Source organism: Hordeum vulgare, chromosome 6H (genome assembly GCF_904849725.1).
Source record: "Hordeum vulgare subsp. vulgare chromosome 6H, MorexV3_pseudomolecules_assembly, whole genome shotgun sequence".
Taxonomy (NCBI): domain Eukaryota; kingdom Viridiplantae; phylum Streptophyta; class Magnoliopsida; order Poales; family Poaceae; genus Hordeum; species Hordeum vulgare.
Window position 1 is genome coordinate 61,237,043 of NC_058523.1, and position 144,179 is coordinate 61,381,221.

The following is a 144,179-nucleotide window of genomic DNA, read 5'->3' on the forward strand; positions in this document are numbered from 1 at the left end:
AAGCACAAAGTCGCGGGCGAGCGACCCCATCATCGGGATGACCAACTAGTTGCAAGCGTCGTCGCAAAGAAAGTACGTGTGAATGGATGAACATGAGGGCGCTCAGGTACAACATGGGGGAGGAGAAATGCAATGCGCACGTCTTGATGGTCGCAGTGTAGTAGGATGCGGGATATGAGGCTAGCAATACTGTATTAGAATAAATGCAAAGAGGTCGAGAGGAACGAAGTCAATGTTGGTTGCGATGTAGCAGAATGCACGCGAGAAGTCCGAGAGAGACGATGCCGACCGCTCAAGTGTACTAGGAAATGGGCAAGAAGGCCGTGATGAACGACGAACGCTCGAGTGTAGTAGGACGCGAGAGAGGAGGCATAGATGAACGATGACGACAATGACGCTAGTGCAACAAGACGCGAGAGAGGAGATCGAAAGGAATGATGTCGGCGATGACGCTAGTGTAATAGTATGCGAGACAGGAGGCCCAAAGTAATGATTAAAAAGGATTAAATGAAGAAGATTAAGGAGTATCATAGACACACATATGCATGTGTTACTCACGAGTCACGAGAAAGAGAAAGATTTACATCCACTAGTATACGATCGTTGTCGAATATGAACACATGCAACATGAAAGTCGTGCGAAACTACGATATAACGTTACTGATCAAAGAAAATTTCAAATGACCGACCATGCACGATGAATTTGATAAAATTCATCCAAAATAGTACCAAATGAACAGAAAATTAAACATTTAAAATTAGCAAAACTACGAACGTGTGAATGGAACTACAACGCTGATGCGTTTTTGTGTGTGTAGACCTTATGTGAAATCAAAACATCATTATATATATATTAAAAGGGACTAATAAATGGATGAGGATGTGAGTTAATCGAACAAACCACATGCAATCTCACGTACACCCAATTATTATGCAGAACGAAGTTGCATTCTGTATTCATGCGCGCATTTTTGAGTCGCTCAAGGTTGGTTCACTAAGAAGTACTCCCTCCGTCCCAAAATAAGTGTCTTAAGCTTAGTATAAATTTATACTAGAGCTAGTACAAAGTTAAGATAATTATTTTAGTTGACAATTTTAGTTGTATGGAGGTGGCATATTCTTAAGAATAACATGATAGTTTCTTTAGAGAAAGGCATTTTCCTTTCAAAACTGACACCATTTGATCTCGCGTTACAAACTAAAACTACTATGAAAATGTGTTTGCTTGATACCCTCTTCCAAGTTGGGGTTCACTAGATAACATTACGGTTTATTAATATCAATAACATATTTGAACAACTAGATTTTGGAATTATGAGTGGCATGTTGTTTAGCTTGATGGGTGGAGTAGTGTTAGTACGACACGTAGCACTTAGGCTGATCGTAGTGAATATAAAAGAAGAAAACCCTAAGCATGATGAGCATGATGTTCACCGTGCCATGTCATATGTGAAGTTGCAAAACGCATAAGGCTACTTCGCAATTGATGTTTGCTTTCAACTAACAACTAAGATTCTGTGAGATGGACAAAGAATACAGTTAACATGTGACAATCTATTTTCTGTCCGAGATCAATAATTTAAGTATACATATGAATAAGTACCCCTTTACTTGCGGTGCCGTGTAGGCATCTCATGATATATGGGCTAATTATCCTTTTGCCCTCAGTGTTGTCTTTATACTCAGTTTTGCCATCAGTTATGAATCGTGTTCAGCTTTGCCCCTTGTTTGTCTGCACTGGCTCGTTCCGTGAACACTGCCGTATCCATCAGGTCAACGTTTTGACTTGGACCTTACAGGTGGGACCAGGCGGCACAGACGCGCTATACAATCAGACCGTTGCTTTCGTGGCTTGTGGGACCCAACAAAGAGTCGTTGAGCAGAGAGTCATTGCGGGTGTGCGATATAAGCGGAGTGAGAGTCCCCGGAGCTCGCAGTAGTGAGCAAGAACCATCTAGGCTGGGGAGCTGGGCGCGGGGGACAGAGAGAAGATCTTAGTCCAACTAGTAGGAGCAGTTATGAAATTTGGACATCTTTTTAAAATATCTAATTGTGATTCTTGTTTTCTTTGGTCTTATACTCGTGGCGAAAAATTGGTAAAATAATGTACGTATTGTAATGCATTTGGTGAAATAAAAATAACATGCAAATTCAAAGAAAAAATAATGTGTGATAAAAAATGGATGTCGGACGACCGCGAGGATAAAATTTGGGTCCGCCTGTTGGGCACGCAGTCAACCCATTCACAAAAGGGGGAACGGACACGCCACACCAAACGGACAAAAGACAAACACAGCGCGTGTCCGTTTGAATCGCGTGTTTGGAGTTGCTCTATGTCCCAATAGGTGGACCCGATAATCTTTCTCTCTTTATTTAGTGCGTGCTTGGTTATCCACATCGATTGCATGTGTGTCTTAGTTCGCTCTGGTTGAGAAAAAACATGCAAAAATCCAACATCTACATCATTTGGTTGTGCCCCATGTAGGCTATCTGTATTAAGGGAACAGTTTTGGCATGACGTTTTGCGTCTTACATTGAATGGGCTTATGCAATTACACAATTTTTGGTTGCATACAATGGATATGATTAAGAGTTAACAATTACACATAACACACATAGTTACAGTAGAGCGCCTTGGCAACTGCGGTGGATGATGACAACAATGTCGCATTCGACACGACAAGCACAAAGTCGCGGGCGAGCGACCCCATCATCGGGATGACCAACTAGTTGCAAGCGTCGTCGCAAAGAAAGTACGTGTGAATGGATGAACATGAGGGCGCTCAGGTACAACATGGGGGAGGAGAAATGCAATGCGCACGTCTTGATGGTGCGCACTGTAGTAGGATGCAGGATATGAGGCTAGCAATACCGTATTAGAATAAATGCAAAGAGGTCGAGAGGAACGAAGTCAATGTTGGTTGCGATGTAGCAGAACGCACGCGAGAAGTCCGAGAGAGACGATGCCGACCGCTCAAGTGTACTAGGAAATGGGCAAGAAGGCCGTGATGAACGACGACCGCTCGAGTGTAGTGGGACGCGAGACAGGAGGCATAGATGAACGATGACGACAATGACGCTAGTGCAACAAGACGCGAGAGAGGAGATCGAAAGGAATGATGTCGGCGATGACGCTAGTGTAATAGTATGCGAGACAGGAGGCCCAAAGTAATGATTAAAAAGGATTAAATGAAGAAGATTAAGGAGTATCATAGACACACATATGCATGTGTTACTCACGAGTCACGAGAAAGAGAAAGATTTAGATCCACTAGTATACGACCGTTGTCGAATATGAACACATGCAACATGAAAGTCGCGCGAAACTACGATATAACGTTACTGATCAAAGAAAATTTCAAATGACCGACCATGCACGATGAATTTGATAAAATCCATCCAAAATAATACCAATTGAACAGAAAATTAAAATTTAAAATTAGCAAAACTACGAACGTGTGAATGGAACTACAACGCTGATGCGTTTTTGTGTGTGTAGACCTTATATGAAATCAAAACATCATTGTATATATTAAAAGGGACTAATAAATGGATGAGGATGTGAGTTAAACGAACAAACCACATGCAATCTCACATACACCCAATTATTATGGAGAACGAAGTTGCATTCTGTATTCATCCGCTCAAGGTTGGTTCACTAAGAAGTATCAATCATTCGATCATTCCTGACGGGCCTGGTTGAAAGATGCTTTAAATTTCGTACGATACAAATCAAAAACTAAATGCAGGTAATCAAATAGCATAATTTCATCACATTTGAAAGCAAACACATCTTTACACATCCCAAATATTTATTCTTTATCGTTTTTGTTGGCATCACAGCCGTCCATCCCGCTGCCGATCCAGCCGTCCATTGCCGTTCACGCGGATCCATGGGCCCACCGCCCCTTCTTCCTCCCCTCCTCCCCACGAATAAATACTCGGCAATCCCGTCTCTTTCCTCACCAACGCACCCGGCAATCAGCAGTCAAGCAATCTCCACACACATCTCTCCTACTCCCGAATCCGTTCTCCACCTAGCCATGGACGCCTCAGCCACCGTAGCCGCCGGGAAGGGGAAGAAGGGCGCGGCCGGGCGCAAGGCCGGCGGCCCCAGGAAGAAGTCCGTGTCGCGGTCCGTCAAGGCCGGGCTCCAGTTCCCCGTCAGCCGCATCGGGCGCTTCCTCAAGAAGGGCCGCTACGCGCAGCGCGTCGGTTCCGGCGCCCCCGTCTACCTCGCGGCGGTCCTCGAGTACCTCGCCGCCGAGCTGCTGGAGCTGGCGGGCAACGCCGCCAAGGACAACAAGAAGAGCCGCATCACCCCCCGCCACCTGCTGCTCGCCATCAGGAACGACGAGGAGCTCGGCAAGCTGCTCGCCGGCATCACCATCGCGCACGGCGGCGTCATCCCCAACATCAACCCGGTGCTGCTCCCCAAGAAAACCGCCGAGAAGTCGCCCAAGGAGCCCAAGTCGCCCAAGAAGACCGCCAAGTCCCCCAAGAAGGCGTAGGCGGCCATTGCATAGTTAGGTCGGAGTAGCTGGGATGGATGTTACATGCATGGGTGTGCTTCAGGATACTTCAGCTCGAAGTAGACTGTTCTTGCTGTGTCCTTGTATTTTCTGACCGTGGTTTCAATGAAACTTTGCTTTCATGCAATGCGTTCGATCTGTGTTTCATTTGCCCATGCCCCTTGTTATCCCTTTGCTCAGAGAATTGCATCTTTGGGTGTGGGTTTGCGATTCATATCTTTCGAATTTCATCCATGCAGGGTCCTGGGCGGGCAATTGCGAAGGTAGGTGGGAATCAACCAAACTAGGTCAACATCTTTGGCGCGTGCCTGAAATGTTTGGTGGTGGGGTTTCCCGCCCCAATTTCGTGTAGCATTCGATTTGGCGGGAGATTTCCCTGCTCCAGTTGATTTCCCTGCTCAGTTGCGAAGGTATAAATTTCGTAGAAAACTAAAATTAAAAATCCACGTCTATTTCCATGCTCCAGTTTCGCGCCCAAAAAGATTGGACGGAACTTTCGAATTGGCGGGTAGATTTCCCGCTCGTTCTGAATTTCAGTTCTGGGAGTTTGGCGGGCAACTCAAAACTGCATCCTCTGTTACTTTTTAGCGGAGTGATTTCCCGCTTCATTTTCGTGCCCATTTTGGCGCATCCTTTTGCAATCTTGGAACCATCTACCTGATCCTCCATGTCTTGGATGGGCGCACAACCAATTTCCGGAAGGATAGTTGGATAAATGGGGGAAGAAGATGATCAATTAGTTGGTGAATTCCATATTCAGGCGCGCCAAGAAACTCTACGGAGGGCCTCCCCTGCCAACCGGGCCGGGCCATTGATGGACTATTCCTTCCTTGGTCACACTTTCAGTTAGGCATGGCGGAGATCGCGTTAGATGGCTGTGGACGACATACTCAGGTAAACTCTTGTACAAATTCAGAACATAATTTCTTCTCTGTAGGCAGGGAGGGTATGCCATGTGCTAAACAAATCTGGGGAATGGATCAAGGGCACCAGCGAATGTATACATAGTGTTTACATGCTTCTGATGGCTGATGGCACTCATACTTATCGCGTTCTCATGGGGCTCCTTCACACAGAGTGATAAGGACATATCAGTAAATGACGATGATGCAGTGCACTGTAATAAATAAGATACAATTACTGTTACCACTAGCACAAGATGTATATCTCTTACTACAAATTACCAATATACTATTCGGCCCTGTCCTCGTACCACTTTAATACACTTTTAGCCTGTTAAGGGCATCTCCAATGGTTGTAAGATAGTTGTTGGTAATTTTGACACATAGGATTTTTGATGATGTGTCATTGCAATAAATGAGGAAAGAGAACAAGGTTGTATGTAAATTAACCAACACCCTTGCACAAGCTCCAATGTAGAATGAGAGAGCACCTTATTTATTACCTCACATCTTATTGGACAAACTAGATACAACCCATTAGAGTAGTTGTATGTTAAGGTGTTGGCTGATGACATGACATATTTTACCAACAAGCTAACCAACAAACTGTTGGAGATGCCCTAAGCAATGTATTTGACTTCGTGGACCTCTCCTTGTCATCCTTGAACATACCACCGTAGTACTTTCTACTGCTATGGACTTGAAGAGAGTAACGGTTGGGATGCATGGCGATTGCTTCTTCGATGGAGCCTTCCACAGCTTCCACCTCGCGTACAGTTGCTTTGAGATAAATCAGTTTCAACCTGGAGGTGCTCAAGGCCTGAAAGATGATCGATGCCCATGCCAGCACTGTCAAAATATGAATGTTTGCACATAACATCCTTTGCTTTCCAGTGAAGATGGAGCCGGTGGAGTGCTGGCATAGCACCTGGTGCAAATGCTATTCCCGTCCCCGTGAATCCCATAAATGTGAAGCAAAACCCCTTTAGAGCAATACAATAAGGTACACTCAGCAGACTGTAAGAATTAAAATACTATATTTTTGCTAAGTTGGATGAGAGAGAAGATGAGAGAAAAGGGAAGCGAGCTCTTCGTGAAGAGCTAGATCTAGCACGTGCTCCTAGGTGCTTTGTGAGAATGAAAGGTGGACCATATATGATAAAAGTATTACTCTTTTATTGCTAACTACTCCCTCCGTTCCTAAATATAAGTCTTTAAGAGATTTGAATAGTGGTCTACATACGGAGCAAAATGAATGAATCTATATTCTAAAGTATGGCTATATACATCCGTATGTAGTTCACCAGTGCAATATCTAAAAAGACATATATTTAGGAACGGAGGGAGTATTGTACAAGCTAGCTATAAGATGACCTATAAGATGGCTTATAGCCAACACTTGGCTATATTATTAACCATGCTCTTAGAAGCTTGAATCCGTTACTATCGACAGTCATCGCCTTTTTTGGTAAAGGCCCATAATTGACTACTCGAAGCTGGAGTTGAATCAGAGAAGGCATACCCATGAGGATATGAAGTTCTTCCAACTGAATGCGTACAAGTTCTATGTTTAAATTGACAACATCATTTAGGGAAGCCATTCCCTGTTGAAATTAGTAGTGGGCCTTAGGCCCATAAGAGAATTTCAGAAATCTCCAATGGCCCATGTAGGTGGTGGCATGACAAGGTGGTTGTGGGAAGTTTAGTCCCACCCTGCTAGTGGAGAAGAAGTTGGACCCCCTTTATAAGGTGCTCTCTTCTACATGCTATTGGAGAGTGAGAAGAGAAGATGCCCTTGCGCACTCCTCCTCCGCCGTCCGCCTCGGGTTGCGGGAATGAGCCGAGCCGAGCTCATTGTCATGCCCAAGATGCGACCCTATCCTCAAATTGGCACGAAGGCCTCGTCAGGGATAGAAGCGCATCTCGTCGTGTCGCAAGAATGGATATCGTTACAAGTACATGTACTAAAAAGAAGAGATATATATACAGAGTTGGCTTACACTCGCAACAAGCTACATCAGAGTCACATCAGTACATTACATAATCATCAAGAGTAAGAGCAGGGTCCGACTACGGACGAAAACAAACGACAAAAGAAGAACGACGTCCATCCTTGCTATCCCAGGCTGCCGGCTTGGAACCCATCCTAGCTCGATGAAGAAGAAGAAGAAACAACTCCAAATGAACAATCAACGCGCTCGCGTCAAGTAACCTTTACCTGTACGTGCAACTGGTGTTGTAGTAATCTGTGAGCCACATGGGACTCAGCAAACTCATTTCCAAAGGTATCAAGACTAGCAAAGCTTAATGGGTGAGGCATGGTTAAGTGGTGATGTTGCAGCAACGGCTAAGCATATATTTGGTGGCTAAACTTACGAGTACAAGAGTAAAGAAGGGGATAATCTACGCATAACGGACGTCACTACAGATGATCAAATGAATGATCCTGAACACCTACCTACGTCAGACATAACCCCACCGTGTCCTCGATCAGAGAAAGAACTCACGAAAGAGACAGTCACGGTTACGCACACAGTTGGCATGTTTTAATTAAGTGAACTTCAAGTTATCTAGAACCAGTGTTAAACAAAGTTTCCACGTTGCCACATAACCGCGGGCACGGCTTTCCGAAAGATTTAACCCTGGAGGGGTGCTCCAACTAGTCCATCACAAATTACCACAAGCCGCATAGAAATCCTCAATCACGAAGCTCACGATCTCGTCGGATTCCTTAGTGGAAAACCTCAACTCTGAGATTACCCAAAGCATCACCGGAATCCTGATGCACAAGATATCTCGTCAAAGGTAAAACTAACCCAGCAAGGCCGCCCGACGTGTCGACGATCCCGATAGGAGTCACATACCTCGTTCTCAGGACACGGCGGATGAGCTAGACGTCGGGAGCGCTAAACCTCCGGGTGACCAGAGGGGCGCCGGACATCGCTCAGGTGGGGCCAACACTCATGAGGAGCACTGGCCCGGGGGTTGATTAAATTATCCTCGAGGCCGGGGAAGTCCCTATGCAATTTTATTAGGTGATTAGGCAAATGTAGTACCAAAGTTGGGCCTTGCCAGACCAGCTTTAATCTAAAACGAATTATCAAGGGGGTCCCCATAACAACCCCGATCGTGTTAGGAGCGCTCATTTATGGAACATAACACCGGTAGCCGAAACTAAGGGGGAAAAGGTGGAACAAAACACCAGGCTAGAAAGGCCGAGCCTTCCACCTTTTACCAAGTATATAGGCGCCTTAAATTAAATAGCATTTAATGTGGTGATATAACAAGGAAACCATGTTTTCACATGGAAGCAACTGCACCTGCAACTAGCAACGCTAACACAGGGATAAGCAAGCAGTAACATAGCCAATCAGTGGTTTGCTAGGTTGAACAGGTTGAAGGTTAACATGGCATTGTTGAGAGGCTGATATTTAACAGGTGGTAGGCAACGAGACATAATCGATAGAAGCGGTAAAACTAGCATGGCAATGATAGTAATGGTACCTGGGGAAATGATCATCTTGCCTGAGATCCCGCTTGGAAGAAGAATGACTCTGTGAAGCAGAAGAACCGACGTAGTCGAACGGGTCCTCACATCCGACACGCTTGCGGAACTCTATCGAGACGAAGCAAACCGGAAACACAAATCAACACACGATATTCACCACACGATGCACAACAAAAATGATGCATGAGCAGCTGAAAACAGGCAAGTCACGGCATGACAATCCACACAATCAAACACTACACATTAAGTGAAGTTCAATATGCAACGAGTTGCATATTAACGAAACTCCACGTTAATTATTTAGTTCACTCCCGGTTATCTACACAGCAATATTAATGTTGTCAAACATGCAAGAGGTGAAGCGGAAATTAAATTACCTATCTAGGCATTTTAAGTGAGGTCGGAAATGACATATAGCACCTCCGAAACGACATCACATGTTAATTTACGATTCTGTCCAGATCTGAACTAATGCATTTAATTAGTTGTTAAACAACAAAACAAATAGGTTCACGTGATCCTACGCGTCAAGGCAAGCAATCTACACACAAAGAACATCTCCAACGGAGCTACGGATCAAAAATTACAAGCATCGCAAGTTATGATGGCATGAATGCAATATGTGTGCAACGGCGGTCACGAGCACTTCAAAACATACAACCAGCAAGATAAAATGAAACTACACAAGATTCTAAGCAAGTTTCATGTAGGACTCGATCAAATCGGAGCTCCGGTTCAAAAGATACGAGCAAAACAAGAAATCACTACAATATGCCAAAATCAGCCACATAGCATTTTCTACGCTCTACAACTACGACTACACAACTCCGATAGACTCAAGCTAGGCATGGCACGAAAGAGGGCAAGACGCACTAAACAAACAACTAACAACAACTAGCGTGGCAGCAAGGAGCACTAGGAAAAGAAGACACAAAATGGCATCTCACCCACTATTTCAGACTTAGTGAAAATAACACCTCATGAAAGTGCAGTTTTCGATCTGAAGCAATATTGACAGCAGCAAAACCTATAGCTACAGGACTCCAAATGGCATGAAAAGTTACAGCAAGCTAGAGAAACATAAGGGCTACAACTAACTCCATTGGACCAACCTCAAAAGAGCTACATATCCAAACATAGAAGCAAAACAAAACAGCAACAAAATAAAAACAGAATCCAGACTTAGAAATATTTCAGCTCCTCTAAAACAGCACTATTTCTAGCAACTTGAGAGCAAGCAAACAACACCTAAACATGCATTTCTATTGCAACCAAAAATGCCAGGGGCTAAACAAAGCATCCAAGATCAACTCTCTAGTTGACAACTACTTTAAACGAAGCACGGAATAAATCCTATGAATTAAACAAAAGGGCATCACGACAAACTATCGCGCGAACTAACTTACTCAAAAACTAAAAATAATTGCACAGAAAAATCCCATGGATTTTTCTACCCCGGGAACATATAAAATATGTGGGGTTGCAACACAAAATAAAGCCACACATAAATGCGAGAAATATAACCTATACACGGGAAAATAATCTACCGGCAATCCCTACACGCAAAAATACAAATGACCGCTCTAAAATACATGGATAAAGAGTCCCTAAAACATAGGCATTTTATCTAAGGCACTCGAGCAATCCGGACCGCAAGGAAAATAAATACGGGACGTTCCCCTATTGGGACAGCACGCTAAACTAGGCGTTTGGCACGTAAAACTACGTCAAATAACTATGCAAGTTGCAAAAACGAATACTATGCGAAATTCTACACCAAAACCATATAAAGATCACCTCGATCCGACTTACGGAATATAAGTTACGGGGGTTTATAATATATGTCTAAATCCTGAAATTATCTAAACCGAAAAAATAAATCCTATAAAGCTACTGGGCCGAAACTGAGGCGTAAAATTAACTAAGAGGCGCCTATGCGTAAAAAAAAGGGGCTGGGGATCTCACCTAGCGGGCCTCCACTTGGGCCGCCCTGGTGCTGCTGGTCAACGGGGCCGGGAGGGAGAGGCGAGGCGGTGGGCCGAGCCGGCTGCGGCGCTGGTGGGCCGCGCGGGGGAAGGCCCACGCGGCGGTGCGCGCTGGTCAATGCGGGACGGGGCGCTGGCCCAACTCGGCGGCGGAGGCCCAGGCGGGCGAGGCGGGCTCACTCGTTCCCGTCCCCGATCCAGATCGGGATCGCGGGGGAAGGAGCAGAGGCGGCGCTCCCCGGCGCCGGTGCGGGCACAGGGCCACAGCGGGACTCCGACGGCGGCGAGGGGCACATGGGGTTGGAACTGCTCGTTCCCGAGGAGGAGGCTGAGCTTGGCGGCGGGGCTCCCTGGCAGTGGCCGGCGACGAGGTTCCTGCCGGCGGTGTGGGGGCTCAACGACGACGACCCTTTCCGGCGATGTGGCTCTGGCGAGCCGCAACGGGGGCTGGCAACGCCGAGGCGCCCGGAGGGAGGAGGCGCGACGCGGCTGCGGGACCGAGGCGGCGGCGAGGCGCTTGGGAGGAGGAGGCACGGGCAGGGAGGCTCGACGGCGGCGGGGTGATGGGCTCGGGCGGGCCCCAGATGGGCTTCGCGGGCCTGGCGGTTGGAGAGGGAGAGAGGAGGCTGGAGAGAGCTAGGGTTAGGGGAGACACGAATTTCGAGGTGGGACTAGGGTTTGCTGTCTAAATAAGTGGGGAGGTCTATTTATAACAAATGAGGGGGCTAGGTTAGCCAGAATTTCGTTCCGGATCCAACCGTGCGGTCGGATTCGGACGATTCCGCATGCGGGAATGGGTACGCGGCCGTGTAGGGTGGTTTACTGGAGACGAGAGAGATAACACGCGGCGCGGCAACAATTTTTAAAAACACCGATGATCGTTCGACGGTAGACCGAATACGGTGCCGCTATGGTCGACCGTTCGGGTACCAGACGGACTCCGATCGCGATGAAATTCGACAGGCGGCCTGGCTATAATAAAATAAGGCCGCACGTCAAATCTCAACCCGATCAGAGAAAGTTTTACGCACACTTTAAAAACAGGGTTTCGAACGATGCCGCGGGCGCGTGTGAGTGCGGTCAGGCTCAGAACGGACAACGACGAGAACTGGCAACTACTAACGAATGCAAGTTTTGAAAACTGGCGGCAACGAGATGCCGGTGCAATGCAGATGATGCGCATGATGCGATGATGATGGGACAAAAGGAAATAGACACACGACGAAAACGGAATAGAAGGGGAATCTTCTCGAACGTCGGCATCGGGCTGTCACACTCATACCTATGCGCTTATTTTTGTCGGTCAGGAACGGAGAATACGTAACGGATGCGCCACGATCTGAGACGTCGGATCGTGGGCTGTTACCGACTCGGACGTGGGTTCAGCCCACGTCTCTCCACCCGACCGCCTATATAAGCAGGGCTAATGCCAACCCTAGCCGCCACGAGAATCAAATCGCGTCTGCCTCACGCGCTCGTTCCTTTGCTGCTGCTGCCGTCGACGACTACGTCCCGTTCACCGCGTACACGGTCGACGGGAGAGCAGGCCTCCGAAACCCCGCATCTTCGGTTCGTGTACGGGAGAGGGGCGATTAGGTTTTTGGGAAGCAATCACGCGATTGCTCGCCTCCGCCCGTCTGCTTCGTCTACGTCCACGTCGTCCTCGTCATCACCATTGCTGAACCATCCGAGGCCGATCGTCTCGCCCTTGAAGCTGAGACGAAGAGGGCAGAGGATGCTACCGCTGCATCCGCTGCCAACATCGCTGCTACGGCCAACTGGCCTACTGGAGGGTATAGCTCGTTTATCCCACTCCTGTTCTTTTCAATCCTAGCAATACTACTGGCATGCATAGATGTATCAACTATATGCGTAGTATGTGCTAGATTAGTTCATGATCAGTATGTCATTAGTCTAGTCAATACCATGCTAGCTATTATTTCATGGATTAATATACTCAGAAAATTGCCTATTTACTCAACAATCCAAAAACCTAATTTGTGTAGCAATTTTTCGAGTAATGGTTTTGCTGCTGCATTGAAACCGAGTAAGTTTACCGGTACTTATTTCAAGCGTTGGCAAACGAAAACCGCCTTATGGCTCACGGCTATGAACGTGTTCTGGGTAGCCGGTGTCACTCCCACGGGAACGATCTGTGTTGAACAGTAGAAGGTGTTCACGGAGGCCACCGTCCTATTCCTTGGAGCAGTCATTAGCGTGATCAGAGATAAGCTGGTTGATGCATATTTACATATGCATGTTGCCAAGGAGCTGTGGGAGGCGCTCAAATCTAAATTCGGGGCCACTGATGCTGGGAGTGAGATGTATGTTATGGAGCAGTTCCACGATTACAAAATGGTTGACAACCGTTATGTATTGGAACAAGCTCATGAGATAATATGCATAGCTAAAGAACTTGAGGTTCTTAAGTGCAATTTTCCGGGCAAGTTTGTCGCGGGCTGTATAATTGCTAAGCTCCCTAATTCCTGGAGGAACTTTGCTACTACTCTGGAACATCAGAGGCGTGAGTTCTCAGTAGAGGACATCATCAGCCATCTGAGTGTTGAGCAGAATTCGGGAGCAAAGGACTCTAATGGAAAAGCGTCCGGAAGCTCTTCTATTGCCAGTATGGGGCATCAGAGGAACTTCAATTCCCACAAGCCCAAGGGAAAGAATTCTGTCCAACAGAATACCGACTTCAAGAAGAAGGGAAAGAAGACCTTCAAGAAGAATAAGAAGGGAGAGGGATGCTTTACTTGTGGTTCAGAGGAACATTGGGCGATCAAGTGCCCAAACAAGTACAAGAAGCCGGCGCAGGACTCTAAGTCTGCTAATATGATCGTGGGCAACAAAGAAAGTGGTGCATCTGGGTACGGTAATTTATTTACTGTATTTTCAGTTTGTCAGTCCACCGATTGGTGGGTGGACACGGGTGCAAATATTCATGTGTGTGCTGACATCTCATTGTTCTCTTCTTATCACGCCACAGGTCGTGGGTCCGTATTGATGGGGAATGGCGCGAGTGCTTCTGTTCTTGGTGTTGGCACGGTCGATCTGAAGTTTACTTCGGGAAGGATCGTGCAGCTGAAGAACGTGCAGTATGTCCCCGCCATCAAGAAGAACCTCGTTAGTGGCTCCCTTCTGTGTAGAGAAGGGTTTAAGTTGGTATTCGAGTCTAATAAAGTAGTTGTTACGAAATATGGACTTTTTGTTGGTAAAGGTTATGAATGCGGAGGTCTGTTCCGCCTTTCCCTTGCATATTTTTGTAAAAAAGTCGTGAACAATATTCATTCGAGTGTTAATGAATCTGAGGTTTGGCATTCACGTCTTTGTCACATAAGTTTCGATGTTATGTTGCGGCTAGCAAAACTGAATTTAATCCCGATTTTCACTTTAGCCAAAGGTTCTAAGTGTCATTCGTGTGTGCAAGCAAAGCAACCTCGCAAGCCTCACAAGGCTGCAGAGGAGAGACACTTGGCACCATTAGAACTCATACATTCTGATCTTTGTGAGATGAATGGTGTGTTGACCAAAGGTGGAAAAAAATATTTCATGACATTGATAGATGATTCCACTAGATATTGCTATGTGTATCTGCTAAATACTAAAGATGAGGCTCTACACTACTTTAAAATCTATAAGGCAGAAGTTGAGAATCAACTTGAAAAGAAAATTAAACGAGTCCGGTCTGATCGTGGTGGAGAGTACTTCTCAAACGAATTTGATTCATTTTGTGCGGAACACGACATTATTCATGAGAGGACGCCTCCCTATTCACCCCAGTCAAACGGGGTTGCCGAGCGGAAAAATTGTACTCTAACTGATTTGGTTAACGCCATGTTAGATACATCGGGTTTATCCAAGGCATGGTGCGGGGAGGCTATATTGACCGTGTGTCATGTCCTGAATAAGGTTCCTACAAAATATAATGAGGTCATTCCCTATGAGGAGTGGTCGAAGAGAAGGACGACGCTCTCGTACTTACGTACTTGGGGCTGCTTGGCGAAAGTCAACGTACCGATCCCCAAGAAGCGTAAGCTTGGACCAAAGGCTGTGGACTGCGTTAATTTGGGATATGCTAAGACTAGCGTAGGCTATAGATTTCTAGTAGTGAAATCTGAGGTACCTGACGTGAAGTTCGGTACAATAATGGAGTCGAGGGATGCTATATTCTTTGAGGATATATTTCCCATGAGAGATATGCAAAGCACTTCTAGACAGGAATCTGAGATAACTCCTGAGCCTGCCATTCCTATGGAATATTATGAACAAACACATGATGATAATCCTGAGGAGGATGACGAGGAAACCCTTGGTAGGGGCAAGAGACAAAGGATTGCAAAGAACTTTGGTGATGATTTCTTTGTATACCTCATGGATGATAATCCCACTTCTATTTCAGAAGCGTATGCTTCTCCAGATGCTGATTACTGGAAAGCTGCGGTCCGTAGCGAGATGGATTCCATCATGGCTAATGGGACATGAGAAATTACTGATCGTCCATATGGTTGCAAACCATTGGGATGCAAGTGGGTGTTCAAAAAGAAGCTTAGGCCCGATGGTACAATTGAAAAGTACAAGGCTAGGCTTGTGGCCAAGGGCTATGCCCAGAAGGAAGAAGAAGATTTCTTTGATACTTATTCACCTGTGGCTAGATTGACCACCATTTGAGTACTACTCTCATTGGCGGCCTCGCATAGTCTTCTCGTTCATCAAATGGACGTTAAGACGACTTTCCTGAATGGAGAGCTAAATGAGGAAATCTATATGCAACAGCCAGATGGCTTTATGATAGAAGGTCAGGAAGGAAAGGTGTGTAAGTTGATGAAATCGTTATATGGTCTGAGACAAGCACCTAAACAATGGCATGAGAAGTTTAATAGAACTCTGACATCTGTTGGCTTCGTTGTTAATGAAGCTGACAAATGTGTATACTATTGCCATGGTGGGGGCGAAGGAGTTATATTGTGCTTGTATCTTGATGACATACTGATATTTGGAACCAACCTCAAAGTAATTGAGGAGGTTAAGTCTTTTCTGTCTCAAAACTTTGAGATAAAGGACCTTGGGGTGGCTGATGTTATCTTGAACATCAAGCTTTTGAGAGATGATGAGGGTGGGATTACACTTCTGCAATCCCACTATGTTGAGAAGATTTTGAGTCGCTTTGGATATTCAGACTGCAAAATTTCTCAAACACCATATGATCCTAGTGTGCTTATTCGAAAGTTTAAAGGCACATCTATAGATCAATTGAGTTTCTCTCAAATTATCGGTTCGCTTATGTACCTAGCTAGCGCAACGAGGCCTGACATCGCGTTTGTTGTGAGAAAACTTAGTCGGTTTGTTGCAAACCCGGGCAATGTTCATTGGCATGCTATTGAAAGAATTATGCGCTACTTGAAAGGTACTGTCAACCACGGACTTCACTATACGGGATATCCATCGGTACATGAAGGGTATAGTGATGCGAATTGGATCTGTGATGCTGATGAGATGAAGGCCACTACTGGGTATATGTTTACTCTTGGGGGTGGTGCTGTTTCCTGGAAGTCTTGCAAGCAAACGATCTTAACGAGATCGACAATGGAAGCAGAATTAACAGCATTAGACACATCTGGTGTCGAAGCAGAATTTCTTCGAGAACTTTTGATGGACTTACCTGTGGTTGAGAAGCCGATTCCGGCTATCCTTATGAACTACGATAATTAGGCAGTTATTGTCAAAGTGAAGAGTTCAAAGTATAATATGAAGTCTAACAAACATATAAGAATGAGATTGAAGTCTGTCAGACGTTTGAGAAACTCTGGAGTGATAGCGTTGGCTTACATCCAAATGGCTAAGAATCTGGCAGACCCCTTTACTAAAGGGGTATCACGTGTTGTGATAGATAGTGCATCGAGGGAGATGGGTATGAGACCCACATGAGTTGCCATGGCAGTAACCCAACCTATATGATCGGAGATCCCGTGACCTTGGACCTGGGAAAACAAGCCAGTGGTGAACTGAGGAGAGTAACTTTACTAACCCACTCCGTTGGAGATGCAATACTCTCGGATACTGTATGGTAGGATGACCACTGTCTTAATGTGTTATAAAGCTTATGTGTAAGCAAGATGCCGTCCTACAGAGCGATCTTTGGAGGAACACACCTATATGAGCCTGACTGCTGGTCACCGTCTATGAGATTGGGGTGATCTCCAGTAAACTCATGAATAGGCCAGGAGTGTGACTTATATGCTCCACCCGAGGGGTCAGCCTTCGGTAGCCTAGTACTAGTAAGACTTGTGGTGAAGCTTCTTTACGCCAAACTGACAATTCAAGGCATAGTCCATTGTTTAGTTGTAAAGGGGTGTAGCTACTTGTTCTAGGTGAAGCTCAACCTTAACAGGTCTTCACTGAAATGCTGGTATATTAAAACAGTGATTGGAACGAGGGAACACGATGTGCCCTTGAGATCTGGTGGGGGATTGTTGAAATTAGTAGTGGGCCTTAGGCCCATAAGAGAATTTCAGAAATCTCCAAGGGCCCATGTAGGTGGTGGCATGACAAGGTGGTGGTGGGAAGTTTAGTCCCACCCCGCTAGTGGAGAAGAAGTTGGACCCCTTTATAAGGGGCTCTCTTCTACATGATATTGGAGAGTGAGAAGAGAAGATGCCCTCGCGCACTCCTCCTCCGCCGCCCGCCGCGCCACGCCACGCCTCGTCACGCCGCGCCGCGCCTTATAGGAATGAGCCGAGCCGAGCTCATACCTACGTGCTTATTTTTTCCGGTCAGGAACGGAGAATACGTAACGGATGTGTCACGATCTGAGACGTCGGATCATGAGTTGTTACCGACTCGGACGTGGGTTCAACCCACATCTCTCCACCCGGCGGCCTATATAAGCAGGGCTAACGCCAACCCTAGCCGTCACGAGAATCAGATCGTGTCTGCCTCACGCGCTCGTTCCTTTGCTGCTGCTGCCGCCGGCGACTCCGTCCCGTTCACCACGTACACGGTCGACGGGAGAGCAGGCCTCCGAAACCCCGCCTCTCCGGTTCCTGTACGGGAGAGGGGCGATTAGGTTTTTGGGGAGCAATCACGCGACTGCTTGCCTCCGTCCGTCTGCTTCGTCTACGTCCACGTCGTCCTCGTCATCGCCATGGCTGAACCGTCCGAGGCCGATCGTCTCGCCCTTGAAGCTGAGAAGAAGAGGGTAGAGGATGCTACCGCTGCATCCACTGCCAACATTGCTGCTACGGCCAACTAGCCTACTGGAGGGTATAGCTCGTTTATCCCACTCCCGTTCGTTTCAATCCTAGCAATACTACTGGCATGCATAGATGTATCAACTATATGCGTAGTATGTGCTAGATTAGTTCATGATCAGTATGTCATTAGTCTAGTCAATGCCATGCTAGTTATTATTTCGTGGATTAATATACCCGGAAAATTGCCTATTTACTCAACATTCCCCAGGGAACCCTACTCATAGACTCCGTCACTTTAATAACTTGGAGGTGCGGAAAGGTGTGACTTGGATCCCAGAACAGATAACTTCATAGCATATCAGCAGTATGAAGATATCGAAGGTTGTATTTCACCAACTTGGTCATAGTTGGTTATAGTTGTCCTCATAAGTTCCAAAAATCTTTGCATAGGATCATGTCCTTGACCAAGAGGTGTCTGACAACTCAGTGAGAGCTTTTTCAATTTTGTTACATGCCCGAGCTCCTCTGCAAATTTCAGTGGGTTGTCAATTTGATAGATTTGTGATAGTTCCTCCAAGGCTTGCATGCTCCCAAGCATATCTTCACACAACCAAAGGTTTTTGGGAATAAATAGGTGCACCAGTTTGTGGTAAGGTTATCACAACCACGCAAATCGAGAGTCTCTAAGTAGTGTAGCTTCCCCATTTCTTCAGGAAGCTTGGTGATTTCAGTACCATTAAGTCGCAAATGTTGGGTTGATCTCTTTTCCGTGTGGACCCAACGGCCCACCTGACCCTTGACTCGCGCCCTGATCGGGGGCGCCCAACCAAACTATGGTTGGTGGCTCGTGTCGCCACGCTATGTAAAAAGGTGGGGTGTCGGACACACACGGTACGAGGTTCACCGTGCGCGACAGCCTCCACCAACAATCCCTACCGATCTAGGGTTAGCGCATGCCGACGGGAAGCACCACCGTCGCCACTGCTCCCGCACACACACACACACTCACCGTTGTCACCCCAACAATGGCATCAGGCTTGTTGTTGCCGAATCGAGTGAGAACGGGAGAGAGAGGCGAGTTCTTGCGAGAGTGGAGAGGTTTTGCGCTGGAGAAAGCTACCAGCTTTTTTGTTCTATTGATCACATCTGTTATTTTGAAAACCAAAAGCTACTTAGCTACATGCCCCGATCAGCCTGCTGCCGATCCAATTCTACCGCGCCATCCCATGGCGTCCGGATCACCAGCTCGCCACGCAGACCAGGGCCTAACAGAAAACCAGAAACAGAGCGAGGGGTGGTTGATCGTGCGTGCAGGCACTCCCCCTCCTCCTACTTGCGCGCTGCATGAATCCACTACAACTACGGGCATGCAGGTGCTTATTAACAGAAATCATCCTATACTAGTTGGGTGGAGCTTAGGCTAAGAAATCTCCCCCTTAAGCTCCATCTTTCTTGCTAATCTCCCTGACTCCCAGTCCCTGACGCATCTCCACATGTCGTACCCGACCGAGCGCCTTCGTCAGTAAATCTGCCAGTTGATCAGCAGTCCCAATGTGTTCCAGCTCCAGCTCCCCATCCTCCACGCATTCACGTATGAAGTGAAATTTAACATCAATGTGCTTGCTTCTGTCATGGTGGATGGGGTTCTTTGCAAGTGCTATTGCCGATTTGTTGTCCACCAGCAGCCTGAATCTGGTGGGTGTCTCTCCCTTCATCTCCGCAAGCAAACGGCTCAGCCAGAGGCCTTGGCAGGTCGTCGCCTCAACTGCGACATATCCAGCTTCACATGAGCTAGTTGCAACGATCTTCTGCTTCTGGGATGTCTACGAGATCGGATTCCCACCAAAGAAGAATACCTGCCCAGAAGTGCTCTTCCTATCGCTCACATCGCCGGCATGATCACTGTCACTGTATCCAATCAGTCTTTCAGCTCCCGCTCGCACATAGCAGCACCCATAGTTCAGAGTACTGCACACGTATTTGAGTATTTGCTTGACTGCTGTCCAGTGTGTCAGCGTCGGCTTCTCCATGAACATGCTCACAATTCCCACCGGATAGGTGATATCGGGTCTGGTGTGAGTGAGATACCTCAAGCTCCCAATGACGCTGCGATACATGGACGGATCGGCATGTTTTGCATCATCTTCCTTCCTTAGCTTGTGCATGCATTCCATTGGATTCTGACACCCATGGAACTCTGACATGCGAGCCACCTCAAGAATTTTCTCTGCATAGTTCCATTGACAGAGTATGATTGTGCCTTCTGTTTGTGTCACCTCGATCCCCAGATAGTAACTGAGCAATCCGTGGTCGCTCATCTTGAACAATTGTTGCATCTGCTTCTTGAACTCGATGATCTGTGCCTTGTCAGTGCCTGTGATGATCAGGTCATCGACATACACCCCCACCGACAGGTAAGATTGAGCATCCCCTCTGCGATAGACGACATGTTCCAATGGACTGCGAGTGAACCCGAGCGTGTTCAGTGTCTCGTCAAGCTTGGCATACCAGGCTCTCAGTGCCTGACGCAACCCATAGAGCACCTTGCTGAGCTTCAGCACTCTCCATGCCATCGACCGTGTATCCGGGCGACCGAGCCACATAGACTTCCTTTGTGAGATCTCCATTGAGGAACGCCGATTTTACGTCCATATGATGCACCTCCCAACTGGAGGGTGCCGCGAGTGCGAGGAAGAGTCTGACAGTCTCCATCCTGGCCACGGGCGCGAACACTTCCTCGAAGTCCATGCCTTCCCGCTGTGTGTAGCCCTTTGCGACGAGTCGCGCCTTGTACTTGAAGATCTTGCCGTCAGGGTCTCACTTCACTTTGTAGACCCATTTGAGCCCAATCGCCTTTTGTCCATGCGGGAGAGCAACAAGCTCCCATGCGGCATTCTCGGCGATAGAGTCCATCTCCGTGTCCATGGACCCTTTCCATGCAGGATCCGCCAGTGCTTCGACGATGGTGGTTGGTTCCTCTGCACTGAGCAAGCAGTTCTCCATGGTCTCGCGTACGACGTCTCCTTTTGTTTCATCCAGGACACAGGAGAGTCGCCTGTAGCGGATGGGGCCAACATCTATGTCACACCGATCTCCATCATGGCTGGGTGGTGTGGCCCAGCGTATGTGTCGTGTTGGGTCCGGCATGCTCGGCTCTGTCGAGGATGATCCGGGCATGCACTCATGCACTCTCGACGCCGGTGTGCCCTCGACTGGGGTCACCCCATGCCTGCGAGGTGTCGATGTTGCAGCGACTGGGGTCGACTCTCCTCGAGGTGGTGAAGAAAATGCAGCTCCCCCTGGTTGACCCTGGGCCCGTGTCCAGCTCGTGAACACCGTGGCCTGTGGTGTACACCACGGTCAACGTGGTGGTCATGGGCGCGTCCCCTGCCGTGCTGGGCACGCTCCAGGTCCACGGGCGGCCCTCCTCAAACACAATGTCACGTGTTACGTGCACTTTCTTGGTTGCTGGATCGTACGCCTTTGATCCCTCTTCATAGCCAACGAAGATCATCGGTGTGGACCGATCTCACAGCTTGGTGATCCCTGGCCCTGTCTTCTTCACATGCACTGTGCACCCAAACGTACGTAGGTGTTGCATGATACGTCCATTTTGCATCATGCTTTTATGTTGATATTTGTTGCTTTATGGGTTGTTACTACACTTCACGGTACAATACTTATGCCTTTTCTCTCTTATTTTACAAGGTTTACATGAAGAGGGAGAATGCGGGCAACTGGAATTCTGGCCTGAAAAAGGAGCAAGTTTGAGATACCTATTCTGCACAACTCCAAAAGCCGTGAAAATCAATGAGGAATTATTTTGTATTTTATAAAAAATACTAGGCAGAAGAAGTACCAGAGGGGGGCCACCACGAGGCACAAGCCTGCTAGGCGCGGCCTACCCCTCGCCGCGCCTAGGGGGCTTGTGGGTTCCCTGTTGGCCCTCTGGCTCCAATCTTTTGCTATAAGGAGGGTTTAATTCAGAAAAAATCAGGAGGAGGCTTTTGGGAGGAATCGCCGTCGCCACGAGGCGGAACTTGAGCACAACCAATCTAGAGTTCCGGCAGGATCGTCGTGCCGGGGAAACTTCCCTCCCGGAGGGGGAAATCGTCGCCATCATCATCACCAACACTCCTCTCATCGGAGGGGGCTCATCACCATCAACATCTTCATCGGCACCATCTCATCTCCAAACCCTAGTTCATCTCTTGTAACCAATCTCCGTCTCGCGACTTCGATTGGTACTTGTAAGGTTGCTAGTAGTGTTAATTACTCTTTGTTGTTGATGCTAGTTGGATTACTCGGTGGAAGATTATATGTTCAGATCCTTGATGCTATTCAATACCTCTCTGGTCATGAACATAATTATGTTTTGTGAGTAGTTACTTTTGTTCCTGAGGACATGGGATAAGTCTTGCTATAAGTAGTCATGTGAATTTAGTATTCGTTCGATATTTTGATGCGTTGTATGTTGTTTTTACTCTAGTGGTGTTATGTGAACGTCGACTACATAACACATCACCATTATTTGGGACTAGAGGAAGGCATTGGGAAGTAGTAAGTAGATGATGGGTTGCTAGAGTGACAGAAGCTTAAACCCTAGTTTATGCGTTGCTTCGTAAGGGGCTGATTTGGATCCACTAGTTTAATGCTATGATTAGACTTTGCCTTAATTCTTCTTTCGTAGTTGCAGATGCTTGCGAGAGGGATTAATCATAAGTGGGATGTTTGTCCAAGTAAGGGCAGCACCAAGCACCGGTTCACTCACATATCAAACTATCAAAGTAGCGAACGCGAATCATATGAACATGATGAAAACTAGCTTGACAAAAATTCCCATGTGTCCTCGGGAGCGCTTTACCTCCTATAAGAGTTTGTCCAGGCTTTTCCCTTGCTACAAAAGGGATTGGGCCATCTTGCTGCACCTTTGTTACTATTGTTACTTGCTACTTGCTACGAATCATCTTATCACACAACTATCTGTTACCGATAATTTCAGTGCTTGCAGAGAATGCCTTGCTGAAAACCACTTGTCAGATCCTTCTGCTCATCGTTGGGTTCGACACTCTTACTTATTGAAAGGACTACTATAGATCCCCTACACTTGTGGGTCATCAAGACTCTTTTCTGGCACCGTTGCCGGGGAGTGAAGTGCCTTTGGTAAGTGGAGTTTGGTAAGGAAACATTTATATAGTGTGCTGAAATTTATTGTCACTTGTCACTATGGAAACTAATCCTTTGAGGAGCTTGTTCGGGGTATCTTCACCTTGAATGGAAGCACAAAGAGTTGCTCCTCAACCTGCTGCACCTACTGAAAATATTTGCTATGAATTTCCTTCGGGTATGCTTGAGAAACTGCTGGCTAATCATTTTACAGGAGATGGAACATCACATCCCGACTTGCATCTAATCTATGTAGATGAAGTTTGTGGTTTATTTAAGCTTGCAGGTTTGCCCGAGGATGAGGTCAAGAAGAAGGTCTTCCCTTATCTTTGAGGGATAAAGCATTGACATGGTATAGGCTATGTGATGATACTAGATCATGGAACTACAACCGATTGAAATTGGAATTTCATCAAAAGTTTTATCCTATGCATTTGGTACATCGTGATCGGAATTATATCTATAATATCTGGCCTCGTGATAGAGAAAGTATTGCTCAAGCTTGGGGGAGGCTTAAGTCAATGTTATATTCATGCCCCAACCATGAGCTCTCGAGAGAAATTATTATTCAAAACTTCTATGCTCGGCTTTCTCATGATAATCACACCATGCTTGACACTTCTTGTACCGGTTCTTTTATGAAGAGAGATATTGACCTCAAATGGAATTTATTGGAAAAAATTAAACGCAACTCTAATGATTGGGAGTTTGATGAAGGTAAGGAGTCAGGTATGAATCTCAAGTTTGATTGCGTTAAATACTTTGTCGAAAGAAATACTTTTTGTGATTTTAGCGCTAAATATGGACTTGACACTGAGATAGTAGCTTCATTGTGTGATTCATTTGCTGCTCATATCAATCTCCCTAAAGAGAAGTGGTTTAAATATCATCCTCCCTTAGAAGTCAATGTAGTTAAACCCGACCCAGTTGAAGAGAAAGTCATTGCTTATAATGATCCTATTGTTCCGAGTGCTTACATTGAGAAACCACCTTTCCCTGTTAGGATAAAGGATCATTCTAAAGCTTCAACTGTGATACGTAGGGGCTACATTAGAACACCTACACCCCCTGAGAAAATTAGAGTTGAACCTAGCATTGCTATTATCAAAGATCTTCTGTCCGACAATGTTGAGAGCCATGATATTCACTTCCGTGAAGATGCTGCTAGAATTGCTAAACCTCATGCTAGAGACAAACATAGGCCTGTTATTGGCACGCCTGTTATTTCTGTTAAGATAGGAGATCATTGTTATCATGATTTATGTGACGTGAGTGCTAGTGTTAGTGCAATACCTCAATCTCTATATGATGAAATTAAAGACGAGATTGCACCTGTCGAGATGGAACCTATTGATGTCACTATTCAGCTTGCCTATAGAGATACTATCTGCCCTTTGGGAATTGTTAGGGATGTTGAAGTTTTGTGTGGTAAAACTAAGTATCCTGCTGATTTCCTCGTTCTTGCTACCACACAAGATAGCTTTTGTCCCATCATATTTGGTAGACCTTTCCTCAATACTGTCAATTCTCATATTGACTGTGAGAAGAAAACTGTCACTGTTGGCTTTGAAGGTGTGTCACATGAGTTCAATTTCTCCAAGTTTGGTAGACAACCTCATGAAAAAGAGTTGTCTAGTAAAGATGAAATTATTGCCCTAGCTTCTATTGATATGCCCCCTACTGATCCTTTATAGCAATACTTGCTTGAGCATGAAAATGATATGCATATGGATGAAAGGAATGAGATAAATAGAGTTATCTTTGAACAACATCCCATCCTTAAGAATAATTTGCCTGTTGAGCTGCTTGGAGATCCACCCCCACCAAAGGGTGATCCTATGTTTGAGCTTAAGCAGTTACGTGATACTCTTAAGTATGCTTATCTTGATGAAAAAGAGATATATCCTGTTATAATTAGTGCATGAAGAAAAGAAGTTATTAAAATTTCTGAGGAAGCACCGTGCTGCTATTGGATATACTCTTGATGATCTTAGGGGCATTAGTCCCACTCTATGCCAGCACAAGATTAAAACCGATCCTGATTCCAAACCAGTTGCTGATCATCAATGGAGATTAAATCCTAAGATGAAAGAGGTAGTAAGAAAAGAAATACTAAAGCTCCTGGAAGCAGGTATTATCTACCCTGTTGCTCATAGTGATTGGATAAGTCCGGTGCATTGCGTCCCTAAGAAGGGAGGTATTACCGTTGTCCCTAATGATAAAGATGAATTGATCCCACAGAGGATTATTACTGGCTATAGGATGGTGATTGATTTTAGGAAATTGAATAAACAACTAGGAAAGATCATTACCCTTTGCCATTTATCGACCAAATGCTAGAAAGACTGTCTAAATACACACACTTCTGCTTTCTAGATGGTTATTCTGGTTTCTCCCAAATACCAGTTGCACAATCTGATCAGGAGAAAACCACTTTCACCTGCCCTTTCGGTTCCTTTGCTTATAGACGTATGCCTTTTGGCTTATGTAATGCACCTGCTACCTTTCAAAGATGTATGATGGCTATATTCTCTAACTTTTGTGAAAAGATTGTTGAGGTTTTCATGGATGACTTCTCCGTTTACGAGTCTTCTTTTGATGATTGCCTCAGCAACCTTGATTGAGTTTTGCAGAGATGTAAAGATACCAACCTTGTCTTGAATTGGGAGAAGTGCCACTTTATGGTTAATGAAGGCATCATCTTAGGACATAAAGTTTCTGAAAGATGTATTGAAGTCGATAAGGCTAAGGTTGATGCGATCGAGAAAATGCCATGCCCCACAGATATCAAAGGTATAAGAAGTTTCCTTGGTCATGCTGGTTCCTATAGAAGGTTCATAAAGGACTTTTCTATGATTTCTAGGCCTCTTACCAATCTCTTGCAAAAGTATATTCCTTTTGTTTTTGACGATGATTGTGAGGAAGCCTTCGAAATACTTAAAAATGCCTTGATAACTGTGCCTATTGTTCAACCACGTGATTGGAACTTATCTTTTGAAATCATGTGTGATGCTAGTGATTATGCGGTTGGCGCTGTTCTAGGAAAAAGAGTTGATAAGAAGTTGAATGTTATTCACTATGCTAGAAAAACTTTAGACAGTGCCCAAAGAAACTATGCAACTACTGAAAAGGACTTTTTAGGAGTCGTGTTTGCATGTGAAAAGTTCAGATCTTACATAGTTGATTCCAAAGTCACTATTCACACTGATCACGCTGCTATTAAGTATCTCATGGAAAAGAAAGATGCTAAACCTAGACTTATCAGATGGGTTCTCTTGCTACAAGAATTTGATTTGCATGTTGTTGATAGGAAGGGTGCTGAGAACCCCGTGACAGATAACTTGTCTAGGTTGGAGAATGTTCTTGATGACCCACAACCTATTGATGATAGCTTTCCTGATGAGCAATTGAATTTCATCAATGCTTCACGTAGTACACCGTGGTATGCTGATTATGCAAATTATATCGTTGCCAAATATATACCACCTAGCTTCACTTACCAGCAAAAGAAGAAATTCTTCTTTGACTTGAGACATTACTTTTGGGATGATCCTCACCTTTATAAAGAAGGAGTAGATGGTGTTATTAGACGTTGTGTACCTGAGCATGAACAGGGACAGATCCTACATAAGTGTCACTCCGAGGCTTACGGATGACACCATGCGGGAGATAGAACTGCACACAAGGTGTTGTAATCAGGTTTCTATTGGCTTACTCTCTTCAAGGATGCCCGTAAGTTTGTCTTGTCTTGCGATGAATGTCAAAGAATAGGTAATATCAGTAAACGTCACGAGATGCCTATGAATTATTCACTTGTCATTGAACCATTTGATGTTTGGGGTTTTGATTATATGGGACCTTTTCCAAAGTCCAACGGGTATACTCATATCCTAGTTGTTGTTGACTACATTACTAAGTGGGTAGAAGCTATCCCAACTAGTAGTGCTGATCACACCACCTCTATCAGGATGCTTAAAGAAGTTATTGTTCCTAGATTTGGAGTCCCTAGATATTGAATGACCAATGGTGGTTCACATTTCATTCATGGTGCTTTCCGTAAAACCCTTGCTAAGTATGATGTCAACCATAGAGTTGCATCTCCCTATCATCCTCAGTCCAGTGGTCAAGTAGAGCTAAGTAATAGAGAGATTAAACTAATTCTACAAAAGACTGTTAATAGGTCTAGAAAAAATTGGTCTAAGAAGCTTGATGATGCACTGTGGGCTTATAGACCTGCTTATAAGAATCCCATGGGCATGTCTCCATACAAAATGGTTTATGGTAAAGCATGTCATTTACCTCTTGAGCTAGAGCATAAGGCTTATTGGGCAATCAAAGAGCTCAACTTTGATTTCAAACTTGCTGGTGAGAAGAGGTTATTTGATATTAGCTCACTTGATGAATGGAGAGCTTAGGCATATGAAAATGCCAAATTGTTTAAAGAAAAGGTTAAGAGGTGGCATGATAAAAGGATACAAAAACGTGAGTTCAATGTAGGTGATTTTGTCTTGCTATACAATTCTCGTTTAAGATTTTTTGCAGGCAAGCTTCTCTCTAAATGGGAAGGTCCTTACATTGTTGAAGAAGTATATCGTTCAGGTGCCATCAAGATCAACAACACGGAAGGTAATTTTCCGAGAGTGGTAAATGGGCAAAGAATCAAGCATTATATCTCAAGTACTCCCATAAATGTTGAAAGCAATATTATTAATACCCTAACTCCAGAGGAGTACATAAGGGATATTTATCAGCCTGTTTCAGACTCAAAAACGGAGAGGTATGTGATTCGGTAAGTAAACCGACTCCAAAACTTTGCCATTAGGAATTTTTATCCGTTTTGGATTTGTTTAGAAAAATAGAAAAATTTAAAGTAGTACGAAAAGCGTACGAGGAGGCGACAAGCCTGCCAGGCGCGGGCCACCCCCCGGCCGCGCCTGGGGGGCTTGTGACCACCTCGTGTGCCTCCCGGACTCCGTTTTCTTGCGGAGTACTCCTTCTGGTCGGGAAAAATTCATTATATGTTCTCCGAAAAGGTCTGACCCTTGTATCATGCAATTATCCCCTGTTTTCATTTTCAGCCTGTTTCTGCCGCAGATTCAGGGCAAGGATGTCATCTCAGGAATCTGTCGGGGAGAACGATCTCCCTCAAGTCTATGAAGAAGTAAATGCTGATCTAAAAAGAATGGAGGTCATGGAGGCCAAGGAAAGGCTGGTTGAAGAAACTAAGGGAAAAATTAAGGAGGAGAATCCGGCGTTGGACGAAGGGCAATCTGTGCTCAACAAGGAAGGAGCTGAGGAAGAGGATTTTCTTCAACCTTATCTCCATCTTTTTCCTCCATCCTTGATCGAACTCTTGAGGTTATGTGAAATAACTCATGTTCGTAATACTTATCTCACCCGTGAAGTTGTTTTGCTGGAGAAACATATCACGGAACTCCAAGGTATAAATCAAAGATTGATGGCCCTCTTGGAATCAAAAGACAAGACAACTCCACCACCATCACCTTCAATGGAAGACAACTAAGCATGGGTATGGGCAATCCCCTTGGCTTGTGCCAAGCTTGGGGGAGTTGCCCCGGTATCGTATCATCATCACATCTTTTGCCTTTACCTTTTCTTAGTTTGATCCTTTTTGGTTTTATCTTTCTCTAGCAGAATAAAGTTCTTAGTGTTTTAGGCTTGAGTTTTGCTTTGTGTCACCCTTGATGTATTCGAGCTCGTGAGTCATATAATAAAGAGTGTTTTAGTTAAGGGCCTTGCCTCATGCCATGATCTGAAAGAAAAGAATGATGAAAGAACAAAAGCATGAAAGATCATGTAATGATCTTATGGGAAGTGATGGCTTCACATATAAAAAGAATGTTGATTGAAACTTGTTGTGGGTGGACAAACATAGACCTTGGTCATTGTTGCAATTAATAGCAAGTAATAAAGAAAGAGAGGTTCACATATAAATATATCATCTTGGACACCATCTATGATTGTGCACACTCATTAAACTATTACATGCTTAGAAGTAGATGTTGGACAAGGAAGACAACATAATGAATTATGTTTGCTTGGTTCCTAACAATGTTATATGACTAGAGATCCCTTAGCATGTGACGCTTGCTTCCACCTCATATCAGCCAAAACTTCCGCACTAAGTCGAGATACTACTTGTGCATCCATAAACCTTCAACCCAGTTTTGCCATGAGAGTCCACCATGCCTACCTTTGGATTGAAGAAGATCCCTCAAGTAAGTTGTCATCAGTGCAAGCAATAAGAATTGCTCCCTAATTATGTATGATCTATTAGTGTGTGGAAAATAAGCTTTGTACGAACCTGTGATGAGGAAGACATAAAAGCGACAGACTGCATAATAAAGTTCTTTATCACAAGAGGCAATATAAAGTGACGTTCCTTCACACTAAGAGGTCACACATCCAAACCCCAAAAGCGCATGACAACCTCTGCTTCCCTCTGCGAAGGGCCTATCTTGTACCTTTACTTTTGCCCTTAAAAGTGTCATGGTGATCGACACCAATTCCTTATTTCGCCTTTATCTTGGCTAACGTCATATGCTAGGGAAAGATCTATATTCATATGTCAACCTAGAAGTAAGTATTCATGAATTATTATTGTTGACATTACCCTTGAGGTAAATAGTTGGGAGGCGAAATATAAGCCCCAATCTTTCTCTGTGTCCGACTAAAACTTTGATCTCATGAGTACCACGTGAGTTGTAGCAATTGTAGAAGACGAAAGGATGATTGAGTATGTGGATTTGCTTTACAAGCTCTTATTTGGCTCTTCCCGATGTTATGATAAATTGCAATTGCTTCAATGACTAAAGGCTATTGGTTGTTAATTCTCAATAAGGTTCTTGATCCATACTTTACTTTGTGAAGGAATTATCACTTTAGCATAAGAGATTACATGATGAAATTGTTGTTCTAATTATGATCATGATGCCTGCATGTCCGTATTTTGTTTTGTCGACACCTCTATCTCTAAACATGTGGACATATTTATTGATCTTGGTTTCCGCTTGAGGACAAGCAAAGTCTAAGCTTGGGGGAGTTGATACGTCCATTTTGCATCATGCTTTTATGTTGATATTTATTGCTTTATGGGCTGTTACTACACTTCACGGTACAATACTTATGCCTTTTCTCTCTTATTTTACAAGGTTTACATGAAGAGGGAGAATGCCGGCAGCTGGAATTCTGGCCTGAAAAAGGAGCAAGTTTGATATACCTATTCTGCGCAACTCCAAAAGCCGTGAAAATCAACAAGGAATTATTTTTGATTTTATAATAAATACTGGGCGGAAGAAGTACCAGAGGGGAGCCACCAGGAGGCCACAAGCATGCTAGGCGCGGCCTACCCCCCTGGCCGCGCCTAGGGGGCTTGTGGGCTCCCTGTTGTCCCTTTGGCTCCCATCTTTTGCTATAATGAGGGTTTCATTCAGAAAAAATCAGGAGCAGGCATTCAGGAAGAATCTCTGCCGCCACGAGGCGGAATTTGAGCAGAACCAATCTAGAGCTCCGGCAGGGTCGTCCTGCCGGGGAAACTTCCCTCCCGGAGGGGGAAATCATCACCATCGTCATCACCAACACTCCTCTCATCGGAGGGGGATCGTCACCATCAACATCTTCATCAGCACCATCTCATCTCCAAACCCTAGTTCATCTCTTGTAACCAATCTCCATCTCGCGACTCCGATTGGTACTTGTAAGGTTGCTAGTAGTGAGAATTACTCTTTGTAGTTGATGCTAGTTGGATTACTCGGTGGAAGATTATATGTTCAGATACTTGATGCTATTCAATACCTCTCTGTTCATGAACTTAGTTATACTTTGTGAGTAGTTACTTTTGTTCCTGAGGACATGGGATAAGTCTTGCTATAAGTAGTCATGTGAATTTGGTATTCGTTCGATATTTTGATGTGTTCTATGTTGTTTTTCCTCTAGTGGTGTTATGTGAACGTCGACTACATAACACTTCACCATTATTTGGGCCTAGAGGAAGGCATTGGGAAGTAGTAAGTAGATGATGGGTTGCTAGAGTGACAAAAACTTAAACCCTAGTTTATGCGTGATAACCGACAGGTGTAGGGGATCGCAACCGTTTTCGAGGTAGAGTATTCAACCCAAATTTGTTGGTTCGCCAAAGGGAAAGCGAAAGAATGTTCTCAAGTATTAGCAGCTGAGTTTGTCATATTCAACCACACCTGAAAGATTAGTGTCTGCAAGCAAAGTATCAGTAGCAAAGTAGTATGATAGCAACGGTGCCAGAAACGATCTGTTGACGGCAGACTATTCCTAACTGTTGTATCAATGGCGCCAGTAGGTTGCGGGTGGACGAGAAATATTCTTCCCCGGCAATGGTGTCGGAAAAGGTCTTGCAACAAGTAACAGCGAAGTAGCAAGGAATAGCAGTAGCAACAGCAGCAGTAGAGTAACAGTAGTAGCAACAGTAGCAACAAAGTGGCCCAATCCCTTTTGTAGCAAGGGACAAGCCTAGACAAAGTAACATAGCGAGGACCAGTAGTAAAAGACTCGTAGGCAGTGGATCGGTGATGGATGAGTATTATGGATGTGATTCATCATGTAACAGTTATAACACGGAGAGATATGTAACTAGCTCCCGTTCGTCAATCTAATGTAGGCATGTATTCCGTATGTAGTCATACGTGCTTAGGGAAAAGAACTTGCATGACATCTATGTTGGGGAACGTCGCATGGGAAACGAAAATTTTCTTACGCGCACGAAGACCTATCATGGTGATGTCCATCTACGAGAGGGGATTTCCGATCTACGTACCCTTGTAGATCGCACAGCAGAAGCGTTAAGAAACGCGGTTGATGTAGTGGAACGTCCTCACGTCCCTCGATCCTCCCCGCGAACCGTCCTACAAACCGTCCCGCGATCCGTCCCACGATCCGCTCCGATCTAGTGCCGAACGGACGGCACCTCCGCGTTCAGCACACGTACAGCTCGACGATGATCTCAGCCTTCTTGATCTAGCAAGAGAGACGAAGAGGTAGATGAGTTCTCCGGCAGCGTAACAGCGCTCCGGAGGTTGGTGGTGATCTAATCTCAGCAGGGCTCCGCCCGAGCTTCGCAGAAACGCGATCTAGAGGAAAAACCGTGGAGGTATGTGGTCGGGCTGTCGTGGCAAAAGTTGTCTCAAATCAGCCCTAAAACTCCACTATATATAGGAGGGAGGGAGGGGAGGAGGCAGCCTCAAAACCTAAAGGTTTGGCCGAAACTGGAGGTGGAGGAGTCCTACTCCAATCCTACTTGGAGTAGGATTCCACCTTCCCACTTGGAAACTCTTTCCACCTTGTGTTTTTTCCTTCTCAAACCTTATGGGCCTTAGTGGGAACTTATTCCAGCCCACTAGGGGCTGGTTTATCTCTTCCCATAGCCCATGAGACCCCTTGGGGCGTGACACCCCTCCTGATGGTCCCCGGCACCCCTCCCGGCACTCCCAGTACACTACCGACGAGCCCGAAACTTTTCCGGTAATGCACGAAAACCTTCCGGTAACCAAATGAGGTCATCCTATATATCAATCTTTGTTTCCGGACCATTCCAGAAACCCTCGTGACGTCCTTGATCTCATCCGGGACTCCGAACAACATTCGGTAACCAACCATATAACTCAAATACGCATAAAACAACGTCGAACCTTAAGTGTGCACACCCTGCGGGTTCGAGAACTATGTAGACATGACCCGAGAGACTCCTCGGTCAATATCCAATAGCGGGACCTGGATGCCCATATTGGATCCTACATAATCTACGAAGATCTTATCGTTTGAACGTCAGTGCCAAGGATTCATATAATCCCGTATGTCATTCCCTTTGTCCTTCGGTATGTTACTTGCCTGAGATTCGATCGTCAGTATCCGCATACCTATTTCAATCTCGTTTACCGACAAGTCTCTTTACTCGTTCCGTAATACAAGATCCCGCAACTTACACTAAGTCACATTGCTTGCAAGGCTTGTGTGTGATGTTGTATTACCGAGTGGGCCCCGAGATACCTCTCCGTCATACGGAGTGACAAATCCCAGTCTTGATCCATACTAACTCAACGAACACCTTCGGAGATACCTATAAAGCATCTTTATAGTCACCCAGTTACGTTGCGACGTTTGATACACACAAAGCATTCCTCCGGTGTCAGTGAGTTATATGATCTCATGGTCATAGGAACAAATACTTGACACGCAGAAAACAGTAGCAACAAAATGACACGATCAACATGCTACGTCTATTAGTTTGGGTCTAGTCCATCACATGATTCTCCTAATGATGTGATCCCGTTATCAACTAACAACACTTGCCTATGGCCAGGAAACCTTGACCATCTTTGATCAACGAGCTAGTCAACTACAGGCTTACTAGGGATAGTGTTTTGTCTATGTATCCACACAAGTATTGTGTTTCCAATCAATACAATTATAGCATGGATAATAAACGATTATCATGAACACAAAAATATAATAATAACTAATTATTATTGCCTCTAGGGCATATTTCCAACAATCTATTGTCTATCCCTCCCGTGGCAGCGGAGTCCTAAGGGAAATTACGGGATATTAAGGTTCTCCTTTTAATAAAGAACCGGACCAACGCATTAACACGCGGTGAATACATGAACTCCTCATACTATGGTAATCTCCGGGAGTGGTTCCGGCTATTGTCACTCCGGGGTTGCCGGGTCATAACACATAGTAGGTGACTACAACTTGCAAGATAGGATCTAAAACACACATATATTGGCGACAACATAATAGGTTCAGATCTAAAATCATGGCACTCGGGCCCTAATGACAAGCATTAAGCATAGCCAAGTAGTAGCAACATCAATCTAGAACATAGTGGATACTAGCGATCAATCCCCGTCAAGAACTAACTCGATTACATGATAGATCTCATCCAACTCACCACCGTCCAGCAAGCCTACGATGAGATTACTCACGAACGATGAAGAGCATCATGGAATTGTCGATGGAGAAAGGTTGATGATGACGATGGCGACGGTTTCCCCTCTCTGGAGCCCGAAACGGACTCCATATCTGCCTCCAGATGAAGAATAGGATGTGGCGGCGCCTCCGTATCGCAAAACACGATGAAACCTTCTCTCTGATTTTGTTTCGGGCGAGACGGTAGATATAGAGCTGAGTTTGGGGGCGGTGGAGCCACGTGGGCCCCACAAGCCCTCACGGCGCGGCCAGGGGGTGGCCGCGGCCTGTGGGCTTGTGGCCCACTGGTCCACCTCCTCCGGTGGATCTTTGCGCATGTATTTTTCTTTTATTCCAGAAAAAATCTCCATAAATTTTCAGGACATTCCGAGAACTTTTATTTCTGCACAAAAACAACACCAGACAGACTCTTTGTCCTAGTATTTTTCAAAAAATCCAGAAAAAAATCATACTTGATTTTCACAGATTCGGAGAACTTTTATTTTCGGGCCACTTTTCTACCGGACGCTAAAACAGAAAACAGAGAAAACTAAGCTAAATCTATCATTTTTCTTCTAAGCAACCTAAGGTGAAAGCTTGGAACAGAGGTTTGTCACTCCTCGATTCATCCATCTAATGGTCATTGAAAGAAATCCGTCAGTGAGGTTGATCAAGTCTCTTTGACAAACTTTTTCCAATCGCAAAAAGAGAACGGAGAATTCTCGAATAGTCACTAAATCACCTCAATGGGGATGTGTATCTCCCCAACAAGCAAATCATACTCCATCTTAACACGAGGAATAGGGCATTCAAAGCTCCCAATAATAATCAATGAAGTTTTTTCGATAGCATTGATGCAATGTACTCGATATTCTTTCTTCGGAAAGTGCACCGTATGCTCATTACCGTTAACATGGAAAGTAATATTTCCTTTGTTGCAGTCTATAACAGCCCATGCAGTGTTTAAAAAGGGTCTTCCGAGGATGACCGCCATGGCATCGTCCTCGGGAATATCCAAGATAACAAAGTTTGTTAAGATAGTGACATTAGCAACCACAACAGGCACATCCTCGCAAATGCCGTTAGGGAAAGCAGTTGATTTGTCAGCCATTTGCACATAGATTTCAGTGGGTGTCAACTTATCCAGTTCAAGTCTACGATAAAGAGAGAGAGGCATAACACTAACACCTGCTCCAAGGTCACATAAAGCAGTTCTAACGTAGTTGCCTTTAATGGAGCAAGGTATAGTGGGCACACCGGGATCACCTAGTTTCTTGGGAGTTCCACCCTTGAAGGTATAATTAGCAAGCATGGTGGAAATCTCAACCTCAGGTATCCTCCTCTTATTAGTCACAATATCCTTCATGTACTTCTCAAATTCATCCAGGCATAGGCTAGCAGGTTTATCAAAAGGAGTATCACTCTCATCAAACCTACGCAGAGAATTTACTTCTACTACCTGTATCGGGTTATCAAGACCATGGATCTCTTCGATAGGTGGTAGATTTTTGACATCTTCAGATTTAATGCCTTTCTCTCGCATAGATTTCTTGTCTTCTTGCATATCTTCAGGACTGAGGAATAGAATACCTCTTTTCTTAGGAGTTGGCTTAGGAGGTGGTTCGGGAATAGTCCAAGCATTCTCATTGCACAAGATGTTATTCAGTAGAATCTTAGCTTGTTCTAGAGTTCGTTCCTAAAAACACAACCGGCACAACTATCTAGGTGGTCATTGGAAGCATCGGTAAGTCCATTACAGAAGATATCAAGTATTTCATTCTTCTCAAGAGGGTGATCAGGCAAAGCATTCAGAAGTTGGACGAGCCTCCCCCAAGCTTGTGGGAGACTCTCTTCTTCAGCTTGAGCAAAGTTGTATATTTCCTGCAAGGCAGCTTGCTTCTTATGGGCAGGGAAATATTTTTCAGAGAAGTAGTAGACCATATCCTGGGGGCTACACACACAACCAGGAGCAAGAGAAGTGAACCAAGTCTTAGCGTCATCCTTTAGCGAGAAAGGAAACAACTTGAGCATGTAGTAGTGGCGAATCTTTTCCTCACTAGTGAATAGGGTGGCTATATCATGCATTTTGGTAAGATGGGCTACAACCGTTTCAGACTCATAACCGTGAAAAGGATCAGATTCGACCAAAGTGATTAACTCAGGGTCGACAGAGAATTCATAATCCTTATGGGTCACAAAGATAGGCGAAGTGGCAAACTTCGGGTCGTATTTCATCCTAGAGTTCAGAGATTTTCTTTCCACTTGCGCAGTAGTTTCTCAACATCATAGCTATCCTTACACGCAAGAAAATCTTCAGCTATCTCTCCCACCATAACATAGCGCGTATCAGGCATAACAGGCAATTCAGGCATAGTAACAGGTTCTACTTCAATAGTATCAGCAGTTTCAGAAGTATCATCACATCTAGAAGCAATTCTAGCAATATGTGCATCAAGGGCACCTAGTGGCAAAGCAGTATCAGGCATAGCATCATCAGACATAGTATCAAGCATAGCATCATCAGGCATAGTATCAAGCATAGCATCATCAGGCATACTATCTAGCATAGCATCATGGGCAGCAGAAGTAGCATCATCAAGCACAGGCGACATATCAAGATTTCTAGCAGGAGGCGAAGTCGCAAACTTACTCAAAGCTGAAGGTGAATCAAGTGCAGATCTAGATGGTAGTTCCCTACCTCTCCTCGTAGTGGAAGGCAGGATTTTAGTTGTTGGATCTATCAGCTTCCTCATAGTGACCAACAGACGTCAATCCCAAGTGACTCAGAGAATATAGCTGTGCTTCCCCGGCAACGGCGCCAGAAAAAGCCTTGATAACCCACAGGTGTAGGGGATCGCAACAGTTTTCGAGGGTAGAGTATTCAACCCAAATTTGTTGGTTCGCCAAAGGGAAAGCGAAAGAATATTCTCGAGTATTAGCAGCTGAGTCTGTCACATTCAACCACACCTGAAAGATTAGTGTCTGCAAGCAAAGTATTAGTAGCAAAGTAGTATGATAGCAATGGTGCCAGAAACTATCTGTTGACGGCAGACTATTCCTAACTGTTGTATCAATGGCGCCAGTAGGTTGCACGTGGACGGGAATATTCTTCCCCGGCAACGGTGTCGGAAAAGGTCTTGCAACAAGTAACAGCGAAGTAGAAAGGAATAGCAGTAGCAGCAGCAGTAGAGTAACAGTAGTAGCAACAGTAGCAACAAAGTGGCCCAATCCCTTTTGTAGGAAGGGACAAGCCTAGACAAAGTAACGTAGCGAGGACCAGTAGTAAAAGACTCGTAGGCAGTGGATTGGTGATGGATGAGTATTAGGGATGTGATTCATCATGTAACAGCTATAACACGGAGAGATATGTAACTAGCTCCCGTTCGTCAATCTAATGTTGGCATGATTCCGTATGTAGTCATACGTGCTTAGGGAAAAGAACTTGCATGACATCTATTGTCCATCCCTCCCGTGGCAGCGGGGTCCTAATGGAAACTACGAGATATTAAGGTTCTCCTTTTAATAAAGAACCAGACCAACGCATTAACACGCGGTGAATACATGAACTCCTCATACTATGGTCATCTCCGGGAGTGGTTCCGGCTATTTTCACTCCGGGGTTGTCGGGTCATAACACATAGTAGGTGACTACAACTTGCAAGATAGGATCTAAAACATACATATATTGGCGACAACATAATAGGTTCAGATCTGAAATCATGGCACTCGGGCCCTAGTGACAAGCATTAAGCATAGCCAAGTAGTAGCAACATCAATCTAGAACATAGTGGATACTAGGGATCAATCCCCGTCAAGAACTAACTCGATTACATGATAGATCTCATCCAACTCATCACCGTCCAGCAAGCCTATGATGAGATTACTCACGAACGATGAAGAGCATCATGGAATTGTGGATGGAGAAATGTTGGTGATGACGATTGCGACGATTTCCCTCTCCGGAGCCCGAAACGAACTCCAGATCTGCCCTCCAGATGAAGAACAGGATGTGGCGGCGCCTCCGTATCGCAAAACGCGATGAAACCTTCTCTCTGATTTTTTTCCGGGTGAGACGGAAGATATAGAGCTGAGTTTGGGGGCGGTTGAGCCACGTGGGCCCCACTAGCCCTCATGATGCGGCCAGGGGGGTGGCCACGGTTTGTGGGCTTGTGGCCCACTGGTCCACCTCCTCCGATGGATCTTTGCGTAGGTATTTTTCTTTTATTACAGAAAAAATCTCCGTAAATTATCAGGACATTCCGAGAACTTTTATTTCTGCACAAAGACAACACCATGGCAATTCTGCTGAAAACAGCGTTAGTCCGGGTTAGTTCCATTCAAATCATGCAAATTAGAGTCCAAAACAAGGGCAAAACAGTTCGGGAAAGTAGATACGACGGAGACGTATCGATGCGTTGCTTCGTAAGGGGCTGATTTGGATCCACTAGTTTAATGCTATGGTTAGACTTTGTCTTAATTCTTCTTTCATAGTTGTGGATGCTTGCGAGAGGGGTTAATCATAAGTGGGATGTTTGTCCAAGTAAGGGCAGCACCCAAGCACCGGTTCACCCACATATCAAACTATCAAAGTAGCGAACGCGAATCATATGAACATGATGAAAACTAGCTTGACAGAAATTCCCATGTGTCCTCGGGAGCGCTTTACCTCGTATAAGAGTTTGTCCAGTTTTCCCTTGCTACAAAAGGGATTGGGCCATCTTGCTGCACCTTTGTTACTATTGTTACTTGCTACTTGCTACGAATCATCTTATCACACAACTATCTGTTACCGATAATTTCAGTGCTTGCACAAAATACCTTGCTGAAAACCACTTGTCAGATCCTTCTACTCCTCATTGGGTTCGACACTCTTACTTATCGAAAATACTACGATAGATCCCCTACACTTGTGGGTCATCATTGCACATTAGGTTTACGGCCATGCCATGCCTCGTTTGGGGTGATTCCGTCTAGGCTCCTCGTCGGAGCGCGATTCAGCAGGTACAGCGCCGTCTTCACCGCTTCTGCCCAGAAGAACGCTAGCACTCCCATGTTTTCGAGCATGCATCTCGCCATCTCAAACACAGTTTGGTTGCGCCTCTTGTTGACGCCGTTTTGCTGAGGTAAGTATGGCGCCTTTGTGAAGTGCTTGATCCCTTGGCGCTTGCAGTGCTCCCTGAACTCAAATGAGTTAAACTCTCCGCCGCGATCCGATCGGAACGCTCGGAGCTTGCACCGGCCGGCTGCTTCTCCCATAACCTGAACCTTCTTGAAATGCTCATGCGCCTCATCCTTCGATTTCAGCAGTCCAAGCCACATGTACCAACTGTAATCATCCACCACTAGCATGAAATATTTGTTCCCGCCTGGCATTGCCGGAGTGATTGGCCCGCACAAATCAGTGTGCATGATATCTAGCGCCTGCTCTACGCGTTACGCCGTGGCCTGGGGAAATGGCGCACGATGCTGGTTGCTGCCTCTTGAGCTTGCGTTGGTTTTTCCCTTGAAGAGGAAAGGGTGATGCAGCACAGAAGCAGTAAGTATTTCCCTTAGTTTTGAGAACCAAGGTGTCAATCCAGTAGGAGAATCAAGCTAAGTGTCCAGAGTACTTGCGCAAACACAAACGAGCTTGCACCCAACGCTATAAAGGGGTTGTCAATCCCTTCAAGATTGATTGCAAAGTGAGAACTGAAGGCGGAAAGTGCAGCGAAGTAAAAGTGTAAGGCTGAAAATATGGTGTGAAGTAGACCCGGGGGCCATAGTGTTCACTAGAGGCTTCTCTCAAAATAGAAAATATTACGGTGGGTGAACAAATTACTGTCGAGGAATTGATAGAACCGCACAAAGCCATGACGATATCTAAGGCAATGATCATACATATAGGCATCACGTCCGAGACAAGTAGACCGATACTTTCTACATCTACTACTAATACTCCACACATCGACCGCTATCCAGCATGCATCTAGTGTATTGAGTTCATGACGAACAGAGTAATGCCTTAAGCAAGATGACATGATGTAGAGGGATAAACTCAAACCAATGATGTAAACCCCATCTTTTTACCCTTGATGGCAACAACACGATGCGTGCCTTGCTACCCCTTCTGTCACTGGGTGAGGTCACCGCACGGTATGAACCCAAAACCAAGCACTTCTCCCATTGCAAGAATCATAGATCAAGTTGGCCAAACAAAACCCACAACTCGAAGAGAATTACAAGGATATGAAATCATGCATATAAGAGATCAGAAGAAACTCAAATAAGATTCATAGATAATCTGATCATAAATCCACAATTCATTGGATCTCGACAAACACACCGTAAAATAAGATTATATCGGATAGATCTCCATGAAGATCATGGAAAACTTTGTATTGAAGATCCAAGAGAGAGAAGAAGCCATCTAGCTACTAGCTATGGACCCGAAGGTCTATGGTGAACTACTCACGCATCATCGGAGAGGCCATGGTGTTGATGAAGAAGCCCTCCGTATCCGAATCCCCCCTCTGGCAGGGAACCAGAACGTGCCCCAGATGGGATCTTGCGGAGATAGAAGCTTGTGGCGGCGGAAAAGTATTTTCGTGGATCTCTTGCGTAGTTTTGGATTTTTAGGGAATTTATAGGCGGAAGAGGTAGGGCAGATGAGCCACAGGGGGCCCACAAGCCTGCTAGGTGCTTGTGGCCTCCTGTGGTGGCCTTTGCCTTGGTTCTCACGTCCCGTGCATATCTTCTGTTCCGAAAAAATATTTTCGGAAGTTTTATTCCGTTTGGACACCGTTTAAAATCAACCTTTGAAAAGGGTCAAAAACACGGAAAAAACAGGATCTGGCACTTGGCACTGAGTTAATAAGTTAGTCCCAAAAAAGATATGAAAGGCATACAAAACATCCAAAGTTTGACAATATAATAGCATGGAACCATCAAAAATTATAGATACGTTGGAGACGTATCAAGCATCCCCAAGCTTAACTCCTCCTCGTCCTCGAGTAGGGAAGTGATAAAGACTGAATTTTTGATGTGGAATGCTACCTAGCATAGTTGTCCTTTGTAACTTCTTTCATGTGACATGAATGTTCAGATCCGTAAGATTCAAAACAATAGTTTGCTATTGACATGAAAACAATAATAATTCAAGCAAACTAGCAAGGTAATCATGAACTTTTGAATCATGCTCCATCATCCCCACACAACTAATTTAAATCATGCACAACCCCGGTATTGGCCAAGTAATTGTTTTCGCACTCTTACTTTCTCAAACCTTTTTCAAATCTCATGCAATACATGAGTGTGAGCCATGGGTATAGCACTATGGGTGGAATAGAGTGTGGTGGAAGTTGTGAGACAAAAAGGAGGAGATGGTCACATTGACTCGGCGTATCAAAGGGCTATGGAGATGCCCATTAATAGATATCAATGTGAATGAGTAGGGATTTCCATACAAAGGATGCACTAGAGCTATAAGTATGTGAAAGCTCAAAAGGAGAACTAGTGGGTCTACATCCAACTTGCTTGCTCACGAAGACCTAGGGCAATTTTGAGGAAGCCCATCATTGGAATATACAAGCCAAGTTATATAATAAAGATTCCCACTAGTATATGGTGGTGACAAAACGAGAGGCTCTCAATCATGAAGAACATGGTGCTATTATGAAGCACAAGTGTGGAAAGAGATAGTAGCATTGTCCCTTCTCTCTTTTTCTCTCTTTTTTTGTTGTGGGAAACTTTGGCCTTTTTTTTATTTCCTCACATAGGACAATGCTCTAATAATGATGATCATCACAATTTTATTTACTCACAACTCAAAGCTTAGAATGATGATGACTCTATAGGAAATGCCTCCGGCAGTGTACCGGGATGTGCAACGGTCTAGCTTGTCGTATGACGTTGAAACATCTCGCTAGCTATCTTATGATCATGCAATGGCAATATGAGAGTGACGGCACAAGTCATGAGATGGAACGGTGGGAGTTGCATGGCAATATATCTCGGAATGGCTATGAAAATGCCATAGTAGGTAGGTATGGTGGGTGTTTTGAGGAAGTCATATGGTGGGTTTGTGCACCGGCGAAAATTGCACGGTACTAGAGAGGCTAGCAATGGTGGAAGGTGAAAGTCAATCTATACCATGACTCACATTAGTCATGAAGAACTCACATACTTATTGCGAAAGTTTTTATTAGTAATCGAAACAAAGTGCTAAACGCATACTCCTAGGGGAAGGGTTAGTAGGTCTAAACCATCGCGCGATCCCGACCGCAACACAAAGGATGAAAATCAATAGATCAATTATGCTCCGACTTCCTAACATAGCGGTTCACCATACGTGCATGTTACGGGAATCACTAACTTCGACGCAAGTATTTCTATATTCGCAACACCCTACTAACATAACTCTTAATATTACCAAATCCACGTCTCAAAACCAATTGAGAGGAATCAAACTTCTCTTTCTACTCAATGCACATGAATATGAAGGTTTTTATGCTCTTTGGATGCCTATCATATCAGGACTAGATTCTTAACCTAAGCAGGGTACAATGCTATTTAAGACTCTCAAAATGATCTAAGTGAAGCACGAGAGTTCAACTAGTTCTATAAAATAGAACCATTGGAATGCTCTTCAAAGATATAAGTGAAGCACTAGAGCAAAAGAAAAAGTACTCCAAAAGATATAAGTAAAGCTCAATGAGTAGTTGAATAACTATTTGGCTATGTGGAGACTCTCCCATCTAAGAATTTCAGATCCTAATTACCTTATTCTAACAAAATAATATGACGCTCCAAGCAAAACACATATCATGTGGTGAATAAAAATATAGCTCCAAGTAATGTTACCGATGGATTGAAGACGAAAGAGGGGATGCCTTCCGGGGGCATCCCCAAGCTTAGGCTCTTTGGTGTCCATGAATATGGCTTTGGGGTGCCTTGGGCATCCCCAAGCTTAGGCTCTTGCCACTCCTTGTTCCATAGTCCATCGAAACTCTACCCAAAACTTGAAAACTTCACAACACAAAACTTAACGGAACTTCGTGAGATGGGTTAGTATGATAACAAGCAAATCAATCACTTGGGTACTGTCAAAACAAGACTCATAATTATTTTCACACAATTCCTACTGTATCTTACTATTTCTACAATTTATATCACTTAATATAATCTATGGAAACACTAAAACAAGCAAGCTATGGATTGAAAACAGAATCTGTCAAAAACAGAATAATCTGTAATGATCTGAACAATGACCATACTTATGCACCTCCAAAAATTCTGAACAATTATAAAATTAGGGAAATTTGTATATAAATCAGCAGAAAAATAATCAACCTAAAATCACTCTCTGGATAGGAATGAAAAATAATTTCGTGAGCGCAAAGTTTCTGTCTTTTTCAGCATGATCAAACAACTATCACCCAAATTAATCATAAAGGATTTACTTGGCACTTTATTGAAACTAAGGCAACAAAACATGATTAATACAGTAGCTTAATCATGTGAACACATAAAAAAGTAAGGATACATATTGGGTTGTCTCCCAACAAGCACTTTTCTTTAATGCCTTTCAAGCTAGGCATGATGGTTTCAATGATGCTCACATAAAAGATAAGAATTGAAACGTAATGGGAGCATCATGGAGCATATGACTAGCACATTTAAGTCTAACCCACTTCATATGCATAGGGATTTTGTGATCAAAAAATTTATTGGAGCAAGAATCAACTAGCATAGGAAGGCAAAACAAGCATAGCTTCAAAAATTTCAACACATAGAGGGGAAACTTGATATTATTGCAATACATAGAAGCATATATTCCTCTCTCATAATAATTTTCAGTAGCATCATGAATGAATTCGACAATATAACTAGAACCTAAGGCTTTCTTTTCATGATCTACAAGAATAGGAATTTTACTACTCTCCACATAAGGAAATCTATTCTCAAGAATAGTAGTGGGAGTATCGTAAAAGACTTGAGCACTACAAATTGTGTCCACAATGAAAAAGCAAGGTTTAGCAAAGGGGTTCTCGAGAGTATGACAAGTTTTATCATAACTCTTCTTTATAGCATAAGTATCCTCACAATAATCATCATAGATAGGGGGCATGCTTTCATCAAAATGATTTTGATCATTCAAAGTGGAAGAACTAAAAAGATCATCTTCATCAAATATAGCATCCCCAAGCTTGTGGCTTTGCATATCATTAGCATCATGGGTATTCAAAGAATTCATGCTAACAACATTGCAATCATGCTCATCATTCACATATTCTATGCCAAGCATTCTATGTAATTCTTCTTTCAGCACTTGAGCACAATTTTCCTTCCCATCATGCTCACGAAAGACATTGAAAAGATGGAGCATATGAGGCATCCTCAATTCCATTTTTTGTAGTTTTCTAGAGAAAGAACAAGAAACAAAAAGATTTGATTGCAAGATCTAAAGATATACCTTCAAGCGCTAACCTCCCCGACAACGGCGCCAGAAAAGAGCTTCGTTGACGGGAGGTGAGTGCCGCTTACCTAGCCTCCCCGGCAACGGCGCCAGAAAAGAGCTTGATGTCTACTACGCAACCTTCTCCTTGTAGACGTTGTTGGGCCTCCAACTGCAGAGGTTTGTAGGGCAGTAGCAATTTTCCCTCAAGTGGGTGACCTAAGGTTTATCAATCCGTGGGAGGCGTAGGATGAAGATGGTCTCTCTCAAGCAACCCTGCAACCAAATGACAAAGAGTCTCTTGTGTCCCCAACACACCCAATACACTGGTAAGTTGTATAGGTGCACGAGTTCGGCGAAGAGATGGTGATACAAGTGCAATATGGATGGTAGATATAGGTTTTGTAATCTGAAATTACAAAAACACCAAGGTAACGAATAGTAAAAGCGAGCACGAACGGTATTGCAATGCGTGGAAACAAGGCCTAAGGTTCATACTTTCACTAGTGAAGTTCTGTCAACAATGATAATATAATTGGATCATATAACCAGCCCTCAACATGCAAGAAAGAGTCACTCCAAAGTTACTAATAGCGGAGAACAAACGAAGAGATTATTGTAGGGTACGAAACCACCACAAAGTTATTCTTTCCGATCGATCTATTCAAGAGTCCGTAGTAAAATAGCACGAAGCTATTCTTTATGTTCAATCTTTCATAGAGTTTGTACTAGAATAACACCTTAAGATACATATAAACCAAGACCCTAATGTCACCTAGATACTATATTATCACTTCAAGTATCCGTGGGCATGATTATACGATATGCATCACATAATCTCAGAATCATCTATTCAACCAACACATAGAACTTCAAAGAGTGCCCCAAAGTTTCTACCGGAGAGTCAAAACGTGTGCCAACCCATATGCATAGGTCCCCAATGTCACAAAACCCGCAAGTTGATCACCAAAACATACATCGAGTACTCACATGAATATCCAAACGTGTGCCAACCCATATGCATAGGTTCCCAATGTCACAAACCCGCAAGTTGATCACCACAGATAGACACGTGCAAGACATACATCAAGTGTTCTAAAAGACTCAATCCGATAAGATAACTTCAAAGGGGAAACTCAATTCATTACAAGAAGGGAGAGGGGGAAGAACATCATAAGATCCAACTATAGTAGCAAAGCCCGCGGTACATCGAGATCATGACATCTCAAGAACACGAGAGAGAGAGAGAGATCAAACACATAGCTACTGGTACATACCCTCAGCCCGAGGGTGAAATACTCCCTCCTCGTCATGGAGATCGCCGGGATGATGAAGATGGCCACCGGAGATGGATCCCCCCTCCGGCAGGGTGCCGGAACGGGCTCCAGATTGGTTTTTGGTGGCTACAGAGGCTTGCGGCGGCGGAACTCCCGATCTAGGTTTCTTTTTGGGGGCTTATGAATTTATAGGAATTTATTGCGGTGGAATTACGTCGGTTGGGCCCACGAGGAGGTCACAAGCCTGGTAGGTGCGGCCTAGGGGGGGCGCCTCACGGGCTTTTCACTCCCTCGTGGATCTTCTGGCCTTCTTCCAAAGCTTCGGGGGTCTCTTTTGGTCCAAAAAAACATCGCAAAGTTTGATTCCATTTGGACTCCGTCTGAAAAAGGGTCAAAAACACGGAAAAAACACAAACTGGCACTTGGCACTGAGTTAATAGGTTAGTCCCAAAAAATATATAAAATAGCATATTCATGCATATAAACATCCAAAGTTGAAAAGATAATAGCATGAAACCATCAAAAATTATAGATACGTTGGAGACGTATCAAAACACAATCATAACAAAATTATGATGGTGTGGACACAAAAAAAACAGAAAGCAAAAAGCAAAGATAAATTCATTGGGTTGCCTCCCAACAAGCGCTATTGTTTAACACCCTTAGCTAGGCATTGATAATTCAATGATACTCACAAAAAACATAGCAATCGGACAAGAAGAGAGCATCATGAAACTTGTGACAAACATATCTAAGTCTAACATACTTCCTATGCATAGGAATTTTATAGGAAAACAGATTGTCAAGACAACCAATAGTTACCATATGCAAGGAAGAAGAAAGAGACAATAGAAATCTCAACATAATGAGAGGTAATTTGGTAACATGAAAGTTTCTACCACAATATTTTCCTCTCTCATAGCAATTACGTGTGGGATCATAATCAAATTCAACAATATAGCTATCACAAAGGATATTCTTTTCATGATGTAACATCCCAAAATTATAAATTTGGGAATGTTAATATAATTATTCGATTGATTGTTTGATTGTTTGCTGAGTGATTGAAACTTGCGTGAAATTGAAACTTTTCGAGACTTTTGAAAGAGAGGGAATAAAATGACTTTCCCCTTCTCCGGTGAATTCAAATTCAAGCTTTTAACAACAACGAGAGAAGATGACATGACTTCTTCGATCATAAAGAATTTGAACGGAGATATTTGCATTGATTTCTTTTGCATTTCCTCGCGCGAGAAAAGCCCGGAGAAAAATACTCTCTTGCACGCAAGAGAGAGAGAGCGGAGGAAAACGACACTCCAAAACTGCGGGCAATTTATTGGAGTGGAGATAATATGACTTCTCCCCTGTCGAATTAAAGTGCATAATGTTTCGAATATTATTTGGAGTTATCTCACTGGGGTTGGAAACTTTATAATCTTTCAAATTATTTTTTTAATGCGCTTTGTGTGGCCTATTGCATAAAAGCTATTTTCAAAAATATGCATTAGGTGGAACTAGGATTTCTTTATAATTTATTAGGGGATTTATTTTATACTTATATATATGTGTCTATATTAGCATTTTAATATATATATATATATATATGTATACATATATATATATTGCTATATGCGTATGTATTATTTTTATATACATATGTATATATATTTGTATACGTATATCGTTATTATTTTCTCTGTTTGTTTTTCTTTAATATATATATATATATATATATTATTTTAATACTTTTTTTGTGGTTTTTTTTTATTAAAAAAAATAGGAAACGGCCAGGCCGAGCCAAAGGGGCTGAGCCCAGCCTTGCACCGAGCCCCACATGCCCAAGGCATGCACGCACGTACCCTGGAGCCATGCACCTGCATGCATCCAGCACCCCAGCATGCAACGGCCCCACCCAATCCTCTCTCTCTCCCCCACGTTTTCTCTCCTCCCTTATTCTCTCCTCTCTCCCCACGCGATCTCTTCTTCCTCCCCTTCCTTCTAAGTTTCTCCCAGACCGAGCTATCCCTCCTTCTCTCCCGCGATCCCTTAGTCCCTCTGCCTCTCCTTTCTTTCCTTCCCTACAGGAACCGACCTCTCCTCCTTCCTTCTTTCTTCTCCCTCCTCCTTCCTTCTCCCACGTGATATTCTCCTCCCTCTCTTTCCTTCTCTACAGGAACCGAGCTCTCCTCTCTTTCCTCGCGATTCCCTTCCCGCGAGAACCCTCCCCTTCCTTATGCAACCCCTCCTAGGCCTATATAAACCCCAACCCCCGGAGACCCGTTCCCAACCCTAGCACCGCCGCCGCGCCTCCACCGCCACGCCTCCACGAGCCGCCGCCGCCACGGGCAGCACCAGCAGCAGCCGAGGCTGAACTCTCGGCCTCGCCCCGGGAGCAGCCCCGTCGAGCCCTCCGTCTTCCCCAAGCGCCCCCCCGAGGAGGAGCACCCCACCGCCGCCGCCCGACGTCCTCACCCCTCCACCGGAGCTCCCTCCTCGCCGGCCATCTCCCTCCATCGCCGGTGCACCCTCCAGCAGCAGGTAGTTCTCTCTCTCTCTCTGTTTTTCTTTTGATCCTATTCTTAGCCCTTAGATCCCCATGCAACGGCTAGGATTAAAACATTAGTACCCCTTCGGTCTAGTGAGAAAAACCAGTGGGTTTTATTTTTCACTTAGGAATTAACCATCACCTTTGTTAGAGATAGGACGTTTGCTCCAAACCGAGAAACAAACACCACCGCAGCTTGCCACGTGTTAGCACTAGTAGCTGCAGTTTTTCTGTCAAAAATAGCAAAAACAGAAACTTTCAATCTTGTTTTGGCCACAACTTTCTATCCCGAAGTCCGATGACTTTGATTCGTTTTCCAGTAGCTCACAAATTTCCTGTGGATTTTAAAAATATATAATTTGTCTGTGTTTGAAATTTTTAAATATAAGTTAGAGCAGATTTGGTTTAAACACTGTTTTGCCTATTCCAGGAGTTTAAAAATAGATTTTAATTTGATTCATTTTGGTACTGATCACTAGTGATCCTATTTATAAGTGGTAAAAATTTCAGAGTTGTTTCAGTATTTTAACTCATTATTTCATGTGAAACAGTTTCTGTTTCACCGCTTTTCGGTTTTCGGCTAATTCATTTTCTACTTTTGTTTTAAAATACTTTCTTTATTATTTCAGAAACATTATTATTGTTTTGGTTATGTTAGTTAACAGTAGTTTTGAAACAAGTTCTTATTTTAGTTTTATTTGTTTTTATGAAAACAATTCTAGCTCCGTAGTAACGTGCAATTGTTTTCACCGTTGTTTCAAATCCCGTTTGGGAAAGCTTTCAAAAGTTTTGTGAAAAACACTTTATTTTATTCTTAGTTAGACTTATATCTTAGTTCCTTGTTATTATTTTCTGTTAGACAAAACTATTTAGTGTTTGACGTAGTAGAAAACACCCTAGTCTTATTTGAAGTTTCTTTCGGTTTCTTATTCGCTCTCGCTCTTTTGTTTGATTGCTAGAATGATTGCTAGTATGTGTGCTTATGTGGATGATATGTTTGTTATATAGATTTCATCGGAGAGTGACGAGTAGTCTATCAAGTTATTTTCTCGAGAAATTCTTCTTCGTCAACATCACAGGCAAGTCACTTTGATCATACTTTCACGTATGTTTTATGCATTGTAGTTCTACCATCCTATGCCCATTTGCATGCTGCCTAGGTACTTGGAAACTTTAGCATAAGTTGTAGTATCATGTGGTAGGAACACAACAACCCCGACACTTGTCCCCGGGACGATAATGTTATATTTTCTATGCTTAAGTAGACGGGTTATCGGTTGAGTGTATACCACGAGTGATGCGAGGTTGATATAATAATCAAGACCGGACTAAGACAAGATTTTTCAAGACCTCGGACGCAATGCAACACTGGGTGAAGGACGGTTGACCGGCTCCCTGGAAAACCCAGTGGATGCCCGGGATGCTGGAGAGGCCATGTCATCCTGCGGAAAGCTTCACCCAGGCTCAAAGAGACGGACGGATATTTTCAAGACCCAAGGCTTACATGCACAGCCACAAGTCATTATGGGCTCTGGCTTAGTTGGACAACGCGGCGACTCTGGACAGGCGGCGCTAGCAGATGTAGACGAACGGTAGGAATGGATGGGCACCGACAGGGATTCAGAGGGACCCGTTGAAAGACCATGTTTTGATCATCCGGTCTTCAAACACCCTGAAGTGCGAGGACAAACCCGGAGGCGATCAAATCTTGTGGGGAACGTGTGCAAAACTCTGCAGAGTACTCAAACCTAATCGATTAGCCGTGTCCACGGTCATGGACAACTTGAGCCAAAGGAACTGAAGTTATCTGGATTTCTCAACACCATTATATATATTTGATGAGGGTAATAATGATAACTCGGGTACGAGAACTGGTTGGCGGAACCATCTCGTTAACAACAAACCTTGTAGTAACATTTTGCTCTCAACCCCTCTTGTTGTAGGATAAAACTGGCTTTATGCAAAACTTAGCTCCACCGACCAAATATGCATGTAGAGATAGTTGATTATTACTTTACCCCTCTCTTATGTGACTTGCCGGCATATTCAATATGCTGACCTACACGGCTGCAACGTCTTATGTTGCAGATATTTTTCTTCGACGAGTAAGAGTACGATTCAGGGTTACGGTCTGCACTCAACTTGCCGTTGGTGTTTATTGGGACTCCACTCCCTTGACTGCTTCCGCTGAGATATTTAAGGTATATATCAGTTTTACGCTATTTACATGTGATTGCACTTTGATATATACATTGATGTACTGTGTGTGCCAGCATACTGATCCAGGGATGGCACAGATACACAGAGGCTTGACTCGTTTTGAGTCGGGTCGCTACACATGATCCACATGCATACAAAGTTGACACTCTTAAAAAATAGTGGGATTATCATCAACTAAAGTCATGACTTCTCCAAACCCACTTTCAATATTATTGCAAATATCAAATTCATCACGAGGCTTAAACAAAATTTCAAGATCATAATAAAAATTATCACCCCAATCACGATCATTGCAACAAGTAGTGGACATAGCAAAACTAGCATCCCCAAGCTTAGGGTTTTGCATATTTTTAGCATGATTGTCATTAATAGAATTTATAATGAAATCATTGCAATCATGCTTTTCATTCAAGGAGGCCTCGTGAATCATTTCATAAATTTCTTCATCATGATTTTCAGATTCACGCATCTCAAGCAAAACTCCATAGAGAAAGTCACGTGCACTCAACTCACTAGCAATTGGTTCCACATAAGTGGATCTCTTAAAGAGATTAGCAAGTGGGTGAGGATCCATATCACTAGATTTTCAGCAAGCGAAGATGCAAGCATATTGAAGGCACATAGCACACAAGCAAAGGAAAGGCAAACGAAAGAAAAGGGCTAATGAAAAAGGCAAATATTTTTGTAAATTTTTGTTTTTCAGAAGTGGGGGAGAGGAAAACGGGAGGCAAAAAAGTAAATGCAAGAGATGAGTTTGCGACGGTTACTTGGATGAGCTTCACCTAGAATAATCCCCGGTGCCAGAGATTGACACGTTGACGGGAGACTATACTTGACTTGATACTCCCCGGCAACGGCGCCAGAAATTGGCACGTTGATGGGAGACTATTCTTGACTTGATCCTCCCCGGCAACAGCGCCAGAAATCCTTATGCTGCCTCTTGAGCTTGCGCTGGTTTTACCCTTGAAGAGGAAAGGGTGATGCAGCACAGAAGCAGTAAGTATTTCCCTTAGTTTTGAGAACCAAGGTGTCAATCCAGTAGGAGAATCAAGCTAAGTGTCCAGAGTACCTGCGCAAACACAAACGAGCTTGCACCCATAGTTATAAAGGGGTTGTCAATCCCTTCAAGATTGATTGCAAAGTGAGAACTGAAGGCGGAAAGTGCAACAAAGTAAAAGTGTAAGGCTGAAAATATGGTGTGAAGTAGACCCGGGGGCCATAGTGTTCACTAGAGGCTTCTCTCAAAATAGCAAATATTACGGTGGGTGAACAAATTTATGTCGAGCAATTGATAGAACCGCGCAAAGTCATGACGATATCTAAGGCAATGATCATACATATAGGCATCATGTCCGAGACAAGTAGACCGATACTTTCTGCATCTACTACTATTACTCCACACATCGACCGCTATCCATCATGCATCTAGTGTATTGAGTTCATGACGAACAGAGTAATGCCTGAAGCAAGATGACATGATGTAGAGGGATAAACTCAAACCAATGATGTAAACCCCATATTTTTACCCTTGATGGCAACAACATGATGCGTGCCTCGCTACCCCTTCTGTCACTGGGTGATGTCACCACATGGTATGAACCCAAAACCAAGCACTTCTCTCATTGCAAGAATCATAGATCAAGTTGGCCAAACAAAACCCACAACTCGAAGAGAATTACAAGGATATGAAATCATGCATATAAGAGATCAGAAGAAACTCAAGTAAGATTCATAGATAATCTGATCATAAATCCACAATTCATCGGATCTCGACAAACACACAACAAAAGAAGATTACATCGGATAGATCTCCATGAAGATCATGGAGAACTTTGTATTGAAGATCCAAGAGAGAGAAGAAACCATCTAGCTACTAGCTGTGGACCCGAAGGTCTATGGTGAACTACTCAAGCATCATCGAAGAGGCCATGGTGTTGATGAAGAAGCCCTCCGTATCCGAATCCCCCTCTGGCAGGGCACCAGGATGTGCACCAGATGGGATCTTGTGGAGACAGAAGCTTGCTGCATCGGAAAAGTATTTTCTTGGATCTCTCGCGCAGTTTTGGATTTTTAGGGAATTTATAGGCGGAATAGGTAGGGCAGACGAGCCACGCCTGCTAGGCGTGGGCCCCCCTGGCCGCACCTAGGGGGCTTGTGGCCTCCCTTGGTGGCCTCTGCCTTGGTTCTCACGTCCCGTGCGTATCTTCTGTTCCGGAAAAAATCTTTTCGGAAGTTTTATTCCGTTTGGACACCGTTTAAAATCCTCCTCTGAAGAGGGTCAAAAACACGGAAAAAACTCGAAATGGCACTTGGCACTCAGTTAATAAGTTAGTCCCAAAAAAGATATAAAAGGCATACAAAACATCCAAAGTTTGACTAGATAATATCATGGAACCATAAAAAATTATAGATACGTTGGAGACGTATCACTGCTTTCCAAGCGAGCAACCGTTGTGGTATTCTTCCACCCTGTCAATGCAGGGCATGCGCCACACGAGTTGCCGTGAAGACATAGTCCTCGGCGTGTGGAAGTGAAGATGCCCCATGCGAGCATGCCACCTCCAGGATGCATCGTCGCCCTGCGCCAGTAGGCAAGCTGGTGAGTCGATGGTCAGTGCTCCAGTGTACAACCGGTTGCCGGATCTTCGGATGCGCGCCATCATGCGCTGCGCGGTTTCTCGGATCGCCATGAGTCCGTCCTCTATGGTGATGTTGCAGCCGACCTCGTCCAGCTGTCCCACAGAGATGATATTGCTGTGCAGGCTCGGGATGAAGAACGCACCGGTGAGTGCACGTTGATCACCGTTGTTGCAGTGGAAGACAATAGTGCCTTGCCCCCTGATCGACACAACCGACCCATCGCCGAACTTCACCGTCCCGTGCGCGGTCTCGTCGAGAGATGCGAACACCTGTCGGTCGCCACTCATGTGACTGTTTGCTCCGGTGTCGAAGAACCAAACACCCTCCGACGCCGTTGCGGGGACCACTTTCTCCTTGTTGAGGTACTCCTCCTGAGGTGTTGCGGGCGGTGTGATCTCGACGCTAGTCACCACTCGCATGAGAAGCCCTTGGTCTTAATCATCGCCACCCTTCGCCAGGTTTGCGTGTTCCTGCGCCGGCTTCTGTTCCTGCTCGCGAAACCAGGTTCGACACTCCTTCCAGTGTCCCGGGATGCCACAATGATGGCACTTCCCTTTCTTATTCTTCCTGCCGGGGCCGCCAGATCCGCCCGAGCCACTCCCACCCGGTGGTTGTTTACCGCTGGTCTGGGGGTTTTGATTGAACGAACCCTTTCCCTTTCTGCCACCTCCGCCTGATGACGATCCACCATTGCCCTGCCTTTCTCTTGCCAGCCACTCTTCGTGTGTGAGCATGAGTTGCCTGGTGGACTTTGTGGAGCCGTCTAGCTCGAAGTGATCCTCGCATGCAGAGAAATGGCCGACGAGCTCCTCGATCGACATGGTTTTTAGGTCAATCAAGGACTCTATCGCCATGGCCATTTGGCGGTATCTCTGAGGCACAACTCGGAGAAACTTCTGGACAACTTTTTGCTTGGTGACGGGGTCACCATATAGCTCCAGATCAGCAAGTAAGCCGGAGAGGCATAGCCCGAAGTCCTCGACGGACTCCCCATCTTTCAACCGGAGGTCCTTGAACTCACAACAGCGCTCGTGCGCCTTTGCCTCGCGAGCCCGCTCGCTTCCCATGCGAAGCGTCTTGATGGTCTCCCACGCGATTTTTGTCGTGTCCTTCGCTGCCAGCACCCGTAGCATCTCTGGTGGTACGCCGGTGAGGATGATCTGCAGCGCATGCCGGTCGTCGTGCTCTTCCACGCTGTCGTCGGTCACGACAGACCAGACACCAGTGACCTGCAACTTGACCTACATGAGGAGCGCACATTCCATGTAGTTGGTGCGTGTGAGCACCATGGTTGATGTCGAGGTCTCGCTCTCGCACACCACCCTCTCGATGACTCGAAACTCGTCGCTTCCGCTGGTAGTGAGACACGCTACCGGCGTCCCAACCGATGGTGATCGCGCGGCCGCTGCCGCCGCCCCTTCTTCAACTCCGACTCGTCGTCAGACATGTGCGTCGTGGATCAGACACCGACGGCCACGGGAGTGGATCAAACACCAGGCTCTGATGCCAAATGTTGTTGCCGAATCGAGTGAGAACGGGAGAGAGAGGCGAGTTCTTGCCAGAGAGGAGAGGTTTTGCGCTGGAGAAAGCTACCAGCTTTCTGTTCTATTGATGGCATCTGTTATACTGAAAACCGAAAGCTACTTAGCTACATGCCCCGATCAGCCTGCTGCCAATCCGATTCTACTGCGCCATCCCACGGCGTCCGGATCACCAGCTCGCCACGCTAACGAGGGCCTAATAGAAAACCAGAAAAAGAGCGAGGGGTGGTTGATCGTGCGTGCAGGCACTCCCCCTCCTCCTACTTGCGTTTTGCATGAATCCACTACAGCTACGGGCATGCAGGCACTTATTAACAGAAAGCATCCTATACTAGTTGGGTGGAGCTTAGGCTAACAAGGCTTGGGATCCTCGAGCCAAGCAGGAGGTATAACCCATCTCCTACTTTCTACTACCGCATATCTTTAACCCATCAGATCCAGAGGATCTATCAATGGTGTCAAAGCCAGCAGGTGTTGAAATTGCGGTAGAACATAAAGAACATCCCCTCCCCTCCCCGGAGAACCCTAGAAGGGCAGATAAAAATGACAAAGCTCACTGGAGAAGGGCCTTGGGCCCGCCGAAAAAGTGTGTCACCGCAAGGCCGCGTTGTTCCTCTCGATCTCGACACGAATCGGCAAGCCAAGGCGTCGGATGAAGAACCAACCCCACGGGGAAAAGGGCACCACCACCGAGTCATTTGACGTCAGCGCGTTCTACCTCGAGGTGCTCGCGCGCGTCGGCAAAGGGGACGGGAAGGGCGCCTGATGACCCACAAGTGTAGGGGGTCTATCGTAGTCCTTTCGATAAGAGTGTCGAACCCAACAAGGAGCATATGATTCGCGTTCATCGTAGTCCTTTTGTAGTAAGGGACAAGCCTGGAAAAACTCTTATAGGAGGTAAACCGCCCCCAAGGACACATGAGAATTTCTGTCAAGCTAGTTTTCATCATGTTCATATGATTCGCGTTCGCTACTTTGATAGTTTGATATGTGGGTGGACCGACGCTTGGGTACTGCCCTTACTTGGACAAGCATCCCACTTATGATTAACCCCTCTCGCAAGCATCCGCAAGTACGAAAGAAGAATTAAGACAAAGTCTAACCATAGCATTAAACTAGTGGATCCAAATCAGCCCCTTACGAAGCAACGCATAAACTAAGGTTTAAGCTTCTGTCACTCTAGCAACTCATCATCTACTTACTACTTCCCAATGCCTTCCTCTAGGACCAAACAATGGTGAAGTGTTATGTAGTCGATGTTCACATAACACCACTAGAGGAGAGACAACATACAACACATCAAAATATCGAACGAATACCAAATTCACATGACTACTTATAGCATGACTTATCCCATGTCCTCATGAACAAAAGTAACTACTCACAAAGCATAATCATATTCATGACCAGAGAGGTAATGAGTAGCATCAAGGATCTGAACATATAATCTTCCACCAAGTAATCCAACTAGCATGAACTACAAAGAGTAATTAAGACTACTAGCAACCTTACAAGTACCAATCGGAGTCGCGAGACGGAGATTGGTTACAAGAGATGAACTAGGGTTTGGAGATGAGATGGTGCTGATGAAGATGTTGATGGTGCCGAGTCCCCTCCGATGAGAGGAGTGTTGGTGAGGACGATGGTGATGATTTCCCTCTCCGGGAGGGAAGTTTCCCCGGCACGACGACCCTGCAGGAGCTCTATATTGGTTCTGCTCAAGTTCAACCTCGTGGCGGCGGCAATTCCTCCCGAAAGCCTCCTCCTCCATTTTTCCGGAACGAAACCCTCCTTATAGCAAAAGAGGGGGGCCAGAGGGCCAACAGGGAGCCCACAAGCCCCCTAGGCGCGGCCAGGGGGAGGCCGTGCCTAGCAGGCTTGTGGCCTCCTGCTGGCGCCCCTCTCGTACTTCTTCGGCCCAGTATTTTTTATAAATTCCAAAATAAATCCTCGTTGATTTTCACGGCTTTTGGAGTTGCGCAGAATAGGTATCTCAAACTTGCTCCTTTGTGAGGCCAGAATTCCAGCTGCCGACATTCTCCCTCTTCATGTAAACCTTGCAAAATAAGAGAGAAAATGCAGAAGTATTGTACCGTGAAGTGTAATAACAGCCCAAAAAGCGATAAATATCAACATGAAAGCATGATGCAAAATGGACGTATCAACTCCCCCAAGCTTAGACCTCGCTTGTCCTCAAGCGAAAGCCGAGATCAATAAATATGTCCACATGTTTAGAGAGAGAGGTGTCGACAAAACAAGATAAGGAAATGCAGGCATCATGATCATAGTTAGAACAACAATATCATCATATAAGTTCTCATGCTAAAGTGATAATTCCTTCACAAAGTAAAGTAAGGATAAAGAACCTTATTGAGAATTAACAACCAATAGCCTATAGTCATTGAAGCAATTGCAATTTATCATAGCATCGGAAAGAGTCAAGTAAGAGCTTGTAAATCAAATCCACATACTCAATCATCCTTTTGTCTTCTACAATTGCTACAACTCACGTGGTACTCATGAGATCAAAGTTTCAGTCGGACACAGAGAAAGACAGGGGCTTGTAGTTTCGCCTCCCAACCATTTACCCCAAGGGTAATGTCAACAATAATAATTCATGAATACTTACCTCCAAGTTGACATATGAATATAGATCTTTCCCTAGCATATGACGTTAGCCAAGAAAAAGGAGAAATAAGGAATTGGTGTAGATCACCATGACTATTTCAAGGGAAAAAAGTAAAGGTACAAGATAGGCCCTTCACAGAGGGAAGTGATACGTCTCCGTCGTATCTATAATTTTTGATTGTTTCATGCCAATATTCTACAACTTTCATATACTTTTGGCAACTTTTTATACTATTTTTGGGACTAACATATTGATCCAGTGCCCAGTGCCAGTTCGTGTTTGTTGCATGTTTTTTGTTTTGTAGAATATCCATACCAAACGAAGTCCAAATGTAATAAAAACTTACGGGGATTTTTTTGGGAATATTTATGATTTTTGGGAAGAAGAATCAACGCGAGGCAATGCACGGAGTACCCACAAGCACTGTCACGCGACCAGGGGTGGGCCCGCGGCAAGGGGGCTTGTGGCCACTCCTTAAGGCGATTGGAGACCTTCTTTCACCGCAAGAAATATAATATCCGGAAGAAAATCGTGTTAATATTTCAGCCCAATCGGAGTTACGGATCTCCGGGAATTTCACAAACGGTGAAATGCAGAATCTGGGAGTGCAGAAACAGAAGGACACAGAGAGAGAGATCTAATCTCGGAGGGGCTCTCGCCCCTCCGCCGCCATGGAGACCATGGACTAGAGGGGAAACCCTTCTCCCATCTAGGGAGGAGGTCAAGGAAGAAGAAGAAGGAGGGGGGCTCTCTCCCCCTCTCTCCCGGTGGCGCTGGAACGCTGCCCGGGACATCATCGTGTTACGACAATCTACACCAACACCTCCGTCATCTTCACCAACATCTCCATCATCTTCCCCCATCTATATTCAGCGGTTCACTCTCCCGCAACCCTCTGTACCCTCTACTTGAACATGGTTCTTTATGCTACATATTATTATCCAATGATGTGTTGCTATCCTATGATGTCTGAGTAGATTATCGTTGTCCTATCGGTGATAGATGAATTGCTATGATTGGTTTAATTTGCTTCTGGTTATGTTGTTGTCCTTTGGTACCCATAATGTGATCACGCGCGTGGATCACACCATAGGGTTAGTTGTATGTTAATAGGACTATGTATTGTCATGCCAGAGTGACAAAAGATTCAAACCTAGCATAGAAATTGATGCATATGGGATTGAAGGGGGACTAATATATCTTATTGCTATGGTTGGGTTTTGCCTTAATGAACGTTAGTAGTTGCGGACGCTTGCTAATAGTTCCAATCATAAGTGCATAGAATTCCAAGTAAGGGATGACATGCTAGCAGAGGCCTCTCCCACATGATACTTGCTATCGATCTAGTAACGTAGTCAATTGCTTAGGGACAATTCCGCAACTCCTACCACCAATTTTCCACACTCGTTAGACACTCGTAGTTGTTTCTTTATCTAACCAGCCCCTAGTTTTATTTTCGTGTTCTTTACTTTCTTGCAAGCCTTTCCTATCACTCCTACAAAGTACTTCTAGTTTCATACTTGTTCTAGGTAAAGCAAACGTAAAGTGTGCGTAGAGTTGTATCAGTGGTCGATAGAACTTGAGGGAATATTTGTCCTACCTTTAGATCCTCGTTGGGTTCGACACTCTTACTTATCGAGAAATTCTACAATTGATCCCCTATACTTGTGGGTTATCAAGACCTTTTTCTGCCGCCGTTGCCGGGGAGCAATAGCGTGGGGTGAATATCCTCGTGTGTGCTTGTTTGCTTTATCACTAAGTAGATTTATTTGTTGTTCTAAGTTGTTCTCTATCTTTAGTTATGGATACGGAACACGAAATAACAAAAAAATTAGGTGTACTTGCTACTCATGCAGATGGGGAACCTCCTAAAACCCTCGAGGCTCGATATGTGGAAAATATTATGCACTTGTTTAATAATCCTGAGAAAGCCCCATTCAATTATATAATGGGATACACGTTGGATCAACATGAATACTTTAGGGATTATCGCTTGACTCAAAAAGGGATACTTTTATGGGATCAAATCCATTTGTTGAAATGGTATGTTTGGGAACTATGCAAGAGATATGGTGTTACTTGTTGCTCTAGGATGAAGGCTCCACACCTTCCGTTTTCTTGTGAGTTTAATGATCATAGAACCTTGGCTTCTTATGCTAATGGTATATATGATTACTATGCTGTGGATCAAATAGAAGAGTTTGTTGCTTTTATGGGTGCTTATGAAATTGAGGCTCTGTTTAAAAGGTGTGATGATAATGATGATGCTCCTTACCGATCTGAAAATTTGGCTATGCTTCGTTATTATTATACTAATTATGAGTATAATGCCCATATTGAACAATTTAAGGATAAATCCTATGCTGCCCAAGAAGAGACTATTATTTTGCAGGAAACTAAGGAAGAAGAAAATGTTGAAATTGTGAGCTCATTAGATGAAAAAGATGAAGAGGAGAGCGAAGAACAAAAGGAGGAAGAGCGGACTAGCTACCCGTGTCCACCTTCTAATGAGAGTAACTATTCTACTCATACATTACTTAATTTCCCTTCTTTCTTACCGAAGGATGATTGCTATGATCCCTTGGATTCGTTTGAAATATCCCTTTTTGATGAACTTGATGCTTGCTATGCTTGTGGCCATGATGCCAATATGAATGATGCTTATGAAGATGAGCTAGCTATAGTTCCTTATGTTACACTTGATGATTTTGATGAATATAATATGCATGTGCTTGCTGCTCCTACTTGCAATTATTATGAGAGAGGAACTACATCTCCACCTCTCCATGTTTCCAATACGATAAAATTGCAAGAAACTGCTTATGCTATGTATTGGCCTTTACTTGATGTGCATGAATTGTTCTTTTATGACATGCCAATGCATAGGAAGAGAGTTAGACTTCGTCATTGCATGATATATGTTACCTTGTGCTCACTACTAAATTTCAAATCATTGCTAATTAAAATTGGCTTTGATATACCTTGGGATCCGGGTGGATCCATTACTTGAGCACTTTATGCCTAGCTTAATGGCTTTAAAGAAAGTGCTGCTTGGGAGACAACCCGGAAGTTTTAGAGAGTCATTTATTTCTGTTGAGTGATTTTATTTAGTTTAAAAACAAAACAACTATAGAGGGGAACTTAAAACTTTTTCAAAAAGAGAAGCGATTGAAAGGTGATGCATTGTGGAAGTGAGGGTCGACCTTGAACACTTGTGTTCATGCTCATGGAAACAATGTAGAATTTTTCATGGAAGTTTCTCACAAAAATAATTATCCCCTTGTACAATTCCTTTGTATTTTAAAAATAATGTGCCAAGCAAAGCCTTTACGATTAGTTTGGGTGATAGTTGTTTGATCACGCTGAGAAAAGACAGAAACTTTCTGCTCACGAAATTAATTTTCATTTTTATTATGGAAGAGCTTTTGAGTTGATTATTTTTGCTGCTGATTGATATGCAAATTTTCCAGACGTTCGAAAATTTTCAGATTTGTTGAGATATCACAGGTATACGGAATATACAGATTGCTACAGACTGTTCTGTTTTGACAGATTCTGTTTTCTATGCATTGTTCTCTTATTCTGATGAATCTATGGGTAGTATCGGGGGGTATGAACCATGGTGAAGTTGGATTACAGTATATATAATGCTTATATGAATTTAGAATGAGTTCACAACAGTACTTGAAGTGGTGATTTATTTTATTATACTAACGGATCTCACGAAGTTTTGTTGAGTTTTGTGTGATTGAAGTTTTCTAGTTTTGGGTGAGAGCATGATGGATGAAGGAATAAGGAGAGGCAAGAGCCTAAGCTTGGGGATGCCCGAGGCACCCCAAGGTAGTATTCAAGGAAGACTCAAGCGTCTAAGCTTGGGTATGCCCCGGAAGGCATCCCCTCTTTCATCTATAATCTATCGATAATTTTACTCGGAGCTATATTTTAATTCGTCACATGATATGTGCAAATGCTTGGAGCGTCTTTTGTGTTTATTTTTCCTTTTTCTTTTATGCACCATGCTGGTATGAGATAGTCCTTGGTTGGCTTTATAGAATGCTTCTTGTGCTTCACTTATATCTTTTGAAGTTTGGATTGCCTGTTTCCCTACACATAGAAAACCGCCATTTGTAGAATGCTCTTTTGCTTCACTTATATTTGTTAGAGCGGGGCATATCTTTTGTAGAAAGAATTAAACTCTCATGCTTCACTTGTACCTATTTAGAGAGTTAACAGGAGTTGGTCATTCACATGGTTAGTCATGAAATCCTACATAAAACTTGTAGATCACTGAATATGATATGTTTGATTCCTTGCAACAGTTTTGCGACATGAATATGTGATATTAGAGTCATGCTAGTGAGTAATTGTGTATTCATAGAAATACTTGTGTTAAGGTTTGTGATTCCCGTAGCATGCACGTATGGTGAACTGTTATGTGATGAAGTCGGAGCATGATTTATTTATTGATTGTCATCCTTTGTGTGGAGGTCGGGATTGTGCGATGGTTAACTCCTACCAACCTTTCCCCTAGGAGCATGCGTGTAGTACCTTGTTTCGATGACTAATAGACTTTTGCAATAAGTATGTGAGTTCTTTATGACTAATGTTGAGTCCATGGATTATACGCACTCTCACCCTTCCACCATTGCTAGCCTCTCTAGTACCGCGCAACTTTCGCCGGTGCATTACACCCACCATATAGCCTCCCTCAAAACAACCACCATACCTACCTATTATGGCATTTTCATAGCCATTCCGAGATATATTGCCATGCAACTACCACCGTTTCGTCTCATGACATGTGCCACCACTTCCATATTGCCATTGCATGATCGTAAGATAGCTAGCATGATGTTTCCATGGCTTGTCCATTTTTTGATATCATTGCTATGCTAGATCATTGTCACGGTACACTACCGAAGGCATTTCATATAGAGTCATCATTGCTCTAAGTATTGAGTTGTAAGTGTGATGATCATTATTAATAGAGCATTGTCCTATGTGAGGAAATAAAAGAGGCCAGCGAAACCCATTTACAAAAAAGAGGCCAAAGATGCCCACCAAAAAAAAGAGGCCAAAGAGCCCACAAAAAAATGAGAGAAAAGAGAGAAGGGACAATTGCTACTATCCTCTTTCCACACTTGTGCTTCAAATAGCACTATGATCTTCATGACAGAGTGTCTCCTATGTTGTCACTTCCATATACTAGTGGGAAATTTTCATATATAACTTGGCTTGTATATTCCAATGATGGGCTTCCTAAAAATTGTCCTAGGTCTTCGTGAGCAAGCAAGTTGGGTGCACACCCACTAGTTTCTTTTGTGAGCTTTCATACACTTATAAGCTCTAGTGCATCCGTTGCGTGGCAATCCCTACTCACTCACATTGATATCTATTGATGGGCATCTCCATAGCCCGTTGATACGCCTAGTTGATGTGAGACTATCTCCTCCTTTTTGTCTTCTCCACAACCACCATATTCTATTCCGCCTATAGTTCTATGTCCATGGCTCACGCTCATGTATTGCGTGAAAGTTGAAAAAGTTTGAGAACACTAAAGTATGAAACAATTGCTTGGCTAAAACTGGGGTTGTGCATGATTTAAATACGTTGTGCAGGGAAGATGGAGCATAGCCAGACTATATGATTTTGTAGGGATAACTTTCTTTGGCCATCATATTTTGAGAAGACATGATTGCTTTGTTAGTATGCTTGAAATATTATTGTCTTTATGTCAAATGATAGACTATTGCTTCGAATCACTCGTGTTTTAGTATTCATGCCATGATTAGATTATATGATCAAGATTATGCTAGGTAGCATTCCACATCAAAAATTATCTTTTTTATCATTTACCTACTCGAGGACGAGCAGGAATTAAGCTTGAGGATGCTGATACGTCTCCGTCGTATCTATAATTTTTGATTGTTTCATGCCAATATTCTACAACTTTCATATACTTTTGGCAACTTTTTATACTATTTTTGGGACTAACATATTGATCCAGTGCCCAGTGTGAGTTCCTGATTTTGCATGTTTTTTGTTTCGCAGAATATCCATACCAAACGAAGTCCAAACGTAATAAAAACTTACGGGGATTTTTTTGGAATATTTATGATTTTTGGGAAGAAGAATCAACGCGAGGCGATGCACGGAGTACCCACAAGACCTGTCGCCGCGACCAGGGGGTGGGCCCGCGGCAAGGGGGCTTGTGGCTACTCCTTAAGGCGGTTGGATCCCTTCTTTCGCTGCAAGAAAGATAATATCCGGTAGAAAATCGTGTTGAAATTTCAGCCCAATCGGAGTTACGGATCTCCGGGAATTTAAGAAACGATGAAACGAAAAATCTGGGAGCGTAGAAACAGAAGGACACAGAGAGAGAAATCCAATATCGGAGGGGCTCTCGCCCCTCCGTCGCCATGGAGACCATGGACCAGAGGGGAAACCCTTCTCCCATCATGGGAGGAGGTCAAGAAAGAAGAATAAGGAGGGGAGCTCTCTCCCCCTCTCTCCCGGCGGCGTCGGAACGCCGCCCGGGACATCATCGTGTGACGGCGATCTACACCAACACCTCCGTCATCTTCACCAACATCTCCATCATCTTCCCCCATCTATATTCAGCGGTTCACTCTCCCACAACCCGCTGTACGCTCTTCTTGAACATGGTGCTTTATGCTGCATATTATTATCCAATGATGTGTTGCTATCCTATGATGTCTGAGTAGATTATCGTTGTCCTATCGGTGATTGATGAATTGCTATGATTTGTTTAATTTGCTTGTGGTTATGTTGCTGTCCTTTGGTACCCATCATATGATCACACGCGTGGATCACACCATAGGGTTAGTTGTATGTTGATAGGACTATGTATTGGCAGGCTAGAGTGACAGAAGCTTCAAACCTAGCATAGAAATTGATGCATATGGGATTGAAGGGGGACTAATATATCTTATTGATATGGTTGGGTTTTGCCTTAATGAATGTTAGTAGTTGCGTACGCTTGCTAATAGTTCCAATCATAAGTGCATAGAATGCCAAGTAAGGGATGACATGCTAGCAGAGGCCTCTCCCACACGATACTTGCTATCGATCTAGTAACGTAGTCAATTTCTTAGGGACAATTCCGCAACTCCTACCACCACTTTTCCACACTCGTTAGACACTCGTAGTTGTTTCTTTATCTAACCAGCCCCTAGTTTTATTTTCGTGTTCTTTACTTTCTTGCAAGCCTTCCCTATCACTCCTACAAAGTACTTCTAGTTTCATACTTGTTTGAGGTAAAGCAAACGTAAAGTGTGCGTAGAGTTGTATCGGTGGTCGATAGAACTTGAGGGAATATTTGTCCTACCTTTAGCTCCTCGTTGGGTTCGACACTCTTACTTATCGAGAAAGGCTACAATTGATCCCCTATACTTGTGGGTTATCAGGAAGCAGAGGTTGTCATGCGCTTTTGATGTTTGGATGTGCGACCTCTTAGTGTGGAGGAACGTCACTTTATATTGCCCCGTGTGATAAATAACTTTATTATGCAGTCCGTCGCTTTTATGTCTTCTTCATCATAGGTTCGTACAAAGCTTATTTTCCACACACTAATAGCTCATACATAATTATGGAGCAATTTTTATTGCTTGCACCGATGACAACTTACTTGAGGGATCTTACTCAATCCAGAGGTAGGTATGGTGGACTCTCATGGCAAAACTGGGTTTAAGGTTTATGGATGCACAAGTAGTATCTCTACTTAGTGCGGAAGTTTTGGCTAATAGGAGGTGGAAGCAAGCGTCACATGCCAAGGGATCTCTAATCATATAATCATTGTTCGGAACCAACCAAACATAATTCATTATGTTGTCTTCCTTGTCCAACATCTACTTCTAAGCATGTAATAGTTTAGTGAGTGTCCACAATCATAGATGGTGTCAAAGATGATATATTTATATGTGAACCTCTCCTTCTTTATTACTTCCTATTAATTGCAGCAATGACCAAGGTCTATGTTTGTCCACCCACAACAAGTTTCAATCAACATTCTTTTTATATGTGAAGCCATCACTTCCCATAAGATCATTACATGATCTTTCATGCTTTTGTTCTTTTATCATTCTTTTCTTTAGATCCTGGCATGACCCAAGGCCCTTAACTAAAACACTCTTCATTATATGACTCACGAACTCGAACACATCAGGGGTGACACAAAGCAAAACTCAAGCCTAAAACACTAAGAACTTTATTCTACTAGAGAAAGATAAAACCAAAAAGGATCAAATTAAGAAAAGGTAAAGGCAAAAGATGTGATGGTGATAGGATACTGGGGCAACTCCCCCAAGCTTGGCATAAGCCAAGGGGATGGCCCATACCCATGCTTAGTTGTCTTCCTTTGGAGGTGATGGTGGTGGAGTTGTTGCAACCTGGGTTTGATCCTCCGTCTTCCAAGGCATAGGTGCTCCATCATGGAAAGATGGCCGAGTCTCCGGAGTCCTCAAATCTGCAGCCAACCGTATTGATTTAAATCTATACTCATGCTCACAGTTTTGATTCTGGAGGTCATAGATCTAGGCTTGGAGGTGATCAATTCTGTCATAGAGCCTGGAGAGGTGCTTCCCGATGTCATTGGCATCGATCTTGTGCTTGTTGGTGAACTCTGTGATCATCATGTGGTTGGCGTTGAGTCCGCGTTCCACCATCCCTTGGCACTTGAAGACTTGTTGCTCCATTGCTTCGAGCCTCGCCTCCACACTTCCGGTCTTCTTGGGCCCCACAACATCACGGATGTGCAGCACCCCCTCACGCATCTCGATAGATTGAGGGTGTTGCAGCACTCCCGCGAGGTAGGGATTGATGATGTTCTCTAAGATCTTGTCCTTCGGAGCTTTTGGGGACGCCATAGCGATCTAGATCTGTCTGCACAACCGCTCAAAAAGAAAACAGAGGAAATTTGCATGATACGAGGGTCAGACCTTTCGGGAGAATATATAATGATTTTTTTAAGACCAGAAGGAGTACTCCACAAGAAAACGGAGTCCGGGAGGCACACGAGGTGGTCACAAGCCCCCCACGCGCGGCCAGGGGGGTGGCCCGCGCCTGACAGGCTTGTCGCCTCCTTATGCGCTTTCCGAACTACTTTAATTTTTTCTATTTTTCTAAAAATTCCAAAACGGAGAAAAATCCTATTGGAAAAGTTTTGGAGTCGGTTTACTTACCATTTAGAGAGTCTATTGGAAAAATTCTATTTTTCGTTTTTGGAGTCTGAAACAGGCTGATAGATATGCCTTATGTACTCCTCCGGAGTTATGGTATTGATAATATTGCTTTCAACATTTATGGGGGTACCTGAGATATAATGCTTGATTCTTTGCCCATTTACCACTCTCAGAAAATTACCTTCCGTGTTGTTGATCTTGATGGCACCGGAATGATATACTTCTTCAACAATGTAAGGACCTTCCCATTTAGAGAGAAGCTTGCGTGCAAAAAATCTAAAACGAGAAATATATAGCAAGACATAATCACCTACATTGAACTCACGTTTCTGTATCCTTTTATCATGCCACCTCTTAACCTTTTCTTCGAACAACTTGGTATTTTCATATGACTGAGTTCTCCATTCATCAAGTGAGCTAATATCAAATAACCTCTTCTCACCAGCAAGTTTGAAATCAAAGTTGAGCTCTTTGATTGCCCAATAAGCCTTATGTTCTAGCTCAAGAGGTAAATGACATGCTTTGCCGTAAACCATTTTGTACGGAGACATGCCCATGGGATTCTTATAGGCAGTTCTATAAGCCCACAGTGCATCATCGAGCTTCTTAGACCAATTCTTTCTAGACCTATTGAAAGTCTTTTGCAGAATTAGTTTAATCTCTCTATTTCTTAGCTCTACTTGACCACTGGATTGCGGGTGATAGGGAGATGCAATTCTATGATTGACATCGTACTTAGCAAGCATTTTACGGAAAGCACCATGAATGAAATGTGAACCAGCGTCGGTCATTAGATATCTAGGGACTCCAAATCTTGGGAAAAATAACTTCTTTAAGCATCCTGATAGAGGTGTTGTGATCAGCAATACTAGTTGGGATAGCTTCTACCCACTTAGTAACGTAATCAACAACAACTAGGATATGAGTATACCCGTTGGATTTTGGAAAAGGTCCCATATAATTAAAGCCCCAAACGTCAAATGGTTCAGTGACAAGTGAATAATTCATAGGCATTTCCTGACGTTTACAAATATTACCTATTCTTTGACATTCCTCACAAGACAAGATAAACTTACGGGCATCGTTGAAGAGAGTGGGCCAATAGAAACCTCATTGCAATACCTTGTGTGCAGTTCTATCTCCCGCATGGTGTCCTCCGTAAGCCTTGGAGTGACACCTCTGTAGGATCTGTCCCTGTTCATGTTCAGGTACACAACGTCGAATAACACCATCTACTCCTTCCTTATAAAGGTGAGGATCATCCCAGAAGTAATGTCTCAAATCAAAGAAGAATTTATTCTTTTGCTGGTAAGTGAAACTAGGTGGTATATATTTGGCAACGATATAGTTTGCATAATCAGCATACCTCGGTGTACTACGTGAAGTATTGATGACATTCAATTGCTCATCAGGAAAGCTATCATCAATAGGTTGTGGGTCATCAAGAACATTCTCCAATCTAGACAAGTTATGTGCTACGGGGTTATCAGCACCCTTCCTCTCGACGACATGCAAATCAAATTCTTGTAGCAAGAGAACCCATCTGATAAGTCTAGGTTTAACGTCTTTCTTTTCTCTGAGGTACTTAATAGCAGCATGATCAGTGTGAATAGTGACTTTGGAATCAACTATGTAATATCTGAACTTTTCACATGCAAACACGACTGCTAAAAATTCCTTTTCCGTAATAGGATAGTTGCTTTGGGCATTGTCTAGAGTTTTACTAGCATAGTGAATAACATTCAACTTCTTATTTTTGTCCTAGGACAACGCCAACAGCATAATCACTAGCATCACACATGATTTCAAAAGGTAGGTTCCAATCAGGTCATTGAACAATAGGCGCAGTTATCAAGGCCTTTTTAAGTATTTCGAAGGCTTCCTCACAATCATCGTCAAAAACAAAAGGAATATCCTTTTGCAAGAGATTGGTAAGAGGCCTAGAAATCTTAGAAAAGTCCTTAATGATCCTTCTATAGAAACCAGCATGACCAAGGAAACTTCTTATACCTTTGATATCTATGGGGCATTGCATTTTCTCTATCACATCCACCTTAGCCTTATCGACATCAATACCTCTTTCAGAAATTTTATGTCCTAAGACGATGCCTTCATTAACCATAAAGTGGCACTTCTCCCAATTCAAGACAAGGTTGGTATCTTTACATCTCTGCAAGACTCGATCAAGGTTGCTGAGGAAATCATCAAAAGAAGACCCGTAAATGAAGAAGTCATCCATGAAAACCTCAACAATATTTTCACAAAAGTCAAAGAATATAGCCATCATACATCTTTGAAAGGTGGCAGGTGCATTACATAAGCCAAAAGGCATACATCTATAAGCAAAGGTACCGAAAGGGCAGGTGAAAGTGGTTTTCTCCTCATCAGATTGTGCAACAGGTATTTGGGAGAAACCAGAATAACCATCTAGAAAGCAGAAGTGTGTGTGTTTAGACAATCTTTCTAGCATTTGGTCGATAAAGGCAAAGGGTAATGATCTTTCCTAGTGTCCTTATTCAATTTTCTAAAATTGATCACCATCCTATAGCCAGTAATAATCCTCTGTGGGATCAATTCATCCTTATCATTAGGGACAACGGTAATACCTCCCTTCTTAGGGACGCAATGCACCGGACTCACCCAATCACTATGAGCAACATGATAGATAATACCTGCTTCGAGGAGCTTTAGTATTTCTTTTCTTACTACCTCTTTCATCTTAGGAATTAATCTCCTTTGATGATCAGCAACTGGTTTGGAATCAGGATCGGTTTTAATCTTGTGCTGGCATAGAGTGGGACTAATGCCCTTAAGATCATCAAGAGTATATCCAATAGCAGCACGGTGCTTCCTTAGAGTTTTTAGTAACTTGTTTTCTTCATGCTCTGAGAGGCTAGCACTAATTGTAACAGGATATATCTCTTTTTCATCAAGATAAGCATAATTAAGAGTAACAAGCAACTGTTTAACCTCGAACACAGGATCACCCTTTGGTGGGGGTGGATCTCCAAGCAGTTCAACAGGCAGATTATTCTTAAGGATAGGATATTGTTCAAAGATAACTCTATCTATCTCATCCCTATCATCCATATTCATATCATTTTGATGATCAAGCAAGTATTGCTCTAAAGGATCAGTAGGGGGCACAGCAATAGAAGCTAGAGCAATAATTTCATCCTTACTAGGCAACTCTTTTCATGATGTTGTCTACCAAACTTGGAGAAATTGAACTCATGTGACACACCTTCAAAGCCAACAGTGACAGTTTGCTTCTCACGGTCAATATGAGCATTGACAGTATTGAGAAAAGGTGTGCCAAATATGATGGGACAAAAGCTATCTTGTGTGGTAGCAAGAACGAGAAAATCAGCAGGATACTTCGTTTTACCACACAAGACTTCAACATCTCTAACAATTCCCACAGGGCAGATAGTGTCTCTATTGGCAAGCTGGATAGTGACATCAATAGGTTCCATCTCAACAGGTGCAATCTTGTCTTTAGTTTCATCATATAAGGATTGAGGTATTGCACTAACACTAGCACCCACGTCACATAAACCATGATAGCAATGATCTCCTATCTTAACAGAAACAACAGGCGTGCCAACAACAGGCCTATGTTTGTCTCTAGCATGTGGTTTAGCAATTCTACAGCATCTACACAGAAGTGAATATCATGGCCATCAACATTGTTGGACAGGAGATCTTCGATAATAGCAATGCTAGGTTCAACTCTAATTTGCTCAGGGGTGTAGGTGTTCTAGTATAGCCTCTACGTATCACAGTTGAAGCTTTAGAATGATCCTTTATCCTAACATGGAAAGGTGGTTTCTCAATGTAAGCACTGGGAACCAGAGGATCATTATAGGCAATGACTTTCTCTTTAACTAGAGTAGGTTTAACTACATTGACTTCTAAAGGAGGATGATATTTAAACCACTTCTCTTTGGGAGATCAATATGAGCAGCAAATGATTCACACAATGAATCTACTATCTCAGAGTCAAGTCCATACTTAGCGCTAAAATCACAAAAAGTATTTGTTTCAATAAAGGATTTAACGCACTCAAACTTGAAATTCATACCTGACTCCTTACCTTCATCAAGCTCCCAATCTTCAGAATTGCGTTTAATTCTTTCCAGTAAATTCCATTTGAATTCAATATCTCTCTTCATAAAAGAACCGGTACCAGAAGTGTCAAGCATGGTGCGATCATCATGAGAAAGCCGAGCATAGAAGTTCTGAATGATAATTTCTCTCGAGAGCTCATGGTTGGGGCATGAATATAAAATTGATTTAAGCCTTCCCCAAGCTTGAGCGATGCTTTCTGTGTCACGAGGCCAAAAGTTATAAATATAATTCCTATCACGATGTACCAAATGCATAGGATAAAACCTTTGATGAAATTCCAATTTCAATCGGTTGTTGTTCCATGATCCAGTATCATCACATAGCCTATACCATGGCAATGCTTTATCCCTCAAAGATAAGGGAAATACCTTCTTCTTGACCTCATCCTCGGGCAAACCTGCAAGCTTAAATAAACCACAAACTTCATCTACATAGATTAGATGCAAGTCGGGATGTGATGTTCCATCTCGTGTAAAAGGATTAGCCAGCAGTTTCTCAAGCATACCCGAAGGAAATTCATAGAAAATATTTTCAGTAGGTGCAGCAGGTTGAGGAGCAACTCCTTGCGCTTCCGTTCGAGGTGAATATACCCCAAACAAGCTCCTCAAAGGATTAGTTTCCTTAGTGACAAGTGACAATAAATTTCAGCACACTATATAAATGTTTCCTTACCAAATTCCACTTACCAAAGGCGCTTCACTCCCCGGCAATGGTGCCAGAAAAGAGTCTTGATGACCCACAAGTGTAGGGGATCTATAGTAGTCCTTTCAATAAGTAAGAATGTTGAACCCAACGAGGAGCAGAAGGATCTGACAAGTGGTTTTCAGCAAGGTAATCTCTGCAAGCACTGAAATTATCGGTAACAAGTAGTTGTGTGGTAAGATGATTCGTAGCAAGTAACAAAAGTAACAATGGTGCAGCAAGGTGGCCCAATCCCTTTTGTAGCAAGGGAAAACCCTCAACAAACTCTTATAGGAGGTAAAGCGCTCCCGAGGACACATGTAAATTTCTGTCAAGCTAGTTTACATCATGTTCATATGATTCGCGTTCCCTACTTTGATAGTTTGATATGTGGGTGGACCGGCGCTTGGGTACTGCCCTTACTTGGACAAGCATCCCACTTATGATTAACCCCTCTCGCAAGCATCCGCAACTACGAAAGAAGAATTAAGACAAAGTCTAACCATAGCATTAAACTAGTGGATCCAAATCAGCCCCTTACGAAGCAACGCATAAACTCAGGTTTAAGATTCTGTCACTCTAGCAACCCATCATCTACTTACTACTTCCCAATGCCTTCCTCTAGGCCCAAACAATGGTGAAGTGTTATGTACTCGACGTTCACATAACACCACTAGAGGAGAGACAACATACAACACATCAAAATATCGAACGAATACCAAATTCACATGACTACTTATAGCATGACTTATCCCATGTCCTCATGAACAAAAGTAACTACTCACAAAGCATAATCATATTCATGACCAGAGAGGTAATGAGTAGCATCAAGGATCTGAACATATAATCTTCCACCAAGTAATCCAACTAGCATCAACTAAATAAGTAATTAACACTACTAGCAACCTTACAAGTACCAATCGGAGTCGCGAGACGGAGATTGGTTACAAGAGATGAACTAGGGTTTGGAGATGAGATGGTGCTGATGAAGATGTTTATGGTGAAGAGTCCCCTCCGATGAGGGGAGTGCTGGTGATGACGATGGCGACGATATCCCCCTCCGGGAGGGAAGTTTCCCCGGCAGGACGACCCTACCAGAGCTCTAGATTGGTTTTGCTCAAGTTCCGCCTCGTGGCGGTGGCGATTCCTCCTGAAAGCCTCCTCCTCATTTTTTCTGGAACGAAACCCTACTTATAGCAAAAAAAAGGGGGCAGAGGGCCAACAGGGAGCCCACAAGCCCCTAGGCGCGGCCAGGGGGGAGGCCGCGCCTAGCAGGCTTGTGGCCTCCTGCTGGCGCCCCTCTCGTACTTCTTCGGCCCAGTATTTTTTATAACTTCCAAAATAAATCCTCGTTGATTTTCACGACTTTTGGAGTTGCGCAGAATAGGTATCTCAAACTTGCTCCTTTTTCAGGCCAGAATTCCAGCTGTCGGCATTCTCCCTCTTCATGTAAACCTTGCAAAATAAGAGAGAAAATGCATAAGTATTGTACTGTGAAGTGTAATAACAGCCCAAAAAGCGATAAATGTCAACATGAAAGCATGATGCAAAATGGACGTATCAGCGCCCTCCTATCGCGCATCGGTCATGGGCTAGAGGGGGAGCATAGGATGGCTTTGCTCGTGTCTCTCTCTCTCCAGCAATAGGCGGTGATGGATGAGAGAAAGAGAGGGAGAAAAAGAGACAAGCGGAAGGGGAGGCGGGCTCGCGCGGAGTGGCGGTTCACCGCCATCGCCGGTGGCCGGCGTCACCCCTACCCCGCTGACATGGTGGTGCTGTGCGAGAGAGACCAGAGAGTGGCGCATCCGTTTTGACCAGCCGAAATGGGACACGACCGCTGAATCTGATCCAATGGCGGGAGGGTGCCAGTGGGAGCTGCTCGCCTGGTAGGCCGTCGGCCACTGAGCTGCGGGCTGTGGGCCGAGACAGCGTGCATGCCGAGAGGGACTCGACCGGCAGAGCTAGCCGGGAGCCACGCGGGAGTAGGCTCAGGTGCTGGGTGACTAGGCCGATTTCGGCCGAGACAACCCTGACCGTTTTATTTTTCTTTTAAATTTTCTGTGTTTTCCAGGTTTTTTATGAGAAGATTTTAAAATAGTTTTTCCATTCAAATTTAACCCAACGAAAATTTGTCTAGAAAATATAAAAGTGACAGAAATAAAAGATTTTGAAAAGTACAAAGTTTCATGAATGATATAGATGCTCTTTTAAAAGTAAATAAAAGTTTAAAGTGGAATTAATTTTTAAGAGCATGTTAAAGTAATTATTGAAATAATTATGATTTTGTTATTTTATGACCAACGTTGTTAATAACATGATCATGATTCATAATTATTGTAAAAGATGCTTTTATTTCTACTTTTGCCCAACGGTAATATAGATTTAAAGTGCATAAATGGTTGTATGTTTTAATTTTGACCAACGTTGGATTAATGCATGCAATTGTTGTTACGATCTCATTTCATTGTGGTTTTCATGAGGGTTTTACTTGATGAGCTACATCAAGGAGATTCCAACCGTGAGAGGTGACAAGTACTCTGAATGGAGAAAGAAAGTCGATATGGCCTTCGTCTGTGCTGAGTGGACTAGGCAGTGGATACTCCAGAGACGGTCAAACCTATAGAGCCTTTCAGAGAGGCAACTGATGATGATGCTGCATGGGATAAGAAGAGGAGGGATTATGCTCCATTGGAGATGTCATACACCCTCGACAACCAAAAGTAGCACACCGCCAACAAAAAGTGTATGACCTTTATAAAGAACACGACTGAGAACGCTATTGCAGACTCAATTGCAGAGTGTACTTCCGTAGGGGAGTACCTTGAAAAGATAAAGAGCCAGTTCATTGGTTCTTCAAAGATTTATGTCACTTAGTTGCTAAAACAACTGGTGACAGAAAAGTACACAAGCGGTGGACATGGCATAAGAGAGCACATCCTCAGGATGAGCAACATGGCAGCTAAGCTTAAACAGATGGATTTGTACTTGGAGCTCAAACCTGCGCTCCTTGTTCACGTGGTTATGGCTTCACTGCCAAAAGAGTTTGAGACTTTTATTGTGAACTACAACATGTCGCATGAAAAATGGGACATTGAAAAGACTATAGCCACGTGTGTTCAAGAAGAGGAAAGACTTAAAACCTCACATGGTGGTTCTCTGAACTATGTGAAGGATAACAAGAAAAGGAACTACAATAACAATTGCAATGGTTCCCCCTCAAAGCCACCCGGAAAAGCTCCCATGCAATATCAGCATCAGCAGAAGTTTTTTCCAATGGACAAAGACACTTGTCTCCACTTTATGAAGACTCGGCATTACAAGAAAGATTGCCCCGATTGGTTGAAGTCAATAATGACAGAGAGAGGTAACAACACTGTTTCCTTTGTAAATGAATCCTTGTTTAACCAGTTTTCGAAATCTACTTGGTGGATTGATTCAGGTGCAACTGTTCATGTTGCAAATTCATTATAGGGATTCCATTCGACACAGACTACATAAAGAAGCGAAATAAGCATTGAAGTTGCAAATGGAGTTCAAGCAGAAGTTGAAGCTGTCGGCGACATCTCCCTGGAGTTAGCTGACGGATTAAATTTTTTGCTGAGAGACGGTTTATATGTTCCTTCATGTCATAGAAATTTGATTAGTGTTTCATGTTTGGATAAAGACCATTATGAATGTTATTTTGGACATGGCAAGTGTGCCATATGGTTTAATAATGCTTATGCGGGTGATGCTTTACTTCGCAATGAGCTTTATTTATTATCACTTTGTGAAAAAGTGCATTATGTGTGTAATGTGAATGAGCAAGTTTCCGCGTCGAACAGAGAACAAAAGAAAAGAAAGAGAACTCAAGACTCATTGAAATTATGGCAGTGTTGCTTGGGCCATATTTCGAAGGGGAGAATAGAAAGACTAACTAAAAGTGAAATTCTTCCTCCACTAGAGTTCTCAGACTTAGAACAATGCAATGAATGCATTAAAGGAAAGTACGTAAAACAAATCAAAAAGGGTGCAAACCGAAGCAGACGAACACTAGAAATCTTTCACACTGACATTTGTGTACCATTTCCTGTGAACAGTGTGGATGGCTATGACTCGTTCATAACATTCAGAGATGATTACTCCCGATTTGGTTATATTTATCTAACCAAAGAAAGAAATGAAGCATTGGATAAATTTAAGTTATTCAAAGCTAAAGTTGAAAATCAACTTGACAAAATAATAAAGATAGTGAGATGTGAACGCGGGGGAGTACTACGGTTGGCACACTCCATATGTCCAAGTCCCTCGACCTTTTGCAAAAAAATACAGGAGACTGGCATAGTCGCCCAGTATTCAATGTCGGGCGAGCCTCTACAAAATGGAGTAGCTGAAAGGCGTAAGCATACACTTATGGATATGGTGCACAACATCATGAGTTACTCTAACTTTCCATTGGGATTATGGATGGAGGCGCTTAAAACCGCCATTCACATTCTCAATAGAGTACGAAGCAAATCGATGCCCGAACCATACGAGCTGTGGACAGGAAAAGTGTCGTCCCTGCAACACTTCAGGGTGTGGGGGTGCCCAGCTGAGGCGAAAATGTTTAATCCAAGTATTGCAAAGTTAGATCCCAAAATAGTAAGTTGCCACTTCATTGGCTATCCTGATAGATCAAAGGATTTTTGTTTCTACTGTCCATAAAGATACACAAAGTTTGTAGAAACAATACATGCAGTCTTCTTAGAGGACGAAATGATGAGGGGGAGCATGGTAGCTCGGAAATTGATCTTGAGGAGAAGAGGGTGCATGCACCTAATCCGATGATTCAAGAGCCATTTTTCTCTCTACCTGTTGTGACTCCAACCATGGAAACTATGGGAGAAGACCCAGAACCCGTCCTTCAGGATCCTACTGAACCTGTTGTTCAACATGAAAGGGAGGTGCACCAACCATTTTTAGAAGATGTGCGAGAAGTTGAGGCACAAAATGTGCCAGAGAATGAGGCACTTAGAAGGTCTAACAGAACTAGAAGATTATCTATTTCTACTGATTATGAAGTTTATAACAGAGAATTGGTTCATATGGAAGGTGATACCACTTCATATGAAGAAGCTATGGGAATCCCTCATTCATCAAAGTGGCTGGAGCCAATGAAAGACGAGATGAACTCGATGAGTTCCAACGAGGTTTGGTACTTAGAAATTATTCCTAAAGGAGCCAAAACAGTAGGTTGTAAATGGGTCTACAAAACTAAGTATGACTCTAATGGGAATACAGAAAAGTATAAAGCATGAATTGTGGCAAAAGGATTCACATAAAGAGAAGGGATAGATTACAATGAGACATTTTCCCCAGTCAAATGCAAGGATTCCTTCAGAATCATAATGGCATTAGTTGCATATTTCGATTTAGAGTTACATCAAATGGATGTAAAGACGACATTTCTAAACGGGGATTTAGAAGAAAATGTCTACATGATACAACCCAAGGGTTTTATCATGGAAGGTTAGGAAGATATGGGATGCCGCTTGAAGAAATCCATTTATGTACTAAGGCAATCCTCTAGACAGTGGTATCTAAAGTTTAATGATACAATTAAAAGTTTTGGATTTAAAGAGAATGTTGAGGATAACTGCGTTTATGCAAAGTTCAAAAATGGGAAATACATTTTCCTAATCTTGTATGTGGATGATACCTTGCTCGCTAGCAATGGTGTTAGTTTGCTACAAGAAACAAAGAAGTTTTTATCCTAAAATTTTGATATGAAAGATCTTGGTGATGCTTCATATGTTTTGGGCATTGAAATTCACCGAGATAGGAAAAATGGAGTTTTAGGACTATCACAACAATCATATTTAGAAAAGTTTCTTAAAAAGTATAATATGCATGCGAGTAAGGCCACACCTGCTCCTATAGTCAAGGGTGATTGTTTTGGGAAACTCCAATGCCCCATAAACCAGTATGAGCTCGATCAAATGAAAGCAGCAACATATACTTCGGCTGTTGAAAGTTTACAGTATGCACAAGTGTGCACTCGCCTTGACTTAGCTTTTATCACCGGGGTACTCGGTAGATATCAAGAGAATCCATGCATAGAGCATTGGAAGATGGTAAAGAAAGCATTGCGTTATGCGCAAGGCACAAATGACATCATGCTAACATACAGAAGATCTGATTCCCTAGAGATAAAAGGGTATTCAGACGCAGATTTTGCGGAAGACACAGATGATAGAAAAACCACGTCAGGATATGTGTTCACTCTCGCTGGAGGGGCTATTTCGTGGAAAAGATCCAAACAGTCCATAGTTGCATCGTCCATGATGCAAGCAGATTTTATAGCATGTTTTGAGGCCACCGGTCAGGTGATATGGTTAAAGAAATTTATACCCAACTTGAAAGTGGTAGATTGTATTGACAAACCACTAAAGATGTACTGTGCCAACCAGCCCGCGGTATTTTATGCTCACAACAACAAGTCGAGTAATGCTACCAAAACAATAGATATAAAGTATTATGTTGTGAAAGATAAAATCTAGGATCACACTATAAGTCTCGAGCATATTAGGAGAAAGGATATGCTTGCGGATCCGCTAACGAAAGGCTTACCACGCAATGTATTCAAGCAACACTTAGCCGACATGGGTTTAAGGGAAAGCCTGTGATTCCTGGATCATGAGAGGCCCAAAAGGAACAAAATTCGTTTCAAAATAGAGAGGTATGTAGTAGCTGTGTGATCCTATCGACAATTGAGCTATAACGATGAAACATGCTCAATGTACTAATCGGTGATGAAACTAGTAAGGTATAAACTTAAAAGTAAAGTTGAGATTAAGGGGAGAATGTTAGGTTGATCTCTTTCCCGTGTGGGCCCAATGGCCCGCCGGACTATTGACTCGCGTCCTTATTGGGGGCACCCAACCAAACTATGGTTGGTGGGCCCCTATAACTGCGCTATATAAAGAGGTGGGGTGCCGGACGCACATGGTACGAGGTTCACCGTGCGCCGTAGCCCCCACCAACAATCCCTACCGATCTAGGGTTAGCGCTGGCCAACGGGAAGCACCACCGCCGCCACTGCTCCCGCACACACACACGCTCACCGCCGTCACCCCAACCATGACGTCAGGCTCAGGATCCTCGAGCCAAGGAGAAGGTATAACCCATCTCCTACTCTCTACTACCACATATCTTCAACCCATCAGATCCAGAGGATCTATCAGCAAATACCTCAGCTGAGATAAACTTCCTATATTCTTTATATGCTTATTCTCCCACCAGATATTACCATCAAATAAATCCAATACACGCAAAGAACGGAAGTCCACAAGTGGGGGTATGTGCTCATCTTCTCCAAACACATTCAATGAGCGAAGATGTAACTTGATTTTTGCGATTTCATGGATTGCCCCTTTATTTTCTTGCCCACTTGATTGCATGGAGAGCCAACGAATCTTGCTTGGCAAAGAATTGCAGACACATCCATTTAAAACAAGGGCAAAGTTTTCTTCTTGTGTCAAAGATATTATAAGGTCAAGCACCATATCATGAACCGGGCAATAGTGTACAAGGCCATCATACCTAACATCAACTGGCTGGATCATATTTCTAGTAACAAGTCCATTGAAATAGTTCTCTGCTTCTTGATACAGATTTCCCCATTGCGTGGCAACGAATCCTTCAGCTATCCATTTCAATTTCAATTCTTCATAGTTGATACAGCGATACTCTAGATATATACATAGGTACAATAAACAAGTATTCTGGTGGTGTGGAAGATCCTAATAACTAATTAACAATATCTCTCTCATCCCTTTTCCACCATCAACACTCTCATATGAATGACGATTGCCAATCAAATCTTGCAGTTTCTCCCATTTATCCATGTTTTGATGTTTATTGGCTAGCAAACTCGCAATTGTAACTATATATAGCCAATGGTAGACCACCACATTTTTTTAAATCTTAAGTGAAATCTTCTCCACATGAGGAGGACAAGAGTTTTTGGAGGGGAAAATTCTTCTCAAGAACAATCTTTGAGAATCAACATCACCCAGTGCTGCCATTTTGTAGAGTTGATCACCAGAGTTAAAACAAAATAACTTGGCCACATTGGTAATGCGTGTAGTATCAATTATTCTGCTACCATTATGATTATCAGGAAAAGCTGCTTTCACAAATTTCCAATGTTCTTTGTCCCATGCATCATACATAACCATAAGGTACATGTGTATACTTTTTTGTATGTAATTTTTAAGATATTAAGTTCATTGACAAAAATAAAAGGATTTGCACTACATTTGCTTTTACTTTGTGAACAGATAACTAGTTGTGTCCGAAAAAAGTGACATCATAAAAAACACTTGATGATTTTCGTTTACCTAGATAGACTGTGATTTCAAAGTCCTCAACAGCATTCACTTATAGCTATTTCTTCAATTTGATATTTCATCTAAGTGAATGTGATCGGACCCTACTTTCCCTCTATGCTACTCTCACCCAGTCTATCCAATTCTTCATATGCGTTCTACTTGAAACTTTGTTCAAACTCCTCACTGCGTCCTTGTCAGCTCATGATTTTGTAACAAAATCCTCAAATCTTCAAAAATAATTTTTTTTGCTACACAGTAACTGAGCCCCACTTTCCCCGTTCGGATAACCACGATCTCCACCGCCTAGGTCGTAGGCTACACGTGTCTTGTGAAGACGTAGAGACAGAGCTATTTGGTCCGATACTTTCGCGCCAACAGCTACCACGTTGCTATAAATATGTCTCCATATCCCTTCGGTAAAATCTTCTTTGTCCCATCGCCCTCCTGCTACAGCAAAGCTCAAAATCCCTAGCGCCACCGCTAGAAGTCTCGACACCGGCGAGGAAAAGCTTGACTGCCTCGACCTCTCCGTCGCCGAAACCACGCCGGAACCGGACCATCTTCGTCCACCACCGCCGTAGCTGTCCTCTGTTGCCGAGTTAGGGCGCAGTGGACTCGCACCAAAGAGCATCTACTGCTACTTCCTTCTCCGTTCTTCGTGCGCGCTATCTAGGGTAAATAAAAACCCTATTTTTACAGCTCTTTCGATCTAATATTTTACCTTAGATATGTGAAATCTATTTTTCCTCAAGTATTCATCAGTCTCTTTTCCTCAAACACTTCTTATTCCTCAAATATTGATGAATTTCACTAAGCATCTAAAATCTTCACGAGATTCCTCAATTGTCCAAATTTTCGAATTTGTAGAACTCTGGAACCCAAGAACAGTGTGCTTAGACGAATTCCTCATCCACTGGTCAAATTCCTCAACTTAAAAAAATCATTTCATCAAATCTGAGAACGCATATGACCTCTCCAAATTCCTCGCAACTATACTCTGTTCACATGTACAAACATGTCAGCTGATGAATCTCTAGGTTCTCATCAACTTAACTCATTTGCAGCGTTTCTTGAAGAAAATATGCAAGTTTCATCAGAATCCTCAAGAGTTCAATTTCCTCAGGAAAAGCCTCAGCTGAAAAAAATGGAAGATGAAAGGAAGCAAAAGGGTGGCAAGAAGCTCGAGCAGAACAATGCCATTGATATCCCTGAGGATATATACTTGGAATACTTCACGCCTGATGAACAAGAGACTATGCCCAAGAGGAAGATAAGGCTTCAAAAGATAGAACGCCGGTGGGCTAAGGAGTGGAAGGAATACAGATTTGTCACTCCCAAGTACGCGAAGAAATTCGCTCTGAAGCCTCGTGGCAAACGGCCTCCTCTTGAGGATTATTAGGATGCACACCCCTCAAGCCTCAAGACAATTGATGACTATCCTGAAGAAAAGTCAAAACATTTGTCAAAGCTTCAGAAGCAAGCAGAAGCTGTTGTGAGGAAATTCAATGAAGAATCTGCTAGTGCTGCAACTGCCGCCACCTCCTCTGCAGCTGAAACTTCTGGTACGGCCATTCCTCAAATGAAGTATGTGCCATCGAAACCAAAGGCTTCAAACCCTCAGGAGAAAATGCCTCAGAAAGCTGCACCAGCATCAGCACAAAAATCCTCAGTACCACCAAAGGTTTCAAAGCCTGAATAGAAGCCGAGAGTGAAGCAACTGCCTACTGTCTCCAGCTCCTCTGTTCTGTCTACAACAAGCTTTGAGACAAAGTCTTCACCAACTCCAATGAAGACTAAGGTGACTGCTGGGAGAGGAACCAGACCAAGCCCTAGCAAAATCATCGAAGTCCCTTCTGCATCAGAAGGTAGTGATGAATATGATGATGAGACTCTGCAAGCCATCATCAGAAACAAGCAGGAGAGGGTAGCACAAGCTTCAGGCAGCTCCATTCCTCTGGTCATGGACCCAAAAGTCCTCTTGGATTACATCAACATCTGGTATGAGGACCCCAACACTCCTATCGATGATTTGAAGCTTCCCCCAGGCATCAGCCACATGGTGGCCACATTCATCAACGAGGCCAAGTGGAAAGAGCAGCAAGCCAAACAAGCTAAGGTTGCAAAGCTCAAAAAGGAGAAATTCCTCAGACAGAATCTCCTCAACCTGACGCGTGATGCACTTGTGTCAACACAGGCAGAATTGAAGACTTTGACTGACAAGTACACTAAGCTCTCTGACCATCAAAGTCTCAAGAACACTTTCATCAAAGTCGCTACTGACGTAGTTGATGATTACAACAAGAAGGTTGCCCCTCTAGAAACAACACCTCGGCCTCTGATTGAGGAACCAGCTGATGAAACTGCTCATGCTGAGGAAATCCCTCAAGAAAGTCGTGCTGATGAATCAGCTATTGAGGAAATTATCAAGGAAAGTCCAGCTGATGACTCTGCTACAGCTCGTGAAACTGCTCCAGCTCCTTCTAAGCCAGCTGATGACTCTGCTCTAGCTGAAGAAACTGCTTCAGCTGAGAAAACGCCTTCACCAAAAGCTATAAAGGTTAAGAAGTGACTCTGTCTGCATCAGACGTGAAGAAGAGAAGGGGCTGCTGAAAAGGAAGCCAAGAAGAGAAAAGCTTCCTCAGTAGAAGAATCAACTGAGGCCAAGCGCCTCAAATCACTTGATAAAAATGCACCTCTGGATCCTGTGCCTCTCAACGTTGCTCCATATTATGAGATGACTATCTTCGAGAGTGAAGACAAGGAGCACTTGACAGATGAGGACATGAAAAATGCTGTGTCTGAGGAACACACTGATGAGGAAATTCGGATTGATGACACTCCTCAAACCTTCATTCCTCCTGAAGAAACTGCTCAAGGATCGGCTGAACCAGCTGATGAATCTGGCTCCTCCACCAAACAAATTCCTCAAGCTGAGGAAAAACAAAGCGAAAACCCTCAGCCTGACGAAATTCAAAATCCTGAGCAAAATCCTCAACCTGAGGCTCAGGATGAAGCAATTCCTCCTCCTGAGCAAAATCCTCAACCTAAGGCTCAGGATGATCCAATTCCTCCTCCTGAGCAAAATCCTCAACCAGAGGCTCCCGTTGATGACATTCCTCAACCAGAGCAAGTCCCTCAGCCTGAAGCACAAGAAGATGAAATTCCTCATCCTGAGGAACATGCTGAGGAAAATGCACCAAATCCATAGAATGCGCTTGTCGTCATCAATCCAGAAACTGCGATGATTGTCTCTCCTCAAGGGAAGAAGCAAAACCTTCAGCCGATGCAGCATCGGCCGTTCTCCAAGCGGCCAAAGTTTCAAAAGGAATCCTTCTTTGAAGAACGCATGTACTTCATCGGAGAAAATCCCTATGACAAGCCTCGCATCAGTCATCTGAAGTTTTGGACCAGGACACAGCTCAACTACTATGCATCTGTGCTGTGTGGAAGAAACAAGATTTTCCAGCACAGGCATATTCCTCATGTTGAGCTTGAAGAAATTCCGTGCTTTGCTCCAGTCCTCAACGTTCTTCATGAAGCAGGACTGCTCCCCATGTGCTCTGATATCTGCGATTGGAACAACGACATTGTTCTTCAATTCTATGCAACTCTGCACATCTCTAGAGATCCAACAGACATCAACACTTGGGTGCTGGATTGGATGATGCAGCACACACACTTCAAGGCTCCTGCCAATGAGCTGCTGCGAGAACTTCCTGTGTCAATTCCCTTAGAGCAGGCAGTAAAGTTGTATGATGAACTGGAGCTGCCAAACAAGCTGATGGAAGTCCTCATGAAGCCTTTGGCCAAGGGGCAACCACCAAGAACAAGATTCCTGGTCCATGAGCTGAAGTATGAACCCAGGATGGTTTACGGAATCCTCTGCAGTGTTCTTGCGCCTATCAAGGGTCATGATGATGAAGAAGACGTCATAGGCATCATGAAGAATATCCTCCTCAACATCATCCATGCCATTCCCATCAACATCCATGATTTCTTCTTGAGGACTCTGGCGGAAAATGATATGTCCCCTTTTGACCTGAAGATTTATGCTCCATGGATCATCAGATTCATCAGACGCAGGTCAGGCATCAACTATCATGTTGATTTCAACAATCATCAAGGTTATATGCCTCCCCTAAGGGTAAACAAGAAGACTTTAGAGTCTGTTGAAGGAAAAGGCAAGTCTGTCATTGATGAAGGCAGTCGGCCCCTTGATGGCCAGTTTCGAGAGCCAGATGCTTATTCTTCATGGGATGACACTGAAACCCATCCACCAAGTCATGTTGCTCCAAGGGTGATGAATACTAGAGAGCTTCTTCTCAGTATTCACCAAAAGGTTGATCGAAATCACAAGTGGGTCAAACGCCAGTTCGGCGCCATTGTGAAAACCCTCAATGAAACTCAGAATACCGTGAAGCTTAATCATCATTATCTTCATGAGGTTTTTGATCGCACCTGGGCCACACTGGCTCATTTGAAGACTCCAGCAGAACTTGAAGAATTGGAGTTTGCACAGGACTTTGACTCGTCGTGGCCACCAAAGAAGAAATTCAGGCCAATTCCAGTTCCAGACCTTGAGGACAGTTTGTTTTCTTCATTACGCACTACTGAATCAGATGAAGACCAACAAGATACTGCCACTGGTCCAAGGAGGAAGTCTGCTCCCAAGAATCCTCACGCATCTTCCTCAACTGCCAAGAAGTGAAAGTCTTCATGGGCCGTTAGTCCTCAGTTTGTCCCTTTTTGTCACTTGATGACAAAGGGGGAGAAATCTGAGAGTTAATCTTCACGTGAGATATAATTTGGGGGCTTATAAACTTTATTTAAGTTACAAACTCTTGGCTCTTCTGAAGTATTTTGTGTAATGAGTTGTAACTTAAGCCCGATGGTACTCTGACACTTTTGAACGTTTTTCTTCGCATGGTTATTCCTCAAAAATTTAATGCACGCATGCTGGAATTTGTCAGATACCATTTGTCATCATGCATCCTCAATTTCTTCATACTATATGTCGTATGTATGCATGATTTACAAGACTCGGGGGGAGATCTCCATGATATAAATCATCAATGTGCATTTGCTGTGAAAAGCAAAATCCTCAAGATATGCACATCTTCAGGGGGAGTCTCTCTGAATCTTGATTTCAAATTCCTCAAATGAGTATTTACACTTCATATTTTTATCCCCGTTGAAGACTTAACCTGATTTTATCAACCACCAAAAAGGGGGAGATTGTAAGTGCATCTAGTGCCCCTTACTGATTTTGGTGGTTTGAAGACTTATAGGTTAAGTATCTAATGTGTTCATGAGTGTACACAGGATCTATAAGTCGCCGAGGAGTTTGAAATATTCGATGAATATCGACCCCTAAAATTGTATATCTTCGGCTGAAGAAATTGGTCTGAAGCTGAAGAATTGAATCGCGAAGATATTGCAATGAAATTGATATTCCTCATGAAGAAATTGAAGATCATGAATTCGGTGTGTCCTGAAGAAAAATAATCTGAAGATTTTGAAGCATGAAGATTTATTCTGTCTGTTTTATTTTCTTCACTTTTGAGTCATAGGAACACCGTACTGTTAAAGGGGGGGTCAAAGTAACACGTCGGAATAAATTTCCTCATGATGCTCAACCCAAGCCTTTATCCTACCAAAAGCCTCAAGTGATGAATATGAGAGACATGAGGACTCTCGTAGTTGAGGGTCCCGACCGTTACCGCAAGTCGCGGCACATCATTGATCTTATCCACACCAACGGTCATATTATTTAAGGGCATTAATGTCAACTCATGTCGGGATGCTCCCAGGCTTTAAATAGCTGCCCCCCACAACCATTAGCTGGTTGGCTGCTCCGTTAGAAATTGACACTTGTCATAAGGGCAACCCAGATTCCTCAGAGTCTTCGAGAGTAATTCATCAGTGAGGAAATACCCCAAACACCAAACCACAAACCAAAAACCAAGTGATTGAGCATCACTGAAGAAGTTGTTCCTATGTGGGACTGAAGCCTTTTACCTTTGAGGACTATGCATCCTCCAGACGGTTAGGCGTCATGGTCTAGAGCAATCCAGCAGTCAATTGTGGATTGCCAGGTGACCAAGTTTGTGAGGGTTTGGAAGTCTGCCCTAAAGACTTACCACGAGTGTTGGGCGAGGACTGTGTGTTCTTAGCCCAAGGAGAATACGGTAGGGACTGTGTGTCCCGAGACTGTGTGTCTTTTGGTTTCAATACCAAGCCGCTCCAAACCAGATGTACAACTATCACAGCAGTTGGAACTGGGTCATCAACCACTGTCTTCACTGTGAAACGGGTTCTATTTCTTCAACTCTTTACATTCCTCAGATTGTGTGTTGATGATTTTCACTGTCACTGTTTGAAGAATTTGCTGAAGACTTTCTCTGAAATTCCTCCACCCCAAATTTTTCACGCGAGTTAATCCTCATTTGTTTTCTTTGTGCCTGCATATTGTGCAAACTGTTTTTCATATTCTTCATCCTGAAAAAATGTTGTAGTGATACTTTGCACTCCTGATCCTTTGTTCTTTCCGTTGCAAGTTAGTCATGAGTGAGGAATTTCCTCAAAAGGAATTTCCTCAGTGATGAAATTCTAAAAATCTCCTATTCACCCCCCTCTATTCGATATAACGCATTTTCAGAGAGCCGACTGCTGAAGATACAACCCGTTTGTTGGCGATGAATGCCAGTAGGGGCTTCCCACAGATGCTTGGTAGCATAGACTGCATGCACTGGGAGTGGAAGAACTGCCCTTTTGCTTGGCAATGGCGGTATAAGGGACATGTCAAGGCTTGCACTGTCATACCAGAGGCCGTTACGTCTGAAGATCTCTGGATCTGTCACTCTTTCTTTGGCATGGCCGGATCACACAATGATATCAACGTGCTTCAGCGCTCGTTCATGTTTGCTAGGCTTGCCAAAGGCAACAACCCACCGGTGAACTTTACTGTTGATACGTCTCAAACGTATCTATAATTTTTGATGGTTTCATGTTGTTATCTTGTCAACTTTGGATGTTTTATGTACCTTTTATATCTTTTTTTGGGACTAACTTATTAATTCAGTGTCAGGTGCCAGTTCCTGTTTTTTCTGTGTTTTTGACTCTTTTCAGATCTGATTTTGGAACGGAGTGAAAATACCTCGATGACGCCTAGAGGGGGGTGAATAGGCTATTTAAACACTTCTTCGGATTTGGCTTGAAACTAATGCGGAAATAAACTCAGAGGGTAATTGTCAAGCACAAATCCTAAATGCACTAGGCACTGCAACGTGTATCAACAACACGATCTACCAAGATGGACACAATACAGTTACTAACAAGCACAAGTAAGTTACACAAACTTACTTGCGCTATATCACACGACAAGTAGGTGAAACAACACAAAATACTAGATCACACTATATCACACGATATATCAAAGGCTGGAAGTATGAACGTGTGGATATAGAGGGTATGCTTGAATGATTAATCTTGTACAAGAAATAGCCAACACAATATAATGAGCACAAACAATATGCAATGTATGTATGCTCAAGTAACACAAGTAAACCACAAGTAAGGAGTTAGGGTTAAGGATAACCGAGGTCACTGAGACGAAGATGTATCCCGATGTTCACTTCCTTGGAGGGAAGCTAGTCACCGTTAGAGAGGTGGATGTTACCACGAAGGCACACCAACGCCACGAAGGCTCACCCTATTCTCCCTTTGAGATAACACCACGTAGGCATTTCTCAACCACTAGTGGTAAGCCTTTGAGGTGGCTTCCAAACCCTCACAAACTTTTCCGGGGGGTAATCACACGGATTGATTCCTCTCCGAAGAACTCCTACCGCCTAGGTGTCTCCAACCTCCAAGAGTAACAAGATCACGGGGAATGCTCAAAACTTGCTCAAATCTCAAATAGCTTGGGTTGAGAGGAGGAGAGGGAGACGATCTATCTTTTGATTGGAATGACTCTCAAAGGGGCTCACAAATGCTCTTGGGATCTAAGATTTGGTGTGAGCAAGTGTGTGTGAGGTAGAAGTGTGTTCTTATGAGGATAAGGCTGTGTTGGGAAACCCTCTCACGAAGTGGGAGGGGGTATTTATAGTGGGGAGAGAAAAACAGCCGTTGGGGACACTTTAAGTCACACAGGGTCCGGACGTCCGACAGTTTCCGGAAGTCCGGGCGTCCGCGAGGGGTCGGACGTCCGACAGGGGTCGGTCGTCCGAGGCATGTAGATATCACTGAAAATACTGTGAATTGAATAGCGACCGGACGTCCGGAGGAGGCCGGAAATTCGAGTTATTCGACTCAATTTCTTCTGGTGGGAGGTTCCGGATTTCCGAAAGGGGACGGACGTCCGGCCCTCGGACGTCCGGAGGGAGCCGGAAATCCGAGTTATAGAGCTCATGTTCTTCTGGTGCAGGGCTTCGGATTTCCGAATCTGGTCGGTCGTCTGACACTTGACCGGCCCTCGGACGTCCGGAGGGAGCTGGAAGTCCGAGTTATATGGCTCAAGTTTCTCTCGTACATAGTTCCGGAATTCCGAAGCTGGTCGGATATCCGGGCCTCGGACGTCCGGAGGGAGCCGGAAGTCCGAGTTATATGGCTCTAATTTCTCTGGTATAGGATTCCGGATTTCCGAAGCAGTCGGTCGTCCGGCCCTCGGACGTCTGGAGGAAGCCGGATGTTCGAGGCACCGGTTCTGTTTTCATATAACAGCAGAGCAGTGGAGATGTGGTCTGAGGAGAACAGTGGAGATGTAGTTTGAGCAAGTTCATCGCAAAACCTGTGATCCCCTCTTAATAGTGCGGGATCCCTAAAGACTCAAGAATCATAAAAGGGCTACTGATGATCCATACTTGAGTGTATACTTTTATTCGCTGCTCATCACTCCGCACAACTAACGTCAAAGGAACTGATACCTTTGAGTTAGCCCTTTCACTTGAGCTTGATGTTGTTGTTCCTTCTTGGCTCAAGTTGAAAGCAAGACATGATGAAGTCTTCAAGTAGCTCTCCCATATACAATGTGGAAAGCCTAGCTTATGTATTCATCTTCATTTGTCCACCATGTGAACATCCACAAGAATCAAGCATGTAGTGCTCAGGAATGCTTATCTTGATCTTGTCCTTGTTAGCACATGAGCTTGTCCTTATCAACACATGATCATTAACAATAGTTTCAATGATATATTCATGCTGATCCACTTGAACTTGCACACCACAATCTTGATGACGATCACCACTTGACGTCATCCTTCATAGGTTGTATGAGAACTTCCTTTTGACGCAAGCCCATGGAAGCACACCTAACCCCCACATAGGACTCTCACAAAGACCATGGGTTAGTACACAAACACGTAATGGACAATGCTTACCATACCATGGGATCACTTGATTCCTCTCGGTACATCTTGTACGCTTTGTGTGTTGATCATCTTGATTTACTCTTTGTCTAAGATCTTGATAAACCTAGTGTATCTATGACCATTCTTTGGATAATACCTTGAATACCATCTTGGTCATCATATAAACTCCTTGAACCCAACAGATGGACTTCAAGAAGTGCCTATGGACAAATCCTATAAATATAACTTAAGGCAACCATTAGTCCATGGGAATTGTCATCAATTACCAAAACCACATATGGAGATATATGCTCTAACAATCTCCCCCATTTTGGTAATTGAAGACAACCACTTAAAGAGAATTTATATAAGAAATAAGCATAACCAAGCGCACACATAGAAGGTAATAATGCATGCGTGAAGACGTAAATGCTTACGCAATAAAAGCAAAACCCTCTAAACATATCCAAAGTAAACTCTCTAAACTTCTCCCCCATTGGCATCGATTGCCAAAATGGACAAAAAGTTTAGAAAGTCAATATAGTAGGTGGTCCTCCAAAAGGTGTGTACTTCTCAGCAAATGAGTGCAGAGAAATACACAAATACAATGATAAGTAGTTGGAGGGAAACAAACTATATTGAGGACCCAAGGATTGCAAATAAAAGGATCATATGCCACAAAGACATACAAAAATAGAGGCAAGCAATCAAAAGATTCCTGATGGAACAAACAATCATATGGTCCTTCGAACCACATGAATAGAAGATATTATGATAAAGGTAAAAGAGTGTTTTATCAAAAACTAGAGAAGCTCCCCATGATTTGTGCACTAATACGAGATTTTTGTATTTGATACAGGTGCACAAAATAGGATCGTTGCTCCCCCAAAATTAACAAAAACACACAACGAGTGCAAGAAGATAGATGAGACAATAAACATATCGATTGCACAAAACAAATGGTTGATCAACATGTAAAAGAAGCAACTTAAGAATAGGATCAACCAAAGTAATGTGTGTGAGTCATGGCAAAGCACTTGAGAAGACTAATATAAGGATGAGCATTACTCATCAACATAGTCTTGATGAAATGAGATACAAAGTGCAAGACATATCATTCCCACACACACATACTAGAAAATGGGTTCACAAGCTTATTAATAAACAAAATAAGAACCAACGCTTGTGACAACCCATTGTGAAGATAGAAAGTAAGAACCTTGTCAAGAGGAGAGATACTAATTGAAATGGCAAAACCCTCATCAAGACAAGCATGAGGAAAAATAATCTTCACGGCCAAAGAGTGCATCAAGATGTAGGAAAATAAGATATGCACTCAAAATAAAACTTTTCACGAAGCCACCAAAAGCTGAAAAAGGAAATGCAATGATGATCGTGAAAGAAAAGAGGATATTAATTAGAGATGTAACTTCTCTCCTGTGTAAAAGATTCTAAGTAGAGGACAATCATGATGATATATATCCACAAAGAAGGATGTACACACGAAATGGTTACAGGAAGGAACAAACTAGATATCCAAAAGGAAGTCATAAATATATCAATGAGATCTTTTGCTTGGAAGCATAGCACATGCCCTAATATTTTCTTATTGTACAATATGAACTTCCAACATACGAACATCAAAGACATCCCAGCTAGTAGTAAGACATCATCGTTCGGATGCTTTGAGAAAGCAAACAAGTACTACGAGAACAAATCAAGAGATTCATGCCATGATGCAACCTGGAAAAGAAAAGACAGGTTGGGTCCTTTGCAGGAAAAGAATGCATGAAGTTGATACTTGTTACCGAGACAACATTGGACTGATGTAGTAGATAGTTGTTCTTTGATCATCCTAACTTGGCTCCAATAATCACATGGTCTCAACATCTTCCTTATAGGTGAGCCGAGCATCCAATGCATCTCCAGTTGTTCCTGGAACAACAAAACAAACAAAATGGTGCCCAAACTCATTGGGACCAAAGAGTTAGAAAACCAGCAATACATAGGACAAACTCCACATACATATGTGCATATAGATTTGAATTTGAATTTCATGCACACTTTAGCCAATTTATGACAAGGTGGAGTTTCCCCTGTATATTGGGTCAAAGAAGGAAAGCAAGCAAAAGAAGTTGTATATAGTAGCTAGATACGCATGCTCAAGACTCTCAAGAATCAACTCAACACAAAGTTGATAAGGCATCAAAAGACAAGGTATCAAGTGATAATAAGATCCTAAAACAAAAGAACTATCACTTGAAGGATATCAATTAAAAGATACCTCAAGGAATGAGATATCCATTGACACATGCCAAATAGAAGGCAACAAGAAACCAATTGAAAGGAAACAAGCACGAGGTATCTAGTTTCCAAAAGAGAGCTAGGTTCCAACAAAACCAAGCCTCGACAAATTTTCATGATGGCACAAAGCATCATAAAGAGCAAGACTTGCCTCCCATCAACACACACTTGATGGGGATCAAAAGATTTTATGATGGGTGAATAAAGAGAGTGTTCTAAAGAAAATAGGATAGCTCCCCCAAGGGACGTGCATTATATAGAATTTGCATTTGAATACAAAATGCACACGATGGGATCATCACTTTCTCTATATCTATAAAAACACTAGACATGTTAAAATAGATTCATAAGAGGCAAGGAAGACAAACGAGCCACAAAATCCAATGTAAAGATGATTAGCAATTCCAATCACATGATGGGAATACCAATTGTCAAGGACAAGAAGTGTTTTCGAAGTGATACTCATTGGTAGATCACAAATATATCCAAGATCATCTTTACCCATAAAACGCAAGCAAATGACACTTGTAGAGCTAACATGCCACCTAGGAACAAGATAATTTACAATATCAACACTAAGTGGCAACACGTCAAATGTACGCATTTTCTAGGTTTGTAATATGCACATAGCATATTACTCCCCCATAATGTGATAAACCAACAACATTAACAAGTGGCAAATTAAAACCAACAAGAGATACTTAATGGACCATATAGAATTTGAATTTCTCATAAGTAAGACATACCACATAGAAACTAGATAATCTCGAAGTATCAAAACTAAGTGGTATTCCCCATGTATACACATTTATAGGATTGTGAGGTGTGCAAAGCACATCACTCCCCCATAATGGGATAATCCATTAATCTCTCACAAGAGCCAACAAAAATACAAACAAGATGCAAAAGGCTCAATACAAGACCCACATGTACATGATATGCAAATCAACATACACATACTCGATTACTCAAGATAAGCAAGTTGGAAGCACGACATATACAAACGTATGCAAGGTACAAAACCACAACATGCAAAGGGGCAAGCACCTAACAATGTAAACAGTTTAAGTACAAGTTACCGTAAGGAGGCACATTGGATATAAGATAGAAACTCGATAATCCAACTGACTTGGCTTGAGATAATATGAATGATGAAGACCCCTTAATTCTTCATTATGTATCCAAGTCTCTAATGTCCTCCATAGTCACCTATTGATCAAGTTTGAGCTTGTTGGTCCCCAACTAAGTTGGGTCCTAAGAGGTTAATCACAATAGGCTTGGCAACCCAAATGTTTCTTTTCTTGACACCATTTTGAGTACCAACAAACTTGGCAAACACATTGCCAACCTTATCCTTCCCAAGGGAATAGATATCATCAATAGTGATTGGGTTGGATAAGTTACCTCCCGTGCAAGACGAAGCGACGTGACCCTTCTCACGACATAAGTAGCAACATCTACCCTTTGTTTTCTTCCCAGTTGATTTCTCACCTTGGGGAGTGTTGGCTTGGGTCTTATTGGGAAGAGGCCTTCCTTCAACTTGTAGCTGAGTGTGTGATTGAGTTTGTGGCCGCTTCCCTTGTTGCTTGTGACTTTGAGACTTCGTCTTCAAAGGTCAAGATCTAACATGGTGCCCTTTAACTTTGGACTTGAAGCAAATGATTTTGGCCAAATTCTTAACTCGTTCTAGGCCACTCTTGTTCTTGTTTGAGTTTACTCCAACATCATTTTTGTCATTCGGAGATGTTTGCTCACACAGGACGTTGTTGAGTGTGGACATCCCTTCATGACACTGTTCCAAGTCTTTCTTCAAAGAAGTGACTTGGGCCTTGAGCTCTTCGATTTCCTCTGCATGGTTAGTTTTAATGCAAATACTAGAGGAAGTGTAAGTTTCATTGTTAGAGAAACAAGGCAAGGAAAGTAATTCATCACACGAGGTAGCAACATTATGAGTAGACGAATTACGAGGACTAACACATGGAAATATAGTACTTTGACTAGAAGTAGTGCCATTTTCCACATGAGGCTTATTTGATGTTACCTTGGTGATGATAGCCTCATGAGCTAACTTTTGCACATTATAGGATGTTAGAAGATCGGCATGAGAGCTTGTGAGCATTACATGGTTTTCTTCCAACTTCCCATAATTGCAAGTTAGTAAATCAAGTTGAGCACGTAGCTCAATATTCTCCTTCAATGTTGATACTTCAAAAGAGATAGGGTTAGATGTACAAGTATCATCAACAATATGAGAGGAGTAAGTAGTGATTAGAGACTTCTCATGAGTAGATTGAAGCTCCTCATAGATCTTAGAGGTTTTGACGAGCTCTCCCTTGACATTCTTGCATTCAAGGAGAAGGACCTCAAAATCCCTTTTAAGTTTATCATGAGCAACTTCAGTCTCTTCTTTTGAAGATCTTAAGTCTCTACATGCTTGATGACTCTTCTCAAGTTCATGTTCAAGTTGTTCACTTTTAGCTTGTTCATGATTAAGTGAATCATTACAATTTTCAAAGTAAGCAAGAACATCTTGGAATCTTTGAAGAGTGTTATTTTTAGCTTTATGAAGAATTTTACTGATCACATAGATATTTTCAGTCAAGTCATCATCATCATCCTCATCGCAAATATCATCGTTGTTGCACAGGGAAGATGATACCTCATTATTACCTCTTGCCATGAGGCACATGTGAACTGGAGGAGTTGATGATGATTCTTTTGGTGAATCAGATTCTTCATTAGTCAAAGGTACTTCAAATTTCTTGATTTCCCCTAAATGATTAGTCATAGAGCAACTAGGGAGAAACAAGATATTTTGATCAAGAGGACATGAGGAAGCAGGCATATCACCACAGACATTTGTCGAGGGATCTTTAGGTGAAATGCATGACCTATCAGCACAATAATTTACACTATGTGTGGTGCTAGATATGCCGTGTCCATAGAGGCTATGACATTTTCATCAACATATATTTCTTCACTCACCATGTCATTACCTTGTGAGATTGAAGATGCTGAGGTGTGCAAGCAATCAGATATGGAAGTAGTGGTGGACTCTTTAAGATCGAAAAGACTGAAGAGCTCATGCACCAACTCCTTCATCATAATATCGTCTTCATCAAGATTGGACCCACCATATATATCTTCAAGTTTAGTCCAAACTTCATGAGCTGACTTGCAAGTCGAGATAGACTTAAACACTTCAGGACTTATGGTTCGATGAATGGCAAGAAAAGCCTCACAATCAAGATACATCTCATTAGTAGATGAAGATGCATCATCCTTTTTGTCGGCAATCCCTACAAGAACAATTCGTAAAGTATTTGGGCCCATGGCCCGAAAGTGATGAAGCATACGAATTCTCCATAGGGTATAATTTGTGCCATCAAAGTCAAAGATGCCATTGTGCACTAATCCAATAGTCGACATCGATACTCTCTAGGTCGTGAAACCTAATTAAAGAGAGACCTAGCTCTGATACCAATTGAAAAGACCTCGATGACGCCTAGAGGGGGGTGAATAGGCTATTTAAAAACTTCTTCGGATTTGGCTTGAAACTAATGCAGAAATAAACTCAGAGGGTAATTGTCAAGCACAAATCCTAAATGCACTAGGCACTGCAACGTGTATCAACAACACAATCTACCAAGATGGACACAATACAGTTACTAACAAGCACAAGTAAGTTACACAAACTTACTTGAGCTATATCACACGACAAGTTGGTGAAACAACACAAAATACTAGATCACACTATATCACACGATATATCAAAGGCTGGAAGTATGAACGTGTGGATATAGAGGGTATGCTTGAATGATTAATCTTGTACAAGAAATAGCCAACACAATATAATGAGCACAAACAATATGCAATGTATGTATGCTCAAGTAACACAAGTAAACCACAAGTAAGGAGTTAGGGTTAAGGATAACCAAGGTCACTGAGACGAAGATGTATCTCGATGTTCACTTCCTTGGAGGGAAGCTAGTCACCGTTAGAGAGGTGGATGTTACCACGAAGGCTCACCCTATTCTCCCTTTGAGATAACACCACGCAGGCGTTTCTCAACCACTAGTGGTAAGCCTTTGAGGTGGCTTCCAAACCCTCACAAACTTTTCCGGGGGGTAATCACACGGATTGATTCCTCTCCGAAGAACTCCTACCGCCTAGGAGTCTCCAACCTCCAAGAGTAACAAGATCACGGGGAATGCTCAAAACTTGCTCAAATCTCAAATAGCTTGGGTTGAGAGGAGGAGAGGGAGACGATCTATATTTTGATTGGAACAACTCTCAAAGGGGCTCACAAATGCTCTTGGGATCTAAGATTTGGTGTGAGCAAGTGTGTGTGAGGTAGAAGTGTGTTCTTATGAGGATAAGGCTGTGTTGGGCAACCCTCTCACGAAGTGGGAGGGAGGTATTTATAGTGGGGAGAGAAAAACAGTCGTTGGGGACACTTTAAGTCACACAGGGTCCGGACGTCCGACAGTTTCCGGAAGTCCGGGCGTCCGTGAGGGGTCGGACGTCTGACACGGGTCGGTCGTCCGAGGCCTGTAGATATCACTGAAAATACTGTGAATTGAACAGCGACCGGACGTCCGGAGGAGGCCGAAAATCCGAGTTATTCGACTCAATTTCTTCTGGTGGGAGGTTCCGGATTTCCAAAAGGGGACGGACGTCCGGCCCTCGGACATCCGGAGGGAGCCGAAAATCCGAGTTATAGAGCTCATGTTCTTCTGGTGCAGGGCTCCGGATTTCCGAAGCTGGTCGGTCGTCCGACCCTTGACCCAGGGAGCCGGAAGTCCGAGTTATATGGCTCAAGTTTCTCTGGTGCATAGTTCCGGAATTCCGAAGCTGGTCGGATATCCGGGCCTCGGACGTCCGGAGGGAGCCGGAAGTCCGAGTTATATGGCTCTGATTTCTCTGGTATAGGATTCCGAGCAGTCGGTCGTCCGGCCCTCGGACATCCGGAGGAAGCCGGATGTCCGAGGCACTGGTTCTGTTTTCAGATAACAACAGAGCAGTGGAGATGTGGTCTGAGCAGAACAGTGGAGATGTAGTTTCAGCAAGTTCATCGCAAAACCTGTGATCCCCTCTTAATAGTGCGGGATCCCTAAAGACTCAAGAATCATAAAAGGGCTACTGATGATCCATACTTGAGTGTATACTTTTATTCGCTGATCATCACTCCGCACAACTAACGTCAAAGGAACTGATACCTTCGAGTTAGCCCTTTCACTTGAGCTTGATGTTGTTGTTCCTTCTTGGCTCAAGTTGAAAGCAAGACATGATGAAGTCTTCAAGTAGCTCTCCCAAACACAATGTGGAAATCCTAGCTTTTGTATTCATCTTCATTTGTCCACCATGTGAACATCCACAAGAATCAAGCATGTAGTGCTCAGGAATGCTTATCTTGATCTTGTCCTTGTTAGCACATGAGCTTGTCCTTATCAACACATGATCATTAACAATAGTTGCAATGAAATATTCGTGCTGATCCACTTGAACTTGCACACCACAATCTTGATGACGATCACCACTTCACGTCATCCTTGATAGGTTGTATGAGATCTTCCTTTTAACGCAGGCCCATGGAAGCACACCTAACCCCCACATAGGACTCTCACAAAGACCATGGGTTAGTACACAAACACGTAATGGACAATCTTACCATACCATGGGATCACTTGATTCCTCTCGGTACATCTTATACGCTTTGTGTGTTGATCATCTTGATTTACTCTTTGTCTAAGATCTTGATCAACCTAGTGTATCTATGACCATTCTTTGGATAATACCTTGAATACCATCTTGGTCATCATATAAACTCCTTGAACCCAACATATGGACTTCAAGAAGTGCCTATGGACAAATCCTATAAATATAACTTAAGGCAACCATTAGTCCATAGGAATTGCCATCAATTACCAAAACCACATATGGAGATATATGCTCTAACACGGAGTCCAAACGGAATAAATTCCTCAAAATAAATTTTTCCAGAACGGAAGAAGATCAGGGGACTTGAGGGCCAAGGCAGGAGAGCCATAGGGGGCCCACAAGCCGTGTAGCCGCCACCAGGGGGCGGCATCTACCAGGCTTGTGCCTCCCTGGAGCCCCCCTGCCCTAGCTCTTTCGCCTATATATTCCCTAAAATCCAGAAAAAAATGAGGGCATCCATGAAAATACTTTTCCGCCGCCGCAAGCTTCCGTTTCCGCGAGATCTCATCTGGAGACCCTTCTCGGTGCCCTGCCGGAGGGGACTTTGGAGTTGGAGGGCTTCTAAATCAACATCATCGCCTCTCCAATGACTATTGAGTAGTTCACTTCAGACCTACGGGTCCGTAGTTAGTAGCTAGATGGCTTCTTCTCTCTCTTGGATCTTCAATACAAAGTTCTCCATGATCTTCATGGAGATCTATCCGATGTAATCCTCTTTGGCGGTGTGTTTGTCGAGATCCGATGAATGGTGGATTTGTGATCAGATTATCTATGATATATATTTGAGTCTTTGCTGATTTCTTATATGCATGATTTGATATCCTTGTAAGTCTCTCCGAGTCTTGGGTTTTGTTTGGCCAACTAGATCTATGATTCTTGCAATGGGAGAAGTGCTTGGTTTTGGGTTCATACTGTGTGGTGACCTTTCCGAGTGACAGAAGGGGGCAGCAAGGCACGCATCTTGTTGTTGCCATCAAGGGTAACAAGATGGGCTTTTATCGTAGATATGAGATTGTCCATCTACATCATGTCATCTTGCTTAAGGCATTACTCTGTTCTTTTGGACTTAATACACTAGATGCATGCTGGATAGCGGTCGACGTGTGGAGTAATAGTAGTAGATACAGAAAGTATCGGTCTACTTGTTTTGGACGTGATGCCTATAGATATAATCATTGCCTTAGATAACGTCACGACTTTTCGCGGTTCTATCAATTGCTCGATAGTAATTCGTTCACCCACCGTCTACTTGCTTTCATGAGAGAAGCCACTAGTGAACACTACGTCCCCCGGGTCTTTTCACAACTATCGTTTCCACTTTTGCTTTTACTTTGCTTTGTTTCTTTTTTGCTTTCAGTTCTCACTTTGCAAACAATCTATAAGGGATTGACAACCCCTTCATAGCGTTGGGTGCAAGCTCTTTGTGTTTGTGCAGGTACTTGTGACAATCCTTCACTGGATCGATACCTTGGTTCTCAAAACTGAGGGAAATACTTACCGCCCTGTGGTACATCACCCTTTCCGCTTCGAGGGAACACCAACGCAAGGCTCCAAGGCCACAGGGGAATCCTTTGCATATTTGCCAAGGAAGTCCCTAAAGGCATAGCCATAGCAGAAGGATTCCTCGTGCCGTTGCTGAGGAGTATCAAGACAATAATAGTCTCCCGTCAACACGCTTGTTTCTGGCGCCGTTGGAAGGTCTTTTGTTGCAGTAGCAACTGTCAACGGCCACAACTACAACAAAGGATACTACCTGGGTGATGGTATCTATCCTCAATGGACCATTATTGTCAAGACTATACCCAACCCTGTCGGAGAGAAGAGGAAAAGATTTTCCCAAGAGCAAGAGGGTGCTAGGAAGGATGTTGAGTGTGCCTTTGGTGTTTTGCAATCTCGATGGGGCATCGTTCGGTATCCTGCTAATACCTGGAGCACGCGGAAACTATGGGAGGTGATGACTGCTTGTGTGATCATAGATAATATGATCGTAGAAGACGAGCGCCCAAGACCTCAACTCCTGAGAATGTTCACAATGAATCACCGGGTAAGAGAGAAAAGAACAGACAGCGGAAACACAACAAAAAGAAAACTCTTGGATGAAAATTGAATCACCGAGAAAAAGGGTGGGAGGGCGGGGAAAAACAAAGACAACTTGAGCTAGATGAGATGAACTTCGGAATAAGATGAGAGAATAATCTTGCAAGAATTGGAGAGGATTGAATCCACTTGGACAGAAACACACCGGTTGAAAAGAATTGATACGATGACTCCGGTTGACAAGAATTGATAAGACAATTGATTGAGCAAAATAATTAGCATTCACATAAAACTATGAGAGCACCTCTTAGGAAAGATCTGAAATCACCACTTGACATCGAAGCAACACAAATTTGTTGGAAGATCGTCCTATAAGTAACTACTTGAATTCCCACCTATGAATTCCCGAAATATCTGGTCATGCAATCTCGTACACGGATACAAGGAGTAATAATCACACAACTCCTATACTAACCCGTCACCTGTATCACATTCGTCAACACACAACCAGAATCTCGGACCTTCATCTACAACACACCCTCGTGATCACAACAATACAAAGTATGGCAGTACTCCCGAACAATCTGCACCACTACTCGGGACATCGGGGTTATCTTGCCACACTAGTATTAAAGCTATTACGAACATCCTTCGTTCTGAGATACTAAGAAATCTGAATGATAATGATGTGCTCAAGAATCCCCTGGAGCTCAACTCCCCTAAAACTCAAAGCAGATAGGAGGCACCAAGACAGAACTCCGTCACATCGGCATCATATAGATTCCAAAAATATCCTCATGATCCTAGAAAAAATTGAGTGAGAAGAGGAGTAGAACTAAATTATTACATCAAGATTCCTCACCAGAGCATAGAAGAGGAGAAAAAGAATCCTACTCTCCGATATATAACAAGACTCAAAGTAGTTTTTCACTAGACTCGACTCGGCCAAGTTCGATCAATCAAGGGGGCTCCTAGGTCGTTACTGCTCTGATACCAACTTGTCACGCCCAAGATGCGACCCTATCCTCAATCTGGCATGAAGGCATCGTCAGGGATAGAAGCGCATCTCGTCGTGTCGCAAGAATGGATATCGTTACAAGTACATGTACTGAAAAGAAGAGATATATAATAGAATTGGCTTACACTCGCCACAAGCTACATCAGAGTCACATCAGTACATACATATTCATCAAGAGTAACAGCAGGGTCCGACTACGGACGAAAACAAACGAGAAAAGAAGAATGACGTCCATCCTTGCTATCCCAGGCTGCCGGCCTGGAACCCATCCTAGATCGATGAAGAAGAAGAAGAAGCAACTCCAAATGAACAATCAACGCGCTCGCGTCAAGTAACCTTTACATGTACCTGCAACTCGTGTTGTAGTAATCTGAGAGCCACAGGGGACTCAACAATATCATTTCCAAAGGTATCAAGACTAGCAAAGCTTAATGGGTGAGGCATGGTTAAGTGGTGAGGTTGCAGCAGCGGCTAAGCATATATTTGGTGGCTAAACTTACGTGTACAAGAAATAAGAGGGGGATGATCTACGCATAATGGACGTGAACTATTGATGATCAAATGAATGATCCTGAACGCCTACCTACGTCAGACATAACCCCACCGTGTCCTCGATCGGAGAAGGAACTCACGAAAGAGACAATCACGGTTAAACACAGTTGGAATATTTTAATTGAATTAACTTCAAGTTATCTAGAACTAGTGTTAAACAAAGTTTCCACGTTGCCACATAACCGCGGGCACGGCTTTCCGAAGGATTTAACCCTGCAGGGGTGCTCCAACTAGTCCATCACAAATTACCACAAGCCGCATAGAAATCCTCAATCACGAAGCTCGCGATCTCGTCGGATTCCCTAGTGGAAAACCTCAACTCTGAGATTACCCAAAGCATCACCGGAATCCCGATGCACAAGATATCTCGTCAAAGGTAAAACTAATCCAGCAAGGCCGCCCGGCGTGTCGACGAACCCGATAGGAGCCGTATATCTCGTTCTCAGGACACGGCGGATGGAAAAGCCTACAAGTACCAAACCTCGAGTTGCCCCGTGGTGACCCCGCGGTCTGTCCTTTTGGGACCAACACCATCAGCACTGGCCCTCCCTGTATTATGTAGAATTACTCCTCACGTAGCGCTAACTCCCTATGCATTTCAATTTAACAGAATTATTATGTTGGGCAAATGTAGTAGCAATGTTGGGCCTTGCCAGACCAGCTTTAATCTAAAACGAATTATCAAGGGGGTCCCCATAACAACCCCGATCGTGTTAGGAGCGCTCATTTATGGAACATAACACCGGTAGCCAAAACTAAGGGGGCAAAGGTGGAACAAAACACCAGGCTAGAAAGGCCGAGCCTTCCACCTTTTACCAAGTATATAGGTGCATTAAATTAAATAGCATTAATATGGTGATATAACAAGGAACCCATGTTATCACATGGAAGCATCTGCACCTGCAACTAGCAACGCTAACAACATGGTTAAGCAAGCGGTAACATAGCCAATCAGTGGTTTGCTAGGTCGAACAGGTTGAAGGTTAACATGGCATTGCTGAGAGGCTGATATTTAACATGTGGTAGGCAACGAGACATAACGATAGAAGCGTTTAAACTAGCATGGCAATGATAGTAATGGTATCTGGGGAACTGGTCATCTTACCTGAGATCCCACTTGGAAGAAGAATGACTCCGTGAAGCAGACGAACGGACGTAGTCGAACGGGTCCTCACAATCCGGCACGTTGCGGAACTCTGTCGAGACGAAGCAAATCGGAAACACAAATCAACACACAAAATTCACCACACGATGCAACAACACAAATGATGCATGAGCAGCTGAATACATGCAAGTCACGGCATGGCAAATCACACAAACAAACACTACACATTAAGTGAAGTTCAATATGCAACGAGTTGCATATTGACGAAACTCCACGTTAATTATTTAGTTCCATCCCGTTTAGATACACGGCAATATTAAATGTGGTTAAACACGGCAAGAGGTGAAGCGCAATTAATCTACCTATCTAGGCATTTTAAATGAGGTCGGAAATGACATATAGCACCTCTGAGACGACCTCACATGTTAATTTACAATTCTGTCCAGACCTGAACTAACACATTTAATTGGTTGTTAAACACCAAAACAAATAGGTTCGCGTGATTCTACGCGTCGATACAAGCAATTTACACAAAGAGAACATCTCCAACGGAGCTACGGATCAAAAGTTACAAGCACCGCAAGATATGATGGCATGAATGCAGTATGTGGGCAACGACGTTCATGAGCACTTCAAAACATACAACCAACAAGAGAAAATGAAACTACACGAGATTCTAAGCAAGTTTCATGTAGGACACGATCAAATCGGAGCTACGGTTCAACAACTACGAGCAAAACAAAAAATCACTACAATCTGCCAAAATCAGCCACATAGCATTTTCTACACCCCACAACTACGAGCTTCTCAACTCAAATATAATAAACCAAGGCATGACACGGAAGAGGGTAAGAAGCACTACTACAAACAACTAACAACAACTAGCATGGCATCATGGATCACTAGGGAAAGAACACACAAAATGGCATCTCACACACTATTTCAGACTTAGTGAATATTACACTTCCTGAAAGTGCAGTTTTCGATCTGAAGCCATATTGACAGCAGCAAAACCTATAGCTATTGGACTCCAAATGGCATGAAAATGCACAGCATGCTAGAGAAACACAAGGTCTACAACTTACTCCATTGCACCAACCTCAAAAGAGCTACAGATCACAAGATACAAGCAAGACAAGACAGAACAAAATATAATAGACTCCAGACTTAGAAATATTACAGCTCCTCCAAATCAGCACTATTTCTAGCAACTTGAGAGCAAGCAAACCACACCTAAACATGCATTTCTATTGCAACCAAAAATACCAGGGGCTAGAGTAAGCATCCAAGAACAACTCCCTAGTTGACAACTTAATCAAACGAAGCACGGAATAAATCCTACAAAAAAGACAAGAGGGCAACATGGCAAAATATCGGGCGAACTAATTTTCTCAAAAGCTAAAACTAATTGCACAGAAAAATCATATGGATTTTTCTACCCCGAAAACATATAAAATATGTGGGGTTGCACAACAAAAATAAAGCCACACATAAATGCGAGATAATAACCTATACACGGGAAAATAAACTAGCGGCAATCTCTACACGCAAAAATACGAGTGACCGCTCTAAAATACATGGAATAATGGTTCCTAAAACATGGGCATTTATACTACGGCATCCGAGCAATTCGAACACGCGCGGAAAATTATTACGGGACGAAACCTATAGAAACAGCACGCTAACCAATGCATACAACACATCAAACAACGTCAAATAAATATGCAAGTTGTGAAATCGTGATCTACGCGCAAAACTACCTCAAAAGCATATAAAATACGCCTCGATCTGATTTACGGTTTAAAAGTTACGGGGTTTTTAATATACGGCTATATCCTGGAATTAAATTAATTCCGAAATTCCCAATATCTAACCGGGCCTAACAAGGGGACGCAATATAGCAAAGCACGCCACGGGCGAGGAAAAGTGGCTCGGGTGGGGGCTTACCATGGGCCTTACCGGTTGGTGGAGCTGGTGGGCCGGGAGCCGACTTGGGGGCGATGGGCCTCGCTAGCGTCGCGGGAGGCGGTCCAGGAGGCGCTGTCGAGGAGGCGAGGCAGTCCTGGGCCGGCTGCTGGTGGGGAGGCCGACCGGCCCAGCTGAGCCAGGCGCGAGGCTGCTCGTGCTCGAGCCGTCGTCCTCCTCGGCCAGGAGGTCTGGCGGCGGTGCAGGCCGTCTCGACGGCGAGGTCTGGCGGCCTCCGGCGAGGGACGCGGCAGGGGATGGGAGATCCGTTCCCGGTGACGGAGGGTCGAGGCGTCGCCGGAGCGAGGAGATCGAGGCGACCTCCATGACAGCGGGCATGGCAGCGGCTGGGGAGCTGCAGCGGGCGGCTGCCGGCGACGGTGGGGGCGCTGGAGGCGCTCGGGACCTGCGGCGAGGGGAGACTGCACGGGCCGGCTGCCGGCGATGGTGGGCGCGCTCGCGGCGGGGAGGCAAGGCGGCGGCAGGAGCTCGGGCAGGAGCTTGGGCAGGGAGGAGAACGGGGGCGGCGGCCGGATGGGCTCGGCGGGCCTGATCTGGGCTCGACGGGCCGCGGCGGCTGGGGGCGGAGGTGTTGCGGGGAGAGAGAGAGGGTGCAGGAGAGACTATGGTTTGCACGCTTTTCGAGGCAAAGGAGGGTGCTGTGTGAAAATAAACACGGGGGTCTATTTATAGGCAAAGGGGGGCTAGGTTAACCGGAATCGCGTTCCGGATCCAACCGCGGGGTCGGATTCGACTAATTCCGAATGCGGACGGACGAGGCCGTGTAGAGTGGATATCCGGAGACGAGAGGGAGAACGGGCGGCGCGGCAACGAATTTTAAAACACCGACAAACGTCCGATGGTAGACCGAATACGGTGCCGCTATGGTCGACCGTTCGGGTACCACACGAACTCCGATCGCGACAAAATTCGACAGGCGACCTAGCTATAACTAATCACGACCGCATGCCAAGTTTCACCTTGATCAGAGAAAGTTTTAAACGCACTTTTAAAACAGGGTTTTGACGATGCCGCGGGGGCGTGCGAGTGCGGTCGGGCTCAGAACGGACAACGAAGCGAACCGACAACTAACAACGGATGCAAGTTTTGAAAACTGGCGGCAACGGAGATGCCGATGCAATGTTGATCATGCGCATGATGCGATGATGATGCGACAAAATAAAAATAGACACACGATGAAAACAGAATAAAGGGGGGAATCTTCTCGAACGTCGGTCTCAGGCTGCTTCACAGAGTCATTCTTCTTCCAAGCGGGATCTCACGCAAGATGACCATTTCCCCAGATACCATTACTATCATTGCCATGCTAGTTTAAACGCTTCTATCGTTATGTCTCGTTGCCTACCACATGTTAAATATCAGCCTCTCAGCAATGCCATGTTAACCTTCAACCTGTTCGACCTAGCAAACCACTGATTGGCTATGTTACCGCTTGCTTAACCATGTTGTTAGCATTGCTAGTTGCAGGTGCAGATGCTTCCATGTGATAACATGGGTTCCTTGTTATATCACCATAATAATGCTATTTAATTTAATGCACCTATATACTTGGTAAAAGGTGGAAGGCTCGGCCTTTCTAGCCTAGTGTTTTGTTCCACCTTTCCCCCTTAGTTTCGGCTACCGGTGTTATGTTCCATAAATGAGCGCTCCTAACACGATCGGGGTTGTTATGGGGACCCCCTTGATAATTCGTTTTAGATTAAAGCTGGTCTGGCAAGGCCAACATTGGTACTACATTTGCCCAACATAATAATTATGTTCAATTGAAATGCATAGGGAGTTAGCGCTACCCGAGGAGTAATTCTACATAATACAGGGAGGGCCAGTGTTGATGGTGTTGGTCCCAAAAGGACTGACTGCGGGGCCACCACGGGGCAACTCGAGGTTTGGTACCTGTAGGCTTTTCCATCAGTCGTGTCCTGAGAACGAGATACGCGGCTCCTATTGGGTTCGTCGACACGTCGGGCGGCCTTGCTGGATTAGTTTTACCTTTGACGAGATATCTTGTGCATCGGGATTCCGATGATGCTTTGGGTAATCTCAGAGTTGAGGTTTTCCACTAGGGAATCCGACGAGATCGCGAGCTTCGTGATTGAGGATTTCTATGTGGCTTGTGGTAATTTGTGATGGACTAGTTGGAGCACCCCTGCAGGGTTAAATCTTTCGGAAAGCCGTGCCCGCGGTTACGTGGCAACGTGGAAACTTTGTTTAACACTGGTTCTAGATAACTTGAAGTTAATTCAATTAAAATATGCCAACTGTGTGCGTAACCGTGACTGTCTCTTTCGTGAGTTCCTTCTCCGATCGAGGACACGGTGGGGTTATGTCTGACGTAGGTAGGCGTTCAGGATCATTCATTTGATCATCAGTAGTTCACGTCCGTTATGCGTAGATCATCCTCCTCTTATTTCTTGTACACGTAAGTTTAGCCACCAAATATATGCTTATCCGCTGCTGCAACCTCACCACTTAACCATGTCTCACCCATTAAGCTTTGCTAGTCTTGATACCTTTGGAAATGAGATTGTTGAGTCCCCTGTGGCTCACAGATTACTACAACACGAGTTGCAGGTACAGGTAAAGGTTACTTGATGCGAGCGTGTTGATTGTTCATTTGGAGTTGCTTCTTCTTCTTCTTCTTCGTCGATCTAGGATGGGTTCCAGGCCGGCGGCCTGAGATAGCAAGGATGGACGTCGTTCTTCTTTTCTCGTTTGTTTTCGTCCGTAGTCGGACCCTGCTCTTACTCTTGATGAATATGTATGTACTGATGTGACTCTGATGTAGCTTGTGGCGAGTGTAAGCCAATTCTATTATATATCTCTTCTTTTCAGTACATGTACTTGTAACGATATCCATTCTTGCGACACGGCGAGATGCGCTTCTATCCCTGACGAGGCCTTCGTACCAGATTGAGGATAGGGTCGCATCTTGGGCGTGACACATCTGTATGATCGAGGGTTTCGGTTTCAGGGTGAGAATGTTGTGCCTCGGCATGGAGGAACGACAAAGTTTGAACAGTTCATCCAATTTCATCAAGACATGCGTGATTGGGAAACTCACATGCAACTGCAAAATGATTTGGTTGAGCATATGTGGGCTCATGTTGGCAACCAATAGATTTATGTTCTTTTATTCGTTTGCAAAACTATGTGCGAACTATCTGAGACATTTTTTACTTTTATTCAGCTTGTAATAACTATGCTATTTTCGGTCCAAATTATGTTATTTCATTCAAACTATGAAAATGATGCAAAATAGGGCGGCTAGCTGCTACTGCAACAAAAGACCTTCCAACGGTGCCAGAAACAAGCGTGCTGGTGGGAGACTATTCTTGTCTTGATTCTCCTCAGCAACGGCACCAGGAATCCTTCTGCTACGGCTACGGCTTTAGGGACTTCCTAGGCAAATATGCAAAGGATTCCCCCGTGGCCTTGGAGCCTTGCGTTGGTGTTCCCTCGAAGCGGAAAGGGTGATGTAGCGCAGCGGCGGTAAGTATTTCCCTCAGTTTGGAGAACCAAGGTATCGATCCAGTGAAGGAGTATCACAAGTGCCTGCACAAACACAAAGAGCTTGCTCCCAACGCTATGAAGGGATTGTCAATCCCTTATAGATTGTTTGCCAAGTGAGAACTGAAAGCAACAAAGTAACAAAGCAAAGTAAAAGCAAAAGTGGAAACGATAGGTGTGAATAGACCCGGGGGCCGTAGTGTTCACTAGTGGCTTCTCTCATGAAAGCAAGTAGACGGTGGGTGAACGAATTACTGTCGAGCAATTGATAGAACCGCGCAAAGTCGTGACGTTATCTATGGCAATGATTATATCTACAGGCATCACGTCCAAAACAAGTAGACCGATACTTTCTGCATCTACTACTATTACTCCACACGTGGACCGCTATCCAGCATGCATCTAGTGTATTAAGTCCAAAAGAACAGAGTAACGCCTTAAGCAAGATGACATGATGTAGATGGACAATCTCATATCTACGACAAAGCCCATCTTGTTACCCTTGATGGAAACTACATGATGTGTGCCTTGGTGCCCCTACTGTCACTGGAAAAGGTCACCACACGGTAAGAACCCAAAACCAAGCACTTCTCCCATTGCAAGAATCATAGATCTAGTTGGCCAAACAAAATACAAGACTCGGAGAGACTTACAAGGATATCAAATCATGCATATAAGAAATCAGCAAAGACTCAAATATATATCATAGATAATCTGATCACAAATCCACAATTCACCAGATCTCGACAAACACACCGCCAAAGAGAATTACATCGGGTAGATCTCCATGAAGATCATGGAGAACTTTGTATTGAAGATCCAAGAGAGAGAAGAAGCCATCTAGCTACTAACTACGGACCCGTAGGTCTGAAGTGAACTACTCACGAGTCATTGGAGGGACGATGATGTTGATGAAGAAGCCCTCCAACTCCAAAGTCCCCTCCGGCAGGGCACCCGGAAGGGTCTCCAGATGAGATCTTGCGGAAACGGAAGCTTGCGGCGGCGGAAAAGTGTTTTCGTGGACGTCCTGATTTTTTCTGGATTTTTAGGGAATTTATAGGCCAAAGACCTAGGGTAGGGGGCGCGAGGGAGGCCACAAGCTTGGTTGTCACGGCCTCCCCCCTGGCCGCGGCAACAGGGCTTGTGGGTTCCCTGTGGGCCCACTTGCTTGGCCCTCAAGCCTCCCGATCTTCTTCCGTTGTGGAAAAAATCATTTTGGGGATTTTATTCCGTTTGGACTCCGTTCCAAAATCAGATCTGAAAAGAGTAAAAAACACAGAAAAACAGGAACTGGCACTTGGCACTGAGTTAATAAGTTAGTCCCAAAAAAGATATAAAAGATAAACAAAACATCCAAAGTTGACAACATAACAGCGTGAAACCATAAAAAATTATAGATACATTTGAGACGTATCAAGCATCCCCAAGCTTAACTCCTGCTCGTCGTCGAGTAGGGAAGTGATAAAGAATGAATTTTTGATGCGCTCATGCTACCTAGCATAGACATCCTTTGTAACTCCTCTTGTGTGACGTGAATGTTCAGATCCATTAGATTCAAAACAATAGCTTTCTATTGACGTGGAAACAATAATACTTCAAGCAAACTAGCAAAGTAATCATGAACTTTAAAAATAACAAGGCCAAAAGAAAGTTATCCCTACAAAATCATATAGTCTGGCTATGCTCTATCATCATTGCACAAGAATTTAAATCATGCACAACCCCGGTATTGGCCAAGTAATTGTTTTCACACCTTTACTTTCTCAAACTTTTTCAACTCTCGCGCAATACATGAGCGTGAGCCATGGTTTTAGCACTATAAGTGGTGTGGAGTGTGGTGGAGGGTGCAAGAAAAACTAGGAGAAGATGGTCACATTAACTAGGCATATCAATGAGCTGTGGAGATGCTCATCAATAGATATCAATGTGAATGGGTAGGGATTGCCATAGAAATGATGCACTAGAGCTAAGAGTATGTGAAAGCTCTTAAAGAAAACTAGTGGGTGTGCATCCAACTTGCTTGCTCACGAAGACCTAAGGCAATTTTGAGGAAGCCTATCATTGGAATATACTAGCCAAGTTATATAATGAAAAATTCCCACTAGCTATATGGTGGTGACAATACGAGAGACTCTCAATCATGAAGATCATGGTGCTTAATATGCACAAGTGTGGAAAAATGGTAGCATTGTCCCTTCTCTCTTTTTCTCTCTTTTTTCTTTAGATGGGCTCTTTGGCCTCTTTTTTTTGGTGGGCATCTTTGGCCTCTTTTATTTCCTCACATGGGACAATGCTCCATCAATGATGATCATCACACTTACAACTCAAAACTTAGAGCAACGATGACTCTATATGGAATGCCTTCGGTAGTGTACCGTGACAATGATCTAGCATGGCATGGACATTAATGGAAACATCATGCTAGCTATCTTACGATCATGCAATGGAAATGTAGACGTGGTGGCACATGTCATGGTGGTAGTTGCATGGCAATATATCTCGGAATGACTTTGAAAAAGCCATAGTAGGTAGGTATGGTGGCTGTTTTGAGGGAGGCTAATGGTGGGTTTTGTGCACCGGCGAAAGTTGCACGGCACTAAAGAAGATAGTGATGGTGAAAGGTGAAAGTGCATCTAAACCATGGACTCAACATTAGTCATGAAGAACTCATTTACTTGTTGCAGAAGTTTTATTAGTAATCGAAACAAAGCATTGAACGCATACTCCTAGGGGAAGGGTTGGTAGGTATAAACCATCGCACGATCCCGACCGCCACACAAAGGATGACAATCAATAGACTAATCATGCTCAGACTTCATCACACAGCGGTTCACCATACGTGCATGCTACGGGAATCACTAACTTCAACACAAGTATTTCTAGATCCACAACACCTTACTAATATAACTTCAATATTACCATAACCACAACTCAAAACTAGTTGAGATGAATCTAACTTTTCTAACTATTCACTGCACATGAAGGTGGAAGTTTTCGTATCCCTTTGGATAAATACCCCTTTTGAGACTACTTTCAAAGCATAGATCAACTACCAAGCCACGCACCGCCGTGCTCTAAAAGATATAAGTGAAGCACATAGAGCAAAATCAACTAGCTCAAAAGATATAAGTGAAGCACAACAAAATCACGGTGAGTGCATGTCTCTCTCTCTAGGTGTGCAGCAAGGATGATTGTGACACAACAAAAATAAAAGACTCCTACGATACAAGACGCTCCAAGCAAAACACATAACATGTGGTGAATAAAAATATAGCCCCAAGTAACGTTACCGATGGACTGAAGACGAAAGAGGGGATGCCTTCCCGGGGCATCCCCAAGCTTAGGCTTTTACGGCATCCTTGAATCATATTGGGGTTCCTTGGGCATCACCAAGCTTGAGCTCTTGCCACTCTTTATATTTTTTTCCATAAGAACTTCACCCAAAACATGAAAACTTCACAACACGAAACTTAAACAGAAACTCGTGATAACATTAGTACAAGAAAGCAAACCACCACTTCCTTAGGTACTGTAGCAAACTTGAATTATACTTATGTTGATGTTGGGTTACTGTATTTTCAATCTTCCATGGCTAATACCCCCCCGATACTATCCATAGTTTCATCAAAATAAGCAACCAACACAACAAAAACAGAATCTGTTAAGAGCAGACCAGTCTGTAGCAATTTGTATACTTCGTATACTTCTGGTACTTGAAAAATTCTGAAAAATTACGACAGTCTGAAGAATTTGCGTAGCAATCAGCAGCAAAATGAATCAACTCAAAAGCTCTTACAGAAAAAAAAACGAAAATTCTTTTCATGAGAAGAAAGTTTCTGTCTTTTCCAGCATGACCAAACGATCATCCCCAAGACTAATCATAACGGTTTTGCTTGGCACAAACGCAAAAAGAAACACAAAAAACACAATCATAACAGAATTATGAGAGTGTGGAAAACACAAAACAGAAAGAAAAAGGATAGATTCGTTGGGTTGCCTCCCAACAAGGGCTATTGTTTAACGCCCTTAGCTGGGCATTGATAAATTAATGATGCTCACACAAAAGACAAGAATTGAAGCACAACGAGAGCATCAGAAAGCAAGTGAAAATCACATCTAAGTCTAACATACTTCCTATGAATAAGCATTTTATAGGAGAACAAATTGGCAAGACAACCAATAGTTACCAAATGCCAGGAAGAAGAAAGAGACAATAGCAATCTCAAGGTAACGAGAGGTAATTTAGTGATATGAAAGTTTCTACCACCATATTTTCCTATCTCATAATAATTACATGTGGGATCATATTCGAATTCAACAATGTAACTATCACATAGGATATTCTTTTCATGATCCACATGCATGCAAAGTTGACGCTCTTCAAAAATAGTGGGATTATCATCAAATAAAGTCATGACTTCTCCAATCCCACTTTCAATATTGTTGCAAATATCATATTCATCATGAGGTTTGAACAAATTTTCAAGATCATAAGAAATATCATCACCCCAATCATGATTATTGCAACAAGTAGTGGACAAAGCAAAACTAGCATTCCCAAGCTTAGGGTTTTGCAATTTTTAGCATGATTGTCACTAATAGAATTTATAGTGAAACCATTGCAATCATGCTTTTCGTTCAAGGAGCCCTCGTGAATCACTTCATAAATTTCTTTATCACGATTTTCAGATTCACGCATCTCAAGCAAAACTCCATAGAGAAAGTCAAGTGCACTCAACTCTCTAGCAATTGGATCAACGTAATTGGATCTCTTAAAGAGATTAGCAAGTGGATGAGGATCCATATCACTAGATTTTCAGCAAGCGAAGATGCAAGCATATTGAAGGCACATAGCACACAAGCAAAGGAAAGGCAAATGAGAGAAAAGGGTGAACGAAAAGGCGAACGAAAAAGGCAAAGAAGAAAGGCAAATGAAAACGGCAAATGAGAAGTGGGGGAGATGAAAACAAGAGGCAACAGGCAAAAAAGGTAAATGCAAGAGATGAGTTTGTGACACCTACTTGGATAGATCTTTCCTTCCCCGGCAACGGTGCCAAAAAATATTCTTGCTACTGCAACAAAAGACCTTCCAACGGTGCCATAAACAAGCGTGCTGACGGGAGACTATTCTTGTCTTGATTCTCCTCAGCAACGGCACCAGGAATCCTTCTGCTACGGCTACGCCTTTAGGGAATTCCTAGGAAAATATGCAAAGGGTTACCCCGTGGCCTTGGAGCCTTGCGTTGGTGTTCCCTCGAAGCGGAAAGGGTGATGTAGCGCAGCGGCGGTAAGTATTTCCCTCAGTTTTGAGAACCAAGGTATCGATCCAATGAAGGAGTATCACAAGTGCGTGCACAAACACAAAGAGCTTTCTCCCAACACTATGAAGGGGTTATCAATCCCTTATAGATTGTTTGCCAAGTGAGAACTGAAAGCAACAAAGTAACAAAGCAAAGTAAAAGCGAAAGTGGAAGCGATAGGTGTGAATAGACCCAGGGGCCATAGTGTTCACTAGTGGCTTCTCTCATGAAAGCAAGTAGACGGTGGGTGAACGAATTACTGTCGAGCAATTGATAGAACCGCGCAAAGTCGTGACGTTATCTATGGCAATGATTATATCTACAGGCATCACGTACAAAACAAGTAGACCGATACTTTCTGCATCTACTACTATTACTCCACACGTCGACCGCTATCCAGCATGCATCTAGTGTATTCAGTCCAAAAGAACAGAGTAACGCCTTAAGCAAGATGACATGATGTAGATGGACAATCTCATATCTACGACAAAGCCCATCTTGTTACCCTTGATGGAAACTACACGATGTGTGCCTTGCTGCCCCTACTGTCACTAGGAAAGGTCACCACACGGTAAGAACCAAAAAACAAGCACTTCTCCCATTGCAAGAATCAGAGATGTAGTTGGCCAAACAAAACCCAAGACTCGGAGAGACTTACAAGGATATCAAATCATGCATATAAGAAATCAGCAACGACTCAAATATATATCATAGATAATCTGATCAAAAATCCACAATTCATCGGATCTCGACAAACACACCGCCAAAGAGAATTACATCAGATAGATCTCCATGAAGATCATGGAGAACTTTGTATTGAAGATCCAAGAGAGAGAAGAAGCCATCTAGCTACTAACTACGGACCCGTAGGTTTGAAGTGAACTACTCACGAGTCACTGGAGGGGCGATGATGTTGATGAAGAAGCCCTCCAACTCCAAAGTCCCCTCCCGCAGATCACCGGGAAGGGTCTCTAGATGAGATCTCGCGGAAACGGAAGCTTGCAGCGGCGGAAAAGTGTTTTCGTGGATGCCCTGATTTTTTCTGGATTTTTAGGGAATTTATAGGCCAAAGACCTAGGGCAGGGGGGCGCCAGGGAGGCCACAAGCTTGGTTGCCGCGGCCTCATGTGGGGACCCCGACTGGTAAGTCGAGATCGCCGTGCCCCGTGATCCCAAGGATCAATGCTCACTGAACACAGATACTGAATAATAGAGTCTTACATCCATACATACCGTTTGATACAATAAATGACCACTTCGGTCGAGTCTTACATACATAGGGCCTTAAAGGCCAAAGCACCAAACTAGACCAATAGCGGAATTATTGGTTGAAAGTGTGAACCCATGCCATCAGCCTTAACCTACAGGCATTCTGACTGGGAAGCGTCCTAGCTCGCAAGAACGTCACCGAGTTAATCTTCACCATATCCTGTCTTTCACACCTGGTCAATGAAATAACGAGTGGCAAGCCAATGAGTACTTTGAATGTACTCGCAAACAGCCCATGATACGTACAATGAAAGTGAAGGATAAAGTATCATGCATCTTTAGTATAACTCATCTGGGTGGAATGATCATGTATATGCATCAGGTTAAAGAATTGCTTTTGAAGAACAGGTTACAGATATTTACATATCTGTCAAGGGTTGAACACATCGGGTTCACCCTGTATGCCAAGTCATCGGACTTGTCATAACCTCAAGGTAACAATGAGGGCTAAACCATCCGGGTTTACCCTATATGTCAAGTAACCGAACTTGATCATATTATTGTGATTATCATAACAACACCTTTTTAACACCACACACACACACACTTGGTTTATGCGGAAACACTGGACGTAGTTTAAGCAGCACCACCCAACTGTCCTTGACCGTGGACACGGCTATTCGAATAGTTTACACTCTGCAGAGGTAGTACGATGGACCCACGAGAAACGGGAAACTTCTATGTCATCCACGACTCGCGGTATATCACGTATACCCGAGGTAAGTACCCGATCATCATCTTTCCCCTCACGATACTAGACAAAGAGGTCCACTCGATTGGTACCCAGCCCACATGTTGTACGTCTTACGAGCACCGCCTCTGGACTGTATCAACCATGCAGGAACTAGCGGTGTGCATGGAACTCATAATAATGGCATAGTCGTCCTACCTGGCACGACCCCATCACGAGAGTGACACCGATCACTCCCGCCACTAGTAATGTGGCTCTTTGCTAGCACCGACCAGAGTAATCAACAAAGCCCCGTCCCATAAAGGGGTATCGTGGTCGTACTGGTAAGGTTGGGACGGTCGACACATCATAAATCTAATCCATTTCCGAAACCATACTCACACCAAAATCACCGGTGCATCACTTCACCAAAAGTGATCACAAACTCATCATCACCCTCGGGCATTAGTGGCACCCGACGGGGTTTTCATGAACTCTTTATTTAACTCATCCTCATGCTTGTGATAATATGCTCCATCTTTACTTGTCAACATGGTAATAACATGACCCTCACGGGGTAGGGTCAAGCTCAATGCAATGATCTTACTCTACTAGTCAACATGACAGTAGCATGATCCTCATAAGTGGTAAGATCAAGCTCATCATGCTCATGCTCCGAGGAGCCAGGTGAATAACATTACTATCATGCAAGTGCTTCGAAGAAACCTTCGGTACCATCACATCAATGATGAACCGGCACTGTGATCACATGCAACGGAAAAATACTTGCTATACTAGCATGCATCATTGTTTATGCTCAAGTCATGCTCAAAGGGCTGCTTGCCTTGCTCACCTAAGTCCTCGGGGTCTTCGAGGTCTTCCGCTCCGTCCCCGAATACTCCGTGTACCGTCAACTTAATCCTTGCCAAGGGTTTTGAATCATCAGGGGTGTCTAGATGGAAGGAAAGGAGGGATAGGTGACCATTGAAGAGGTCAACAGAAAACATTCTGTTAAAAATGAGTGGAGGAACCCATTTAACAGAGAATGATTTTATAAATATTTAGGAAGTGGTTTCACTGGATTTGGAGTTGAAATGAATTTACTAGGAATTTTTAATGTGGGATAAATAGCAATAGGGAGCTACTTATTATAAGCAACAGAATGAAGTTTGATAAAAATGTTCACCAAGGCTCTAAAAATGAAGAGTGATTTTAGAAGTCTCTCGAAGTTGGAATCACTCCATTTGGAGCTGAAATGGATCCTCTAGGAATTTGCAAAGGTGGTGATTAGTATGTCTAAATGGGTATTTAGATATTATTATCACAGGAAAGTATTTTGGAAAAAGTTGCAATGCCCAGATCTGGATAGAACATGATTTTCAAAACCTGCAGAAATTTGAATCAATAAATTTGGAGTTAGTATGAATTTGTAATGGATTTTAGAAGATTAAGAAGTATGGAAAAAGATAAAAGGGCTCGGCTTCTAGGGGGGGTTATCTTGCGCCACCAGTGCCAGATAAGCCTCTGGGCCGGCCCACTGGCTCGGACCACCAGCGAAGGGACACGCCGAAGGCGCCCCGCTAAAAATACGCTTACGGAATGGGGGAGGCCCAACGCGCTGAACGCGCCTACACTTATCCTCGCTGATGGGGCCGGCCAAAGCCCAAGGCGCTGACCAGTGGGGTTGCCGACCCCACTGGCAGGAGCTTCTTCCTCCTTGCGCTGGAGCAGGGGAACCGCGAGGAGAGGGAGAGATGGCCGCGCGGCACCGCGTCTCCGACTGTTCCCGGCCCGAGGAGGAGCACCGGCGACCTCAAGGCACATCGCCGCCTCCATTTCCCCACACACACGGCCTCTGTGGAGGGCTGCAATGGGGAGCCGTCGCGCACCCGCGGGAGGCCGACGACGCCGTTGCCCTCGGCGCCTGCAGCGAGGAGGAGGGCCCGGAGGGGCTCGAGGGAGGGGGTGCGCGGCAACTGCAGCTCGCCAGAGAGCCTAGGGGCGAGGGGAAACCCCCCTGGGTTGGCTAGGCTCGCGCGGAGACTCCCGGGGATTACGGCCATGGCTATGGCAGGAGATAATGGAGAGCTTGGGGAGAAGAGGAGGGGCTTCCGAGGCTGCTGGGAGAGAGAGGAGAGGGTTCTGGAGGCTTAGGGCGCTCGGGAGGGAGCCATATGGAGAGGGGAAGATGAGAGAGCTCAGGAGCTCTGTGGAGCTCTGAGAGCATGGGGTAGACAAGCATGCCAGAAGGGTTTGGAGGGTAGCCAATGGATGGAGATGGCTTGAACGGTCAAGGGGATGCTCTGGGACATGCTGGGGCAACCTGCCTCGCCAAGAAACGGTCGGGAGGGGCGAAACTAGGTGCGGAGCACCCGGTTTGCACGCCAGGGTGGTGGTCACCACGGCCACCCACGCCCACAGGTTTGCAAAGACCAGTCAATCATGTCTGGGAGGTGGGGCAAGCTATCAGGAAGAGAACTCTGAAGTTTGGAGGCTAGTGAAGTTGATTTGAATGGCTCTTCACTGCCGCAAAGTTTCTAACAGCCAACTTGGACGTGATAAAATTGGGTCTTAGGTGGGGATCCTTGGAGGGAAATTATGTCTGGCAGTGGTAAGCATGGAAGGACTACGAGACTGCAAAGTTTCAGATCAAACAAAGGAGGATAGCTACTACTTGCTGTACAAAGCCATGATTCAGCCAGAAATCTATTTGAAGAAGTGCTGCTCATTTTTCCTACATGAGCATGCCATCAATTGATTTGAAATGATGCATTGAGACACTAGAGAGGCTCTGGAAATAATAGGGGGTGATAGCTTAAGCAGAATAATGGAAAGAAGGGTAAAACAGTGCTGCCAAGGATAAAAATGAGAGAGAGTTACAAAGGACCTTCCCCAATAATTGACCAGTGGTCATGGGAAAGTTACTGGAGGTGAATTGTAACTATGTGAGGCTGTGGTCGAAATTTGGGCTCAAGGAATAAAGTAGAAGGGGCAATAGAAGCCAAATTAGTGAGTGCACACAAGGTGTTTGATCTGTGGTTAGGCTACCAGATGGATTCCAATGGCTATGAAACTTAACAGGATCAAATAATAGATGAAAATAGGCTTGCACACCAAATTTGGGATTTGCTGGATAAGTTTTCCAATGTAGACTTGAAAAACCCTAGAAAGGGGCAGAAATGGGTTTCTGCTTAGAACCCTATTCAAATAAATTCCCACAAATCCAATATTTGGTGTAGGGTCATGATTTGAGCATTTAGGCATGCACAAAAAGTTTGAGGTCAATTGGACAAACTTTATAATGTAAAGTTTGTCAAAGTCAGAAATCAACAGAGAGGGTCTTGAGGGTTTTAGGACAAGTTCCTCTATTCTCCTTGGTGTACCAATTGGTTTGGATGCCTCATTGGAGTACTGGAACATGTCCACCAAATTTGATCACAATTTGAGACACTTCACAATGTAGAGTTGCCCAAATTTGATTCTGGACAGACAGGGTTTTAGAGTGAATAGGGGAGCCAAATCAACTTGGATTTAAATGAAACTTGCCAAGATCATCAAGAATATCATAGATGACATGCTATAATTTTACTGGAATTTATTGAGAATATTTCTTATAGAAATATTCCAAAAGCTTGAAATAGGCAGGAATGGTTTTGGAGGGGTTTGCCCAATATTTTGAACATGACCATGTGTTGAAACTCATAAATATGGAATAAATATATCCACTGAGTTTCCCTAAATTTTCTTAAATATTTTGAAGGTAATAAAAATAACTTTCCTTCATAGGAGACCATTTCTGGCCTCACGGAAGGGCTTTTAAATAAAATAATAAAATAACTTTTAAAATAATAATATGGTGGTTTTTGAAAGTCATTTTGATAATGGTTTTAAATAAAACAATTGGTGCAAAAATAATCTCCCTAATTTGAGGACTTGTAGTACAAACCTCATCTCAGGGGTTTGAAAGTTTAATTCAAAGAAAAGCTTTTTGGTGAAAATAATATTTGGTAAAAATAGATATTTGTCCTAAACACATGGTATGATCATTACGCAGGAGATCATGGAGTAAGGAGGTGATTAGGAGAGTGACAGGATCTATTAGGTATCAAACACAATCATGCAAACAAGCAAGGCAAACAATAGTCACTTCAAGCATCACAAGTATTCACACAAAAATTAATTGGTCCCAAATTTTGAAATAAGTTACTTAGTCAGGAAAGCCAAAAATTGGGGTGTGACAGACCTTACACCCTTAAGAGAATCTCGTCCCCGAGATTCCTGGGCTAGGGGTTGGAGAGATACAAATCCTTGAGTTGGAGGTAGTCTTCATGTCCCCATGTTGCTGTGGTGGTCTTGAGGTGTTTGATGATACAACTTCGATTGTCCGCACGTCCATGAATGATCGTGAGCAGGATCTGGCAATAAGTTAGGCTTGACCGAGGTCAAGGGCTTAGTAAGTTAAGTCCGTGCAAGGTTCTGGCTTGCGAGTGTATTCCAAGTGAGAATATGTGGCAAGATAGTGTGTCTAGGATCTGGTCCTGGGGTTCCGCATACCAGTTAGTGACATCAAGATGTCTCGTGTTAGAACGCACTGCCAAAGTCTACGTATAGCTTCCTGCTTACGGGGAAGTCCTTGACTTCCTTTCGGCAGTAAAGCTATGGTCGCAATGTTGGAATTATGCCCTAGAGTCAATAATAAATATGGTTATTATTATAATTCCTGTATCAAGATAATAGTTTATTATCCATGCTATAATTGTATTGAATGAAGACTCATTTACATGTGTGGATACATAGACAAAACACCGTCCCTAGCATGCCTCTAGTTGGCTAGCCAGTTGATCAATGATAGTCAGTGTCTTCTGATTATGAACAAGGTGTTGTTGCTTGATAACTGGATCACGTCATTGGGAGAATCACGTGATGGACTAGACCCAAACTAATAGACGTAGCATGTTGATCGTGTCATTTTGTTGCTACTGTTTTCTGCGTGTCAAGTATTTATTCCTATGACCATGAGATCATATAATTCACTGACACCGGAGGAATGCTTTGTGTGTATCAAACGTCGCAACGTAACTGGGTGACTATAAAGATACTCTACAGGTATCTCCGAAGGTGTTGGTTGAGTTAGTATGGATCAAGACTGGGATTTGTCACTCCGTGTGACGGAGAGGTATCTCGGGGCCCACTCGGTAATACAACATCACACACAAGCCTTGCAAGCAATGTAACTTAGTGTAAGTTGTGGGATCTTGTATTACGGAACGAGTAAAGAGACTTGTCGGTAAACGAGATTGAAATAGGTATGCGGATACTGACGATCGAATCTCGGGCAAGTAACATACCGAAGGACAAAGGGAATGACATACGGGATTATACGAATCCTTGGCACTGAGGTTCAAATGATAAGATCTTCGTAGAATATGTAGGATCCAATATGGGCATCTAGGTCCCGCTATTGGATATTGACCGAGGAGTCTCTCGGGTCATGTCTACATAGTTCTCGAACCCGCAGGGTCTGCACACTTAAGGTTCGACGTTGTTTTATGCGTATATGAGTTATATGGTTGGTTACCGAATGTTGTTCGGAGTCCCGGATGATATCACGGACGTCACGAGGGTTTCCGGAATGGTCCGGAAACGAAGATTGATATATAGGATGACCTCATTTGATTACCGGAAGGTTTTCGGAGTTACCGGGAATGTACCGGGAATGACGAATGGGTTCCGGGCGTTCACCGGGGGGGCAACCCACCTCGGGGAAGCCCATAGGCCTTTGGGGAGACACACCAGCCCTTAGTGGGCTGGTGGGACAGCCCACAAGTGCCCTATGCGCCAAGGAGAAGAAAATCAAGAGAGAAAGAAAAAAAAAGGAGGAGGTGGGAAGGAAGGGGGACTCCCTCCCACCAAACCTAGTCCAACTCGGTTTGGGGGGGAGAGTCCTCCCCCTTGGACTCGGCCGACCCCCTTGGGGCTCCTTGAGCCCCAAGGCAAGGCCCCCTCCCTCCCACCTATGTATATGGAGGTTTTAGGGCTGATTTGAGACGACTTTTCCACGGCAGCCCGACCACATACCTCCACGGTTTTTCCTCTAGATCGTGTTTCTGCGGAGCTCGGGCGGCGCCCTGCTGAGACAAGGTCATCACCAACCTCCGGAGCGCCGTCACGCTGCTGGAGAACTCTTCTACCTCTCCGTCTCTCTTGCTGGATCAAGAAGGCCGAGATCATCGTCGAGCTGTACGTGTGCTGAACGCGGAGGTGCCGTCCGTTCGGTACAAGATCGTGGGACTGATCGCGGGATTGTTCGCGGGGCGGATCGAGGGACGTGAGGACGTTCCACTACATCAACCGCGTTCTCTAACACTTCTGCTGTACGGTCTACGAGGGTACGTAGATCACTCATCCCCTCTCGTAGATGGACATCACCATGATAGGTCTTCGTGCGCGTAGGAAAATTTTTGTTTCCCATGCGACGTTCCCCAACAGTGGCATCATGAGCTAGGTTCATGCGTAGATGTCTTCTCGAGTAGAACACAAAAGTTTTTGTGGGCGGTGATGTGCGTTTTGCTGCCCTCCTTAGTCTTTTCTTGATTCCGCGGTATTGTTGGATTGAAGAGGCTTGGACCGACATTACTCGTACGCTTACGAGATACTGGTTTCATCGTTACGAGTAACCCCCTTTGCTCAAGGATGACTGGCAAGTGACAGTTTCTCCAACTTTAGTTGAATCGGATTTGACCGAGGAGGTCCTTGGATGAGGTTAAATAGCAACTCATATATCTCCGTTGTGGTGTTTGCGTAAGTAAGATGCGATCCTACTAGATGCCCTTGGTCACCACGTAAAACATGCAACAACAAAATTAGAGGACGTCTAACTTGTTTTTGCAGGGTATGCTTGTGATGTGATATGGCCAATGATGTGATGTGATATATTGGATGTATGAGATGATCATGTTGTAATAGAAATATCGACTTGCACGTCGATGGTACGGCAACCGGCAGGAGCCATAGGGTTGTCTTTATACTAACGTTTGTGCTTGCAGATGCGTTTACTATTTTTGCTAGGATGTAGCTTTAGTAGTAATAGCATAAGTAGCACGACAACCCCGATGGCAACACGTTGATGGACGATCATGGTGTGGCGCCGGTGACAAGAAGATCGTGCTGGTGCTTTGGTGATGGAGATCAAGAAGCACGTGATGATGGCCATATCATGTCACTTATGAATTGCATGTGATGTTAATCCTTTTATGCACCTTATTTTGCTTAGAACGACGGTAGCATTATGAGGTGATCTCTCACTAAAATTTCAAGACGAAATTGTGTTCTCCCCGACTGTGCACTGTTGCTACAGTTCGTCGTTTCGAGACACCACGTGATGATCGGGTGTGATAGACTCAACGTTCACATACAACGGGTGCAAAACAGTTGCGCACGCGGAACACTCGGGTTAAGCTTGACGAGCCTAGCATGTGCAGACATGGCCTCGGAACACATGAGACCGAAAGGTCGATCGTGAATCATATAGTTGATATGATTAGCATAGGGATGCTTACCACTGAAACTATACCCAACTCACGTGATGATCGGACTTGGGATAGTGTAAGTGGATCATGAACCACTCAAATAACTAGAGAGATGTACTTTTTGAGTGGGAGTTTAGCATATAATTTGATTAAGTTGAACTCTAATTATCTTGAATATAGTCTAAGTCCACTTTGAATATATTTGTGTTGTAGATCATGGCTCACGCGACAGTCATCCTGAATTTTAATACGTTCCTAGAGAAAGCTAAGTTGAAAGATGATGGAAGCAACTTTGTAGACTGGGCTCGTAATCTTAAGCTAATCTTACAAGCTGGGAAGAAGGATTATGTCCTTAATGCTGCGCTAGGAGATGAACCACCCGCTACGGCTGATCAGGATGTTAAGAACGCTTGGTTAGCACGTAAGGAGGACTACTCAATAGTTCAATGTGCAGTCTTGTATGGCTTAGAACCGGGACTTCAACGTCGCTTTGAGCGTCATGGAGCATTTTAGATGTTCCAGGAGTTGGAGTTTATCTTTCAGAAGAACGCCCGGATCGAGAGGTATGAGACCTCCGATAAATTCTATGCTTGCAAGATGGAGGAAAACTCGTCTGTCAGTGAACATGTGCTCAAAATGTCTGGGTACTCAAACCGTCTAGCTGAACTGGGGATTGAACTCCCGCAAGAAGCTATCACTGACAGAATCCTTCAATCACTGCCGCCAAGCTACAAAGGCTTTGTGTTGAACTACAACATGCAAGGGATGAACAAGTCTCCTGGCGAGTTGTTTGCGATGTTGAAAGTCGCAGAGTCTGAACTCCGTAAAGAGCATCAAGTGTTGATGGTGAATAAGACCACTAGTTTCAAGAGAAACGGCAAAGGCAAGAAGGGCAATTCGAAGAAGAGCGGCAAGCCTGTTGCCAATCCGCCGAAGAAACCCAAAGCTGGACCTAAGCCTGAAATGGAGTGTTTCTATTGCAAGGGTATGGGTCACTGGAAGCGCAATTGCCCCAAGTATCTGGCAGATAAGAAGGCGGGCAAAGAAAAATCAGGTATATTTGATATACATGTTATTGATGTGTACTTAACCGGCTCTCGTAGTAGTGCCTGGGTATTCGATGCCGGTTCTGTTGCTCATATTTGCAACTCGAAGCAGGAACTGCGGAATAGACGAAGGCTGGCGAAAGACGAAGTGACGATGCGCGTAGGAAATGGTTCCAAGGTTGATGAAATCGTCGTCGGCACAGTGTCACTTCATCTACCATCGGGATTAGTGATGAACTTAAATCATTGTTATTTAGTGCCTGCGTTGAGCATGAACATTATATCTGGATCTTGTTTATTGCGAGACGGTTACTCTTTTAAGTCTGAGAATAATGGTTGTTCTATTTCTATGAGTAATATCTTTTATGGTCATGCACCGAATGTGAGAGGATTGTTCATATTGAATCTTGATAGCGATACGCATATACATAACATTGAGACCAAAAGAGTTAGAGTAAACAATGATAGCGCCATATTTTTGTGGCACTGCCGCTTGAGTCATATTGGTGTAAAGCGCATGAAGAAACTCCATGCTGATGGACTTTTGGAGTCACTTGACTTTGATTCACTTGACACGTGCGAACCATGCCTCATGGGCAAGATGACTAAGACTCCGTTCTCCGGAACAATGGAGCGTGCAAGTGACTTATTTGAAATCATACATACCGATGTGTGTGGTCCAATGAGCGTGGAGGCACGCGGCGGATATCGTTATTTTCTCACCTTCACTGACGATTTAAGTAGATATGGTTATGTCTACTTAATGAAGCACAAGTCTGAAACATTTGAAAAGTTCAAGCAATTTCAGAGTGAAGTGGAAAATCATCGTAACAAGAAGATCAAGTTCCTACGTTCTGATCGTGGGGGTGAATATCTAAGTTTCGAGTTTGGTGCTCACTTAAGACAATGTGGAATTGTTTCACAGTTAACACCGCCTGGAACACCACAGCGTAATGGTGTGTTCGAACGTCGTAATCGTACTTTGTTAGAGATGGTGCGATCTATGATGTCTCTTACTGATTTGCCGTTATCATTTTGGGGTTATGCATTAGAAACAGCTGCATTCACTTTAAATAGGGCACCATCAAAATCCGTTGAGACGACACCATACGAACTGTGGTATGGCAAGAGGCCAAAGTTGTCGTTTCTTAAAGTTTGGGGATGTGATGCTTATGTCAAAAAGCTTCAGCCTGAAAAGCTGGAACCCAAAGCGGAAAAGTGCGTCTTCATAGGTTACCCAAAAGAGACAGTTGGGTACACCTTCTATCTCAAATCCGAGGGCAAAGTGTTTGTTGCTAAAAACGGAGCTTTTCTCGAGAAGGAGTTTCTCTCGAGAGAATTGAGTGGGAGGAAGATAGAACTTGACGAGGTTGTCGAACCTCTCATCCCTCTGGATGGTGGTGCAGGGCAAGGGGAAACCTCTGTCGTTGCGACGCCGGTTGAGGAGGAAGTTAATGATGATGATCATGAAACTCCAGTTCAAGTTTCTGTCGAACCACGCAGGTCGACGAGACCACGTGCTGCTCCAGAGTGGTACGGTAATCCCGTCTTATCAATCATGTTGTTAGACAACAATGAACCTGCAAATTATGAAGAAGCAATGGTGGGCCCAGATTCCAACAAATGGCTAGAAGCCATGAAATCCGAGATAGGATCCATGTATGAGAACAAAGTGTGGACTTTGGAGATACTACCTGAGGGCCGCAAGGCTATTCAGAATAAATGGATCTTTAAGAAGAAGACGGACGCTGACGGTAATGTGACCGTTTATAAAGCTCGACTTGTGGCAAAGGGTTTTTCACAAGTTCCAGGAGTTGACTATGATGAGACTTTCTCATCCGTGGCGATGCTTAAGTCCGTCAGAATCATGTTAGCAATAGCTGCATTTTTCGATTATGAAATCTGGCAGATGGATGTCAAAACGGCGTTCCTTAACGGTTTCCTTAAGGAAGAGTTGTATATGATGCAACCCGAAGGTTTTGTCGATCCTAAGAATGCTAACAAGGTGTGCAAACTCCAGCGATCCATTTATGGACTGGTGCAAGCATCTCGGAGTTGGAACAAATGCTTTGATGAGGTGATCAAGGCATTTGGGTTTATACAAGTGGTTAGAGAATCTTGTATTTACAAGAAAGTGAGTGGGAGCTCTGTGGCGTTTCTAATATTATATGTGGATGACATATTACTGATTGGAAACAACGTAGAGCTTTTGGAGAGCATAAAAGGTTACTTGAATAAAAGTTTCTCTATGAAGGACCTAGGAGAAGCTGCTTACATTCTAGGCATTAAGATCTATAGGGATAGATCAAAACGCCTGATAGGACTTTCACAAAGCACATACCTTGATAAAGTTTTGAAGAGGTTCAAAATGGAACAGTCCAAGAAAGGGTTCTTGCCAGTTTTACAAGGTACGAGATTGAGTAAGACTCAGTGCCCAGCAACTGATGAAGATAGAGAGCATATGCGCTCCGTCCCCTATGCTTCAGCCATAGGTTCTATCATGTATGCCATGCTGTGCACTAGACCGGATGTTAGCCTGGCCATAAGTATGGCAGGTAGGTTCCAGAGTAATCCAGGAGTGGATCACTGGACAACGGTCAAGAATATCCTGAAGTACCTGAAAAGGACTAAGGAGATGTTTCTCGTATATGGAGGTGACGAAGAGCTCACCGTAAAAGGTTACGTCGATGCAAGCTTTGACACAGATCCGGACGACTCTAAGTCGCAAACCGGATACGTATTTATTCTTAATGGGGGTGCAGTAAGCTGGTGCAGTTACAAGCAAAGCGTCGTAGCAGATTCTACATGTGAAGCGGAGTACATGGCTGCCTCGGAGGCGGCTAAGGAGGGTGTCTGGATGAAGCAGTTCATGACGGATCTTGGAGTGGTGCCAAGTGCACTGGATCCAATAACCTTGTTCTGTGACAACACGGGTGCCATTGCCTTAGCAAAGGAACCACGGTTTCACAAGAAGACCAGACACATCAAACGACGCTTCAACCTCATCCGCGACTACGTCGAGGAAGAGGACGTAAATATATGCAAAGTGCACATGGATCTGAATGTAGCAGACCCGCTGACTAAACTTCTTCCATGGCCAAAACATGATCGACACCAGAACTGTATGGGTGTTAGATTTATTACAATGTAATTCACATGGTGATGTGAGGGCTGGATTATTGACTCTAGTGCAAGTGGGAGACTGTTGGAATTATGCCCTAGAGGCAATAATAAATATGGTTATTATTATAATTCCTGTATCAAGATAATAGTTTATTATCCATGCTATAATTGTATTGAATGAAGACTCATTTACATGTGTGGATACATAGTAAAAACACCGTCCCTAGCATGCCTCTAGTTGGCTAGCCAGTTGATCAGTAATAGTTAGTGTCTTCTGATTATGAACAAGGTGTTGTTGCTTGATAACTGGATCACGTCATTGGGAGAATCACGTGATGGACTAGACCCAAACTAATAGACGTAGCATGTTGATCGTGTCATTTTGTTGCTACTGTTTTCTGCGTGTCAAGTATTTATTCCTATGACCATGAGATCATATAACTCACTGACACCGGAGGAATGCTTTGTGTGTATCAAACGTCGCAACGTAACTGGGTGACTATAAAGATACTCTACAAGTATCTCCGAAGGTGTTGGTTGAGTTAGTATGGATCAAGACTGGGATTTGTCACTCCGTGTGACGGAGAGGTATCTCGGGGCCCACTCGGTAATACAACATCACACACAAGCCTTGCAAGCAATGTAACTTAGTGTAAGTTGCGGGATCTTGTATTACGGAACGAGTAAAGAGACCTGCCGGTAAACGAGATTGAAATAGGTATGCGGATACTGACGATCGAATCTCGGGCAAGTAACATACCGAAGGACAAAGGGAATGACATAAGGGATTATACGAATCCTTGGCACTGAGGTTCAAACGATAAGATCTTCGTAGAATATGTAGGATCCAATATGGGCATCCAGGTCCCGCTATTGGATATTGACCGAGGAGTCTCTCGGGTCATGTCTACATAGTTCTCGAACCCGCAGGGTCTGCACACTTAAGGTTCGACGTTGTTTTATGCGTATATGAGTTATATGGTTGGTTACCGAATGTTGTTCGGAGTCCCAGATGAGATCACATACGTCACGAGGGTTTCCGGAATGGTCCGGAAACGAAGATTGATATATAGGATGACCTCATTTGATTACCGGAAGGTTTTCGGAGTTACCCGGAATGTACCGGGAATGACGAATGGGTTCCGGGAGTTCACCGGGGGGGCAACCCACCCCGGGGAAGCCCATAGGCCTTTGGGGAGACACACCAGCCCTTAGTGGGCTGGTGGGACAGCCCACAAGTGCCCTATGCGCCAAGGAGAAGAAAATCAAGAGAGAAAGAAAAAAAAAAGGAGGAGGTGGGAAGGAAGGGGGACTCCCTCCCACCAAACCTAGTCCAACTCGGTTTGGGGGGGAGAGTCCTCCCCCTTGGACTCGGCCGACCCCCTTGGGGCTCCTTGAGCCCCAAGGCAAGGCCCCCTCCCTCCCACCTATATATACGGAGGTTTTAGGGCTGATTTGAGACGACTTTTCCACGGCAGCCCGACCACATACCTCCACGGTTTTTCCTCTAGATCGCGTTTCTGCGGAGCTCGAGCGGAGCCCTGCTGAGACAAGGTCATCACCAACCTCCGGAGCGCCGTCACGCTGCCGGAGAACTCTTCTACCTATCCATCTCTCTTGCTGGATCAGGAAGGCCGAGATCATCGTCGAGCTGTACGTGTGCTGAACGCGGAGGTGCCGTCCGTTCGGTACTAGATCGTGGGACTGATCGGGGGATTGTTCGCGGCGCGGATCGAGGGACGTGAGGACGTTCCACTACATCAACCGCATTCTCTAACTCTTCTGCTGTACGGTCTACGAGGGTACGTAGATCACTCATCCCCTCTCGTAGATGGACATCACCATGATAGGTCTTCGTGCGCGTAGGAAAATTTTTGTTTCCCATGCGACGTTCCCCAACACGCAAAAAGTCTTCACAGGCTTCTCACGGAAGGGTCCGGGCTGGGTCTCACCTATGAGTCTAAGCTCGGAGGCTCGGGTCCCGAACAGGTCCTGCCATCTTGGGAGTTTGCGAGGGTTTCTGGATAAGTTGGCTACCCAAGAGTATAGACCAGTCATCCAATCCCAAGGGCTGCGACTCGGCAAGCGGAAATCACCTTTAGCAGGTTTCCACCACGACCTACTAGTACTTGCGTCCTTAATTTGGACCAAGGAGAGGTCGTCTGATCCTTCCGCTTGTTCGAAGGCTTCGTCATCTTGAATCGTCGAGGTTTCTTGACGTCGTTGATGTAGTCGGTGTGTGGTCGTTGGTTGACTTCTTGTTGCTTCATTGTCGTTGTCGGGGCTTCCTCGTCACGGTGGTTCTTCATCTTGATTCGCGAGGATCGACGTCCGTCGTCTTGGTACTGCTTCAAGAAGTCCACCTTCTCGAGATATCACCGTACCTTCGAGAGGCATAACAATCAGCATTCCTGGGCTCGACCAAACACGACTAAGGTGTTCTTCCACTTACTGGGTGAGTAAGTATGTCATCAGTGAGGATGACAACCTACCTTCCCAAACACGACATAAGCACAGTGCTCAAAAGTCAGGTGAGGAGAACGGAACTTGCTATGGGCGGGTACTGGCCACATTTCAACGACTTAGAGTCGTCTTCTATGGTCGTAGTCCGTCCATCTTGGCTCAGCGAAGCTTTAGGGTCTCAAGGAATTTAGGATGTGGGCGAACAATTATCATCTTATCTCTAAGCACATTCCTTAGATGCCAATTGTTCGACTGCTAACTTGAGACAATATCACCTCATCTCATCAAGGATATCATCCTACGTGGGTCAACTCCACACCGCTCAAGCTAGTCAACTCCGGGTTGAGGGAAGATCTAAACCCAAACACTACAAGTATGGCGTAGCCCCCAACTGTACATGCGTTACTATGCAAGGACCTTGGGGAGACATACAGTTACCACGATTGAATCTGAGGCACAACAAATCCAATTGTCCACCTAAGTCATCCATTGGACAGGGTACTACACTACTATAATAAGGAAACACGTAGTAGACCAATCCAATATTTCGTTTCCTTCCTATGAATCCGATCAAGTAATCCATCAATTCAACCAGCCATGACTAGACTCACCACTCCTACAAATCCAACATTAACGAGGTTCCACATAAACTCTTAGGGTCCTCATAATTCACATAATACTGCAAGAATTACGTCATAGTATATCCACCAACTTCAATAAACATGGCCATCTAATCTCCAAGGCCAACTACATAGGTTGTAAATCAATTGACAACTCCAAGTATACGCACTCTATATCCACCGAGAAAACATGGTGTCATGATCGAGATTAACGAGCTAAATCCAATTTACTCCGAACCATGTGGTCTTTGTCATCCGCAATACTCTATTAAGATTACCTATTTAAATCCAAGACTCAATCCAAGAAGTCTACTTGATACTCCAAGTCATCTTGGCAAACGCATCCAATCATGCCATCTACTAGCTAAAGTCATGTATACCACCAAGAATAATGTTCACGATCATAATCATCCTACTAAATCCAATCTTACTCCAGATCATGTAGGTTATACTACTGTATCAACTCGTTCCACCAAATCCACCTACTGTATAAGGGTCTCACGATCCACCAAAATAGTCTAGCTATATCCTCAAGACATCTATCATCATCGCAACAATCTTAGTCTAATGTTCTCATATCGGAGATCGGTCCTCTTATGGCATCAAGGTTACAGTGCTAGCTTAAGATGAAGGGATACTTGTTCACGGTGATCACTTGTTCCATAAGGAACCCAGTGCTTAGCGGGGTTCATCGGGGACCTACACGAGTTCTGGCAAGTCCGTGTACTAGGCACGTGTCCAGAAAATTTGAGCCGGAAAGGCTTGTGGAGGTTAGTTTGGTCTAGAGTGGTTTTCCAATCTCGAGGGGAAAACACACTCCTACGGGTTGTGTGTGGTTAAGCGTAGCACAGTCAGTGTCTTCAGTGTCAGTCACCCTTCGAAGTGGATCCTTGGTGCATCTCCCTTGCCGTCTTTAGTTGTCGAGAGGGGTGAGAGAGAGAGAGAGCACAGAGGGGAGTGTCTAAGGGTCTCTGCGCAATCAAACAAGCGTTGAAAAATCAACTCAACCAAGTGCTAAAATTATTTTGAACATCAAAATAGACAAGTGATATAACCGCATGCTTGTTGTGTAAGCAAAAGCGCGACTTATATCGAAGCACAAACAACAAAAATAAGCAACACACAACATGGTCCATCCGAACCATTTCACGGACTCGACTTCGCATAGGGGATTCACGACTCATCCTATCCTAGGTTCTGGGACTCGACAGTCGTGCTTGCTTCTTGCTCCGGAGAGGAGTCCGCTAAGTCTTCTGGACCTTCTCAGGGTGTTGTCACGCCTCTTGTGGTCGCTTGCTGAAGCAATTCGCTTGAGTTGTAAGGAACTCTGGTTGTCTTCTCGTCTGGGAAGTTGCTGACGAAGGTGGTTCTTCATAGCTGACTGACAGGGTCTTCTGTTGTCTTCATGATCTTGTTAGTGTCTTCTTGTCTTCTGAGGCTTCGAGGGTCTCAAGTGGACACCTTCATGCACTGATATTTGCATGACATGATAGAGTTCTGATCCGTCAATCATACTAATTGCGATATAGATACCTAGAGCGGGGGATGAAGAGAATCGTTTTCCTGCTCACTAAGGTGAGGCGGACCAAATGGCAAGATTCTCATCCACCGGTGGTGGTCGACACAATTATTTATAACTGACACGGTCGCTCTATTAGTGATGCAGATCAAGGTTTGCATATATTATGTCCATATTATCGTAGGCGAAAGTGGCATCACTCTGGAACAGTGCCCAAGGTTTCACCATCCTCTAAGCCTCGATGTCCTCGTTCCTCTTAGAGGTACTACTCTTGGTGTCGTCTCGTCGTAGAGTTGTCTTCTCTGTCCTTCAGCACAGGTGTTTGCGTGGAAAGGTTACTTCCTTCCGAGCTGCCCACGAGGATTTCAATTTATCACGTGGTTAGGAGGGCATAAGGTTCTAGCGACCATTTGCAAGTTTTGAAAAAGTAGACGAGGACTGTCAAGAAAATAAGAGTGGAAGGATAGAGCATAACCTTCAATTTCTTTGAAGTTTTAGGAGAGTTGAGAAAACATATAAGTTTTGTAAGTATTTTGAAGGATTTGGAAAGCAGTTTTATCTTAACTAACGTCCATACTAACTAAGGGCTTCCTACAGTCAGGATGGCTCTGATACCAGCTCTGTGGGGACCCCGACTGGTAAGTCGAGATCGCACTGCCCAGTGATCCCAAGGATCAATGCTCACTGAACATAGATACTGAATAATAGAGTCTTACATCCATACATACCGTTTGATACAATAAATGACCACTTCGGTCGAGTCTTACATACATAGGGCCTTAAAGGCCAAAGCACCAAACTAGACCAATAGCGGAATTATTGGTTGAAAGTGTGAACCCATGCCATCAGCCTTAACCTACAGGCATTCTGACTGGGAAGCGTCCTAGCTCGCAAGAACGTCACCGAGTTAATCTTCACCATATCCTGTCTTTCACACCTGGTCAATGAAATAACCAGTGGGAAGCCAATGAGTACTTTGAATGTACTCGCAAACAGCCCATGATATGGACAATGAAAGTGAAGGATAACAGTATCATGCATATTTAGTATAACTCATCTGGGTGGAATGATCATGTATATGCATCAGGTTAAAGAATTACTTTTGAAGAACAGGTTACAAATATTTACATATCTGTCAAGGGTTGAACACATCGGGTTCACCCTGTATGCCAAGTCATCGGACTTGTCATAACCTCAAGGTAACAATGAGGGCTAAACCATCCGGGTTTACCCTATATGTCAAGTCACCGAACTTGATCATATTATTGTGATTATCATAACAACACCTTTTTAACACCACACACATACACACACTTGGTTTATGCGGAAACACTGGACGTAGTTTAAGCAGCACCACCCAACTGTCCTTGACCGTGGACACGGCTATTCGAATAGTTTACACTCTGCAGAGGTAGTACGATGGACCCACGAGAAACGGGAAACTTCCGTGTCATCCATGACTCGTGGTATATCACGTATACCCGAGGTAAGTACCCGATCATCATCTTTCCCCTGACGATACTAGACAAAGAGGTCCACTCGATTAGTACCCAGCCCACATGTTGTACGACTTACGAGCACCGACTCTGGACTGTATCAACCATGCAGGGACCAACGGTGTGCCTGGAACTCATAATAATGGCATAGTCGTCCTACCTGGCACGACCCCATCACGAGAGTGACACCGATCACTCCCGCGACTAGTAATGTGGCTCTTTGCTAGCACCGACCAGAGTAATCAACAAAGCCCCGTCCCATAAAGGGGTATCGTGGTCGTACTGGTAAGGTTGGGACAGTCGACACATCATAACTCTAATCCATTTCCGAAACCATACTCACACCAAAATCACCGGTGCATCACTTCACCAAAAGTGATCACCAACTCATCATCACCCTCGGGCATTAGTGGCACCCGACGGGGTTTTCATAAACTCTTTATTTAACTCATCCTCATGCTTGTGATAATATGCTCCATCTTTACTTGTCAACATGGTAATAACATGACCCTCACGGGGTAGGGTCAAGCTCAATGCAATGATCTTACTCTACTAGTCAACATGACAGTAGCATGATCCTCATAAGTGGTAAGATCAAGCTCATCATGCTCATGCTCCGAGGAGCCAGGTGAATAACATTACTATCATGCAAGTGCTTCGAAGAAGCCTTCGGTACCATCACATCAATGATGAACCGGCACTGTGATCACATGCAACGGAAAAATACTTGCTATACTAGCATGCATAATTGTTTATGCTCAAGTCATGGTCAAAGGGCTGCTTGCCTTGCTCACGTAAGTCCTCGGGGTCTTCGAGATCTTCCGCTCCGTCCCCGAATACTCCGTGTACCGTCAACTGAATCCTTGCCAAGGGTTTTGAATCATCAGGGGTGTCTAGATGGAAGGAAAGGAGGGATAGGTGACCATTGAAGAGGTCAACAGAAAATATTCTGTTAAAAATGAGTGGAGGCACCCATTTAACAGAGAATGATTTTAGAAATATTTAGGAAGTGGTTTTACTGGATTTGGAGTTGAAATGAATTTACTAGGAATTTCTAATGTGGGATAAATAGCAATAGGGAGCTATTTATTATAAGAAACAGAATGAAGTTTGATAAAAATGTTCACCAAGGCTCTAAAAATGAAGAGTGATTTTAAAAGTCTCTGGAAGTTGGAATCACTCCATTTGGAGCTGAAATGGATCCTATAGGAATTTGTAAAGGTGGTGATTAGTATGTCTAAATGGGTATTTAGATATTATTATCACATGAAAGTATTTTGGAAAAAAATGCAATGCCGAGATCTGGATAGAATAGGATTTTAGAAACCTGCAGAAATTTGAATCAATAAATTTGGAGTTAGTATGAATTTGTAATAGATATTAGAAGATTAAGAAGTATGGAAAAAGATAAAAGGGCTCAGCTTCTAGGGGGGTTATCTTGCGCCACCAGTGCCAGATAAGCCTCTGGGCCGGCCCACTGGCTCGGACCACCAACGAAGGGACACGCCGAAGGCGCCCCGCCAAAAATACGCTTACGGAATGGGGGAGGCGCAACGCGGTGAACGCGCCTCCACTTATCCTCGCTGATGGGCCCGGCCGACGCCCAAGACGCTAACCAGTGGGGTTGCCGACCCCACTGGCATGAGCTTCTTCCTCCTTGCGCTGGAGTAGGGGAACCGCGGGGAGAGGGAGAGATGGCCGCGCGGCGCCGCGTCTCCGGCCGTTCCCGGCCCGAGGAGGAGCACCGGCGAGCTCAAGGCACCTCGCCGCCTCCATTTCCCCCCACACACGGCCTGTGCGGAGGGCTGCAATGGGGAGCCGTCGCGCACCCGCGGGAGGCCGACGACGCCGTTGCCCTCGGCGCCTGCAGCGAGGAGGAGGGCCCGGAGGGGCTCAAGGGAGGGGGTGCGCGGCAACTACAACTCGCCAGAGAGCCTAGGGGCGAGGGGAAACCCCCCTGGGTTGGCTAGGCTCGTGCGGAGACTCCCGGGGATTTCGGCCATGGCTATGGCAGGAGATAATGGAGAGCTTGGGGAGAAGAGGAGGGGCTTCCGAGGCTGCTGGGAGAGAGAGGAGAGGGTTCTAGAGGCTTAGGGCGCTCGGGAGGGAGCCATATGGAGAGGGGAAGAGGAGAGAGCTCAGGAGCTCTGTGGAGCTCTGAGAGCACGGGGTAGACAAGCATGCCAGAAGGGTTTGGAGGGTAGCTAATGGATGGAGATGGCTTGAACGGTCAAGGGGATGCTCTGGGACATACTGAGGCAACCTTCCTCGCTAAGAAACGGTCGGGAGGGGCGAAACTAGGTGCAGAGCACCCGGTTTGCACGCCAGGGTGGTGGTCACCACGGCCACCCACGCCCACAGGTTTGCAAAGTCCAGTCATCATGTCTCGGAGGTGGGGCATTCTATCAGGAAGAGAACTCTGAAGTTTGGAGGCTAGTGAAGTTGATTTGAATGGCTCTTCAGTGCCGCAAAGTTTCTAACAGCCAACTTGGAGGTGATAAAAGTGGGTCTTAGGTGGGGATCCTTGGAGGGAAATTATGTCTGGCAGTGCTAAGCATGGAAGGACTACCAGACTGCAAAGTTTCAGATCAAACAAAGGAGGATAGCTACTACTTGTTGTACAAAGCCATGATTCAGCCAGAAATCTATTTGAAGAAGTGCTGCTCATTTTTCCTACATGAGCATGCCATCAATTGATTTGAAATGATGCATTGAGACACTAGAGAGGCTCTGGAAATAATTGGGGGTGATAGCTTAAGCAGAATAATGGAAAGAAGGGTAAAACAGTGCTGGCAAGGGTAAAAATGAGAGAGAGTTACAAAGGGACCTTCCTCAATAATTGACCAATGGTCATGGGAAAGTTATTGGAGGTGAATTGTAACTATGTGAGGCTGTGGTAGAAATTTGGGCTCAAGGAATAAAGTAGAAGGGGCAATAGAAGCCAAATTAGTGAGTGCACACAAGGTGTTTGATCTGTGGTTAGGCTTCGAGATGGATTCCAATGGCTATGAAACATAACAAGATCAAATAATAGATGAAAATAGGCTTGCACACCAAATTGGGATTTGCTGGATAAGTTTTCCAATGTAGACTTGAAAACCCCTAGAAAGGGGCAGAAATGGGTTTCTACTTAGAACCCTATTCAAATAAATTCCCACAAATCCAATATTTGGTGTAGGGGCATGATTTGAGCATTTAGGCATGCACAAAAAGTTTGAGGTCAATTGGACAAACTATATAATGTAAAGTTTGTCAAAGTCAGAAATCAACAGAGAGAGTTTTGAGGGTTTTAGGACAAGTTCCTCTATTCTCCTTGGTGTACCACTTGGTGTGGATGCCTCATTGGAGTACTGGAACATGTCCACCAAATTTGAGCACAATTCGAGACACTTCACAATGTAGAGTTGCTCAAATTTGATTCTGGACAGACAGGGTTTTAGAGTGATTAGGGGAGCCAAATCAACTTGGATTGAAATGAAACTTGCCAAGATCATCAAGAATATCATAGATGACATGCTAGAATTTTACTGGAATTTATTGAGAATATTTCTTATAGAAATATTCCAAAAGCTTGAAATAGGCAGGAATGGTTTTGGAGGGGTTTGCCCAATATTTTGAACATGACCATGTGTTGAAACTCATAAATATGGAATAAATATATCCATTGAGTTTCCCTAAATTTTCTTAAATATTTTTAAGGTAATAAAAATAACTTTCCTTCATAGGAGACCATTTCTGGCCTCACGGAAGGGCTTTTAAATAAAATAATAAAATAACTTTTAAAATAATAATATGGTGGTTTTTGAAAGTCATTTTGATAATGGTTTTAAATAAAACAATTGGTGCAAAAATAAACTCCCTAATTTGAGGACTTGTAGTACAAACCTCATCTCAGGGGTTTGAAAGTTTAATTCAAAGAAAAGCTTTTTGGTGAAAATAATATTTGGTAAAAATAGATATTTTTCCTAAACACATGGTATGATCATTACGCATGAGATCATGGAGTAAGGAGGTGATTAGGAGAGTGACAGGATCTATTAGGTATCAAACACAATCATGCAAACAAGCAAGGCAAACAATAGTCACTTCAAGCATCACAAGTATTCACAAAAATTTTAATTGGTCCCAAATTTTGAAATAAGTTACTTAGTCAGGAAAGCCAAAAATTGGGGTGTGACACCTCCCCCTGTGGCCGCGGCAACAGGGCTTGTGGCCTCCCTGTGGGCCCACTTGCTTGGCCCTCAAGCCTCCCGATCTTCTTCCGTTCTGGAAAAAATCATTTTGATGATTTTATTTCGTTTGGACTCTGTTCCAAAATCAGATATGAAAAGAGTCAAAAACACAGAAAAAACAGGAACTGGCACTTGGCACTGAGTTAATAAGTTAGTCCCAAAAAAGATATAAAAGGTAAATAAGACATCCAAAGTTGACAAGATAACAACGTGAAACCATCAAAAATTATAGATACGTTTGAGACGTATCACCAGCTGGCCACGTCGTCACATAAGGATCGACGCGTTGGGCGCGCTGCCGACCTATATCTAAAACAAGGCGGACGTCGGGCGGGCGGCCGACCCAAACGGACAAAAAACGGACGAAATCACTGTCCGTTTGGATCGACCCGTTGGAGTTGCTCTCAGAACCAACCTCTGAATTCCTGAACGGAATTTGGAAATGACACGTATTTATAGTTATAATTACATTCACAGATAGGTTGAGCCTCGAAATAAATGCTAGTTCATGAAGCAAACATCATCTGACGCTTTGTAGCAGCGAGCCGTGCCCGTGGCCACCGTATGTGCGAGGAAAGATGAGATGAGGGCTGGCTTCGACAGACAGCTGCCCTCAAGAAAACCAAATCTGTTTAGTACTCCCTACTTCCCATTATGTAGGGCGTTTAAGCTTTTGGTAAGGAAATTAACGCAAGACTAGTCGCAAATTAATGAGCCGTTGTCATAGAAAGTTTTCTCCATTATATACCTTAACAAACGTGTCTTGCTGATGTACAATCAATAATGGTTAGCTTACGTTGACCGTACAAGACAGAACACCATGAGTTGAGTGCTAAAACGCCTTAGATTTTCGGATTTTTTGAAAAGTCTTAGGTGTCGAAGATTTTGGGAAGGAGGGAGTATTTCCTCTTTGTTCAGCTCAGCTCACGAGTGGCCCACAACCCATATACAAGACTGAAGGAAGTTGTTCACAAATCACCTGTATGCGTTACACTCAAGGCTTTACTATGCAGCTCGGCACGCATGGTCACAACGCTGATTTCACAGCCCGCAAATCCACCCCCCGTCTCAAGACCCTCCTTCGGTCGTCGATGGAATATGCTACTACTGTGAATCTACCGTGGGTTGCGCGTGTGGGCGTTGTCGTCGTCCTCTCCATGGCAACACGAGGGACAAAGGGAACAAAGTTTTGTTGGCGTCTCAAGTCCTAGTGAGGGAAGTTTTTTTTACCTCACCCAACATACTATCACAACATCCACCGCCGGACCATTATTTGAGATTTGTCCTGCTGCATATGTCATAAACCGTGGACCTATTATTTAGAATGTGTACTCAATTACTTGCTTCGATCCCACAAACCTTACCTACTCCGAAGTCTACGACTTCCTCTCTCTCTTTCTGATTTAGATGTGGCGCATGGGAGTGTGGCAAGCAGGTGGTGGGAGCTCGAAGTGGCCAACCGCCTTGGAGGGGCAAGACAATGGGGGAGGTCGAGGTGGCTAGTCGCCTCACAACTGGGTGGTGGCGGCTCGCACGTGGGCCGGTTTAGGTTCATGCTCCCAACGTGTCAACTTGTGTAGGAGCTCTACAACATCCCCATTGATACCACAAAAGACATGAAAGAGACCATCACAAGGAAAATGTGACGACTCGACATACTCCATGTAGTGACTCTAGTCGATGTCTCGACGGAGATCCAAAGAAGAGGTGAGACTCGACTTCGACAAACAGCTGTCCTCCGAGAAAACCAATTATGTTCAGTACTTCCTCTGGTGCAGCTCAGCTCACCAATGGCCCACAACCCATATATAAGACTCAAGGAACTTGTTCATAAAACATCACCGGTATGCATCACACTCAAGACTCTACTATGCAACTCGACGCTCATGATCACAACCCTGCTTTCACAGCCCGCAAATCAAACCCCCACCTCAAGACCCCCACCCCCCTTCGATGGTTGATGTCATGTGCCGCTACTATCAATCTACCATGGGTTGCGCGTGTGGGTGTCGTCATCGTCCTCTCGATGGCAACACGAGGGACAAAAGGGAGCAAAAATTTTGTTGGCGCTGTCAAGTCCTAGCCCGGGGAGAGAGATTTTTTTACCTCACACAACATACTATTACAACATCCATCGTCGGGTCATTCTTTGAGATTTGTACTGCTACATATGTCATAAACCTTGGGCCAATTGTTTAGAATGCGTACTCAATTACTTGCTTCGATCCCACAAACATTACCTCCTCCAAAGTCGGTGACTTTCTCTCTCTCTATTCGATCAAGATATGAAGCATGGGAGTGTGGCAAGCAGGCGGTGGGAGCTTGAGGCGGCCAACTGCCTTGGAGGGGAAGGACATTGGGGGAGCTCAAGGTGGCCAGTCGCCTCACAAAAGGGTGCCTAAGGGTGGCACCTGCACGGGTCTAGGTTCATGCTCCCAACACACGTCAGCTTGTGTAGGAGCTCTACAACATCCCCATGGATACCACAAAAGGCGTTGAAGAGGCCATTGTCGGTGTCAAAACCGGCCGATCTCGAGTAGGGGGGTCCAAACTATGGATCTAGGGTCGATGGGTAACAAGAGACGATGGGCACAGTGTTTTACCCAGGTTCGGGCCCTCTTGATGGAGGTAAAATCCTATGTCCTGCTCTTGTTGTTATTGATGAGATATCACAAAGTACAAGGTTGATCTACTGTGAGATCGATGTTGTGGTCTAAAACCTAATCATAATGAGCTTGATCTGTCCTATGATCCACGACCCCCGGGCTTATTTAGATGTGTGGGGTGTCAGAGTTTACACAAGGTCGATTACAACACAGAAGGAATATGCCGATTACTACATCTGCTTGAACTACACGTCAAGTCTTCAAAAGAGTCCATCTTAGTTCCAACACTTTCCCCAATAGCCGAGCAAGCCAGAGAGTCCGCTCCATGAAGGCAAGTAGGCGGCCCAATGACCCCCGAATGTTAGACTCCCTCGGTAACCCCCGAACTAGCCTCCATTGTCGCAGTTTAGGTTCACTGCCTCCTTGTTCCTTCAGTTTTTGGCTTGCGAGACGAGTTTTGTATTGTATTCGGTTGACACTTTCTTCCGCACCATTTCTTCATGTGTAACTGACGAAGTGCCACATGGCCCACAAAGAGTAGATATTTTCTTTCACAAAGTTAACCACCCCTCGATTCTTGTGCGCCAATGGTAAATGAGTGGTTCCTCCCTAGAGAAAAGGAATCACGCACCATATAACACACACGTGCCCCCAAGCAACGCTCCTCCTCCCTTTAAACACGTCGAGAAGAACTCCAGAGATGCGAAGTCATGGCGACCACCGCTGGCCCTTCCTCACGTCCTCATGGATCTCTCCTCGTAGATTGGGCCAGCTGCTCCATCTCGCGCCTTCGTCTGCGCGAGCCCGAAGTGCAGGGTTATTTACCCGACTCAAATCTGGCCCCCTTCGTCCTGGGTTAACCTCTGCCAATGGAGAGGCCTTTGCAGAGAGGTTTCCTACACCCAATACAACAACGAGGGTATGCTTTGTTCCCTACCTCGTACGAGGCATGGGCTTCCCCATCCGTCCCTTTCTATGAGGCATGCTGGAATATTATGGAATCCAACTTCACCATTTCACCCATGCATCTATACTCCATATTGCGGGATTCGTCGCTCTTTACGAGATGCTCTTAGGATGTGAAGCCCATTTTGAATTGTGGAAGAAGTTTTTCTGCCTTGTCCCTCGAACAGAGGCGATACTATCTATGAAGTTGGGGGAGCCGAAGTATGGCGCATAGTCGGAGTCGGGTATCCGGTAGGTACCCCGAAGGAAGCTCCCGAAGAGTAGACTTCCGAATGGTTTTACATTGAAAATGTACCTTTGTTTGAACCCGTTCGACGGGGTCTGTCCGAATTCTCAACCGCTCCGCTTAAGAAGTGGTTTAATTGACACCCAAGAAGCTCGTATAAAGAAGACGATGCAGAGGTGAGACAACTCGTTGCCAAGATAAAGGTGCATACACACCACCGGCTTACCATGATCGATGTTATGGCGGAAGACATAAGGTGACGTGTCCAGCCTCTCCAATAGAGATTCCATCATCTCTGGCAATTCAAAGGTACAAGCGACACCACCCGATACAAGCGGGAGGGTCCGACAGATCAGACGACATTAGCTGTCGTGTTAGCCGATCTTTATAAGGGCGATAAGGAAGGCTTCATGATCCAAAACACCAAGGACGGCTATTCGGACCATAATCCTATTGAATGGGTCAGTTCAGTTTAATTCCCTTAACCTGGATCCCCACGTTGTCTCGGGGTCGACTAAATTCCTGCATTTTTTGTTTTTCAAACAGGATTGGAGGCATGCAGTAGAAAATATTAGTTGCCCTCCTCCTTAGCAAGAGAACTATGCCAAGGACGATGACCCCGAATTGAAAAGCGCCTTCCACAACTTCTCGTGGGTAATGTGGAAAAAGTTCTGCAAAGTGCGTGCCACATTGTCCGGATTCTCCAGATTGTTATCCCACATCAGGATAGACCGATGTTGGCGGGGTAGAAGGCGGCGATGCAGCATTACCTAGATTACATTGGTAAGCTAGATATTATTCTTGAGTAGATTGGAGATCTTCTTTGTAAGCTACTTCACCTTCGCGGCCTCCCCCCAATCCAAGGCTTTTTTCCGTCCATGACACAAGGCGGGTGGGAGGACTCTATCCGAATGCTGGAGGAGCTGCCTCTCCAGCACCGCACGGCTTAGTGATGTAGAACCACTCCTTTTGCCACACCTTGATGGTATCTATGAAGGTGCCCTTTGTCCATTTGAACCCATCAAACTTGCTGATCATCGCCCCCACACAGTTAGCGTGTTCGCCATTGACGACCTTGGGCTTGATGTTGAGGTCTTTCAGCCATAGGACAAAGTGGGGTTGGACTCGTAGAAATGCTTCATAGACTGTGATGAAGGCTGAGAGGTGTGTGATGGAGTTTGGAGGAAGATCATGAAAGTTGAGCCCGTAGTAAAACATGATGCCCCGAACATAGGGGTGATGGAAAAAAAACCAAACCCCAGAGAAATTGAGGAACAAAACTACTCTCTCCCATATTTTGGTGTGGGGATAACCCATCCCTTCTCTCGAGCACGGTGGGCTATGTTCTCCGGCAGGATGTCCTTCTCGGTGATGCAAGCGGCCTCCCACTTGCCCTTGGAACCTGAGATGGCCATCGCCGAACTAGGGGAGAAATTCAAGGGAACAAGAGGAGAAGGAGGGCCTGAGTGCTGGAGCTTTGGGGGCAGGGAATGGAAACGACGTCGTGAGATCTCGGGTGCATGAGGGGGCTATGGTGGCCGTTTTACCTTTTATGGCTCGCTAAAATACCAAAATCCCCACCACTACGCCATGAACTCCACCATTTCCCGATGAAATCATGCGATTATGGGTGCGTGGGGTAACCCAAATAAAAATCCATATCCCTGGAAAAGATGGACACGATCTCCAAGATGGAACGTGTGAGTAAAAACGGTCTTGAACCACTCTTTCATAAAAGGGTTGTAGGCCTTGACCAGCAACGACCTTTCAGATAAAGGAGGAAAAAGCACTATTCACAACCGAACGACCGCCCTGGAATGAATATATATATATATATATATATATGTGTGTGTGTGTGTGTGTGTGTGTGTGTGTTTGAAGGAAGGAAGTCATCGGGAGCCGAACTATTGTTGGTTAAAGGAAGAGAAGAATCTACCTCGCAAAGCCGAAGACTCTATGAAGCAGTGAGAGGTTGAAGGGTTTGACATTGGAGGGCAGATCGGGGGCTACCGAGGGAGTCCGGGACTAAGGGGTCCTCGGGCCGCTTATCTATTCTCATGGGCGGGGCTCTTGGACCGTTCGACCATCGTTGGTGATGTTGGAATCAAAATGGACTCTCTCGAAGACTTGGCATACAATCCAAGGTGACATAGTGATCGACATATTCCTTTCTTATTATAAACCCCCGGTATCTATATAATACAGGGGTCCATAGCTCGTAGGACAGATTAAGCTCATTACGGTTACGGTTTTAGATCACAATAGTCGATCTCGAGGTAGATCAACATTGTACTTCGTACTACTTCATCAATTCAACAAGAGCATGACGTAGGGTTTTACCTATATTAAGAGAGTGTGAACCTCGGTTAACATCGTCTCCTTCGCCCCTTGTTACCCATCGATCCAAGATTCACGGTTCGAACCCCCTACTCGAGATCAGCCGGTTTTGACACCGACAGGCATCCCACGTGTCAGTGAGAGCGCTCAGATAACACCACGCATCCATCGACAAGTGGGCCCGTGGTTGGGGTTCTGCGTGTCGATAATCGTGCACCCGCTAATAGATTGGCCCGTCGCCCATGCATCGGTAACTGCTCACCCATTGACAGATTGGCCCGTGACCCACACATTAGTAACCGCTCACCCGTAGACGGATGGCCCCGCCATTGGGTGTCCTATGCAATAGTTTGAACGCCCACATACCACGATGCAACTGCTAACCCATGGGCCCTCTGTTGGGTTCCCACACGCCAGTAAGTGCACACACAACGTTCAACCAAGCTACCATTGACATGGTGTCCTACGCGTTAGTGAGACCACCCATCTACGACCATGTGAACGCTGACATACGGGTCTTACAAGTTAATACATGCACCCATTATCTACGACCGCTGCCATGGGTCCCACGTGTCATTAGTCGCTCGAGGTTGGTTCATTAAGAAATGTCGATTCGACCATTTGTGACGGGCCTGGTTGAAAGATGCTTTAAATTTTCGTGCGACACAAAACAAAAACTAAATATACATGTAATCAAATACTCCCTCCGTTCCTAAATGTAAGATGCATTATTTATTTAAAAAGTCAAATTTATTTAACTTTGACCAAGTTTATATACAAAAATATCGATATCTAGAATACCAAATCATTATCACTAGATTCGTCATGAAATATATTTTTATATTCTATATATTTCATATTGTAAATGTTTATATATTTTTCTGTACAATTGATCAAACATAGATGATGTTTGACTTTTGAAAAACTAATACATCTTATATTTAAAAACGGAGGGAGTAGCATAATTTCATCACATTTGAAAGCAAACACATATTTACACATCCCAAATATTTATTCTTTATTGTTTTTGTTGGCATCAATTTTACTCCCGATCCAACCATCCATTGCTGTTCACGCGGATCCATGGGCCCACCGCCCCTTCTTCCTCCCCCCTCCCCACGAATAAATACTCGGCAATCCCGTCTCCTTCCTCACCAACGCACCTGGCAATCAGCAGTCAAGGAATCCCCACACACATCTAGGCACTAGATAACGTTACCGTTTATTAATATCAATATCATATTTGAACAACTAGATTTTTGGAATTATGAGTGGCATGTTGTTTAGCTTAATGGGTGGAGTA

The 144,179-nt window shown here is 44.1% G+C and overlaps 1 protein-coding gene and 1 pseudogene across 1 annotated transcript; one reads left to right on the forward strand and one right to left on the reverse strand.

Annotated features, from left to right (window-relative positions):
• Positions 1 to 3,953: 3,953 nt before the first annotated feature.
• Positions 3,954 to 4,659, forward strand: LOC123403105 (histone H2A-like). Its single transcript, XM_045097072.1, has one exon. The coding sequence runs from the start codon at positions 4,044 to 4,046 to the stop codon at positions 4,509 to 4,511; it is 468 nt and encodes a 155-aa protein (XP_044953007.1). The 5' UTR covers positions 3,954 to 4,043; the 3' UTR covers positions 4,512 to 4,659.
• A 13,819-nt stretch (positions 4,660 to 18,478) lies between these two features.
• On the reverse strand, positions 18,479 to 79,754 carry LOC123405085 (annotated as a pseudogene).
• Between the last annotated feature and the right edge of the window lie 64,425 nt (positions 79,755 to 144,179).

Bases quoted from the DNA above. Each gene is read 5' to 3' on its own strand.
- LOC123403105 (XM_045097072.1), top strand. From the start codon at position 4,044: ATGGACGCCTCAGCCACCGTAGCCGCCGGGAAGGGGAAGAAGGGCGCG.